Below are 131,286 nucleotides of genomic sequence, written 5' to 3' on the forward strand. Positions count from 1 at the left end.
CTGTTACCACCCACATTTTAGATTTAAGGACACAGAGGCGCTGAGAGTTTGGGTGACCTGCCAGGGCGCCACAGCTGGTAACTGGCGGCTCCGAGCCAGCGCGCTCTAGGCCCGGTGGCCGGCCGAGGGGTGGTCTCCCGGCTGCCCTACGCCCCTGCTCCGCCCATCGGCTGCGCCCCCACCGACCGTAGCCCCGCCCCCGGCCCGGTCCGGCCCCGCCCTCGCCCCGCCCCGCCCCGGCTCGGGCAGCCGGAGGGCCAGGAGCTGAGGCGCTCGTTCCCGCGGCGGCGGCGGGGACGATGTGGTTCTTTGCCCGGGACCCGGTCCGGGATTTCCCGTTTGAGCTCAGCCCGGAACTCCCCGAGGGCGGCCCGCCCGGGCCCTGGGTCCTGCACCGCGGCCGCAAGAAGGTGAGAGCGGCCCCGCTCCGCAGGCCGCAGCCGACCTCGGTCTCGCCTAGTCAGCGCCGCCGGCTCCGCCGCGTTGCGCCCGCCTGACGTGGCTGCGGAGCCTCTAGGGCTACGGGCCGGGGGAGGGGGACGGGCAGTGCCGACGTGGCGGGCGGAAGGACCGAGGGACCGACAGGCGGACCCAACCAGGGTTACGTGGGCCCGACCCAGTCCCCAAGGGTTGACTTGGGGAGAGACCTGGCCGGCGGCCCTTCCTTTCCGGCACTGAACCAGCTCCGGGGACCATCTCGGAGGTGGAGTGGTCTGCCCGGGACCCGGCCCACACCCCTGAGGCCGCTCCGCCCCCCCACAGGCCACAGGCAGCCCGGTGTCCATCTTCGTGTATGACGTGAAGCCCGGCGTCGAAGAGCAGACCCAGGTGGCCAAAGCTGCCTTCAAGCGCCTCAAAACTCTCCGGCACCCCAACATCCTGGCCTACATCGATGGGCTGGAGGTACCTACCTGCTGCTCAGTCTGCCCCATCTCTGCCCCTCAGTTTTTCCCAGTCTCCCAGTCCTGTCTTCTGTCTTCCTGCCGGTTTCCAGCCCTTCTGACCCAGCGCCCCCCAGATTTGACTTCCCCTTCTTCACCCCTCTCCCCATCATGTCTCTCATCTCGCCTTCCTCTCGCCCCATCACTCCCTGATACCCCGTGTCCCCTTCAGACAGACAAATGCCTCCACATAGTGACAGAGGCTGTGACCCCGCTGGGAGCGTACCTCAAGGCGCGAGCGGAGGCTGGTGACCTGAAGGAGCTGGAGCTCTCCTGGGGGCTACACCAAATTGTGGTGAGGTGGGGGGCAGTGGTGATGAGAGCAAGGGTGGGGGGCTGCAGCTACCGGGCTGTGATGGCTCCTTCTGCCCCCAGAAAGCTCTCAGCTTCCTGGTCAATGACTGCAGCCTCATCCACAACAATGTCTGCATGGCCGCTGTGTTCGTGGACCGCGCTGGCGAGTGGAAGCTTGGGGGCCTGGACTACATGTATTCAGCCCAGGGCAATGGTGGGGGACCTCCCCGCAAGGGGATCCCGGAGCTTGAGCAGTATGATCCCCCGGAGTTGGCTGATGCCAGTGGCAGAGCGGTCAGAGAGAAGTGGTGGGTGACTGGGCGGGGGGGGCATGCCCCACCCTGCCCTATTCTGGAAGCCCCTGCAGCCTCAGGACCCCTAGACTAGCTGGCACTCCCCTGTCCCCTGCCACCTGGCTTGGGTGGAAACTAGGGTCCTCAGGGTGGGGCCCACTCCTTGCTCCCAGGATCCTCAGGGATGTAGGGCAGGATAAACACAGGCTTTGGGGTCAGGTGGTTCTGAATTTGAAAGTTGTGTGACCTGGGGTGGATGTCCTTGCTTTTCTGAGCCTCAGTTTCCTTATCTGTCAAATGGGGCTAATGAAACCTACTTCTCGGGGCTGATGGGAGGATTAGCTGAGGAACACAGCCCAGGGTTTGCCATGCAGCGAGTGCCTAGTGCCCAGGGTAGATTGGAGGCCTAGGCTGGCAGGTGGCAGGGCCTTGAGCAGCCCTGGTCACTGCCTCAGGTCAGCTGACATGTGGCGCTTGGGTTGCCTCATCTGGGAAGTCTTCAATGGGCCCCTACCTCGTGCAGCTGCCCTGCGAAACCCTGGGAAGGTGAGTGTCTGACCCCACCCAGCCCCTCTCCACCAGCCAACCAGCCCCTGCCCTGACCCTGACGCTTCTCCCACAGATCCCCAAGTCACTGGTGCCCCATTACTGTGAGCTGGTCGGAGCCAACCCCAAGGTACGTCCCAACCCAGCCCGCTTCCTGCAGAACTGCCGGGCACCTGATGGCTTCATGAACAACCGCTTTGTGGAGATCAACCTCTTCCTGGAAGAGATTCAGGTGAGTCCCCTGCCCCACCCTGGGCTCTGGCCCTACGTTCCTCACCCCTGTGCCCCCTCCCCACTTCATAGGCTCCCTGATAATTAGACCCCAGGAGACAAGCACAGACTGTGGAGCTAGGCTGTCTGGGTTCAAACCCTGGCTCCAACTGTTATTTATGTGTGACTTCTCTTGGCTGAAGTTCAGTCCTAATAACAGCACCTACTTCAAAGGAGCAGGGTGAGGAGTCAGTGAGTTTGAATTGCATAGTGTAGTTTCTGGCACATAGTGGGTGCTTAGTGACTGCTCCTGGCACTCTGTTAACTGGCCCTGGCCCTGATGTTGGGCTGTGGTGTGGGTAGCAGGGTGGGGAGGGAGAGTCAGACCCAGATCCCTGCTCTCAAGGATCTAGCATGGGGTAAATGGACCAGGTCCCCAGCCTTGGGGACTCTCACTGAGGGAAAGGGACAAAAAACCCATAAATGAGGAAAGCTGTGTTTCCTGGAATGTGGATAAGTGCCGGGAAGGAAAATAGTGAGGGTGGGGTGTTTAGGGAAGGGCTCTCTCAAGGGTGATGTTTGAGCTGTGACCTGAAGGGTGTGAAGGTGGGAGTCATGGGGATGGTAACTGGGGAAGAATGTTCCAGGCAGAGGGAACAGCAAATGGAAAGATGGTGCGGAGGGAGCCCTCGGCTTAACCTCATTGAACCTCAGTTTCCATATCTGCCTAATGAGAATAACTATAGTATCTGCTGACCCATAGCATTGTTGTAGGGAATGAAGGAGGGAGGCTCTGCCCTGGACACCCGCTCTGACCCGGGCTTGTGTGGGGCACACAGAGAGGTGACTGAGAATCTGGAATGGGGGAGGAGTGACAGACACTTCCATAGACCTCGATGGTCTGTGCAATCTTGACTCAGATAGGGGCTGGGAGGCCTTCCGAGGATGGGAACCTGAGCTGAAGGAGAAGGTGCTGGAAACGCTGAGCCCTGTTGCCTCCTGGGCAGTGTAGGGGCAGCAGGAGCTCTGTTACGTGGAGTTCTTCTTCTCACATGGCTGGCTCTGCCGGGCTGCCCTTCTCCTTAATATGTGCCCCACAGGAAATAGGCTGTTTCTGGCAGGTCCCGACGAGAGCGTGGGAGGGCAGTGCCCAGCGGCCCCTCTTCCCATCATTGAGCGCAGCGGTGGAGAGAGCCCGGCTGTGACTCTCTCAGTGTGCGACCTTGGATGCGGTTTGGCCTCTCTCTGGGCCTTTGCTCCCCTCAACCCTGTGGTCAGAGCACCAAGCCTGCCTCCCATGCTAGACTGAGCTGCTCAAGGGCCAACCAGGTCCTTCCCAACCCCAGTTGGAGGTCACCTCTTCTGGCCCAGGCAGCGGCTCTGGCGGTGAGGGTACAGCAGAGCGCACAGGGACTTTTGGAAGCATACAGGACAGGGTTATAATCCACACCCTACCTTTCCTGCCTGGTGACCTTGAGCCTCGGCCTCCTCCTTTGTAAATGGGGGAATGACAGCACTTCTTCACAGCGTGTAGCACAGCAGAGGTGCCACACCACCGGGTCATACCCTTCCTTGACGGCTTCTTAGCTGTGTAACTTGGGACAAGCTCCTTGCCCTCTCTGTGCCTCAGCTTGCTTGTTGGATTATTTCATCTGTGTAAAGGTTTTAGCACGTAACCTGCCTGGCGCGTAGTTTGTGCTCAGGAAATGTGAGTTGTGGGTATTACAGCCTCGGGGAGGTTAGGCGGACTGAAGGAGAGCATTGAGCTGACAGCCTGGCCTGTTCTGGCCCAGTGGGAGGACGAGCTCTGGGGGTAAACTGCACCTCATCCCTGCCTTTCCACAGCCTTCCACGACCTCCACCCACGGAGCTGCAGGTGTGCCCAACCCAGCCAGGCCCAGGGTGGGGGAGTAAGCCCCTTGGCCTCACTAAGCCTGTTTCCTCGTCTGTGCCATGGGGTTAATGGTACTCACACCTTGTGTTGTCCTGAGGAGCAGAGGCAACGCTGATAAAGGGCTTGATCCCCCTAGCGGCTGCTTTCACAGCAACAGGCCAGGTGGCAGTGACAATAATGACGGGCACTGAGCGCCTCCAGTGTGCCGGGCAGCTTTCATGTGCGTTTTCTGGTTGAATCCTCGGCACAGTTCTGTGAGACAGTACGGTTACTACCCCATTTTACAGGTGGGGGAACTCGCCTAAGGTCACACGGCTAATAAATGGGAGAGTTGGGATTTGAACCCAGCCCATCTGGCACCCCAAGCTTAAGTTTACCTTCGGGTTGGAGGTGACCCCCGTCCTTGCCTGTGGCTGACGGGACCGTGACCAGGCTGATTTCCCGCTCCCTGCATCCTGTCCACGCTCCCCAAGATCAAAGAGCCAGCCGAGAAGCAAAAGTTCTTCCAAGAGCTGAGCAAGAGCCTAGACTCGTTCCCTGAGGATTTCTGCCGGCACAAGGTGCTGCCCCAGCTGTTGACCGCCTTCGAGTTTGGCAACGCGGGGGCTGTTGTCCTCACGCCCCTGTTCAAGGTGAGTGGGGCCTGGAGCCTCAGGAACTGTGGGCCCAGAGACTGGCTGAATAGGTCTGAAGGGCAGAAGAGAGGCCAAGGGTGCGGTCAGCCTCGCGGGTGTCCTGGGAGGGGCAGCCTGGTCAGGGAGATCCAAGCCCACGTGAGGGGGAGCTCCTTTTTTAAATATATATATATATACTTTATTTATTTTTTTATTTTATTTATTTATTTATTTTGGCTGCGGTGGGTCTTCGTTGATGCGCGTGGGCTTTCTCTAGTTGCCGTGAGCAGGAGCTACTCTTCGTTGTGGTGCGCGGGCTTCTCATCGCGCTGGCTTCTCTTGTTGCGGAGCACGGGCTCTAGGTGCACGGGCTTCAGTAGTTGTGGCTCGCGGGCTCTAGAGCGCAGGCTCAGTAGTTGTGGCGCATGGGCTTAGTTGCTCCGTGGCATGTGGGATCCTCCCGGACCAGGGCTTGAACCCGTGTCCCCTGTATTGGCAGGCGGATTCTTAACTGCTTCCCACCAGGGAGGTCCCGAGGAGGAGCTTTCATATCCAGTGGTTCAGCAAGCCAGGGCCGCCTGACCAGCTGTCAGGGAGGTGGTGGGGACTTCTCGTCCCTGGGGAAGGGACACCCTGTGCCTCCAAAATTCTTTTTCCAGACACTCCTTCCTTCAGAGCCTGTAGCCCTTCCTCCATTTCCTCAAGACAGCCTACCCGGTCTGACCTGGGCACTCTGGTTCCCAGGGCCCAGGGGATCACCTGCTCACCACCTCACTTTCCTTCCTCCTTCCTGACCACTCGGCGCTCAGCCCTCTTGGCTTCTAGGGGCTGGAGCCTCTCCCCCTCCTCAGACCCCAGCCCACTGTTACCGGGGCGCCTGCCATTCCCCGCTCGGTGGGAGAACCCTTTCTCCAAAGGAACTTGGCATGCGGGAAGTGGGGAAGACGGCAAGTAAATCTTGTGGAGCTGAGAACCCCCAGAAATTATAGGCAGAATTCTGTGTGCATGTGGTGTCTAGGTGCTTGATTATAGGGAAGGGCACAGAGCTTCTGTGAGCCTCCTAAGAGAGGCCTTGACTCAGAAGGGTTAAGGGCAGGGCTGACTGAGACGGAGTACGGGCAGAGGGGCTGCTGAGGATATACCTGCCCCACCCCACCGCCCTCACCGTTCCCACCCTGGGAACTCAGCAGGGAGTCTGAGGGAGTTAAATGAGCCCAGTGAAGTCATCTCACTCCTGTGGACGTAGCTGAGCCCCTCTTCCTGCTCCTTCTCTCAGGTGGGTAAGTTCCTCGGCGCTGAGGAGTATCAGCAGAAGATCATCCCTGTCGTAGTCAAGATGTTCTCATCGACTGACCGGGCCATGCGTATCCGCCTCCTACAACAGGTAGGGGCCACGGCACATCCTGCCTGCTTCCACCCCACCCAGACCCCACCCTGGCTGCAGGGGAGGCCCCCTCCTCACCTCCAGCCCCAGGCAGGTAGCTCAAGCCCCTGCGCCGGCTACACAGGGACCCCAGAAACCCCTCCCTGAAATATACACACCGGTGAGGAACCAGCGGGGCTGTGCTCTCAGGAAGTCAAGATAATCACAGGGCTCATTGGCAGCTTTGGGAATGCCCCGCCCGCCCGGGCTGCAGGGCTTAAACGCCTCCCCCTGCACCGCCCAATCTCCTGGCTCGGTCCCCTCTAGAGTGGGGGTAATGTCTCTCTTGCCAACCCCAGGGCAGCTGGGAGCATCAGACAGGACTGATGGGATCGAGGGTGGGGGCCACCCGTGCTTCCAGGCATCATTCCCTCTCCGGTGCTCAACACACCAGCCTTCCTCACGGCGCTTCTCTGGGCAGGGGTTGCACTCTTTATAGACGAGGTGGTGGAGGCTCTCAGAGGGGGTGTGACCAGTTAGCCGGCCGAGCAGGACCAGAGGCCAGGCCCTCCAGCTCCCGGTCCCTGGCTCTTCTCAGCACCCTCCTGGCAGCCTCACCAGTCCACGTGGGCCTGAGGCCAGATGCGAGCTGGGGGCCTCAGGAGACTCCCCTGGCCAGCCAGTGCCTGCCGGGTGGAGAAACCATGCTAAGGCCGGTCCCATGTCTCTGGTGAGGGGTAGAAGGGCTGACTGCCTTCTCATGCCCCAACCCGGACCACAGATGGAGCAGTTCATCCAGTACCTTGATGAGCCAACAGTCAACACCCAGATCTTTCCCCACGTCGTGCATGGCTTCCTGGACACCAACCCTGCCATCCGGGAGCAGACAGTCAAGGTGGGTGTAACCAGGCCCAGAGGGGCCACCTCTGGTTTTCTGAGGCTTAGAGGGGGCTCATCAGAGGACACACAGGCCTTGGTTTTGGCCTGTGGGTCGAGCAGGTTACGGGAGGGGCAAGCACTGTTCTGCATGTAGGTCCAGGCTGTGGGTACAGCTCGGCAGGTGGCGGGGGGAACAGGATGGGCATGACCAATAGTCCTCCGTTCAGCAGACAATCGCTGAGCGCCTCTTTGTGCCCGGCCCAGTGTCCCGTGCTGGGATGCAGTATGCACAGGCAGACCAAGCTCCCTGCCTTCTTGGAGCTTCTTTTCGAGGAGAGGGGGAGGGGGCTTGGCAGACAATAAACAGAATTAGAAAAAAATATATTACGTTAGAAAGCGATGGAGAGTGTGAAGAGAAGAGTTTGCAGTTCTAAAAACAGTGATCAGGGAAGACCTTGCAGAGGAGATGTCGTTTAAGGAAAAAAGGTGAAAAGGGGTGAAGGAGGAGATTTGGAGGAAATACGTTGCCTGCAGAAGGAACAACAACATGTGCAAAGATCCTGAGGCTGGCATGTACCTGGAATGTAGGAGTAGCAGCAAGAGGTTCAGCATGGCTGAAGGGGCATGATTGTGGGCAGTGGAGTCTGAGAGGTAATGGGGCCAGGGCCTCGTAGGGCATGGCAGGGAGCTGATGCATTCATGGGAGTGAGACAGGAACCCTGGGGGACTGAGCAGAGCACTGACCTGATCTGACCTGTTGCAAAACACTGTGTTGCTGTGTGGAGAACTAACTGTCAGGGCAAGGGTGGAAGCTGGGACACTGTTAGGGGCTATTTCAGTGGCCCAGATGAGAGATGATAGATCAGACCTGAGTGGTAGCAGCAGGTGGAGAGAAGGGGCAGCATTGTGAAGGTGGAGCTGACAGTATTTGGTGATGGGTAGATGTGGAGTCAAGGATGGCTCCAAGGTTTCTGGCCTGAGCAACTGGAAGGTTCAGTTGCCATTTACTGAGAAGACTGGGAGGAACAGTTTTTTTGTTTTGTTTCATTTCATTTTCTAAATATTTATTTATTTGGCTGTGTCGGGTCTTAGTTGTAGCATGCGGCGCGTGGGCTTCTCTCTAGTTGTGGTGCACAGGCTCCGGAGTTCGCAGGCTCAGTAGTTGTGGCTTTCGGGCTTAGTTGCCCCGCAGCATGTGGGATCTTAGTTCTCCGACCAGTGATGGAACCCGCATCCCCTGCATTGGAAGGCAAATTCTTAACCACTGGGCCACCAGGGAAGTCCCTGGGAGGAACAGTTTTGCGGGAGGAGGTCAGGCCCAGTCTTGGCGTGTCTGTTAGCCAGGTGGACACGCACTGGTTATGTGTGTGAGGGTCAGGGGAGAAGTCTGGGCTGGAGGTGCACATCTGGGCACGGTCAGCTAACAAGGCCATTTGAAGCCATGAGATGGGTGAGCTCGCCTAGGCTGAGGTGTAAAAGAGACGAGGCTTGAGGAGTAGCTCTGGGGTGTCTGAACAGTAAGATCTCAGCAAAAGGAGACTGAGAAGCAGTAGGTGAGGTCAGAGGAGAACCAGGAGAGGGCGGTGTCCTGGAAGAACAAGAGACCAAAGTTGCGAGGAGGAGGGAGAATTCAGGGCGTCAAAGCTGCTGAGGGGTCAAGTTTGGTGAGGATGGAGAATTGGCCTTTGGATTTAGCAACATGGAGATCATTGGTGACCTCAACCCAAGCTAATTGATAGAGAGTGTATGTGGAGGTGCTTTTGTGAAAGTCTGAGTAGAGTGCACGCAACAGAGAGCTGACGGAGAGGGATGGGAGACAGGGGTGCAAAGCAATGGGGGTCGCCTTCCTCAGCATTCTGGGTAGGGGCCAGGACCAGGTTGGGGGTTGGTTGGGGAGGGCTTTGGCGGGTCTCCTCAGTGCCCAGGGCCACTGGTGGCCTCCAGAGTGTGCCCACTCCAGCCCACACTTTCCGCCATCTCCCGCCCTGCAGTCCATGCTGCTCCTGGCCCCGAAGCTGAACGAGACCAACCTCAACGTGGAGCTGATGAAGCACTTTGCGCGGCTGCAGGCTAAGGACGAACAGGGCCCCATACGCTGCAACACCACCGTCTGCCTGGGCAAAATCGGCTCCTACCTCAGTGCCAGCGTGAGTGCCCTGCACAAGCGCCAGGAGCTCTGTCACCGTCACGGGACCACAGCCAGGTCCCCCAGAGCCAGGTCTCCTTGTGTGGGGCTTGTCATCCTCCCAGAGACCTAGGCCCTGGGTGCTCCAGCCCAGTGTCTGAGGGTGGAGTGAGTTGCACCGGGTCACACTGCCAGTAGGTGGTGGGTCTGGGAACCAAACCGAGGCCTGCTTGCCCCCACGGCCTTGCATCCCCTCCCCTCAGCCAGGGCCTCTGAATGCAGACGGCTGCAGCTCCCAGGCCCTTAACGGGAATGAATGAATCGGTCCGCAGCGCAGGTGGGAAGGGAGGCACTGGCCTCAGCCCTGAGGCAGCTGCTGCTCTGGCCCCTGTCACTCTGAGGCAGTGTGAGCCCAGTGATTTGGGAGGAGAAGCCAAGATCTAGAGTTTTAAGTAAATTCTCCCCATTTGTTAGTGATTAACTCACATTTCTTAGACTCTGGAGGCCCCGTGGATGGCCTCTGTTCTGGGAAGTAAGGCCTGACAGTTCTGGGCCCCGTACTGACCCTACACTCAGGAGCCCTCTTCCCGCCCCACCCCAGACCAGACACAGGGTCCTCACCTCCGCCTTTAGCCGGGCCACTAAGGACCCGTTTGCACCGTCCCGGGTCGCGGGTGTTTTGGGCTTCGCCGCCACCCACAACCTCTACTCGATGAATGATTGCGCCCACAAGATCCTGCCTGTGCTCTGCAGCCTCACCGTGGATCCTGAGAGATCCGTGCGGGACCAGGTGAGGCACAGCTGGGGCTGGGCCCTGGAGCTGGGGCTCTGGGGGATACCTGGGCCTTAGCTGGCCTGGCAGGCTCACGGGAACCTTGGAGGCCCCAGCTCTGCCCCTTGCTACCCCACAGGCCTTCAAGGCCATTCGAAGCTTCCTGTCCAAACTGGAGTCTGTGTCGGAGGACCCCACCCAGCTGGCCGAAGCGGGTGAGTGGCCTACACTCGTGTTCCCTGTGACTCTTGCCACATTCTTGACTGTCACCTGTCATGGCCCCCTTCTACCTCATTGGAGCATCCGAAAGCTGGAAGAACCCTAGAGGACAGACTGTACACCACTCCCCCACCCCCATCTCACAGTTGGGAGAACGCAGGCCTGGAGAAGGGGGACGCCCACTGCAGGTCGCTCTGTTTCAGTTATTGCCCTCCTACCACCCTCCCCATGGAAGCCTGAGGTGTCCATACCTGTCTCTCCTGTCACTGCCCAGAGAAGGACGTCCATGCAGCCTCCAGCCCTGGAATGGGAGGAGCCGCAGCCAGCTGGGCAGGCTGGGCCGTGACAGGGGTCTCCTCACTCACCTCTAAGCTGATCCGTGCACACCCCACGGCTGCCCCAGCTGAGACCAACGTTCCCCAGAGACCCGTGTCTGAGGGTGAGTGTCCCAGATTGGCTCTATCGGTGACTGAGAGGGCTTGGAGTTGCTGGCACCCAGGACCTGTTACTGATCGACTTCCCCCCGGGATGGTGATGGGGACATTGGAGACTGGGTACAGTCCAGTCCCCTCGTGAGCTTCCCCTCTACACACCCCCAGCAACCTCGGCCCTGTTCTGAGACCTTCCTGGGGCCCAGTGTGTGGCAACTCAGTGAGCCTCTGCTCCCCAGGACTTCCTGCCCCAGCCCCGACCCCTGTCGCTGCCACACCCACAACCTCAGGCCACTGGGAGACACAAGAGGAGAGCAAGGACGCAGAAGAGGACAGCACTGCTGCCGACAGATGGGATGATGAAGACTGGGGCAGCTTGGAGGTGAGTGGGGCTGAGGAGGCCTACCCGGGGGACCCCAGCTTCAAGGTCACAGGCTGCCATTCAAGGAACTCATGTGGACTTGGCTGGAGTCAGACCTGTCCTCATCTGCACAGCATCCTGGGCAAGTAGGTGTCATGGAGCAGCCCTTGTGGGTTAAAGCTGACAGCCGAGCCCCCACTCAACTCCAGAGGCCAGGCTGCTGGTGGTTGGGTCAGCCCACTGATCCTCCTCCCTCTCCTCCACTCGCCATCCCTCCTATACCTGTTCTAGGGCCCACCCCGCCCTGTGATCAGCAAGCAGAGGTCACTCCCAGGCCTGCAGCCAACCAGTCCTCCCTGGGGCTGGGCTCAGTATGGGCTGAGGTTGGAGTGGGGCTGTTCTGAAGGGAATGGGGGCAGAGCTCTGGGTGAGACCCCTGAGGCCACAGGCAGGGGTGTGGAACTCTAGATCTCATTCCCCAGCTTCATAGAGGAGTGATGACAGGCCAGGTTCAGCGTGTCCACTTTACTGATGGGAGACAGGGCCTAAGGAGAAAACGAGAGGGAAGGCAAAAGAAGAAAGGGTGGAGCCCATGGCTGGGCAGGGGCTAGGGGGCTTCCTTGCCCTTTTGGGTGGAGTACAGGGGGCCCTATGGTCATGCTCTCCTCCCCACACTGCAGCAGGAGGCCGAATCTGTGTTGGCCCAGCAGGACAACTGGAGTACTGGGGGCCAAGCCAGCTGGGCTGGGCAGGTGAGCTGGGTGGGACAGGGTGCGTGTATGTGGGGGGTAGGGCCCTGCCCCTCCCTCCCTTTCTCTGGCACTATCTCCTCCTTCTCTTTGCAGACCAGCAACCCTGGTCACAAATCCCAGGAGTCAGACTGGAGCAGCTGGGAAGCCGAGGACGCATGGGAGCAGGGCTGGCAGGAGCCAAGCCCCCCGGAGCCACCCCCTGAGGGCACACGGCTGGCCAGCGAGTATAACTGGGGTGGACCGGAGCCTAGTGACAAAGGCGACCCCTTTGCTGCCCTGTCAGTGCGTCGGGAGGCTGGTGCCCAGGTACTCGGCACCTGTCCAGTGGGAGGGTGCAGACCTGGGGTGGACCTCAACTGAGAGTAGGCCTCCACTCCAGCCCACACTTCCCTTTTCAGCCGAGGCGGGACTCGTGGGGTGATGACAACTGGGAGGGCCTGGAGGCCGAGAGCCGTAAGTGCTTCCCCTGGGCTGGCTGGCTGATGGGCTAGGGCTACCCTCCTCTGAGGCAGGCATGGGCTGGGAAGCTGAGACTCAGGTTGTCCTGACGCCGTCAGCCCTCCTCCCCTTGTTCCCAGGACAGGCCAAGGCGGAGCTAGCCCGGAAGAAGCGCGAGGAGCGTAGGCAGGAGATGGAGGCGAAACGCGCTGAGAAAAAGACAGCCAAAGGCCCCATGAAGCTGGGAACCCGGAAGCTGGACTGAACCGCGGGTGTGGGCGCTTCCCAGCCTCGGAGAGCAGGCCCCGCAGATGTATTTATTGTACAAACCATGGGAGCCCGGCCGGCCTGGCCAGGCACATCTCACATATACATAATCAGAGCCACAATAAATTCTGTTTCGCACCCCCTGTGCTGGGCTCAGTCTAGCCCCTCTAAGGAGGCTGGGGTCTGGTGCCGCCCTTCGGAGACCGCGCCCACCACGTACATGAACATCAATTTACTTCGAAAACCCACTGTAAAGAGGCACGATCTGATTTATCAGTTTCTGGGAAACACCCTCTGGAAGGAAGGCCGGCAGCGCCAGAGAGACCCAACATCTGCCTATGAACCGGGTGGAGCTGGTATGGGCACCCTTGGAACGTGGGGCTCGGGGAAGGGGTCTGCGGGCCCCGAAGGGTCCCTGGGTCCGAGCCCCGAGTCAGGGCACAAGCGAGAGGCGGAGCTCGCCCCAAGTGTCGGGCAGAAACTCCTCGGTGATTGCCGAGGTCCAGACCGAGGGTGGTGTCAGCGGCGGCGCTGGGGCACGCAAGCTCCATGCGGGCGGCTGCGCGCGAAGCCAGCTTTGCAGACGCAGCGGAAGGAACCGCTCGTGTTCACGCAGCGCTCGCTCTTGCATAGTAGCCCGCGCTGGTTCAGCTCTCTGCACTCGTCGATGTCTGGGTGTGGGGGTTAACAGGTGCGGACTTCGCGACGGCGCTGGAGCCGGAGCCGCGCGGCGCTCTTGGTTTCCGGTCCAGGTGGGGTTCTGCAGGTCCCCGCCCCGCCCCGCCCGCCTGCCGCCAGCCTCTGGCCCCGCCCCTCCACTGACCCGCCCCTCGGCCCTGCTCACCGACGCAGCGCGCGCGGGAGGCGTCTAGCTGGAAGCCACCAGGACACTCGCACACTGCGCCGCCCGGCCGAGGCACACAGCGGCCGCTAACGCAGCGGCACTCGTCTGAATCCTCCTCCGAGCTGTCCTCTTCTGCGCCGGGAGAATGCAGACGTCAACACCGCTCCCAGCGATGGCCGCGGACCCCGCCTCTGTCCCTCCCTTTACACTCACCTCGCGGGGGCTTTCCCAGCAGCAGGGGACTCGCGTCCCAGAAGGAATTGCTCTCACTCTGCGACGTCGGGCACTGGGACCCTGAGAGGGCAGGGGGCGGTTAGCCGTCTGCGGCGTCGATTCACCCCGGCTCCCGCCCCAAACTCCCTCCCGGGCAACCCCTCCCGGGCCGGCTCACCGGCGCCGCGCGGCGGGCACGGGCGGCACTGGGCTCCCCAACCTCGGCCCTGGCGGCAGCAGCAGTCGTCGAAGGTGAGGGCGGGCCCGGCCAGGGGGCCCGCACACATGCCGTCCTCTCCGCGCTGGCTCCAGCACACGTCCCGCCGCTCCGGGGCACGCTCTGAGGAGCGGGACCCGGCGTCAGGGAGGAGCGCCCTCCCCCGCTCCAACCCACCCTCGGGGGAACCGCGGCCCCGGGTCTCCAGGCGGCGGACAGGGCTCTGGAGAGCCCAAGATGACCCTTGCCCTCACCGGCCGGGCTCTCCGGGAGCTGGCAGTCGCGGCCGGAGGGCCCGGGCACCCAGGGCGGGCGGCACTCGCAGCGGTAGGAGCCCGGCAGGTTGACGCAGCGGCCAGGGCGGCAGGCTGCGGGGTCCTGGCACTCGTCCACGTCTACGGGCAGCGAGGGGGTGATGGGTGGGTAGGGGTGGAAGTCACAGCTCGGCTCGGCCAGCCTCCCTCCTGTTTCCCCAGCCGGCCGACCCGGGTCTCACCCATCTCCTCTGGGCTCAGACACTGGCGCTGCGCCGGGCTGTACTCGGCCGGGGGCGTGCAGGCGCAGCGGTAGCCACCGCGCGTGTTCTCACACACTCCGTTCCGGCAATTAGACTCGTCCAAGCACTCGTCCACGTCTGAGAGAAGGAAAAGCGCGAGTGGTAGGAACCGGCCCCGAGTCGGGTGGTTGTGCGTGTCTCCCGGTTGCTTTCCCACGGCCACGGGGGCCGGCTGCACTCACCCACGCATTCCAGCAGGTTCCCGTCGTAGTAGAAGCCTTGCTTGCAATAGCACTCGTAGCCGGGCTGCGTGTTCACGCACTTGCCCTCCTTGCAGATCTCCGCCCCAAACAATATGCATTCGTCGATGTCTGCGGAGTGACAGGCCGTGGGCGCCCGCGCCCTCTACCTGCGGGGCCACTTAGGCCCCGCAGCGGAGAACGTGTGGGTGGGGCTTACGGTGGAAGGGACGAAAACAGTGCGAGGGGCTTTTCCGAATGCTGACGTAAGAGTGATGGGGCGGGGCTTTGCGGAGGGGCGGGGCAGTCGGTGAGGGAATGGGCGGGCCTTACCCCAGTACCCGCCACTGACAAGCACTGGCGGGATCGGGGCGGTCCAAACCTCGGCGGGCGGAGCAGGGCATGCCAGGTGGGCGGAGCCGTGTTGGGGCTTACCACGGTGGGTTGGGATGCCGTAGTTGACAATGTTGTTGTCCTGGGTGTAGCCCTTCCCGTCCGGGCAAAGGCTGTGGAACTCAGCTACAGCGAGACAGTGCCCGTGGGGAAGGAAGGAGGCAGGACTGAGCGCATGTGTGCTGGCTGTCGGCCGCAGGTCGGAGCTCTCGCCTCACTTCCCACCTACCCAGGGAGGGGCTCTCTCCCCCAGTCCGTTTCCAAATGAAGAAACTGAGGCTCTGAAAAAGCAAAGGGCCTGCCCGGCTCCTGACCTGAGCTGTAGACTGGGCAGGGATAGATCTCGCAGTGGTCTCCCCAGCCAGCCCCCAGGGAGCAGCAGCACTCCTGCTGGGTGACATTGGTGGCCAGTACACTGTCGCAGAACACGGTGTCATCGAAGTTAAGGTAGCACTCCTTCTTGTGGTGGGGCTGCTCCACCTCTGAGGGGAGGGGAGAGCAGCTCAGGTTCCTGCAGAATGTCTCTGCCTGTCCACGCTGCCCACCAACCTCATCCCTCTATTCCCCCACATCCCCTGGCTCCCCTTAGCTGCCCTGTGAAAGCCAAGCTCCACCCTCAATGTGGCATTCAGGGCCCTCCTGCGAGGTCTGGCCCCGCCGGGCTCTCCCAGGCAAAAAGAGATTTCTTCCTGTTCGCCACATTCCAGAGGGTGGGACCAGGATACAACTCTGAGCCCCAGCTGCAGCTCAGGGGAGTTGTCTAGATTGAGGAGGAAGCCGAGAGGGCACTCACCCTCACAGCCATGCTGGTCCTGGGTGGGTGTGAAGCCCTCATCGCAGACGCAAACGTAGGAGCCCTGCAGGTTCTCGCAGGCCCCGTGGGGAAGGCACAGACCCGGGTCCTGGCTGCACTCATCTATGTCTTCAGGGAGTGAGATGAGCAGAAAGAACCTCTCAGAGGGAAACGAGCCCCGCTTTCCCCGGGAGTATGCCTCAAGGGCCTCACACAAGTTCAGAACCTGAATTTCCACTGTGACTTCAAAGTACACACGACAGGAAATCCACTCGTGTCTGTCTGTGCATGTGGGTAGTTGTGTGCACATTCAATGCATTATTCTTCATAAAACCTAACAGAATGAAGTCCTAACTCTCAGCTCAGCATTTGGGGACTTTCAGTTTGGTCTCCCAATATCTTTAAGTCTCATCACCCTTTACTCTAAACCACCAACACCCTCAGCTCTGTGTTTAGGGCGTAGGTGTCTACTCTCCCTTAAAATGCAACTAGCTTCTTCCGGATCTCTGTGCTTTGCAAATACTGTTCTTTGGGCCTGGAATACCATCCCATGCTTTTCTCTGCTTAGGGAATCTATTTATGCTTTAGGGAACCCTATTTATGCTTCAAGTTCCAATTCAACTGTTGGAATAAATCACTAGTCCAGACCTCTTTTGGCACCCAGCACCCTGAACTGTAAGAATCAATTTACATGTCAGTCTCCCCTAGCTGGGAGCCCTGGGTCATTGCTCAATATCTAGTATATAGCACAGAACCTGGCAAATATTAGATGCTCAGTAAACTCTTGTTGGATGAATGCATATAGGGGTGATTTGGCACATAGTAATAAGCATCGTTAATTACTGTCATTATCACTGTTGTCATTTTCAGTGAAAGAGTAGAAGGATGAGTGAGTGGATGGATGGAAAGACAGATCAGTAGTGTGTCTAGGAGATTACTGCTGCCTGCCATTGCTCCTCAGGAGCTCTCAGCCAATCCCCCCATACCTTGGCACTTCCGGCCGCCTACCAGCCGATGCCCCTGGGGACAGAGACATCGATAGGAGCCATTGGTGTTGATGCAATCACCCCCAATGCAGGCTGCGGGAAAGTCACACTCATCAATGTCTGTAGGGAATCAAAGAGGGGGAGAATCTCAGGGGCTAAGCCCAATCACACACAGCCTGAGGCTTCCAAGGCTTCCCGAAGAGCCCTGGGTAGGGCCCACACCCCAGGCCTCATCTTGGATCTGGATGGGGGCTGGCCATGGGAGTGCCTGGCTTGTTTACAGGTAGCCCCTGGGCTTGGGCCCTGGGCAGTGGAGGTCTTGGGGTAGGGAGGAACAGGTCAGCCCCCCAGCTCAAGGCCCCCCTCACCCTCACAGTGGCTCCGGTCCCTTGACAGATGGTAGCCAGAGAGGCACTGACACTGGAAGGAGCCTGGCGTGTTGGTGCAGATGCCGTTGTCACACACGTCCCCAGCCTCACACTCATCCACATCTGTGGGGCACAGGGGCTGTCAGAGGGCCAGGATGGGATGGTCTTGGGCCTCTGCTACCCTTTTCCCACTCCTGCCCATGGCCTGGAGCACCAGAGCTGAAGTGAGTGGAGCTGGAGAGAAGCATGGGACCCTCACCCCGCTCCTGTGTGGCACACTATGCCCTAACGACCAGGCCAGGTGCTGCCAGGAACCCTGGGCCACGTGTGATTCCAAAGAACTCAGGCCTCCCCATCCTTCATCTGTTCTCACCAAACAATCCCATTCTGCCCTGGGCTTCCTTTGCCCCAACTGCTCTCACGGCTGCTCTTGCCCTTCCCCCACCTGCCATGGCTGCCTTCCTTCCCATGTAAATAAGCTCCCCTATATCTTTGGTCTCACAGAATAACTTGTTCTGCTTGTGCAGTAAAGTGACTTGGCTCTGAGAGCATGCTTCTGTGCAGTCCTTTCTGGTGGAAGCTGGTCGTTGCCCACACCCCAGACCCCTTTCAAACCACACTCTTCCTCTGAGGGGCACTTGGCCCCTACGCCAGCCTCTCTATTGCTGTCAGCACCCACCTTCCTAGCCCCTCTCCTTCTCTCTTCCTCCCCATCCTAGGAGTTTTCAACATCCATTTGGACAGCCAGGCCCAGCCTCTGACCTTACAGTCCTTCATCCCTCAGTTTCTGTGACCTTCACCTCAGTGCCAGCCACTCACTCTCGGTACAAGGGGCTGGGATCTGGCCCCTCTTGGACATCTCAGATGCAGCTTCCTTCCCACCGCCTCCGCTGTTCTCGAGCCCCCAACTCTACCTCCTCTAGCAAGGACCCATGAACACCTCTCCTTCTTCCTCACTGGTCTGGCAAAGTCAGAGCCCTAGCCTGCTTCTCAGGACCCTGGGTGCTGAGCAAGGCTGGAGCCAGCCACCAAGCGGAGCACCTGGGCCACTCCACTCCCTCTGGCCTCCAGCCCGGCCAGATCCTCAGCGCTACCCTCTCCTCCTCCTCTCAAGCCTTGACACTGGAAAGCCCCTAGGTAGCCCCCGTGCTCTTGGGCAGTTCCAAACCTCTACTGTTCTCCTCAGCCTACAGCCTACACCCCACTCTGGTGATCCCAGGTCTCACTCCTCCTCACTTGCTGCCTGCATCTTCTGGCCTCCCGGCATGCCATGGAAGCTACCCTGCCAAGGCCACCAGGGACCTTCTCGTCTCCCCAGCTAGTTCTTATTTTACAAGAACCTCTCTGTTGCATTTACCTCATCCTCCTCTTCCCTGCATGCCTCCGCTCCCCAGCTTCTCAGCTAGTGCTCCCTGGGCCCTCCCACCACCCCTGCTCCGCCATCGCCTGCTCCGATTCCCCTGCCTTCTACCGACGTGGCAGTATCCACAAGGCTCTGCCAAGGTTCCCCTCACCGGACCCACCATCCTTGACTGCACCCCAAGGCTCCACAGCTTTCCCCAGTGCCTACCCCGAGGCTCCACACACCCCCAGTGACACCCCAAGTCTCCACAGCTCCTCCCAGGGCACATCTCAAGGCTTCACACCCTCCCAGTGACACCCCAAGGCTTCACACCCCCACAATACACAGTTCCAGGTCGGTGTGTCTGGCCCAAGGTTTCCAATCAGTATGGCCCACCCTCTGCTGGCATTGCCAGCTGAAAGGCCCACAGGGACCACCCGCTCAACTGTCCAACATGAAACTTAATGTCTTCCTTCTCAAACATGCCCCACCCCAGGGGACCCTATCCCGGTGAGCAGAACCCACTGAGTCACCCAAATTGGAAACCTGAGGATCCCTTACTCCCCTCTCTCCTTCACCTTGACATCCAGTTAATGAGCAGCCCAGGTAACGCGTTCTAATATTTCTCTAATATCACATAATCTCATGACCATCCTTAGGCCTCTATTCTCATCAGCTCCACCACTGTCTCTGTCCTGAGTCCCCACCAGACCTCCAGCCACTCTCCACAATGGGCATCAGGGAACTTTCTAAAACAAATGGCCACTCTTGTCATTCTTCCCCTTAAAATGCTTCAGGTGCCTCCTAATATCCTCAGGGTGAAGCTCAACCTCCTGGGCGGGGCTTAGGTGGGCCCTTCAGGGGATGGGGACCTGCCCCTCACCGGCCAGCCTCAGCCCCCATCCCCTGCTTACACCTTACATTCCCTGTACACTCCGTGCTGGTGTTTGCCTCTGACTTCGCTGGCGCTGCGCCTGGCATGCTCTTCCCTCTCACCTTTCTTCGCTTGGCTAACTCCTGTTGATCCTTTAGGAGCACTCAGACCTCCCCTTCTCCCAGCCCCGCTGAGGTTTCCCAGGAACACCCAAACTCCATCCAGTCCTACAGCCCTGCGCTCTACAGTTGGTGTCTATTCTCCAGTTTCTCTGAATCCCAGCCCTCAGCCTTCCTCCTGATACATAAGAAACATTAGTGTCGGGGGGACTACTAACATCCCCTTTCTTTTATATCTTTTTTCCCCCCTCAAATTTAAGTAACGTGCTTTGCAAACGCAGCTTCAAGCTTTGCCTCCTCAGATCCTTCCTACGTAGAAATTCTGGTCGCCCCCTCCTCCGCCAGGTCCGCTGAGGAAACTAGTGAGTGGATCAGTGAAGGGGCGGTGTCTGTGAATTAGCTACCTCCTGCCCACCCGTCCGACAGACGGGGTGACCCAGTCCCCAGTTTCGGCGCGTGAATGGGTGGCGGGTGGCAGGGCGGGGAGGGCTGGAGCTCACCCAGGCAACTGCGGCCGTCCGGCGCGGGCGCATAGCCCTGGGCGCACGTGCAGCGGAAGGAGCCCGGGAGGTTCTCGCACCAGCCGGGAGAGCAGGGGCTGCCCTCGGCGCACTCGTTCACGTCTGCAGCGGAGAAGGCTCGCCTCGGACTCCGCCCCACCGGATGATGCACTGTGAGGGGGTGGGAGCCCCCTCCGCCCGGGATGGGGGGGCCTCTACTCCCGGGAAGGAAGCCCAGTCTGGAGGTGACTCCCACCGCCATTAGCCCCGCCCCATCACAGGGGCGACTCCCGAAGGGCCCCTCCCATTTGCTTTCGAGGTCCCGCCCCCTACCCTACCCCGGACCCAGGCCTCGCCCTCACCGCGGCAGGCCCCGCCCCCCTGGCTGCGGTAGCCGGGCAGACAGGCAATGCACTTGAAGCTCCCAGGTTTGTTCTCGCATTTGCCATCCGGGCAGGAGCTAGGGTCTCGGCACTCGTCGATGTCTGCACAGTAGGGAGGAAGAGGACTCGTTTGGGGACAACGTGGCCGGCCAGGCGCTCAGGGTCCTCGGCAGGGCCTCTCTTTGTCACAAATCGACAAGTCGAAGCGGGCCCTCTGGGCTCCGGACCGAAACCTCTGAGAGGCCCAGAGCTGGGCAGAGACGGGAGTGAGGCCCTCCGCCCCCACCCCAGGCCGAGGGACCGCTGAGGACCCCCGGCGGTCTGGATGGGGTCTTCCCCACCTTCGCACACGGGCGGTCGAGAGGTTTTGAGCCGGTAGCCGGAGTAGCAGTTGCACTTGTAGTGACCGGGAAAGTTGATGCAGAAGCCGCCGTCGCCGCACAGGTGGGGCTTGGCGCACTCGTTCAGGTCTGAGCGGGAGGAGGGGAGTGCAAGGCGGCGGAGGGGATTACATGCGGTCGGGAGAGCCCCCCGGGTCCACCTAGCCCCAGCGCCACCCCCCGGCCCGGCCGTGCTCACCTACGCACGAGCGCCCCCCGGCGCCGACGTGCAGGCGGTAGCCGCGGTTGCAGTGGCAGTTGTAGGAGCCGCCGGTGTTCATGCAGATGCCCCTCCCGGCGCCGCACGGCTCCGCCTCGCACTCGTTCACGTCTGAGAAGGGCGCGCGGGCGGGAAGGCGTCAGAGGTCTGTCGGGAGCCAGGGCCGCCCCCGCGCCACCCACTCGCCACGCTCACCCACGCAGTAGCGGTGCTGCGGATGCGACCGGTAGCCCGGGTTACAATGGCAGGAATAGTCTGAGGGTCCCGGGACGCACTCCCCGTGGCCACAGATGTTCTGGTTCAGTCGGCACTCGTCCGTCTCTGCCGGGGTTGGGGGTGCGGCGGTAGGTCAGGGGGCCAGGCAGGGAGCATTCACTTTCTGCCATGTCCCCAGGGAGGACCTGGATAGCCCATTACTAACGACGCGGATACCTGGGCCGGGTCGCACCCTAAGCTCGGGTGCTCCAATCCTAGGATTCCCTACACCTCCATCACAGATAACCCCAACATCACAACCTCCGGTAGCCCCAAACCATGACCCCAGGTCCCTGACATCCCTATCTCCTCAACTCCAGGAAACCTTGATACTTCTATCCCCACTTATGATACCCTGACCCCAGTCACCTCAATACCTCAAACCCTGCAGCCTCACCCACACAAACATCCTCTAGATCAGTGAACCAACACCCCTTGCCTTAGGGACCTGCCCCCCCCCATTCCAGAACAGTTGTTTTCCTCCCCCTCCCAAGGCAGACAGGAGCTGGTTTCCTGGGAATCCTGGCTCGCGCATGGTTGTGCCTAAGTGGTCAGATCCAGGAATCCTCCTCACCCTATTTCCTACGATTCCTAGTACTCCCTGCCTCCACCTCTCCCTCCTTGTGGTCCCTCGCCTGAGCCCTGCCCCATGCAGCCCAGACCTTGATGCTGAACTCTACCCCCTCCCAAACACACCTGGCCAGTGGTCTCTTGCAGGCTGTTCTCTTTGAGGGCCTCTCCCTAGGCATCCTTAACACCCCCTCCTCTGAGAAGCCTCCGCATGTGTCTCTTCCTCCACGTTCCCACAGCCCCCAGACTGTCCTGGGGTGGTTCCTAGCCTGTGCAGACTTCCAGGGCAGTCACCTTCCACCAGGAGCTCATCTAACCTCTGGTTTTCAACCAGGCTGGTGGCTTCCTTGTGGCTTTGGAGTCCACAGAGACATGGGCTTGAATCTGGCTCAGCTGTGTGACCTGGGTCCAGTCCCTGAACCTCCCTTAGACGCAATTTTCTCATCTGGAAAACGAGGCTAACAGTGCCCACTTCACAGAGTATGAGAAGGGTAAACAGTACTTAGTATGTAAAACTCTTCAGTCAGTGCCTGGCCCAGGGCAACTGTTCAGCCATAGCTAGCAATTATTACGATGCCCAAAACCCTGCAGACACTTCCCACAGCCTTTGGGATCAAACCCAAGCCTCTTAACAAGGCTCCCTGAGCCGGCCCTCCCCTAGTTCAGAAACACTGATCTGTGTGTGTGGTTTCTCCCTGCTCCATGAAACCAGGGTTTCATGTTTCCATGCCTTTGCCCAAACTTCTGCCCAAACTGGAATGTCCTTTTTCCCAACCCGCCCATTTCTTTCCCACTTCTCGTTGTTAATTTCTAACAATCTTTAAAGCCCTGCTCAGAAAGCCTTCTCTCATTGCCACCATGCATATTATCACCGCCCCCCGCCCAGACTTCCTTCCTTCTTCTCTATTTTTTTTTCATAGCATTTATGAGACATACTAGATTTGGACTCATTGATCTGTTTGTTGTCTGTCTACTCCACAAGGATAGGGAATTTTTGTCTGTTTTGCTTATTACTGTATCCCCAGCACTTAAACAGTGCCTACACATAGTAGGTGCTCAATAAATAGTTGTAGAATATATGAATAAATGCCTTCGGCCTGGGCTGACCACCATAATACCCGGATCAGTTGAGGGCAGAGTGGGATCTCTGCTGCACACCGAGGCTTCCACAGCGCCCAGCCCAGGGCCTGGCACACAGTAAACCCTGGATGTTTTAGTGCTCGGGAATGATTGGAGGGGGTAAGGGAGGAGAAAAACTAAGTTAGGGGTGTGGCTTACCTCGGGCATGGCCTAGGTGGGCGGGTCTTACCTGTGACCTGAGTAGGGGCGATCTCTACCGCACTTCGGGATGGGGGCAAGTCGGGCAGGAACCAGGGCGGTGAGGGCCGGGAGATCAGCTCTGCAGGCAGCAGGGCACACTCGTCAGCTGGTGAGGAAGCTGAGAGCGCCGCCCCTCTCTCCGCAGGTCACCCGCTGGGAACTTCACACCCAGCTTCACCGCCCCCTGGTGCCTAGACTGTGAACTTCCCCGGCAGTGACAGCCCTTGAGGACTGGTTCCTACGGTGCCCAGCTCACCAGGGTAGGGCCGGGCAGGAGATGTGGTGACAGTCGGGTGGCTCTGCTGCGCGGACTGCTCTTCGATCACTGGCTGCAGGTGACAGCAACATGAGCCCTCTGTGTCTCCTTGGCCTCCCTGCCCCTCCCACATGGGCTCTCATACTCACTGAGTCTGTGCTCACCCCTAGAAGGGAAGAAGATGGGGCCGTTAAGTGTTGGGCTGGGAGAGGGAGTCAAGTCTGGGATTGGCACTTGGGTATTTGTGGTCAGGGTCCCTAAGAGTTCAACGATCATGTCTCTGGATCAAGCATCAAGGGTTAGATCCTGAGGTCAGAGAGTGTTTCCATCACAGGTCAGCGAAGCAATGGTTGGACAAGGTCCTTGGCTTGGGGGGTTATAGCCAGGGTCAAATCCCTGGATCAGCGGTCAGAAGGTCAGATCTAGGGGCAGCATTTGAGCTGCATTAGTGCCCTGGTCTGGAAATCAAAGGGGTCCTGGGGTCAGAGGATTGAATCTGGAGGGCAATAAATGGTCAAATTCTGTTGATCCAGGGTTAATTCTGGGGTTAGTTACAACATTGGTTAGGGGTCAGAGTATCAGCTCTGGGGGTCAGTGCTGGTCTGGGACTAGGAGTTAGAGGTTAGACTCAGGTCATATCTGTGGATCAAGGGTCAAGGTGTCAGACCTAGGGGTTCAGCAACTGTCAGGTAACAGGAGGGGTCAGGCCAGACCTCTCTCTTCCTCTGTGTCCTCAGGTGGTGGTGCCCGGCTGGGGCTCTCAGGGAGCTGCTGGGGCTTGGGTGGCCCATCAGGGTGCAGGAAAAGGGAAAAGTCACTTTCACCCTGAATGGTGAGCGTCTGGTGGGAGGTGAGGATGTGGTACCCCTTCCCAGCTGGACAGATCTCCTTGAAGGCAGCTGTGGCCAGAGCAAGGGGCAGAGAAGTGAGCACTTCCTGGATAGGCACACAGACAGCCCCCCAGCCACAAATGCCCCAGGCTCACCAGTGCCATCAGCTGGGCAGCGCTGGCACCTGGTGCCCCAGGCCTTGCCGACACTGCAGCAGCAGAGTTGGCGGGTGAGGCGCGTGGTCAGCGGGTGCTGGCACTGGTGCTCAGGGCTCACCAGGCGGAAACATAGGCTCTTCTCCTCCGGCTTGTCTGCTGCAGGGGCCAGTGGTGGGCATGGGCATCTGGGCCTGAACACTGCCCACATCCCCCTTCCCATCTGCTCCAGACCTTGCCTCTCTGGCCCAGACAACGCTTAATCCTCATGTGGCCCCTGATCGCACATGACCCTGAGTTCATGTGACCCCTGAAACCTGTGTTATTCTGACCTCATGTAACACCCGAAACTTCGGTGACCACTGACCCCATTGACCCCTGATTCTAGCTGCTCTAGACTTTATCCCTCCCACTCATCAAGCCCATGGTCTCATATGACCTTGACTCCATATAATCCCTGACCCCATGCGACCTCTAACCCCAGATCTCATGCGACTCCTGAACCCACTGATCCCTGACCCTATCTGCTCTGGGCCTTGTTTCACCTGCAGTCAACCCTTGACCCCACTCTGACTTCTGTGACCTCTGATCCTTACTGTTTGGAGGCTTACCCTCCCACCCATGCTTTGTGACCTTCAAGGATCCCCCAGTCTCACCAATGCACTGTGTGCGGGAGGGGCCCAAGCTATGGCCAGGTGGGCAGACACAGCGATAGGAGCCAGGGTTGTTGAGGCAGTCACCATGGCGACACATGCCTGGCATCGCGCACTCATTGATGTCTGTGGTAAGTGAGAGTTTGGTCCCTCCAGTCTGGGGCCATAGGGTGACAGCAAGCTGCTCCAAGAACCTCAGGGTTCTGCCCCTGCCCCACCTCCCCCCTCGTCCACCGTAGGACCTCCCCCAGTGACAACTGGCCTACCCCTCCAGCCCACAGAATCTCCAGCTGGCCGTACCCTGGCAGTGTGTGCTGTTGAGCCTCTTGTAGCCCTGGGGGCAGTCAGCGCCCACCTCCCCACGTACAGGCCCTGGCTTCTGCACCCCTGTGTCTGCAGAGAGAGGAGAGCATGGCAGGAGAGGACCTTGGGGGGCCTGCAGAGAGGGAAGGGAGGGCACTGGGGACAGGCAGGGTGGGACGCTGAGGGGAATTGGGTGGGCAGTGAGAGGCTCAGGCTGCTTGGACTGGGGTCTCCCACTGCAGGGCTGAGAGGGGTGTCGGCGGCGGAGCCACCCTGTGGGGAGTGGGAGGGAGATCTCACTGAGCCGAGGCACTCACACTGCAGCTGGGGGCACTTGTGGCACTTGCTCTGACCCCAGGCTGTGCCGATGCTTCCACAGCAGTCTTCCTGCTTGGTGAGGCCGGGGAGGGGATTGCTGCCACACTAGGGAGAGGAGTGTGGACAGGGGGGTCACAGGGTGCCCAGCCCCCACCTGGCCTCCCTCCTGAGGCCCTTTTCCTCCGCCACTCAACCTGCAGGACACCCCCAGTTTTGAGCAATCCGGGTGGGTTGGAACAGGGCAGCCCTGACAGACTGAAGGGCCGGTCCAGCGGCGACTGTGGATTCACTCACGGGCTGCTTGGGCAGCGTGTCCTGGAAGCAGCGGCCCAGGGGCTTCTGGGTGGGTGGCCGAGGATGCGGGGGCTTGGGGTGCGGCAGCAGGTGCTGGGAGGGGGCCGGGCCCTCGGCGTTGGGCCCTTCGATGCGGTGCACTTGGACGGAGGCCTCGGGCGGGTGGTGGACGCGCACGTTCACCACAGGGGGCGGGGCCTGCACTGGGGGGCGGGGCACAGCGGCTTCAGGGCTGCCCCGCAGCGCTGGTTGGCAGTGCGGCGGTCCTCCAGGGCTGGCCTCCGCCCGGGACCTGCCACCCTAGTGCCCGCCCACCTCGGCCTCCCGGGGTGTGCCCGTTGCCTGGTACCTTCCGCTGAGATCTGTCCTGGCCCGAGGGGCACCAGGAAGGCTGCATGCTGGGCAGGGGGCCCCTCACCCGGCCCCGGCGGATCGGCGATCACCTGGACCGCGTAGATGGCGTGCTTGCTGGCCACAGACTCGCCTTCCGGAGCCAGGGGAGGCAGCGCGCCTGTGGACAGGGCCCCAGCCCGACCAAGCCCAGGGCCTGAGCCGCCAGCGCCCCCGCCAGTTCCTCCAGCGGGCACCTGGCAGAAGCGACCGGTGAAGTCCGGGGGACACAGGCACTGGTTTCGGGAGGAGCACTGGCCGCCGTTCATGCAGGGCAGAGGGCACACCACTGGGGAGGAAAGGTGGATCAGGGCCCAGGCAGACACCTGTCCCCAGCCCCCAGGCCCAGTCCCTCACCCGCATCCTGTCTCTTCCCCTCCTCCCTACTTCCTTGCCACCCACTAGTTCTGTCCTCCCTGGGAAGCTGGTTTTTGTAACACATCACTCACACACACACACACACACACACACACACACACACACACACACAGAAACTACCCTCTAAGTCCCCCAACATCCTTATACCCATGGGGCCACTGGAGTCTTAAGTCTTGGACTTAAATCCTAGCTAGGAGGCCATGTGCCAACTGTGTGGCCCTGAGCAACTTACTTCCCCTCTCTGTGCCTCACTGTCCTCTGTAGGACTGTCCTGTCTATTAAATGGGGCAATGCCTGTACAAATGCTTAGCATAGTGCCTAATACACAGTGGGTCCTTAATAAGTAGTAGCAAATGGTGATGATGATGATGATGGAATAGCCTTTCCCTCCCCTTAGGCCTTTCCTGGAAATCCAATCTCTCTCTGGTGCTTCCTCCTCCTCACCCCTAAATTCTTCCCCTGATTCAGCCCTCTCTGGGCTCTCCCTCCCTCTCTTTGTCTTGCCATCCCAGGGCCCACACCTCACCATTGCCAACTTGAGCTATCCCTCTCCGGGACCTCCCTTAAGCACCTCCACCCAGGGGACCCTGTCAGAAATGAGCATCTTGCCTCCCCACTTCCACTTGGCCTTGAACCACCCCCGGGAATCCCCACCTGCCCAGTCACTCACAACTGAGCCTTGATACTCCATCGCTCCTGCTCCCACTCCGGCCAGTTCTGGCCTCTGTAATATCTCATAATCCATCTTCCCTCCTCCCCATGCCCTCTGCCACTCCCCTGCCTGTCAACATCCCAAGCGCCCCCAGAGAAACTTGCTTCAAGCAAAGCTCTGCCACAGTCACACCCCTGCTCACAGCTTGCTTCCTCGCCCTCTGTGGCCCAGAAGGAACCTTCTTTCAGCCCATCCCCCCCTGCTCTTTCCATGTGCACCCTATGCTCCAGGACTCATCTCCCGTCCCCTACAAATGTACCACATCTTCTGCCTCCCTGGCTTTAATCATGCCTTTCCTGCCCCCTCAGAGCCTTGTCCCCCATCTCTGCATATTCACATCTTATCCTTCCAGGCTCAGCTCCTCCCCCAGGAAGAGAGCCTTTTTTCAGATCCTACCCACCCTCTGCCTCAGCTCTGGGTGCCAGAGAAGGTGCTGGGGGAATGAATGAAGGAGTGACTCAGTGAGAGGATAGGATCTCTGTCTTTCTGTCACACACTCATATCTGAAATCCAGCCTTGGGGACCCGAGCTCACACACCAGGCCCAGCCCCTCTCCTGCCTGCCACATGGCTGCCCTCACTTCCCAGGATGGGAAGATGGGGCTGAGGCTCTCTGGGCACCTGAAGGGCCTCAGAGGGATGGCCCACATGCATGGCCATCGGGGCCTGGCTAAGAGCATCCCAGCCCAGCCCAGCCCATCCTGCCCGGCCTCTTGGGGCCAGTCTCTCAGGGCAGAAGGGGTGTGTCCTGGGCCGGGGGAGGCAGGATCCTCTCCTTCCTGCCTCCCAATGAGTCACCCATAGCGGTAAGGGTGACCTCCCTGTGACACCCGCCCACTGTGGCCTGGGCGCTGAGCCTGGGGGATGTGGGCAGCACGGATGGAGACAGCAGCCTGGGCAGGATGGCCAGGGGGCTTGGAAGGCCGGGCCCACGTACACTCACATGCACAGCCATCTCATCACACACACATGCATAGACTCATTCTAACACCAACACAGGCTTACATAAACACTTCCATAGTGATTGCAGACATGCACCCAAGACAACACAAAGAAACAAGTACTTGATCCCAGTGTGCCACTCCAAAGCCGGGCATACCCCCGTAGGTGTGTCACGTGCAAGCGTGCACGTGCACTCTCGCACACAGACACACATGCACGTCTCATGAAAACCCCACATCTGTGGGGATCCTCAGGTGTGAGTGGGTACATGAGTACAGGAATGTGTAAGAGGGGCTGTTTTGCTGGTGCCATCCTGGGCCTGGCCTAATTACCCTGTCCAGGAGGGTAATTACTGCTGGGATACCTCCCCCAGCCTGGCCCACAGGGCCCTGAGGGAGGAGAGCTGAGCCCAGGCCTGGCCCTCTGAAGAGAGATGTTGGGGAAGGGGTGGACTCCAGGTGGAATTGGGAAGCCATCACGGCTTGTTGCGGGGAGACTCTGAGGCAGAGCTGTTAAGATTTATGGGGGAAGCATAGATGGGGCATCAGGAAGAGGAGAGGCTGAGGACCCAAAACAGCCCCTACCTCCAGGCCTGCTCCCCACTTGTTAGGCCTCAACACCCCTCCCCTCTAAGACCTTGCCAGTAACTAATTCCCTCACTCCCAGCCCTGACCTCAGCTCCTCCTCCCAGAGAATGCAGGTGTCTACCACTGGCAGGCCCTACTTTAGATAGTTTTTAAAGACTTTTCCTGTTTCTTCCAGCAAGACTGTTTCTTGGGGGAATACTTATCCCTTCTCTGAGACCTCCTGCCCCCGGCTCACATCCCTCAAAAGCCCCTGCTGCTGACCCTGACTCCCTCTCAGGACCCAGCACTTTCCTAGAGGCCTGTGTCATCCAGGACCCCAGCATCACCCCACACCTTAGGCCTCAACGCCAACCCAAAGCTGTGAAGTCCAGGCTTCCATGCAGCCCTCCCAACTCTGGCCCCAGCACTCCAGCCTCCCAAGCCCCCTGAAGCCCCTGGGGCCCCAGGCCCTCAGGCTCTGCTCTCTGAACCCACGACCCCCAGGGTCACGTGGCCTACGTGGCTTATGCTGCCATGTACCCCGCATTTGTCCAGGTGCCTGCCTTTCCCGCTCCCCCTGCCCGTGTCCCCGGCCCTCACCCACGCGGAAGCCGGAGCCCGTGAGCGTATCGGTGCTGTGGCCGTTCTCTCCGATGAGCGTCATGTTGGAGCCCTGCTGACAACTGTCCCGACACTGGCCCTTGAGACAGGTCCGCTTGCAGATCACCGGCGCAAAGACCACCTTGAAGCGCTCGCGGGCCAGCGCCCCGCCCCCGCCAGCGCCCCTCTCGCCCGCCGGCCCCCCCTCGGCCCCGCCGCCCGGGCCCAGCAGCAGCAGCAGCAGCGCCAGCAGCCCCGCCGCCCCCGCCCCGCGCATCTCAGGGGCCAGGCCGCCAGCAGCCCCACGGGGCCCGGGCATCCGGGGCCGCAGGACCCGGGGGGCGCGCCCGGGCAGGGGCGATGGTCCCGGCGCCCGAGGGGAACAGCAAGCCGGGAGCCCCGGGAGAGGCGTAGAGAGGGCAGCGAGGGAGAAGATGGGAGGAAGCGCGCGGGGAGGGGACAGCAGGCGCGGGCGCGGGCCCAGTGAGAGGCAAAGAGATGGAGGCTGGACTGCGGGGAGCCCAGAAACTTCCACCGCCCCGGGAAGGAGCCCAGCCACGAGCCGGGGCCGAGGGCCTGCGGAGGCCCCAACCTGAGGCCGGAGCGAGGAGGCCGGAGCAAGTTGAGGCGGAGAGGAGGAGCGAGGGGAGAGGAAGGCCGGGCGGCCGGCCCGCTCCGCGCCTCCCCGGGCCGGGCTGGGCTCCCGCGGCCGCCGGGAAGCAGGGAGCGCGCGGGGCGGACTCAGGGAGAAGTGAGCAGTTGTTTTCCCTGGCTGGAGCGCGGCGCGGCGGCGGCGAGGGGGGCTGGGATGCTGGCCCGGAGCCAGGGAGACAGTTTTTTTCTGTTTAAAGCGTCGTCGCTGCCGCCTGGGGGAGCGAGGGTGTGCGGGCGGGTGGAGGCTGGGGGACGGTCCCCGCCCCAGATGCCCGCCCCGCTGGAACCCGCCGCCGCCGCGCTGGGCCCGCTCCAGAGAGCCCTCACCTGGGACCGCTGGCCGCCCCTCCGGATTCCTCCGGGCGGGGCTGGAAGGCCCGCACCCACCTCCGCCCGGCAGCATCAAAGTGGGAAACCGAGGCTGGGGTAGGAAGATGGGCCTTGCCCCAGGGTCGCGCGGATGGTGGGAGCAGGTGGGGCTGGAACCCACGCCTCTCAGCCCTGGCGCAGCCTCCCTTGCACCTGTGGGGGGTCTCACCACCCCGAAGTCACTTCTTATTAGTACTGGTCCACTCCCCGTGGAGGAGAGGACTCGAGGTGGGGGCACCCCTTAGCCAGAGCCCCAGCGGGGTCCCAGGAAGAAGCCCGCGGGGTCCAGAAAAGGAGCAGATAGAACAAAGCTTGAAATCCAGGTTCCCTGCCAACCCCCCTCTAAATGGCTTCCTGGTGCCCACCCTGCCCCCGCCCCTTCGCCTTGTCTGGCCGGGCTGGCGGGGCTGGCTCTGGGCCTCAGACACTCTGGAATCGCCAAGGTCTGAGCTCAGGGCCTGGCCCCCTTCCCAGGCTAACAGCCGGCAGGAGGGGGGTGATGCTTGAGGGCCCCAGGGCTGGGGAGGGGCACAGCAGGGCCCCAGGGCAGGGGTTGGCAGGGGCTGGCGGGGGACCTTGAGTTTGGTCAGGGCTGGAGAGGAGCCAGGCCTGTCCGCTAGTCTGGAAGGGAGGCCCTTGAGGGCTGCAGTGCCCTGGTCCCCAGGCCATATCCCAGGGACCTAGCCAGGAGACCCCAGGATTCAGTCTCTGACTCACAGAACTCAGCAGGGGGTGGGTGTGACCAGGGTACATTCAGAGTGGGACACAGCCAAGTCAGGGTGACACTCTCTCTCCGAGGGGAACGGGGGCTGCAGTCTGACTGAGGGAAAGGGGGTTCAGGGACTTGCCTCCAGGCACACCTGTGCAAGGAACTCATGGTTTTCACTTTGAGGGTGGGCTCATTTGGGGGAACTGAGGGAGACTCTTTGGTGGACCTCTGCCCGAATTGCTCAGTGGGCTCAGGCCCTGTTCACATAGGCAGGTATTGCAGAGGTAGGATGGGGGCAATCCCATGTCCCCAGGGGGGCTGGGAGGGTGTGTAAGGGCTGCCTGCACACTCCCTCGGGCCTCTGGTCCCACACTGAGGCAGGGAATAGTACTGAGTGCTCACCACTTGCCACGTGTAGGGCTGAGCATTTTCTATTCATTTTTCCCCCACACTCATCTGAACCTGGCCCTTGGAACACAGCATAAACAGACCAGGGTTAGAGTCCTAATCTCTCTGAGTCTCAGTTTTCTCACCTGTAAAATGGGGATCTATTCATTCAACAGACTAGGAACCTCCCGCGTGCTCCTGCTAACAAGTAGAACCAATCTCTGCCCTGCCGGAGCTTCTGTACTGGAGGAGACAGACATATGACAAATCAATTCATACGTGGCTGAGGCTGGGACAGAGGTCGGTGCTGGAACAGAGAAGATTAAGGAGCTGGGAACAAGAGAGGTGGTGGGACCTGGAGGTCCAGGAAGCCCCTCTGACAAAGGGGCTTTTAAGCCAGGAGCTGGAGGAGGAGCAGGAGTTAACAGCCAGGCGGGGGGAAGCCTGTAGGAGGCCCGAGGAGTCAAGGGGCCTGTGTTGAGGAGACAATTTACACAGGGGCATGCGGGGTGAAGGGTAGGAAAGAGATTCATTTCTTCTAGGAGCTGAGAGAAGGCCAGCGGAGCGGAGCAACGGGGTGGGGAGGCGGAGAGAGAGCATCCGGAGGCGGAGGCGGGAGGCCACGGTGAGGAATCTGAGTTTTATTTTCATTGCCACGGGGCTGTATCAGAGCAAGAGGGGGTGCTGATGCCATCATCCCAGGAGAGAGGACTCGGCTTGGACGCGGTGGAGATGTGTTTGGGGGGTGGAATCTAGAGACTAGGTGAAGTGGAGGGTACGCAATAGGCGGGTGGTGTGAATGGCTCCCAGGTGTCTCTGGCCTGAGCCCCTGGGTGGGTGAGGAAGGCGGCAGAAGAGAGGGAGACCTGGGGGAGAGTGTGGGGCTTTGTTTGCAGCTTGCCGAGTTTGAGATGCTTGTGTCATCCACGTGGAGACGTCTCAATCCAGGGGTCTGGAGCTCAAACAGAATGTCTGCCCTGGAGACTCAGACTTGGGGTCCTCAGCATACAGGGGCATTTATGGCCATGGGAAAGGGTGGGCTCGGCTGGGGAGAGAAGAGGGCCCAAGGCGAACCAGGGAGGTCACCACTCCCAGATCAGAAAGAGGAGGCAGAGTCAGAAGTGACTTAGAAGGAGCAGCTGGAGGGAGCGGAGAGAGGAAAACCAGGAGTGTGATGCAGGAAGAGCCAAGAGGAGCGCGCGTTTTGGGAGGAGGGCATGGCCAAGGGTGTCTAATGCTGCTGAGAGTAGGACGGGGGGAAGGCAGCCCTTGTTCGGGGGCTGTTGAGGGGACTGAGCCACCGGGAGCCGTGAGGGCAAGCACCCAGCCCAGTGCCTGGCACATAGTGAGTGCTCTGCAAGTTTACCTACTGTCATTACCAATCTCCTTCCTCTCATCAGGAACCCAGCAGTGGGCACCCTCATGTGGGTGATGAACATTCACCTAAGTCTGGAGCCACAGGAGCTGGAGCTGGAAGGGGCGCTGCCCTGGGGAGCTGCGGCCTTCAGCACAATCCAGTGGAACCTGTCCTCTTGCAGCCTGCGGGCAGGGAGCTGCGGAAATAAATATTACCCCAGTCTCCTCCTGTCCAGCTGGGCCCCCCAGGGGCCGAACCCCAAAGGAAGCCCGAGGGCAGGGAGGCTGGGGAGGGAACAGAGCAGGCAAGGTGAGCCTCGGGGCATGAGGCAGGGCGGACAAGGATGCAGAGTGGATCCGCAGGGCTACTGCGACAGTCCAACACAGGTAGTGTCCATGGCCTGTCCACCTTTTCTCTCCGCATCTCCTGTGTCACCACACCCAGCCACCCCATCTTCCTAGAATCGACCAGCATGCCTCCTAGATGTAAGTTCCCCTGCAAGTCCAAGGAGACCATGACCTCTGTGGTCAGTCCAGATCACTTCTGTTGCCTAACGGGTCTCCCCACTGCCATTTCTGCCTGGTCCTGTCCCTCCTCCACCTGGTGCCAGAGTCACCTCTTAAAACCTAATTCCAGGGCTTCCCTGGTGGCGCAGTGGTTAAGAATCCACCTGCCAATACAGGGGACATGGGTTTGATCCCTGGTCCGGGAAGATCCCACATGCCGCAGAGTAACTAAGCCTGTGCGCCACAACTACTGAGCCTGCGCTTCAGCGCCCGCGCTTCAGAGCCCGCGAGCCACAACTACTGAAGCCTGCGCGCCTAGAGCCCGTGCTCCACAGCAAGAGAAGCTACTGCAATGAGAAGCCTGTGCAGCGCAACGAGGAGTAGCCCCCGCTCGCTGCAACTAGAGAAAGCCCACGTGCAGCAACAAAGACCCAATGCAGCCAAAAATAAATAAAAACAAACAAACAAACCTCCCCCCTTAATTCCAGGGACTTCTCTGGTGGCGCAGTGGTTAAGACTCCGCACTCCCAATGCAGGGGGCCCGGGTTCGATCCCTGGTCAGGGAACTAGATCCCACATGCATGCCGCAAGTAAGAGTTCACATGCCACAACCAAGAAGCCCGCCTGCTGCAACTACGAGCCAGCGCAACCTAATTAATTAATTAATTAATTAATTTTAAAAAACCCAACAAAAACCTAATTCCAACCATGATCCTTCTCGGCTTAAAAAACCTCCAACCATTAATTAAAAAACCTCCAACCATTAATTAAAAAATAAAAAACAACAACAACAACAAAACAAAACCGTCCAGCAGCTTCCGTCTGCTCACCTGGGCCTGCAGGGTCCTCGGCGTGGCCTGATCCTTCATGTCTTGGGGTCCTGCCTCCAGAAGGCATTTCTCTAAAACAGCTGCCCCCGGCCCTTTGGGTCACATCCCCGCTTTGTCTCCTGCTGGTCTTCAGCACAGCCTGAAACATTCTTCTTCGTGGGCTTGGTTACTTACGGTGCGTCTCACCGCCCTCCCAGGGAGGTACAACCTTACCTCCAGACCCTAGTACAGGGCCTGGCACGCAGAGGGTGCTGAAGTTTGTTGACTGACTGAATGGACTGAGACCACGGAACTCTGAAAGACGAAACAATTAGACTTGCATCATCTGGTGAGCAAGATGTGGGGATTGAACTTAAGCCGGCCTGATTCAAAACCTACACAGTGCTCCTGGAAGGGAGGAATGAGAGGGGTCCCACAAATGTCCTAAAGATAGGAGGGCAATGAGGGGCTTTGCTGGAATGTGGCAAGGAAGAACCCTGGGACCCCAGCCCCGGGGAATGATCAGACTGCTTAAATGTTAGGGAAGGGTTCCTTTGTGCAGAGGGGTTCTTGAGGCCCAGAGATGGCAAGGGACTTGGCCAAGGTTGCATGGCTGGTTAACGGCAGAGCCAGAACTCAAACCCAGGGCTCCCAATGCCTCCTTAGGGGAACTGGCTGGACGAGGCAGCAGCAGCCTGCGTAAGGGAAGTTTCATTTCAGGAGGCAGCATAACACGGTGGTGGTTTTCTGGCATTCGATCTTCCTGCACCAGCTGTGTGCATTGGGGAAATTCTTCATCTCCTCTAGGCCTCCTTTCCTCATTTTTAGACAAGGAAGCAAAGGAGCTGACATTCATGAAGCCCTTTGTTGGATGCTGGGCACACGGTAAGTCTTCAGTATACGTTAGCTCTTTTCATCATTATCTGGGTCTGGGGTCCACAGTGGGCTGTGGGTGGGAGCTGGCTGCTTGGGGGGAGGGGGAGAATACCATTGAAAGAGGGCTGACCGTGCGCCAGGCTCTGTGTCACCTCTCTGAGTTCTGAATGTCTTTGGGAAGCTTCTAGGCTCTAAAGAAAGAAATGGCTCCAAGGGTTGTAGGTTCTAAAGATGACGGAAGTTTCAGAAGCCTGGAGGGGACCATTCTGCCCTGAAGCATTTCTCTCCAAAGACACTTTACTGAAAGTGACTGTCACTGAGCCCCTCTGACGTGCCCCTACTGTGATGAAGGGCACTGAGAGATGGGATTGGAAAACGCAATGAACCAATGTTCATGCTTGATGAGTCAGAGAGGATCTTCAGCCCTGCCCCTCGACTCCACCTTCTGAACCCAGGAAAAGTCCACTGGTGAGAATCCAGCTCTGGATGTGCGCTGACCAGATGGGGTCACAGCCCTGCCACATCCCAGCAGGGTGACTGTGACTAAATCTCTTAACATGTCCAGGCTTCAGCTTCTCCATCTGCACATTGGGAGACATAACTCACAGACTTGTCCTGAGGATTAAAGGAGATAATTCAAGCTCTTAGTATAGTGCCCGGCCCCAAGAAAAAATACACCAAAAGTTGAGTATTATTATTTTTGCTACTGTAACATCTAGTCCTTTCTTGTTTCCCAGAAACGTCAGGTCAATTCACATTGCAGTGAAAGACAAGAAGAAAAGTCGACCCCTTTTGGAGGCCTGTTGCCGTGATGATAAAATAATGCCAGTAACGATTTTCAGAGCCTCGGCTACACAGCATAGGCCACTCGTTGCCATGTGAACCTGACCCACCAGATAAGGCAGTCAAGGGGGACCTGTAACTGAGCTGTGTGTGAATATGCTGCCGTGGGGTGTGCTGTTACTCAGGGACAGGCCTAACTACTGCCACATCCACTGTGCCACAGGTAGGGACAGATGTTGGGCTGGCTCACATGAGGGTAGGGAAGGGTCCCACACTTCCCAAACAGCTAGTCTACCCACCGTTACTGGTCTGAATGGGCTTTCCCAACAGCACTCCTGAGACCTTCTATGTGCTTGCTCCCTTGTCAAGGACTATGATGGGTCTGAGGTTTTTTTGTTTAATTTTTTATATATTTATTTTATTTTATTTATTTGGTTGCGCCGGGTCTTAGTTGCAGCAGGCAGGCTCCTTAGTTGTGGCTTGCGGGCTCCTTAGTTGCAGCATGGGAACTCTTAGTTGTGACATGCATGTGGGATCTAGTTCCCCGACCAGGGATCGAACCCAGGCCCCCTGCATTAGGAGTGCGGAGTCTTTTTTTTTTTTAATTTATTTATTTTGGCTGCGTTGGATCTTCGTTGCTGCGCGCGGGCTTTCTCAGTTGCGGGGAGCGGGGGCTACTCTTCGTTGCGGTGCGCGGGCTTCTCATTGCAGTGGCTTCTCTTTGTTGCGGAGCACAGGCTCTAGGCACGTAGGCTTCAGTAGTTGAGGCATACAGGCTCAGTAGTTGTGGCTCGCGGCTCTAGAGCACAGGCTCAGTAGTTGTGGTGCATGGGCTTAGTTGCTCCGCGGCATGTGGGATCTTCCTGGACCAGGGCTCGAACCTGTATCCCCTGCATTGGCAGGTGGATTCTTAACCACTGCGCCACCAGGGAAGTCCAGGGTCTGAGGTTTTACCTTACTTGCAAACACAAGTGAGCCTGCCACAGGCTCGTGCATGCTGGCAGAAAACAGGAGATTCCTGGGTCAGAGAAAAAGGACCATTATTCATGGCACAGTAAATAGCATGATCATCAGCCTATTAACATCAGTCCTCTTGTCCCCAGGTCCTGTGGGGGCGGCACCAATGACCTAGATAGACGCCTGCACACAGTGGACTGTGGTATAGGAGAGGACGCTAAACTTAAGAACGCAAGTCTTTTCTAATGACTGCCCTTTGCACTGGAGGGAGATTCTGTCTCGATCGTCCATGGCTATTCACTGTACCAACATCCTTGAGAAGAGAGTCCAGGACAAAGGCAGTCAGTTGCCTCGCTTGCAAAATGCGCAGAAACTCAAGAGATCTCTGGAGAATTGTCTTACAGTAATATCCATCCCTCATTTCTACACTGTCTTGGCTTTGGGCGAATTTTCCCATGAGTTCACCACTCTGTTGGCATATCTGATCGACAGAGGCTAGGACCAAATCTGTTCAACTTGTGTCATACAGCATTTAATTAAAGCTACTACCAACAGAACTACAAGCAGCAGGATGAAGCCAGCTTGCAGTACGGACCTCAACCATGCCTCCCAGATGAACAAATCCATAAAGCATCATATCTACCTTAGAAAGCCGGGTGGCTCGCTCCTTAGTTCTTTGCATCAACCTTTCCACCTTGGCCCAGAAGGCATTCAGGAGAGCCTCAATTCACTGACCAAGGTTGCTATGGATGATAGATTTCTCCTGTACTTCTTCCTTGCAGACTGCAGTCTGTGCAATCAATATATCTGCTGTACCTGGATTAATGCTTCCAGCCATGAGTAAGAAGGTCCTTTTTCTCTGACCCAGGAGTCTCCTGTCTTCTGCCAGCATGCACGAACCTGTGGCAGGCTCATGTGTTAGTTTGCAAGTAGGCTAAAGTCAAGGATAAATTTCAAGCCACTCTGTTTTCTGGAGAGAGACAAGTTAATGTGTGACTTCCACATCAATCATACAGTCTCAAGGGTACTAGTGTTGCTTCTGGGAAAAAACATGGCGCCCCCAAGTGGGACTTACATCAGCTAGGGGGGGGCCCAGGTTGACAGTGCCTCCCTTCAAGTCCGTAGGCCTTAGGGCTTCCAGCTCAATCCAAATAATTAAGTCTAGTCCTTGTTTTTGGAGGGCTTGGCTAAGGGCAGTTAGTTCTGTTTGTCCGTGCCACCAGCCAGATGCCATTCATCTACTCCACGGCATGACTGAGTGGTGATAGCTACAGGATTGGGCCTGGGATCTGTATCTGGAGGTGATGTTGTTGACAGGTATTTTATGTAGGAGGTACAGGAGCTGAGGCTACCCCTTGCTGCTTCCAATCTCTTGGTAAGGTTAAGCAAAATGGCAATCAAATCAAGGTCAGAACTGTCTAGTGGAGCGTGGCAGACTCAGCAGTCAGTTAAATTTAAGTCACTTGAAATAGTTTGGGCGAGTTGGACCAAGATGTTGTCCTCAGTGAAGAAGGCTCCAAGTGGTTTGGAAAGACAAAGACTATAAGTGTCTTTCTTTCCCCCATTTCTCCCAGGGTCTGAGGTGTCCCCTCCCCAAGTGCCAACGTTGTTATTCTCCCTCCACTGTCACAAAATCGATGTGTTCTATTCTAGTAGTTAGAACTTCACCTTTTTTCCAATCACCTCCTACTTACACTTTTCATCTGGAAGGGTCAGGTGCAAGAAGGACAAGGACATTTTTATAAAACATACAGGAGCCCACTATGTCCCCCACTCTACGTGTAGACCGCTGTTGGGGGACTCAAAGAGAGAGGTGTGTGTGCCAAGCGCTCCAGGTATTCTCATGATCTAGGACAGAGTCAGTCAAATAAGAGAATCCAGGTGGTTGAGACTCCCATAGGCCCCTTTCTGACTGGGCTATCACCCGGAGTTGCACCAATCAGGCTGACCTGGGGTTGCTGTTAAGGGAAAGAGAGAAGCATTATGTCCAGGAATGGTGAACATGGAACCCTAAATTTTCAAAACTGGTCTATATAAACCCCACCCCTCTCATCTCGATCATTATGAAGGACACGGCCTAGATGAGATGGTCCCATCCTGGGGACAGCCACATTCAGTTACTGAACTGCTGTACTAAGGTGTGTGGACCAGGAGGGAGAGCCAGAAATCTCTTTGAGTTAATTTTTGAGGAGCTATTTCAATGCTCAACAGTACCACATGCTTGTGGATGACAGGGAGGATAGAAGGACCACCAAATACCTAGACTATCAGCCCATTGTTGAGTGGCCTGAGATGAAAGGTGCACCATTGTTAGACTTCAGTTGGTCCAGAAAGCCAAAAACATTACACAGATTAGTCTCAGGAAGCACAATGGTGTGACCAAAGTTGGCTGACTGGCCTGAAACAGTACCACTGTAACCTGAAAAAGTGTGAGACACCATCCATAGCCCCAGGAAGGAGTCAAAGGTCCCATGCATTCAGTCTCTCAGGAGTGGGCAGGGGCAATGCCACATACACTGTAGCCTCCTCTTCACAGGACAAACAGATGAACATTTGACCGGGATCACAAATCTGGCATGGAGTGGTGGCCTCTGCATCAGCAGCATGGAGTCCTTCACTTTGTGCCCACTCTGTGTTGGTGGACGTGTTGCCATATCTGGTATCATGATGGGTCCAGGCAGAAATGGAGACAATCTGGGCAGCGCAGGCTCGAACAACAGCTTGATTCATGTCAGTCTCATCAGAGAATGGGCCTTTAGCATGGGCATCTGCATAAGTGATCTAGATAGTTTGATCAGCCACGATTTGTTTCCACAGTTAGCTGAGAACATTGCCATCCAAAGCCCTCTATTAGGCGGCAGGGTCCTGACATTATCTGTCTCACATTTGGGGACTCCTTGACTCAGCAACCACAGCAACATTGCTTTCCAGCTGGAGCTGCAAGGTTCACACCCTTTGGCTGACCTGGGCTTGAGTTGGTCAGTCTTGCTAACGGTTTGGCAATTTTGTTGATCTTCTAAAGAGCTAACTTGTAGGTGAGTTGATTTGCTCTAATCTATTCTAGTCTTCCTTCTGCTTGCTTTGGGTTTAGTTTGCTCTTTTTTCTAGTTTCTTAAGGTGGAAGATTAGGTTACTGAATCGAGACTTTTTTTTTCTTTTAAATATACAATATACAACTATAAATTGCCCTCTAAGCACTGCTTTGGCTGTATCTCACAAGTTTTGGTATGCTGTGTTTTCATTAATCTCCAAGTAGTTTCTAATTTCCCATGTGTTTTCTTCTATGACCCATTAGTTATTTAAGAGGGTGTTGTTTAATTTCCACATATTTGTGAATTCCCCAAATTTCCTTCTTTTATTGATTGCTAATTTCATTCCACTGTGATCTGAGAACATACTTTGTATAATTTCAACCCTTTTAAGTGTATTGAGACTTGTTTTATGGTCTAGCATATGGTCTGTCCTGGAGCATGTATATTTGAGAAGAATATGACCTGCTGTTGCCAGGTGGAGCGTTCTATAGATGTCTGTCAGGACTTGGGCTTGACTTGCACAGCCGTGACTTTTCTTTTAAAGGAGACTACCTTGATAGAGGGTATTTCTGTCCCCCTGTCATAATAATGTCTCATTTTTGCCTTGTTTTAACAGAAGGGCTAGGAGACTTTTTTAGGGCAGTGGAGCTGATCGCAAGAATTTATCTAGATTTCTTTGGGGCACCTGTAGCAGTACTGTAAACCTAAAGTAAGACAATAGGAGCCCAAAGAGTAATAAATGCCTCATCTATGGTTTCCTATGGGAGTTTGTCTCAAGGAAATTTCCCAGAAGAGGGACAAAGCTCCCTTATAGCAGCCAAGACCCATTAGGGGGGAAAAACTGAGACCTTTTACTGTCATCTCAGAATAGATATAAGATTCGCATGATAGCCTGTAGAAAGGGCTGAGCTGTAAGATGACCCAGCTGTTGCCATTCTTCCTTACCAAGCATGACATGCCCTGCCCCTCCTCTCCCAAGTGAGCCAGCAAAGTTCTAATGATTCATCTATTTTTTTGTCCATAGCAGTAGTGAATTTCCCTCCATTCATGTTTAATATGTGTGTGCATCTCTGTAAATGCTGCCTGAAAGGAGGTGGAAACTTCTGTACTCCCAGGATGAGTCTCTCTCTCTCTTTTTTTTTTTTTTGGCTGCATTGGGTCTTTCTTGCTGCACGTCAGGGTGAGTCATTGGTTGTTACAATGGGGCAGACCTGGACCGTGAGGCGCTACCTTTCCACTCCCCAACCCCACCCAGAAGAGAGTAGTTGTCATGAGGAATAAATGAAAGGGAGTAAATGGGAGGATGAGTGTAAGGATCTTAGTTGGTGTCAGACAGGATAAGCTGCTGAGTGGATATTGGCCATTATGATGACACAGAAGGGTGCATCGAGGAATTCGGTGGGGGGTGGGGCGTGCTGGGAGCTGAAGATAGTAAGGACCTGGAGGGTCTGTGCATATAGGCTAGAGTCCAAGAGTCCCTATAGTCAGTTTGGCAGAACTGACCTGGCGTCAGGCCCTGAGTCAGGTACACTGCTGCCCAAGAGGCTGCTGGTAGATGGACAGAGTGACGTGGGGCACAGGGCTCTCCAAGGAAGCAGGAGGCAGGAAGGGTCGGAAAATGTAAGTAAGTTCCAGGGAGTCTATGTAGGAGGAAGATGGGACCAGGAGGAGGGTACTCTATCTTCAGGTAAAACTGAAAGCATGTGCTGCCAGTCAGAGAAGGAGATTGCCGATGAGATTATGGGAGTCTAAGTCCTAGCTCCTTCTCCACTGCCCTGGTGTACTGCCTAGAGGCACTGCAGGCTGCACATCTGGGGACTGCTGCCTGCTCCACCTGGCTTCTTCCAACCTACTAAGGGAGAGGAGGTGTATGGAAAAAGAACAAAGAGAAAAAAAAATAAAACCCACCAAGGCCAATGGTCAGGGAGCACTAGTAATTTTAACAGCAACCCACTCAAGAAGAGCATAATGGTCACAAGCATGTGTAATAAACCCCTCATCCCCACCCTCCAGCATGTATCACTCAGTTGCGGCTGGAACCGAAACTGCGCATGCCCAGCACAGCGATTTCCACCCCCACCCCGCGGTCAGCTGGCTTTTCGAGGGTTCAAACTTCACCAAAACAAAATGTCTTCTTAGGCGCTGACTTTGCATCAGTCCCAGGCCTTTGGGTGGGGAAGATAGGGGGTGGGCAGACTGGAACACCGAACGTGCAGAAGGGGAGGGGTCTTGAAATAAGCTGAAAGGCAGCGAGAACGATCGCCGCCTGGCCTGCCTTGCCAGTTGAAGTGAGAAGCACTGAGGCCCGAGGAGGCTCCACGCACGCGTAAGGGGCCGTTTGTTATTATCAAGGGTGTTGTGATGTTGCCACTGCCCCGCCTGCCCCGGGTCCTGCCAGTGCGGAAAGGGATACTCCAGGGGAGGCGGAGGCCAGCGAAGATTTCTCAAGCCAACTGGTCCCCTCCCTCCGCGGCGGGCAGAAAAGGCGACTCTGCGCAGCCACTGCCGGGTCCTGCGACTTTGGGCGGCATTATCACGGAGACGCCCCTCCTGAGGCCCGGCCAGTCGAAAGTTTTTGTCCACAGGCTCCCACCGAGGGGCGCACCAATGGGACAGGGTCTAGTCTGCGGCAGACACGCCCCACTCTGGGCATCGCGACGTCGGAGCACACAGAGCGTCATTTCCGCCCTCATCCTCGGCCCCACTGGAGGGGCGGAGCCAAGCGGAAGGCGCGCTGCTTGTGCGTCACTTCCGGTGAGTCTAGCGGCGACAACGGCAACATGGCCCTGAACGGCTCTGGTGAGGACTTGGGCTGCGGGGGTTTGTGGCTGCGGGTTGCGGGATGCAGCCTGCTTCGGCAAGATCCCCCGGCCCCTTGTGCCTCTCTTCCCCCAGAAGTCGACGACTTTTCCTGGGAGCCCCCGACCGAAGCGGAGACGAAGGTGCTGCAAGCGCGGCGGGAGCGGCAGGATCGCATCTCCCGGCTCATGGGCGACTACCTGCTGCGTGGTTACCGCATGCTGGGCGAGACGTGCGCGGACTGCGGGGTGAGGAGAGACTCGGGACGTGGGATCCAGGATGGGGCCGCGGACCAGGCCACACGGCCCTTCCCCAGCGCTCCCCTCTGGACCCCATCGCCCGGCGTCTCACCCCTGCCCCGTGTGCTTTCTGGCTCCTAGACGATCCTCCTCCAAGACAAACAGCGGAAAATCTACTGCGTGGCTTGCCAGGAGCTCGACTCAGACGTGGATAAAGATAATCCGGGTGAGGAGTCGAGTGTGCTTGGTGAAGAAGTGTGGTGAAAGAGGGTCAGGAACAGTAGGTGGGAGGTGACAGTGGTATTTGTGGGTGAGGCGGGGGTGAGTTGCTTTCTCCTTTCAGCTCTAGAAAGGACCATTCATTCAGTAAGAGCACTAAGCACCTACCGTGTGCCAGAGATCATGGAGAGTCTGAGCTTATTAGGCATAGTTCTGATGAGAGAGATGAAGCAAGGGCATAAATAACTCTGATACAAAGAAGAAAATGGATAAGTTGCCTTATACTGGGGCAGGGGAAACATCTCAACTAGAGAGAGAGCAGAACAGTAAAGAGTAGGGAAGTGGCTCAGGGCTGAGGTGAGCCAGGTATCCTGACCATTCCACCGGCTTTTTCCTCTTTTAGCTCTGAATGCCCAGGCTGCCCTCTCCCAAGCTCGGGAGCACCAGCTCGCCTCTGCTTCGGAGCCCACCTTGGGCTCTCGGCCTGCCCCTCAGCCCCCAGTACCCCGTCCAGAGCACTGTGAGGGAGCTGCATCAGGGCTCAAGGCAGTCCAGGGGCCGCCCCCTCCTGCTGTGCCTCCAAATGCAGATGTCGTGGCCTGCACACAAGAGGCTCTCCTGCAGAAACTGACCTGGGCCTCAGCTGAGCTGGGCTCTAGCACCTCCCTGGAGACTAGCATCCAGCTGTGTAGCCTTATCCGGGCTTGTGCTGAAGCTCTGCGCAGCCTGCAGCAGCTGCAACACTAAAGAACCCCTCCTGAGAAAATCCCTGTAGAAAAACAGCTGTTCCTCTTGTGTGATTTGTTCTTTTCTTGGTTCTGAGTGTGCATGTAAGCCCCAACTCTGCTCGTCTTTTTCCTACTTTTGGCCTCTCATGCTATCACAGTCTGGTCTCCTTGATGCCCTGAGAGATGAGTTGGGCTTGTTTCTGCTCAGTTTCCCCACTCAAAGGATGAGGCGGGAGAGGACTATGTGATAATTTTATTCTGATGAGGAGGCCACAGCCTCCTCAAAAGCAGAAGCAGGAGGCGTGGATCTCTAAAGGAACCCTGCAACCTCCTCAGCCATCCAGTGCTCATTCCCCACCCTTGAGTGAGATTTGGGGTTCCAGTCCCCTTGGTAGCTTCCCCTCCTTCCCCCGAGCATCCCGACACCATCATCCTATCCCACCTCAGGCCCAGACCAGGTACTCAGATACTGACAGGGTGTCAGTCAATTAGGATCAACTATGGACTTGCCCTCAGTCTCCTGACCACCCCCCCCCCTTTTAGATCCTTGAGAGTTATAATAAGGCAGAATAAATAATTAAAGTGTTGTGTGTGGGGGTGGAGAACCGAGAAAGAACCGCACGCTCCGCTTTTGCCCTCTTCCCTCACCCCTTTTTCCTGCTCCCCTTCTATTGGTGGTCAACTGCCTGTTCTCTGCTCTCTGCGACCTGGGGCAACGTGGTCACATACAGCCGTTGCCCTTTTAAGAGAGGCCCTGCCCACACGGAGGGGTGGGCAGGGGGCGGAGTCGGAGGAACCGGGTAGGAACAAAGCACTCCCTGCGGGCGGCGGCTGGCCTCGGCTCGCGGGGTGCGGGGGCCTGCGGGCGGCGGCCCGGGCGGAGCGTTGGAGGGAAGGAGGCGGCATCCTCCTCTACCGGTCCGGCCATGAATGGGCTGCCTTCGGCCGAGGCGCCAGGCGGCGCGGGCTGCGCCCTGACCGGTCTCCCGCCGTTACCGCGCGGCCTCAGCGGTCTTCTCAACGCGAGCGGGGGCTCGTGGAGGGAGCTGGAGCGCGTCTACAGCCAGCGCAGCCGCATCCACGATGAGCTGAGCCGGGCCGCCCGCGTACCGGACGGGCCCCGTAACGCCGCCGGCGCCGCCAACGCGGGAACTGCCGCGGTTCCCCCCGGCCCGCGTCGCCCTGTTAACCTCGACTCGGCGCTAGCGGCGCTGCGCAAGGAGATGGTGAGTAGCCCTGCCTCGGTCAGCTGGGCGTTGCGGGGTGATGGGGGCTGCCGCCGAGCTTGAGGGTCCTGGGGCGGGGCGGAGCACATAAGGCAACGTGCCATCTGGGTCTAGAGGATCGGCAGAAGCCAGTTGGGTCAGAGGGGATATGGTAACAATAATTATAGTTACCGTTTATGGTAATAATTACCATGTATTTTTAAATGCCTTACTAGTGTTATTTCATTCTATTCTGCTAGATAAATGTTGTCCCCATCTTGCAGATAGGGGTCAGTGACTTGCCTAAAGATTCAAAGCTTGTAGATGGCATCTGATGTCCACAAAAACCTGTGCTTGGGAAGATTGGCTAGGGCGGTGGCTTCGACCCCAACCCCAGCCCACTCTCAGTCTTTTGCAGGTGGGCCTGCGGCAGCTGGACATGTCCCTGCTGTGCCAGCTGTGGGGCCTGTATGAGTCGATCCAGGACTATAAGCACCTGTGCCAAGACTTGAGCCTGTGCCAGGACCTGTCATCCTCCCTGCACTCAGACAGTTCCTACCCACCTGATGCTGGCCTATCTGATGATGACGAGCCTCCTGATGCTAGCCTGCCCCCAGACCCGCCACCCCTCACTGTGCCCCAGACGCACAATGCCCGAGACCAGTGGCTGCAGGATGCCTTCCACATCAGCCTCTGAAGAGCTAGGGTGGCGGGGGGCATGCACCCATGCAAAAGGCTCAGAAACTCACCCCTCAGCAAGTATTCAGACTATAGTGCCTGCTTTCCCCCATACCACCTCACCTCACAGGAGGAGGGCAAGACCTGGGCCCCTTGGGGGCAAAACTGCCTACCCTCTCTCTCCTGTTTTGGGTTAGCTGGCACTGGGGCAGGTACCTGGGCTACAGCCTCTGCCCGTGGCACTGGACCTCCACTTCTCCCACATGTGTGTACTCCAGCTTGGCAGACCTTCAGTCTGGCGGTGGGGTCCAAAGCATCTAGCACTCCCCTTGGCATCTCTGTGATTGGGATGAGTGCCTGGCTCCTATCTCTTCACCTTTTGCTGCTATTGGCAGCTGCTGGCTCAGGGGCATCCCACCTCTGGACCCTGGGTTCCATGGCCCTAGACAAGGGCTCTCCAGGACCCATTCCTGCACCACCCACGGCTGGGAGGGCCAAGGCTCCGCGCTGGATATTTAAGTTTAGGGGCCAGCCTCCTGGGCGCATAGATAAATAAATAACTGTCTCAGCATTGTTGTGTTCTCACTGCCTGGCTCAGGGGCGGGAAGATAAGCGGTGATTCTGGCAAGTGCTGCCCCGCGCTCCGCCAGCAGGTGGTGCCCGAGACCCCGAGTTGGAAGAGGCTCGGCGGTGGCAGGGTGCGAACCCTCGCTCCCCGGGCAGAGTCGCCGATCTGCCGATCGTTCCAAGCTGCCTCAGCTTGGTCCCGCGGTTGGTTGTGTGAGTGCGGGCGAGTCACTTCTCTCTGGCCGGAGGACTGGAGCTCAACCCCCCTCCCCACTCGCTTTGGGCTTTCCTGGCCGGCCGGGAAGGAAAGAGAAGGAGCCGCCCTTCTCGAGGAGAGAAACTTTCCACCCCGAGTGGGGGCGGGGTTGGGGCGGCACAGGAAATGGGTGGGCCCGGGCTGGCGGGCCGGGCCGAGGGGCCCTAGGCGAGAGAGGGGAGGGCGCCTCCTGGAAGGGCCTGGGACGAGTGAGTGACCTATGGGCGGGAGGAAAGAGTTGCAGAGGCAGAAGGGGGGTGATGTCGTAGTGCTCCAGGCCTCCCCAGAGGCCACACAAGCCCCGGAGGGGAGATGGGGGCAAGCCTCTGGGCTTGGATGCATGAGACTCCCAGCGGCGCCGACACCCGCATTCTGTGCCTCGCTTCCCCTCAACAGCACCTGGGACCTTCAGGGTTGTATGTAAAAGGCTTTCTCTTACAGAGGAAACGGAGAACCGCGATGCTGGGTCTAGGAGCTAAACCCGGTGTCAGGTTCCCTCCCCTCCCCCAAAGAAGCCTGAACACTTGCGAATGGTGGGTGCTAAGGCTTCCACACACACACAAAGATACCCCACAGCTTCCTGAAACGAAGAGAAGAGGAGAGGACCTCAAAGTTGCGCACTTAGGCTTACCGGCTGCTCATCCCCATGCCTCCTGGACACAACTCAGCTGACACTCCTGGCAGATCAGACGTCCTGTTCAAACCGAGTATTTATCAAGGACCAGGCTTCTGTCCATTCACAAACCTAGCAGAGCGTTCACGCTGGCAGACGGAAGAGGCTGATGTGCTGCTCTATGGCAGTTCTCGTAACTCTGCGCCTGACACCTGCAGCGGCTCATTACCAAGCAGGCAGCCGGGCGGGCTGGCGATAAGGGCTCTAATCTAGGTGTGAACAGAGCGGTTAACGCCCCGGGGGCAGGCATCCCAGGGGAGGGAGAGTAAACACGCACTCTTTCCCGTCCATGATAACGGATTTCGTTTAATAAGACCGGCAAAATCAGCCAGGTTCTACGCTAAATGCTTTCCAAGGTTTCATTCTCAATGATGTTGTAAAAGATGGAACTATAATTATCCCTATTTCACTGAGGTAAAAACTGAGGCTCAGAGCGTTAGTACTTTGCCCAAGGTCACACGCTTGTTGGAAGTCATCTGCTTGTGGGATGCTGGGACTACCTTCCCACTTGACAGCTGAAGAGTCAGGTTCTGAAACTGGCAAGTGGGTGCTGCCCACAGGTAGGGCCACCCGGGTTGGCCACTGACCCTGCTCCTTCCTGCTCTGGTTAATACGTGGGTGGCAGCAGGAGTCTGCCTCTCCCCAGTGTTGAGGCCAGTTGGCTCTGGCTCAGCGCACTGTGATCCTTCACGTTTCTTCTCCTTTCTGGGTCTCTCTTCCCCCAGCCTGTGAAATGGGGCCACCAGTACGTACCTCCCAGGGCTGCGGTCAGGAAGGGAGGCGGCCGGGGCAGCGCTCGCGAGGGCGGCACCAGTTGCTGGTGGCTCCCTGCCCCGGCCCGCGCGCCCCCCACCCGGCCCGCGCCTCCACACCGCCTCGGCGCGCAACAAGCGGGCGCTGCGGTCCAGGCGTCCCCCTCGCCCCTCGCTCTCCCTCCCGCGAGAGGCCCCGGAAGCCGGGCCGCCCCGCCCCCGCGCTCTCGCCCCGGCCCCCGCCCCCCGCCGGAGCCCCGCCCGCCTTCCGACGGGGGTGCGGCTCCAGGAAACGGCGCGCTCGCCGCTCAGCGCTCCAGCGACACGACGCGCCCCAGACGACCCCGCCGACGCAGCCAGACCACCTAACGGGCCCCAGCGGCGGCGGCGGCAAGAGCGGCTCCGGGTCCCGCGCCTCGGACCCCTCCCCACGGACGGGGCGGGCGGCGCCGATAGGAGCCCGGAGGCCATGGGGACTTGGGCCAGGCCAGCGATCGCGGGCCAGCGGGAGCCCCGGGTCTGAGGAACGGGCGGCGGAGGCGGCAGGGCCATGACCTCGGTGTGGAAGCGCTTGCAGCGCGTGGGCAAGCGGGCCGCCAAGTTCCAGTTCGTGGCCTGTTACCACGAGCTGGTGGTGGAGTGCACCAAGAAATGGTGAGTGGGAGGGAGGCCTGGGGGACTCCCCAGACTGGCTGGGACCCCATCCGGCCTTGGGGGCCTGAGAACCCTGCCCCCAGTCCAGTGGCCAAAGAGGCCACCTACCCCAGCTTAGGCCCTGGTGACCCAGGCACAGAGAAGTGCCACTGCAGCTTGTGGCATCCCCAGAGTTGAGGGTGTGGGCAGCCTTTGGGGAGTGGAGGTCAGGACTTGCAGGCCTGAGAATCTGTCTGGGCCCACACTTGCCTCAGCTGCACTCAGGGCTGGGGGAAGGGAGGCCTCCTGGTTTGGGCCAGAGGGATGGTTCAAGGTGGCATCAGAAAAGGGAGCAAGTTTTGCCGGTCTTCGGGTGGAGGGGCTGGCACAGCAAACACCAGGGCCCTAGTCCAGCTCAGAACAAGGATGCTGTCCCCTCCTCCGCTGCCTATTTGTTGAACCAGAGGAACCACCCGCCCCTTCAGCCGGAGTGGGCGCTGGGAGGCTGGATCCGTCTCCACAATATCCTTAAAAGGGGAAACTGAGCGCTGGGAGGGATGAGGAGGGAGGCGGGGAGCAGCTTAAAAGGGCCTGAGGACTTAGGAGGTTGTGGGTCGTGGAGGAGAGAGCCTCGGGAAGGCAAGGTGGTGGGGTCGGGGGAGATAGGTAAGGGGGTGCAGGACCCCCCAGCCCAGACTGCCAAAGGACCCGGGGCATCTCGTTCACATTCCCCCACCCGCAGCTGCCTGGGCCCCTGCGTCACACCCTAAATATACGTGCTTGCTAGTGTCAGCTTCCCTTGGCTGGATTAGGGCACAGCTGTGGGGGCCTCAGCCGCCAGGCGGGGCTAAATTTAGGCTCCCAAGTGAAAGCACGGGAAGGGACCAGGGGGTCCAAAGGGAGGGGAGTGAGCAGGAGGCCTGGGGTCCTTTGGGCAGCTGTCATATCCCTGATGTTGACTGGGCCAGCCAGAGGGTGGTTCACACCATTCAGCAAGGCCCAGAAAGGACGGGCTGGCTGGGGTAACACAGCACAGGGCTGGGACTTGAACTCTGGCCTATAGCTTCTGCCTTTTGCCCCAGCATCCTGGGTGAAGACGGGGGGGGGGGGCGGGGGGGGGACGCTGGGCACGGTCCCGGAGAGCTGGCTGAGGGTGTGGGCAGTGTCAACGTGTCTGAGTCACAGGCGGTGGGCAGGGCCTCCTGGGCTTTTTCGCCTGGAGCCCTGGCTAGGAAGCTGCCTCTGCCCAGGTCACAGCTCCCCAGGAGGGCGTGCCCAGCCTGAGTCAGGCTGCCTAGCCAGGCCCCGCCCTCCCTAGGCTCTCACTGTCTTCTTCCCCTTTCTGGGAAGTCCCCATGGCTGCCCTTAGCCATTGCCTGCAGTTTGGGGTCCAGGAGAGGCACTTGGTTCCAGGCTGGAGGGCTCTAGGCTCAGCTGTGTGCCCTTGCCTGGCCCCTAACCTCTCTGGGTCTCGGCATCCTCAGGGGCTGACAGGAGAGCCAGTTATCCTGGCTCAGCCTCCAGAGGGGCAGTGAGCTGGGTGAACCTGAGCGTCCTGGCAAGGGACAGGGTACAGGCAAGGAGGGCTCTTATGTTGCCATCTGCCTGATGATCCTCTAACCATCCCCACCCTCCTGGGCAGCAGTTGGCCCCTCCAACGCAAAGGGGCCCTCTCCCTTCCAGGCCCAGCCACGTGTCTAGGACTCGGCCCTGCGCAGCTGACACTCTCCTCTCGCTTTGTCTCTGTCTCCCCACATCTCCGCCTCTCCTCTGAGTCTGCCCTGGCATATGCGGTTTCGGCTTAGATGCCACCTTCTAGAAGTCTTCCCTGGTGCCCCTTGCGGGAATCGGGGGCCCTGCAAAGCAAAGGGCTGGGCATGGAAGGTCCTGGGAGGGTATCGAATGACAAGCTGACCCTATGCCTCTCTGCCTACTTCCCAACCTCTGCCCTCCCCTCCCGACCTTACACCTACCCCCATCCTGGGACCCTGGCACTTGCCATCCTCTCTGCCTGGAGCCTTCCTTCTCCAGATCATCCTCACATGACCCATTCCCTGCCCCAGAAGGGTCTTGCATCCCCTTTGCTTGGCTCTGCCCCCAGATTGGGCTGGGGTAATAGTATGCACTCTACAAATATTTGTGAGTGAATGGACTTCTTTTACTCTGAGTCTGTCTCTCTGTGACTCTGAATCTGTCTCTCTGTGTCTCTGAGTCTGTGTTTCTTGCAGGGTACTTGTTGTGTTTCTGTCTATCTCTGTGTGTGCCTGTCTCTCTGTATGACTTTCTTCATACTCCCTGCTGACCCACAGGCCTTTGCCCTCTGGCCCAGGCCTCATCCTGCCTCAGCAGCCCCACCCTGCTCCCTGTGGCCCCAGATAAGGGGCTGTCTGGGCCCTGTCCTGGGGGAGGGGAATGTGGGCAGAAGGAAGACTGGAGGAGATAGAAAGGCCGGGTGGGCCTGACTGAGTAGCCCCCTCTCCCCGCTCCGCCTCCCAGGCAACCGGATAAGCTGGTGGTAGTGTGGACCCGGCGGAACCGACGCATCTGCTCCAAGGTGAGGGAGGATGTCAACTGGGGGTCCAGGTTGGGGGTGGGGCCAATTGGGGGGGGTGGGGTAAGTGGGTCAGGGCTGATGGGTGAGTGGAGTCAGGTTCAGGTTCAGATCAGAATCCACAGAAGGGAGAGAAAGATGGGGTAAAGGTTGGAGATAAGGGCAAGTGGTGAGGGGGAGAGTTCGGATTGGGGGGAGGACTCAGACTGCTCATTGTAGGCCCACAGCTGGCAGCCGGGCATCCAGAACCCATACCGGGGCACCGTGGTGTGGATGGTACCTGAGAATGTGGACATCTCTGTGACCCTATACAGGGTGAGTCTCTAGCCCTCCTGCACAGATGGGAATGAGCTGGTGATTGCAACCCTGGGCAGCCACAGGAGGCCCCTGGTGCGTTATCCATCCAAATAGAAAAGAACAGAGGGGTGAGACCAAGAATCATGGCAGGGGGCCTATTCAGCGTGAGTGGCCCAGGAGGTCTCCTTGGAGGAGGTGGCATTTAGCTGCCCCATGAAGAGAGCTGGGATCAGGAGAAGCTGGGGAGCATACCTGCCAGGAGGGCTCAACATGTGTGAAGGCCCCACACAATCACCTCCTGAGCCAGCACAGGCCTTTCTCCCTGCCCTGTCCCCACCGCAGCAGCCTCTGTACTCACCGGTGCCCCCTTTTCCCAGGACCCACACGTGGACCAGTACGAGGCCAAAGAGTGGACGTTTGTTATTGAGAATGTGAGTGGCTGGGGCGGGCTGGATCCTGGGGTCTCGGGGACTCTGGGGCAGCACTGATGCTCCTTCTTCCGGCCCCCAGGAGTCCAAGGGGCAGCGGAAGGTGCTGGCCACGGCTGAGGTGGACCTGGCCCGCCATGCGGGGCCTGTGCCTGCCCAAGCCCCACTGCGGCTGCGGCTGAAGCCCAAGTCGGTGAAGGTGGTGCAGGCCGAGCTGAGCCTCACTCTCTCTGGGGTGCTGCTGCGGGAGGGCCGCGCCACGTGAGTGTCCAACTGCCCTCCTGGGCCCTAGTCTATAACCTCTGACCGTAGCCCTCACCCCTGATCTCTAACCCCCAGGGACGATGACATGCAGAGTCTTGCGAGCCTCATGAGCATGAAGCCTTGTGACGTGGGCAACTTGGAAGACTTTGCTGAGAGTGATGAGGAGGAGGCTAATGGTCCAGGGGGCCCGGAGGTGCGGGCTCGTGTCCTCCAGCCAGGTGGGCTCACAGCTGTGGATTGAGATCACCAAGACCCAGGGAGGGTGGAGGACGACCCGGGCCAAAATCCACTTGCTGTTTTGGGGCAGGGCCAGCTTGTGCACGCCCAGTGGTCGGAGTGCACTATTGCCAGGTGGTCCCAACCTGCCCAGCAGCCCTGATTGTCCTGCAGAATGGGTTTCCAGTACCTCCCTGTGCCCCTGGTCCTCTCCTCACCCCTGAGTACGTGCCTGCCCACGCACCTGCCCCGAGACAGCTGGGCCAAAAGCGCAGAGAGGGGCTGCAGTCCAGGCTCGCCACCCCTCACTACTCAACCTCGTCCCTCCCTTTTGCCTGTTAAGGCTTTTTTTTCCGTCTGTCCTGTCTCTCTTTTCCTCTGCACCTGTGGGCCTGTCTCTTCTCGTAGGCCCGGGCAGTTCCCTGAGGCTGGGGCGTTTCCCAGGTAGGCCCAGCATTCTAGTTGGGGGGAGGGGGTCAGACCTGCAGGGCCCTTCCCTGCGCTGACCCTGCCCCCCAACACCCCACCCCCAGATACTTCTCGGGAGCTGAAGACACTCTGTGAGGAGGAGGAAGAGGGCCGATCTCGGCCCCGGCAGGCAGGTGAGGCCCAGGCTGGGGTTGGGACGGTGGGGACTGGACCTCCAGTCACAGGGCCCAGGCCTCAGCATCCCCCTTCCTTCCCCCCAGCTGCCAGCCCTTCTAGCGCCGAGGATACCAGCCCAGCCCCTGTGAGTGCCCCTGCGCCCCCAGCCAGGGCCTGCCGGGGCCAGGGGTCAGAACCAGCTCCTGTAGCAGGGGGCCAGGTGGGGCCCAAGGCCCCAAGGCCCCCCGGAACCCCACCAGAGACAAGGTGAGCTTTGGAGTCAGCCCCAGCCTCCCCTCCCCTGTCTACTCTTAAGAAGTTGCACACCCCTTGCCAACCTGCCTTTCCAGGGTCCCAGCAATCTGAGAGGTGGGGGGGCACTGAGAGAGGGGGGCCAAACGAGCCCCTGCAACGCACCCTCCTGCTCTCTCCTCAGGTCCTCAAGACAGCCAGGCCAGGACGCGGCCCCCAGCCCGGCCCCTCGGCTCCGGAAAGGCTCTGATGCCCCCTGGCCCCCACTCCCCCAAGGGGGAGATGAGGCCCCCAGCGCCTCAGGGGCTCCCCCAGCAGGCGTGAATTCTGCTGTGGAGACCCAGGCCTGGGCAAGCCCTCAGAAAGGGACAGCAGCCCAGGGAACCGGGCTGGGCCCAGGCATTGAGGACAGAGATTCCAGCAACTCTTTGGAAGGGCAGAAACCCAAGGTTGAGGAGGGGGACATTGGCGACAGGCCAGAGGCTAGTGGGGTGGACACTGAACATGGGTCAGGAGTCAGAGAGGTGAACAGTAGGAGGTCAGAGGTCAGAGCTGGGGAGGCTGAAGAGAGTTTAGAAGTTGGTCAGGTGGATGCTGAGCAGAGGTCAAAGGTGAGACATGTGGACACTAAGGGACCAGAGGCTACAGGGGTGACATCTGAGGCAAGATTCAAGGGAACTCCTGAGGCTCCTCCAAGGGGCTCTCAGGGGAGGACAGGGGTCAGGACCAGGGAAGAGGCTCCCGCCATGTTGAGCCCACCCCCAGCAGAGCCGGCAGGGCAATCCAGGCATCTCAGTGACCTCAAGGGGGCCAGGGCTGCTGCGGGCCAGGAGAGAGAGGGTGCAGAGGTGAGGGGTGGAGCCCCTGGTGTTGGGGGGACAGGCCTGGAGCAGGGCCCCTCTGCTGGAGCAGCAAGCGCCAGGCCCCAGGTGAGCCAGTACCAGGGGGCCCCACCAGCAGCTGACCAGGGGGTGATGTCCAGGGATATGAGGGTCTGGGAAGTAGAAACTGGGGATTTGAGGGTCCTGGGAACACAAACTGGGGTGACAGAGTCAGAGTTATTGGGGACCCGGGAGACAGAAGTGGGTGGGTCAGAGTTCCCCGAGATAGAGACTGAGACAGCAGAAGTGCAGATACTGGGGACCCAGGAGACAGAGGCAGTGAGATCAGGGGTCCTGGAGTCAGAGGCTGCTGAGATGGCAGAGTCTGAGGAACTAGGGACCCAGAAAACAGAAGTAAGGGTTTTAGACGCCCCAGGGGCAGAGGCCGGGATGGCAGAGTGTGAGGTACTGGGGACCCAGGAAACAGAGGCTGTGGGTACAGGAGTTCTGGGGACGAAGACCAGGATGTCAGAGACTGAGATACTAGGCATCCAGGAGATATCTGGGGGTTCACGGGTACTGAAGATAGAAGCTGAGATAGCAGAATCTGAAATATTGGGGGCTCAGGAGACAGAGGTGGGATGTTCAGGGGTCTCAGAGATAAAATCTAAGATAACAGGGATGCAGGAGACAGAGTTAGGGGGTTCTGAGGTCCCAGGGATCGAGACTGAGACAGCAGAAGCTGAGATACTGGAGACCCAGGAGATGGCAGCTGGGGGTTCACGGGTCCCAGGGATGGAGACTGAGACACTGGGGACCCAGGAGACAGAGGTAGGGGGTTCAGGGGCCCCAGGGACAGAGACTGAGACACTGGGGACCCAGGAGACAGAGGTAGGGGGTTCAGGGGCCCCAGGGACAGAGACTGAGACATTGGGGACCCGGGAGACAGAGGTGGAAGAGTCACAGTTCTCAGGGCCAGAGGCTAGAATGGCAAAGGCTCAGGGTCTGGGGACTCAACAGACAGAAACTACAGTTTTAGAGGCTGAGAAGGCAAAGGCTAAGACTTCTGGGGTCCAGAAGGCAGAGACTGGACTCTGGGAGACCCTCAAATATGAGGCTTTAGGGGCCCCAGTCATAAATCATGGAATTTTAGGGTCCCAGGGAACAGAGGCAGAAACTACAGTTTTGAGGGGCCAGGAGGTGGAGGCTGGGATTTCGGGGGTTTCAGAGGCCATGTCTTGGGTTTGGGGGGCCGAGGAAGCAGAGATGGAGGTTTCAGGGGCTTCAGAGAACCAATCTGGTATTTTTGAGGCCCAGGAAGCAGAGGCTGGGGTCTCAGGAACCGACAAGGGAAAAGAAGCTGAGGGAAACCTCCCAGAGGCCAGCCTGATGGAGGCGCAGGTGGCCAGTGGGGCAGGGGCTGGGGTGCCCAGGCCCTCGGGGGCCTCTTCCCCAGAGGAGCCTGAAGAGGACAGGAGGCTGCCGGGCAGCCAGGTAGGGATGGGGGCCGCCGAGGGCCCAGTCTGCTGCTTCCCACTAACCTGGGCTGAGCTAATGGCGGCTCTGCATGGACCCACCTGGCCGACTGGGGTGGGGTGGGACAGGGGCTCAGCTTCAAGGAGCCCCTCACCCTCTCCCCTCTCAGGGTGCCCTGGCTCCCCCACCCTGTCTTCCCTGGGTTGCATGGAGCGGGACACCCCTAAAGCTGATTTTCTGGGCTGACCTTGAGGTGTGGCTGCTGGTGACCTCTGATATTGCCTGGGGACCACTGACCTTTTAGGTGACCATGGTAGATAACACTGGAGCTGGAAACCCTTTTGCCTGACCCTAAGGCCCTGGCCAGTGGTCCGTGGTGACTCCTGCAAACCCAGAGCCCGAGCTGTTTTGTGCCCAAGGGGCAGAGGGCACAAGTCCCACGTCCACATTCTCTAAGCCCATCCCTGTGTCCCCAGGCACTACCCGCCCCGGTCAGCTTCAGTCAGTCCCTGCTGGAGTGGTGCCAGGAAGTCACCGCCGGCTACCGTGGCGTCCGCATCACCAACTTCACAACATCCTGGCGCAACGGCTTGGCCTTCTGTGCCATCCTGCACCGATTCTACCCGGACAAGATGTGAGCTGCCAGAGGGAGTGGGAATGAATGGAGGAGGCTGCCAGGAGGGGAGGGTGGTGTGAATCCAGCCTCTGATCAGCGCTCTCTCTGCAGCGACTTTGCCTCCCTGGACCCACTCAACATCAAACAGAACAACAAGCAGGTGAGACAGGGTGGGAGTGGTGCCTGGAGGGAAGGAGGATCCAGAGCCAGGCCTAAGCTAAGATTTGGGTTCCTTGTCTGCCAGTGTGTAGGAGAGGAATCTGTGGGCTTCATGGCCCCAGCTGTGGCTTTTGGAAGTTCTGCCACTTAGTACCCTTTTGGTCTTTATATTTTTCGTTTTCCTGAGTTTAGCTTTGTTTTTTTTAAGCATATTTCCACCAGATGGTTTTTCCCAAAACCACCCCATTTGGTGTGCAGTTGCTGGGTAACACAGGGGCGGGCCATGTTGCTAGATTTCCCCCAATAGGAAGGTGAAGGCTTGTTGGCAAACCCAGGCGTGCCAGTTGCAGGGACCCCCTCGTCGTTCCGGGGCGGGGCGGCAGCGTCGCTGGCTGACCCGCCGCAGCTGACCCGAACGAACATACCGTCCCTAGGCCTTTGATGGCTTCGCGGCCCTGGGCGTGTCGCGGCTTCTGGAGCCGGCGGACATGGTGCTGCTGTCGGTGCCCGACAAGCTCATCGTCATGACGTACCTGTGCCAGATCCGCGCCTTCTGCACGGGGCAGGAGCTGCAGCTGGTGCAGCTGGAGGGCGGTGGCGGCGCCGGCACGTACCGCGTGGCCAGCGCCCAGTCGAGCCCGCCCGACGAACTGGACGCCAGCGGCCTGGCGCAGCGGCTGCGCGAGCACCGGGCCGAGGCGTCCCAGGAGCCCCAGGAGGCCGCGACCCGCGCGGACGGGACGGCCCCCGAAGCGGCCTCCAAGGACCGCGGGGCCGAGGCCGTCCAGGAGGCGCGCTCCGCGGAGGCCCCGGCCGACGGCCCCGGAGCCCGGGCGTCCGTGCCCCCGACAGAGGGGCTGGTGAACGGGATGGAGGCGCCGGGCGCCGCGGGCGGCGTGAGGCTGCGGCGGCCGTCGGTCAACGCGGAGGCTGGGCCCGTGCCCCCGCCCCGAGCGCACGGCTCCTTCTCCCACGTGCGCGACGCTGACCTGCTGAAGAAGAGGCGCTCGCGGCTGCGGAACAGCAGCTCCTTCTCGGGGGACGACCCGGACGCGGGAGCTGCCGGAGCGGCGGCGGTGAGTGCCCTCCAGCGGCGCGGGGGTCGGGGGAGCAGGGCAGAGCAGGGGCGGGTCTTGAGGGGCCCCAAGGGCAGGGCTGGCGCGGGGCGGGAGGCGGTGGCTCTAGGGCGGTCGGCCTCTGCGAGATGCGGTAATGCGTCTGATTTGAGGCACTGGTGCTGCGGAAGTCCCTCTCGAGGACGAGGTAGCTCCGCCAACTCCTCAGCGGGGGCGCCAGTGCCCAGGCCGGCGGCCCGGTGCCGCTTTTTTTTTTTTTTTTTTTTAAATATATTTATCTATTTATTTTTTTTTGGCTGCGTTGGGTCTTTGTTGCTGCGCGTGGGAACAGTGCGCGGGCTTCTCATTGCGGTGGCTTCTCTTGCTGAGGAGCACGGGCTTCAGTAGTTATGGTTCGCGGGCTCTAGAGCGCAAGCTCAGTAGTTGTGGCGCACGGGCTTAGTTGCTACGCCGCATGTGGGATCTTCCCCGACCTGGGCTCGAACCTGTGTGCCCTATGTTGACAGGAGGATTCTTAACCACTGCGCCACCAGGGAAGTCCTGCCGCTGGCTTTTGCTGCCAGCCTTGGGATGCAGGCTAGTGCTTTTTAACACTCGGCAACCAGTTAGTGGAATCAGGCTGTAGCAGGAAGTTCCCAGAAGGCTCTGTGTAGTCAGCGCTCTTTATGGACTGTAAAGTGGGTTGGGGCGTTTCTTTCCCTGCTGGTGGTGCGGGGTCTACCGGCAGCCACCACTTTCCTGTAAGCTGGGAACAGGGTTTCTATACTCAAGGGAGCTCTCCAGGGCCTCCCAATCCCAAGATACTCTGACTTGGGTCCTTAACTCCAGACACTGGAAACCAGTTTCTTCTCTTCTCTGATAATGGAAAGTTGGAGATGGGAGACTCTGCTGGGTGCCCATGTTCCCCCATCCCTTGCAGGTCTCAGGTCAGCCTCCCAGGGTGTCTCATGGTCAATACACTAAAGAGGAGATGGTTCCAGAGAGGGCAGGGATTTGCTCAAGGACTCACAGCCACTGAAGTCCCAGCCATGGGCTTTCCAGCAGCACTGTCCTGGACAGCAAGGGCAGCTCTGTCAGGCTGCTTCAAGCCTTCAGCTGCCCAGGGATGACCCCTAAGTTCTAAGGAAAAGAGGGAATTAACTGGGAGAGGCTTTTTGGAAGAAGCAGCCACTTGAGCCAGGCTGATAAGATGGGCAGCTTTTCCCAGGTGAAGAATCGGAGGGCTGGTTCTCAAGAGGTGGGACCTCACAAGTGAAAATGGGGCAGCAGGAAAGCTCAGGTCTCATTTAGGGAACTGCCAGTCACCTCCCTTAAGGTCCGCAGGCGGTGATGAGGCTGGCCTGGAGAGCAGGACCACTGAGTGCAGGGTCGGAGGTGCACCATTGAGCCTATGAATGAGAAACAGGAAGGGCATCAGAGGCACCCATAGGAACTGTGCTATCCTGGCCTGTGTTGACCTCTGGCCAAAGCCGCCTTAACGTGTCTCAATGGCTCTTCATATCTTAAAACAGGAGGCTCCATCTTTCTGGGCCCAAGTCCCAGCGTCTGGTCCTTCCAAGCCAGGCCCCCCTCCAACCCTTGTCCCACAGGAGATGTATGACCCATGGGGCTGGAGGAGATGCTTCCTTATTGGCCACTCCCATCCCCCATCCCCCAAGCATACAGTAGGAGGAGGTAGGGCCTGCCCCTGGCTTTGCGAGCTCCCAGAGTCCTGGATGGGATGAAGTCAGGCACCTTGAAGCTGGGGCAGAGCGCTGAAGCAATGCCGTGAGGAAGGCAGGGTGCCTCTGGTGTGGCCCAGCAAGGCTTCCTGGAGGAGGGGCCACACATGAGGGTGTAGAAAGGGGAATTTGGGTCAGACATGAGGAAGCGTTGGAATTCCCATCAAGGCTGCCATGAGTAAGCTTAGTTGCTGCTGAGGTTGGGGTTTCTCCACTCTCCTGCATCCGCCTGCCCTATTGGTTGAGCACTTGCTTTATGCCTGGTCTGCCCCCTCAACCCCTCAGCAACTGCTCCTTCTGGGAAGGAACAGTTACCCCATTTTGCAAGTGGGAATGTTGAGGCTCAGGGATCTGAAAAGATAAAGGAGTTGATACTGGTGTGAACCCCGGTTCTGACACTGAACTCTAAAATGGCGCCCTCTACTGGGCCCAGCACTATGAACTGGCTGTGTGACCTTGGACAAGCCACTTACTCTCTCTGTGCTCTTTTCCTGAGGGTGAGAAGTAAAGACATGAAAGTTTTTTGCAAAGTGGCATTGAGGTACTCCTGCAGGGTGTTGTCAAAAGAGGGGAACTGTGAGGGACTTCCCTGGCAGTCCAGTGGTTAAGAATCCGCACTTCCACTGCAGGGGGCCCGGGTTCGATCCCTGATCGGGGAACTAAGATCCCACATGCCACACGGTGCAGCCAAAACAAACAAACAGACAAACAAACAAGCAAACAACGAAAAAGAGGAGTATCCCAACCTGAGTGTACTCTATTAAAAATTTTTTTTTAAAAAGGGGGGGTTGTGTTTTTCCCCAGATGTCTTTCTGGAGCCCTGCAACCCCCAGGGGCTTGTATGTCCTTTACATACAAGGACACAGGCCCAGTGGGTGTGACTGGGCCAGAGGCAAACAGCAAATTGGTGGCCAAGCTTGGGAACAAACTTTTGGATTAGACAGCCCTAGGCCTGGACTGGGCCCTGTTTGAGTGTCATCTCTGACCCTCTGTTTCCTCATCTGTAAAGTGGGGATGGTAACCTTCCCCGCCTCACAGTGTTCTTGGGAAAACTAAATGAGTCGATGCACATACAGCACCCAACACACAAATAGATGCTTAATGCATATCAGCCATTACTGTTAACCGGTGCGCCCTGAGTGCATTCTCTGCACCCCAACCTGTCTGCAGGGGCTGCTGCTGCTTAGGGAGACAGGGGTAACCAACAGCTGTGACGGGAGAGGCCCTGGGGGCTAGAGTGGGAGTCGGGGAGGCTTCAGGAGGCCTGAAAGTTAGGGAGGGAGGAAGAAAGCCCTGTGAAGGGGCCCCTGGAGGAGGTGGGGCTGAGCTGGGTCAGGAAGGTCGAGTTGGCGTCCAGCTGCCCAAGACAGAGGCCGCTCCAGGCTGAGGAAACAATTTGGGGAAGCGAAAGTCCACCACTGGGGCCGGACGGTGGCATCTGGGTGGGGCTTGGGGCAGTAGGAGTTGAGGCTGGAGCTGCCACCAGGCCGTGGCGACGAGGCTGGGGGCTGAGAGGGGGTGTGAAGAGAGTGACACCATCGGGGGCGAAGGTTTAGGGAGAGCCTTCAGTTGTGGCTTGAGGGTAAAGTCAGCAGGCAGGGCATGGGGGGTGGCTGGTGAAGAGGCCGCCACCTACCCAGGCCAGAGAGGAGGGCCCCTGAGCAGGGGACGTCCAGGGCTGCCTCTCAGAGTTGCAGGGTGGGGTGGACAGGCGGGTGGCTCAACACTTTCTCCCCACCTTGTGACCTGAAAAGGTGGCCAGAGCAGGAGCCATCAAGGGGGCCTGGCTATCAGCTGAGCTGAAACTTGGGGGCCCCCAGGGCTGACAGTGCCAGCAAGTTGCCAGGGGCGGGGCATGTGAGGGGCCAGCGCTGCCCTTCCAGGCTGAAATTGGTAGGTCCAGCTGCCTGTTCTGTTCCAAGTGTTGTTCAGCGAGCACAGTATTCTCTAGTTGTGGGGGCTGAGAAGGAGGGAGGGTGCCCCGTTCGGCCAGGAGATGGAGGTACTGGTGGCCACATCAGCTCAGCTCAGTGTCACTGTGTGGGGCCCTGGCCATGATGGAGATGCTAGCTAGGTGACAGTCTGAGGTGGCCTGAGGGAGCTTTGTGGGGGAGGGGGCAGAAGGGGGAAGGAGAGGCCCCAGCTGGGCCCCTCACAGCCTTTCACCCCTGACTCACGAAAGCCCTGTGAGGCCCCAGGAACGAGGACTGCGAGGCTCAGCCAGCGGGAGGGGACTGGCCCAGGACCACAGGGCCAGGGGCGGTGAAGGCCTTTGCTCTAGGAGGCGCTTCCCCAGAAGGGATGCGGGTGGAGTTCTGTGCATGCAGGACCGCGAAGCTGCAGGGCCTGGAACTGCGGTCCCCCCTCCCCTGTGTGAGTGGGGCTCCAGCTGGCCCCAGGGTGGGCTGTTGGGGAGCCCCTCCAAGCCCTTACTGGCCTCCTCCTCCACAGGAAGTCGTGAGCCCTGACCCCAGCCCTGCCCCACAGCAGGCCCCTGGTGAGTAGTTTTGAAGGGGTGGCGACTCAGCTGAACTCAGGCTGCTCACAGATCCTGAGCTGGGGACCTTCTGGGGACAGGTGTCAGTTGGGGGTGCCTTAGCCTGGTATCTATCCACAGGTGGGACTCCCCCATCGGAGGAGCTACCCCCAAGCCCAGCGGAGGAGGCCGGGCTGGTAAGGAGGGCTGAGGGGGGAGGAGCGGTGGGTGGGCTTCCTAGGCAGGGCCTGGGCTCAGCCCACCCTGTCCCTTGCCCCCGCTTTCCACCCCAGCAACGGTTCCAGGACACAAGTCAGTATGTGTGCGCAGAGCTACAGGCCCTGGAGCAGGAACAGAGGCAGATAGATGGGCGGGCGGCCGAGGTGGAGACGCAGCTGAGGAGCCTCATGGAATCAGGTGGGGTGGGCATCTGGAGTCCATACCCCAGCACGTGCCACCACGTCTACCCCACCCTGCAGCTCTTTCTGACCCTGGGAGGAGTGGGAGGAGACAAGGCTGGGGTCATTGTCCCCATTTACAGCCGGGCACCCTGAGGCCCCCAGCCGGGAAGCAGCGTGCTGGAGGCACACAGCTCAGGTTTCTGAGATGCCACAGGGAGCAGACACCATCCCCCCGCCCCCAGCCTCCCTGCTGCTGACACAGGGGTCAGTGGCAGGCCCGGTGACTGCCCTGGCCCGATTCAGGTGCCAACAGGCTGCAGGAGGAGGTACTGATCCAGGAGTGGTTCACACTGGTCAACAAGAAGAACGCTCTCATCCGGAGGCAGGACCAGCTGCAGCTGCTGTGAGTGCTGGTCCTTCCCTGTCCAGGCCCCACCCCTGCCCACCCAGGGCTGGCAGAGCACATGGAATCTTAACTACTTTAATTAGAACTGTTCACTGCTTTCTTCTTTCTCTGAATTTTTTTTTTTTTAAGAAATTGCTCAACCATCTTATTTTTTCCCCTAATTTCCTGTATAAAGTGTATACTTCTTAAATTGGTACTATTTTTATGAATGAGAAAATCGAGGCCCAAAGAAGAATGTGGCAGGTCAGTGCTGAGTGCCCCAATTTGACCCTGTTCCTTTACAGTAAGGAACACTGAGCCTTAGAGGCAGCTGAGCTGGTTTCCTGAGTGGGGTCAGAAGCAATTCTCGGGCTTCATTGCCTTTATAGTCCTGCATGGTAGAGGTGGTTTTGCCACCTTTTTACATCTTGGGTCATTTTTCAGAATAATTTTAGCCTAATACTTGCTGTTTATGAATAATATCCATCTAAATAATCCTTCTGGGTTGTTTCTTATTTGTTAAAAAGGGGGTGGGATGAGGGGAGGAGACAATATAAACACCCAGCAGTTGGGGAACAGTTGAAGCAAAAGAGGGACTTCCCTAGCGGTCCAGTGGTTAGGACTCCGTGCTTCCACTGCAGCGGGCCGGGGTTTGATCCCTGTTGAGGGAACTAAGATCCCACATGCCGTCCAAAAAACAAAAACAGAAGAGATGATTCCAAGCCGGGACTAGGGTATAGCTCTGACCTCGGTCCAGCCATCTATGGGAACTGGCGGTAAGGTGGGGCGGGGGGGGGGTGCCAGGGAGCGGTCAGAACCCTGGGCGCTCCCTGCCATTCCTCTCTCCCTGACCTGGCACCCCACCCCCCAGCATCGAAGAGCAGGACTTGGAGCGGAGGTTCGAGCTGCTGAGCCGGGAGCTACGGGCCATGTTGGCCATTGAAGGTGGGAGATGGGGCCCGGAGGCCAGGGACCAGGACGGGGCAGGGGCTGGCGCCTCCTGACCCGCAGCCTCCTCTGCCCTCAGACTGGCTGAAAACGGCCGCGCAGCAGCACCGGGAGCAGCTCCTGCTGGAGGAGCTGGTGTCGCTGGTGAACCAGCGCGACGAGCTGGTCCGGAACCTGGACCAGAAGGAGCGGACGTGAGTGGGGCCGGGATGCGCTGGGAGGCTCCAGGGGGGCTCTCGGAGGCGTGCTCGGTCTGAACCCCGGGGGCGGCCTGCCTGTGGGGTCCGACGCTGGGGCTGACTTGAACCCGTTGCCTCCCAGCGCCCTGGAGGAGGACGAGCGCCTGGAGCGCGGCCTGGAGCAGCGGCGCCGCAAGCTGAGCCGGCAGCTGAGCCGGCGCGAACGCTGTGTGCTGAACTGAGGCCGCGAGGGCCCAGACGTCTTCGCCCCTCCCGGTCCGTCCAGACCGCAGCTTTTCTCCCCGTCGCGCCCGGTCGCCGCTTCGGGCCTGCGCTCCGGAGGACCGGACCCTCCCAGATGCCGCGCGTGGCCAGTAGGGGCCGTCGTCACCCTTTACCAGGAGGGGACGCGCGGCCCTTCAGGCCCCGACGGACAGGGGCGGCTGGGCGGCCGCGCCGCCTGGGCGTATTTATTAGTCCGTGTGAGTGTGTGTGCGTGTGTTCGTGGTGGGCTGGGGGGTCCCAGGCACGCCCCCCAGAACCCCTCCCCGAGGGCAGGACCCTGCCGGCCAGCCCCGAGGGAGAGGGACGGCTCGTGAACTGCCGCGCCCGCGCCCTCCCCCCTCTTCCGGTTCCTCGCGAGCAATAAAGTTAGAAAAGGCCAAGCCAGTGCTCCGGGGCTTTCTCAGGACGACTGGGGCTTTCAATAGACGGAAGGGGGTGGGGGTCTCGGCGGATAAGGTTGTCTGCGATCCTTACTGGGGCTGTGTGGAGTTGAGGTTCTCAGATGCCGGCGGAGGCCAGACCAGAGGCTTGACCTCTGCCTTCGAAGGATGATGGGGTTTGGGTTGCTGATCGCTGTAGGGAAGTCCCATTTCGAAACGAGACGAAAACAGTCGGCGGTGTTGCCCGTTTTATTTTTTATTAACACATTATTCCCTGAGGTCCTCACATCCATCCCTTCCCCTCCCACCTCCAGAGGCTTCCCCAGCCACTCCCGATGGCTTCCTCCTCAGGCTTCTCCACCTGAAAGGAGTTCAACTCCATCACTGACACCTGTCAGCAAGCTGGGGCCCGTTCTGGGGCTGCTGCTGAGGGTGGCAGGGTGCTCAGAGCCAGTTCATCCTGGCCTAGGATGCCACCTTCGTCCTCAGCGTTCAGAGGGCCCCTGGACCTGAAGAACCTCACCATGGCACGGACCTGGGGCAGCTCCAAGAACATCTCCACGGTCAACAGCATGGCCAGGAGCCCCAGGAGCAAGTAACCTGGGGAGGAGAGGTTACTAGGGCAGCTCTCAGGGTGCTGACAATGCTCCCCACTCACCTCCCAGCGAGTGACCCCGCGCTCACAATTCTCTTAACACTTGGGAGTAAACCTCCCACACCCTGCCCTGGGGCAGGGTCCTTCCAACCTGTGAGGCTCAGCCTCCCCAGTGGCTTATGGGAGTTGTAGTCCAGGCTCCTCTTCCCTCCTCTCCTCCCTGTCACGCTCCTTGGCAGCTGGACTCACCCAGAAGTGCGAACTGGCCGAGGTAGTAAAGCACTGGATGCTGGCCATGGTCACGGCCAGGCAGCAGGTCCCCCAGGCCGATGGTGCTGAGTGAGCTGAAGCAGAAGTAGATGGCCTCCAGCAGGCTGCAGTCGCCCTGCAGACCCCACAGCACCAGTGCTGGCAGCAGCATGAAGATACCAGCCACTAGTAGGCCCTGTCCAGATGCCTGCAGTAGCGCAGCCGTGGCCGGCGTCAGCTGCCAGTGGATGGCTACCCAGGCACCCGGGTGTCTGAGCAGAGGCAGCAGGCAGTGGCACAGTGCAGCCACAAGTGCTAAGGAGGCTGGCAGCCCCAGGGCTGTGTAGACCACACAGAAGGCCTTTCCACCTGCCGATAGTGGGGCCATGTGGCCATAACCTGGAGAGGAGAGATACATGGGTAATGAGCACCTGAGTGGGATGCCTGCCGGGTACCCACTTCCTCCAGCCTCCCTCCGGTAGAAGGCTGCCCTCTGGTGGCCGAGATTGCCAGAACTGTTCAGGCCGGGGCTCGCTCTGGCTCTGCTCCTCATTCACTTGGGGTCTTACTCAAGTCCCTTAACCTCTCCGGGCCACTCTTTTATTTTCTGGAACAAGAAAGGATTAAAAGAGACAGTCCACTCAGGCCTCTTGTAGCCGGGACAGTTCTGAGAGCTGCTGTCCTACCCCAAGGCAGCCTGGCTTCCTGAGAGATTCCTCAGCTCTGCCCTTGACCCCCACTTCCAAACCCACCAGGTGAAATGTTACCCCTTCTTTCATTCCCCAAAGGTATATCAAGTTATCCTGGGTGTCAGGCCTTGTGCCGGAATCAGAGTCTGCCCAGGCTCCAGTGGGGAAGGCAGGCAGGAAAACCAGTCAGGACACCTGACACGAAGGGCTGCAAAAGAGGCAGCACACATGAGAGAGAAGGCGTTCAAGGCTGGAAAAGCGTGTGCAAAGGCAGGGAGAGGTGAAAGAGTGGGGCATGCTGGGGGAACAGGGTTGGCTGGTCCAGGGTTGTAAACACAAATACCTAGAGGAGTCAGAAGTAAGACAAAAGGGAGTGGTGGGGACTGGGGTGGGCTGGAGAGCATGTACTCTGCCCCCAGGGCAGGCCCTGTTCTACTCCAACAAGGATTCTGGCTCAGTGCAAATAGGTTTCCCAATTTTTCCAAAAGAAGATGGAAAATGGGGCTTCCCTGGTGGCTTAGTGGTCAAGAGTCCTCCTGCCAATGCAGGGGACACAGGTTTGAGCCCTGGTCTGGGAAGATCCCACGTGCTGTGGAGCAACTAAGCCCATGCACCACAACTACTGAGCCTGTGCTCTAGAGCCCGTGAGCCACAGCTACTGAGCCCACGTGCCACAACTACTGAAGCCCACACGCCTAGAGCCCGTGCTCTGCAGCAAGAGAAGCCACCGCAATGAGAAGCCTGCGCACCACAATGAAGAGTAGCCCCCGTTTGCCGCAGTTAGAGAAAGCCTGCACACAGCAACGAAGATCCAACGCAGCCAAAAATAAATAAATAAATAAAATTTTAAAAAAGAAGATGGAAAATGGCCTTTAAAAAATATTCAGACACTTTCCAGGACAAATCCCCCCAGGGCTGTGGGTCCCATTGCTTTATTTCTCTGGGCCTTCACACATGCTCTTCCCTCTGCCAGGAATTCCTTCGTGTCTATCTCTGTGCCCTCTTGCCTTGGCTAACATCTCATGGGGACTTCCTCCCCCAGGAGCCTTCCCTCACACTCCTTCTGGGATGGTGGTCCTGTACTCCCTGGGTTCACTCCATTTCCCTCCATCCAAGAATCCATCCCATAATTCATGTTCCCGGTCTCGCCTCAGGCCCGCGGGGTCTGGGCACCTCTCCTGGGTCTCAAAGTGTGCCTGGGGGTGGGACTGAGGAGCCCACAGCCCTCCTGGCAGTTGAAGTTGAGGCACTAGTTGGGGTGTGTTGGTGTGGGGAGCCCCAGCTGTGATGACAGGCCTAGTAAGGCCTGGGCTCTGTCTAGCACTTTGGGGCTGGGGGGAGGGCTGCACCCCCAGGGACCCCAGGTAGCAATGGCCTCAAGAGCCCCTTCCTGCCCGGCCTTCTGGCGGCCTTACCCGTGGTGGTGAGGAGGCTGGCAGTGAAGAGTAGGGCTGAGGGCAGATCCCAGTTCCTGGTCTCGGAGCCATTGCCCAGGCTGGAAACCCCGTGGGCCTGGGCTGCCAGGGCGGTGCCCAGCAGCTCTTCCAGTGCCCTGGGTGGCAGGCAGGCCCCGTACTCCGCCTGGAAAGTGGCCAGCTCGGCCCTGAGGTTGGCCTGGAGCCGGAGTGCTGGAGGCCCCTCCAGGGCCTGGAGCACTGCAGCCCCAAGCCCCAGGGCTAGCAGGTGGGCCACAACCAGTAGCCCGTATCGGGCCCAGGGCCTCAGAGCCCCCATGGTGTGCCACCCAGAGTCCATCAGAGGTGCCCTGGGAGCCGACTGCTCCACCACAGGCACCTGGGAGGGGCCGGGCAGGGTGGGGCTGGGAGGAGGTGCTGCGTGGGTGGCTGGAGAGGGAGGGAAGCCTGGGGCATCAGCTGGGGCCAGTGGGACTGGGAGGGGGAGGCGAGGAGGTGAGCTGGATAACTCCTCCCAGTTTCTGGGGCAAGAAGTTTTTTGCCCAGTTCGCCAAAGCTGGGTGGTCAGGTGGTGGGCGGTCCCGGGCGGGATGGAGGAAGGCGAGACCCCGAGAGGTAACTTGACTGGCTCCCAGTCACACTGTGGTGGTTTATTCAAGGATGATCTCACTCAGTCACAGACCCCATTCACCCGCTCAGCAGGTGCCCGGACCCAGAGGACGTTAGGGGAGAGGACAGACCGGGTCCCTGCCCTCCTGGTGTTCCCACAAGAAACCTGTTAGCAAGGACGCAGGACAAGTTCACATCATCATAAGCTCCCTGAAGGAAACGCCCTGGGTAATGGGGGAGAGTTCTGGGGGAGGGGAACATCACCTGGAAAGCTCCCCTGAGGAGCGAGATTTCAGCTGGGGAAGAGAAGAGGCCAGGCCAGGTGGGAAAGAGCTAGGGTGGTGAGAAAAGCAGGGGCCTGCTGGGGTGGGGCGGGGATTGGGGGTCAGGACACAGGGACTTGAGGACATATGGCTCAGGGGACTTATGGAGGGGGCTAGTGCAAGCATCCCGGATGGAAGGGTGGCAGCCTGGGCTGTGGAGTGGGAGAGGGCTGGTGGGACCTGGGATGGGGCAGGTGGGGCAGGGTGGTGAGGTGAGGACAGGAGTGGAGGATGCCCGGAGCGCCCTGGACAGATGGTGCTTCCTCCACTCTGAGAGCTTCCTGAGAACCCTTCATGCCCAGCCCTCCTGAGTCCCCACCCTGGTGAACACTGGAGTCACAGTAGGTCTGGCTGCCACGGAATGCGCAGGGGACGGGGAGAGGGAGCCTGGACCCCGACTCACATAAACCACGGAGGCGCTGAGCCCAGGGTCCCCTGCCCTAGGGTGTGGTGTGGGAGGGGTAGTCCGCAGAACCCCGTGGCATTAAGAGAAGCTTGAGTGGAGCCAGGTGTCAGGGTGGGGGACCCCCTCCTGTGTCCAGACCACGGGATAGAAACACACCCAGGACAAACCACCAAGATGCCACCCAGAGGGCTGTGGGCTCCTGAGTTCAGCGAGCTGCCTGGGGTGGGAGCAGCATAGCCGGGAGGGCATCCCAGGGGAGGTGATGTTGTTGCTGGGCCTTAAGGATAAGCCGGGACCACCCAGCAACAGGAAGAATCAGAGCAAACACAGTTGCTTGAAGTGGTGGGAAAGGCTTGGTGAGGGTGGGAGAAGATGGGTGAGGCCCGAGCGTGTGGGTGCCAGGGAGGCTGAGAAGGGCCTTGAATGCCTGATGATCAAGCGGACTTGATCCCAGGAGAGGGATGTGGTGCAGAGCATCCCAGCCTAGACCCAGGCCAACTGCCATTGTGCTGAGGGCATGAGGTCAACAGGGTCATGTGACGGTTTGGATCCCCTGGTTACCTCCAAGAAAGTGACAGGCTGTGCTTGGGGAGACAGCTTGGGGAGTTTATTTGGCTTCATTGGATCCCGAGGCCATGGTCCCAACCCTGGCCGGGGCAGCAGGAAGGCACCCAGAGAGCCCCGGCCCCAGATGACCCCCGGGGCAGGGGGGCCCGGGCACGAAGCCCTGGGGCAGGGGCCACAGTAAGCAGGACTTGGTCAAAAGTGCTGGTGACAGCTAAGGCCGGCCCCTCTCCCCTGCACCTCCCCTCCTCCCTGCACCACCCCTGGGGGCAATTCCCTGAGTCAGGCTCTGGTCCTCCCAACCAGCTGGGTACAGTGTTGGGCCCCAGTGGGGCGGGTAAGTCGGGGGACCCACACGTTGCAGGTGTGGAGGGGTGCAGGCCCCCCGTCCAGTGTGAAGGCTTCCTGTGCAGTGTAGTGTTCCTGACCCCCAGAGGGGGCAGGGTCCCTGGGCGAAACCGAGGCAGCCACAGAGGCATGCCCGGCTCCTATTCCAGTGTATGCTGAGGCTCCTGGAGGGCGGTGGGAGTGTGGGGAGCAGCCCGGCCCACTCAGGGCCCTGCCTCTGGCGCCCACGGGGCCTGGGCACCCACGTCTTTGGTCTGCGCCCTGCAGTCCTGAGGGCCCCCTCGGAAGGGGTTGGTGGGTGGAGAGTCCCAGAAGGGGTCTGAGTCTGGGAACAAGGTCCAGGGTGCCCGGCGGGGCGCAGGCTGTGGCGAGGGCAGGGGTGAAGGCCGTGGCCCGGCTGACACAAAGCTCCATGGGTCGATGCGGCTGCGAAGGGGTGAAGGCCGAGGTCGACTGATGAGGCCCAGAGGCGGTGAGCGTGGGGTACCTGGGGTGCCAGGAGCGGAGCGTGATATCCCTGGTGGGGGTGAGACGGCGCTTCCTATGAAGGGAGGGGGAGGGGGCCGAGGTCAGGCAGTCACCAACTCCTGGGTGTCCCCAGGAGGCACTGCCCTGCTCTGGCCCTCAGTTTCCTCATCTGTACAGTGAGTTACGGGCCTCCTAGCTTCCATGGCCCTTCACGCTTGGTGGTGCATCTGTTTACTATGTAGCAGTTAAGAGTGAGCAGTTCTCTGGAGCAGAGGGGACCTGGGCTTGGATCCCAGCTCGGCCACTTCCTAGTGGGAGCCTGGAGTCCCTTGATATTTCATCTAAAAAATAGGTATAACCAGAGTACCTAGTTCACAGCCTTGTTTCGATGACTGAATGAGGCAAGCTCTGTAAAGCACTAGGAACAGTGCCTGGCACAAGTAAGCAACCAGTAGGAGTTCGCTAGCGTCATGATCTTCATAATTTCTATTATCTCACAACTGGCCTGGCCTGGCCCCCGTTCCCCCCCCCCCCCCCATGGATGGCTGAACGGGGAACTCAGTTCCCTACGGCACATCCTCATCGCCCTGAGGGGGCGGTCTGGGGTCCAGCAGACAGCTGTGGCCCCCGCCGTACTGCCCTGCACGTCCCCTCCAGCCCCTCCTCCCCTCTGTTACCAGGCAGAGGCCACTCACCGCGCCTCTCCTCTTCGCGCCGGGGACTCTTGGCTGACGGCTGGCCGGCGGGGACACCCAGTTCCAGCAGCAGGGGCGCGGGGGCGGGCGAGCCGGGGGCGTCGGGGCTCAGCGGGGAGGCCTGGGCGTCTGGCATCTCGGGGGAGAAGCGGATGAGCGGGGAGGGAGGCGGCTCGGCGGGGGACGGCGTGGGCAGCGGGGCGCGGGGCGTTGGCGGGGGCTCCCCGCGCTCGCGGCCCGGGCCCCCCGGGGGCTGCAGGTCGCGGCCGAGGCCCAGCGAGGCGAGCAGGGCGGTGCCGCGCAGCAGCGCGCGCTGGATCAGCTTGGGCGTCCCGGAGCCGCTGCCGCGCTCCGCCGGGCCCGGCCGCCGCGGCTCCTCGGGCTCCGGGCTCGGCCGCGGGGGGTTACCTGGTGGCGCGTACACAGGTTAGGCCGACTTCGGGCGGACCCCTCGGCGGCCCTGGAGCAAGGACTGACTTCTGCTCCCCTCCGACAGCTTCCCTGACTCCGCTGCTCTGCCAGCCCAACTCCTCCCAGGCCGCCGCGCCTCCCCCAGCAGACACACATTCTGGCCTTTCAGAAGGGGCGGGGTGGGGTGGGCCTCGCAGTCTCAGGAACCAGCAGGAGCAAAGCCTGGGAGGCAACCAGGTGCCCTGAAGCCCAGAGATGGAGGGTGGGCTGGAGGGAAGGCAGGGGATCCACCAGCAAGCAAGCTGAGGCCAGATCGGGGCCTCAGTGGCCTCAATGGATATCCGGAGGGGTCCAGGGACAGGCCTGGGACCCGTGCTCTGTGCCCACCTCCTTCCTGGCTGGGCAGCCCTGGTCCTTCTGCTTGCCTGCCCCCCCTCCAGCGGTAGCACACAGGTCGATTCCAGTGTACACAACAGCCCTGAGAGGCACACATCGCTGTCCCTATTCCAGAAATGAGGAAGTTGAGGCTCAGAGAGATGGGTTGTCTGAGTCAGGCCTGAGCTGAATGACTTAGGGGCATTGCGTTGTCTGATCCTCATGCCCCAGGCTTGGAGAGGTTAAGGGCTCAGCTAAGCCCGCACTGCCCTGGATTTCAGGACATCTGTGTCCTAACCTCTGGGCCTAGGGTTGGCCCGACTCCATCCTAGACCACCTGGGCTGGGTCTGGGGAACCTGTCATTGAGGACGTAGGGCAGTCTGTGATGGCCTCCCACAAACCCCAATTTTGTCAGGTCCTCCTTAGCTCTAGAACCTGCCATGGCTTTCCACCGCCACTAGAAGAAAGTCTAAGCCCCGTGTCTGGGTTTCAAAGCCTTCTCTCTCTTCCTTGGGCCTGCCTGGAGTGGAGCACTGGGCTGGGTGTCCAGAGGGAGAAATGCAAAGCTGGGGAAAGTGAGCTTCTGCTATGAACCAGGACTTTGCTTGGGGTCCCTGTCCTCAGCCACAACCCTTACCCCATCTCTTTTTTTTTTTGGCCACACCATGCGGTTTGCGGGATCTTAGTTCCCTGACCAGGGACTGAACCCGCGCCCTTGCCAGTGAGAGCACAGGGGTCCTAACCACTGGACAGCCAGGGAATTCCCCCCATCTCTCTCTTATCCCCCCACCCCACCCCACCCCTGCAGTGGCCACTGCCTTCTAAAATGCAAATCTGCTAAAGACAAGTCTCTGCTTAAAAACTCCCCCATCAATTTCCAGGCCCTTCCTGAACGGGCTCCTACCTGCCTTTCCAGCTTCACTCATTAATTCAACAAACATCTGCTGGCCCATGTGCTGGGGCTGCACTGGGCTCCGCAGACCGAGGGGATGCAGGCCTGAACCCCACTTGCTGCTTCAGGCCTGTGAGTCCCTGGCTCTCAACTCTCCCTCTGAGTTCCAACCAGGATTCCTCTTCCTCAGGTGTGGTGGGCCCCACAGCTGTACACACACTATTCCCTCCGCTCAGCACACCTTCCCCACCTCGGCTCTCAGTGATTTCTTATTTACCATTCAAGACCCAGCTGAGATGTCACATCCTCTGTGAAGCTGTGACATTCTGATTTATAAAAAAGTATATATTTTGTCTTCATCTCATACCTGGTACAGAACTCCCCAAACCCTTGGAATTTCCTAAGTGTTAGAATGATAAAGGTGAAAGGAGCGCCTTTTGTTATTCATAAGGAGCTCTTTTAACCACATCTGAGTTCATATTGATGCAGTCATTTTTGGAAAGCTCCTAAGGATGGGGTCTGGTTGCCAAGGGAACGAACTATGTGATTAGAGGGTTGGAACTTTCAGCCTCCACCTGCACTGGGGAGGGGAGGAGCTGGAGATTGAATCCCATCACCAATGGCCAAGAATTTAATCAATCAATCATGTCCATGTAATGAAGCCTCCATGAAAACCCAGCCAAAGGGTTCCAAGAACTTCTGGGTTGGTGAACCAGTGGAGGTGCTGGGAAAGTAGCGTGCCTGGAGAGGGCGTGGAAACTCTGTGTCCTCCCACATACTCTGCCCTACACATCTCTTCCATCTGGTTGTTCTTGACCTGTATCCTTTTTAATAAACTGGTAATCTAGTAAGTAAATGGCTTTCCTGAGCTTTGTGAGCTGTTCTATCAAATTATCAGATCTGAGGAGGGGGTCGTGGGGACCTCTGATTTATAGCTGGTTGGTGGGGAGCACAGGTGACAACCCGAACTTACAACTGGTGTCTGAAGTGGGGAGGAGCAGTCCTGTGGGCCTGAACCCTTAACCTGTGGGGTCTGACACAAACTAACTCCAGGTAAGCAGTGTTAGAATTGGATTGGATTGTAGGACGCCCAGCTGGTGTCCCAGAATTGGTCGGTGTGGGGAAAACCCCCAGGCATCTGGTGTCAGAAGTGAAGTGAGTAGAATGGAGAGGAAAACAAGAGGTTTTTCCTCTTGTAGAAGCTTTGCCAGAATCCCCTGTAACCTGTGCAGTTCTTGCTCATGTTATGCCTTGTACAGCCCTCACCCCACCACGTACTACTCCCTACTGTCCTTGTTTATTTCTGAGTCTGCTTTTCCGCCAGACTAGGCCCTCCCCGAGGTCAGGGCAGTGTTCATCTCTAGCACATTGATGCCTGGCTCATAATATGTGTCAATACATGTTTTGATGGAAGAGTCCATTCTTATAATCCTTGTGACAACCATGTAAGGTGATTGCTGTTACCCTACTTTACAGGTGAAGAAACTGATCATCTACAGTGAGTTTAAACAGAACAGGGGAAAAACATGTTTAAAACAGGCAAGAAAAATGGAACAAAGTTAAGTGAAGCTGGAGGTCAGCACACAAACTAAGAATGGAAAGAAGTTCCTGAGGCCAATATCCTGAGAAACTGAGGTTCCCAGAAGTAAGCGACTTGCCCCAGGTAACTCGGCAAGGATTTTAATTTGCCTCTAAGCTCCCTGGTAGTAAGAGTTGGCAACCCTGTTGTTAAGGAGAAAGCAGAAAAACCATTCTTGACCCAGAGATGAAGGTGAAATCGCTTCTGTGGGGCCTCACAGAGAGGACACGGCCACGTGGTAGTTAGTGGCTCCAGGGCAACAAGCTTCATGGGGCACTTGCTGTCAGTGCAGGCTGACTGCGCCCACCAATCTGCCACTCGTTGCAACCAGTTCCCCAGGGGCCAGAACACCCAGGTGCGGACAAGGGGTGGGAGATGGGGCTCCCGGTGGTGTGGCTAATGCCTGGGACAATCTCACAGGGTCTTTGATTTTTAGCCAGGTTTTTCGCTCTGTGGGTGGTTGGGAGGTCAAGGTCATGCACTCGTGGGTGGGCCCAAGATGGCTGGAGGGTGGGCTTGCACGAGGGGAACCAAGTGCTCAGTCAGCAGCTGGGCTGGGACAGGTGATATCCTTTTAGGTAAGAGGGCAAGCCGGAGAAAGATGGGGTCCAGGCCGTTGTGTCCCTGCTCCTGGGAGCTCAGGGAGGGTAAGGCCAAATGGATCTGCAGAATATGGTCAGGGGCTCCTTCAGACTACACACCCAGGTTGACAGGACCTCAAGTTCTCCATTGACCCTTCTGGCCTGGGACGTTCTAGAGCAGGTAACTCCAAGGAGCCTTCTTGGCCTTCCAATTCTCAGTTCAGTGCCTGCAGCACAGCTAGCTTGGGGCAGTGCAACTGCTGGAGCAGAAAATGGTGTGGCAGACGGGGCTGCAGGGCCCTGCCTCTGGAGTCAGACCTGGGCTCAAATCCCTGTTCTGCTGTATGCTCTATTTCAAACCACTTAACCTCTCTGTGCCTCAGTTTCCTCCTCTATAAAATGGCACATAGGAAGGACCCAATAAACGTTTGCTGTTGTTATTACTGTGAAATGTAGCTCAGGTAATGGTGGACGTGATGCGCTGGGTGGGGTGAGAGGAGTGAGTCTAACTTGTTTGCTGAATAGGACTCTGGTCTGATAACACCTAAGCCAGGTCCTATATTCTGGCTGTGAGAAGCAGGTACAGCTGGGGGCTCTAAAGGGACCCACGGGCAAGGGAGGCTGCAACTTTCTAGTCCCTGCCAATTCTGGGCAGTGCTGGGCTGAGCCCTTGTCCCTCTGACACAGGAGCCCCAGTTTCTGCTAACCCCCTAGCTTCCCAAGTAGTTTGTATGTGAGAAACCCTTTCTTCAAGTGAAAGTTTCTGGGAAAGCTCACTACGAGCATGAGAGTCAAAATCTCCCTGGGTTCAAATCCTTAGCTGGCGGATTTAGGCAGATTACTTTACCTCGCAGAGCCTCTGTTTTCTCATCTCTCAGATGGGTATAATAATCCCTCATGAGATTGTTGCTTGGATGGAATGCCTGACACACAGTGCTATTGCCATTATGGAAAACACAAAGTCCAGAACTGCCCCAGATGCAGTGAGTTGGCCCTAGATCACCACCCGTTCAGATTTCTTATCCTCTTCTCCACCTACAGGCTCCCCAGAAGGGACTCTGAGAAGCACAGTGTGGCAGCCACTTGTCTAGCTCCACCCCACATGCACAGTTTCCTTCTCTTCTCTCGGCCCAGCTTCCCCTGGGTCCCAAACGGGGGGCACCGTTCCTTGTTTTCCTGTCTTCCCTAGAGCTTGCTGAGGGCACAGCAGCTGCCACAGGGCCAGGGGAGAGCCCTCTTGCACGCCAGCCCTGAATAGGGTCCCTGAGGCCTAGGCTGGATCCAGCTCAGTTGTGGGCTGATGGGTCAGACCTGGGTTCTAGGAATGGCCTGCCTTGAAGGCTGGCTTCTTGTGGCCTCCCCATAGTACCCACAGGAGTGCAGCAACAGTCTGCTGCGGGGAGACAAGGCCACTCACCATTGAGCATGGGGGGTGTGGAAGGAGATCCTAAGGGGGATGAGTCATCTGAATCCAGGTACCACGTGGCTTCGTCCATGCGGGACCTTCTCCTGGTGAGGGGACGAGAGGGGAGTTGTGCTTCGTGAATCTCGGGACTGTTGGGAGGCAGAAGACACTCGGTGGGTGGCACTCAGGCACTCACCTCCCGTTCTGGGCTTCTCCGGGCTTGGGGGAACTGGGACCCCAGGCCCAGCATGCTCGCCGCTCTCCATTGCTTGAGTCCTCTAGACGTCTTGGGGACTGTCGGCCCCATGCCTGGCCTGGTTCTGCAGGCTCCACTGTGGTGGGCAGGGGGAGGGGGGGGATGGAAGGAGTCTGAGCTGAGGTCAAAAACCTTGATCCTTGTCCTCCCATCATGAGAATCGAGCTCCAGGGGCAACTTCTTGGAGGATGGGGGTGGGGGGTGGGTCAGGCTGGGCCCCATCCCATTCCCAGGGTGAGCTTTGGGCCACGGAGAATCTGAACAGAACTGGGGCGGGGTAGGTGGTGTGCGGTCCTGGGACTGGCAGTGAGGCATCTCATCTAGTCCTTCTTCACCCGGCATTTGCTGCTTAGTAGTTAGTACAGCCACTGCAGCAAACTGCATGGGTTTGAATTCTGACTCTGCCACTTACTAGCTGTGCAGCATTAGGCAGTTACTTTTCTCACTTTTCTCATCAGTAAAACTTATATAATAACAAGGACATCTACCTCACAGGGTCTTCGTGAGGAATTAAGTTAATATTAGCAAAGTGTTTAGGAAAATGAATGGGACATAGTGTCATACAATTGCTAGACTGAAAAAAGTTGTAAAATGCATGCTGCTTAGGGAACGTAGAGGTACCAGTTTAGACGGATAGGGGAGGGAGCCTGGGAGCAGGGGGGAAGAGGAGGAGACAGTGTGTGGGATCCACTTCCAAGGATAAGGTTTGACTGACAAAAGGATAAGGTCTGGGGGTAAAGGCATGGGCAAGGGAAGTCGAAGTTTCTTACACTGGATGGCCCGGAACCGGGGGAAGGTGGGCGAGTCCCCAGCCCCGACCTCGAAGACGTTTCTCCTCCTGTCCAGGCCGGGAGAGGCCTGCACGGTGATGCGGTGTTTGAAGTCTGGGGTTGGGAGGGAAGCAGGGTGCAGGTTTGTGGTGAAGGAGAGACTGGATCCTAACCCGCAGGGCCCCTCGGCAGCTCCCAGGCCACGCAGGCAGTGCTGGAACCGGGCCTGGCACAGTGGCTGGGTGACTGGGGTCGGCCTCACTGCCTTCCTGGGCCCCACGCTCTCGGTAAGGAAAGCAAACCTCTACCCGGGGAAGAGGAGCGGAGCCGGAGATTCCCAGGAGGCGGCCCACCCCACTGCCTCGGCTTTCTCAGAACTTTCATGAGCCCCGCCCCTTCCCGGCCGTAGCCACTCCCAGGCCGACATGCAAATATTCCCGCCAGAACCCGCCCACAAAAGAAAACACACTCCTGGCCCCACCCCTTCCAGCTTCAGCTCACAGGCCCACCCACCAACGCCCGAGACCAATCCCGGTGTGGCCAGCACACCCGCCTGACCCCACCCCTCCGCCCACGAAGCCAATGGCGGGCAGCGTGCTGGGACCCGCCCCTTACCGAGCGGCATGCTGATGCGCTCGCCGCCGTCGCGCGCGCGGAGTTTGCTGCGCTTGAAGGTTCCGCGGCGGCGGCGAACGTGCGGCCGTTCGCGATCAACTTGCTGCAACAGAAGCGTCAACTCGCGCTCGAACACCTCCAGCTCCCACTGAGCCAGCAGGTGCTCGCGCCGCCGCAGCTGTTCTGCCTGTGACCGCTGCTCACGCGCCGCGCGGGTCAGCTCCTCCTCGCGGCTCAGTAGTTCCTGTGCCCGGGACAATGGAGGCGGTGGAGTCAGTCGGGTACGATCTCAGACGCTCACCCCCACCTTCTGCCCCATGGAAACGGGGGAGACATTCCTTCCCCGCGTCCCCTTCCAACCCTGGGACCCCGACTCCTCCCACCTTTTCTTTGGCCCGCAGCTCGTCAAAGAGGCCTTGGATCTCGCGCTTCCAGCCTTCCTGCATGGAATGGAAGGAGTCCCGCGGCATTTCCCGCAGGACCTGCGCCTCTAGTGCCTCCAACTGCTGAAGGATGGAGGCGAAGTCGGGCCTGCGGTGGGGATCCTGCGCCCAGCAATCTGGGGAAACGGAGTGGAGGGGGGACAGGGTAAGAAGGGGTCTGTGAGTGGATATGTCCTGGGCCAAGGAGCTCTGCCCCTCACCCTCCTGCCCCATCCCCTTACCGGCCATGAGTTGTGCGAAGGGCTCGGGGCAGGTGGATGGTATGGGCAGTGTGAGCTTGTTAACGGCCACTCCATAGGCTACAGCAAGGCAGTCGATGCCACGGTAGGGCACCTCCCCAGTCAGCAGTTCCCACAGAAGCACCCCAAAACTGTGGGTGAGACAAAGGGTCTATGTCCCCTCCTCTACTTATTCGTTGCCATTTCATCCCAAGGCAACCAAGAGCTCAGTGGTCTGTGTCCCTCCCTCTGGGCTCTGCTTGTCTGCCCAGCCCTAGATTTTGGCAGCCACCTCTGCCCTCTGCAGCCCCATATCTGTCCAGCCTCCACCCAGTCGCACCTCCAGACATCGCTGCCCTTAGAGAAGGTGGAGGCCTTGATAACCTCGGGAGCCATCCAGGCATAGGTGCCCGCAGCACTCATTTGCGTGGTTTTGTGCCACTCGCGGGCCAGGCCGAAGTCAGTGATCTTCAGGGTCTTGTGCTCCATGTCGTCACCTTCAATGGGCTGCAGCAGCAGAACTGGGGAAGAGAGGAAGGGCTGTGGTGCTCCAGGCTCAGGTGGTGGGGACAAGGGAGGAGCTGGGAGCAAACTGTCATCTGACAGACATCCTGGCTGGGTACTGGGGGCACCGAGGTGAACTGGTCTCAATCTTGCCCTGGAGAGCTCACAGCTGGGGTTGGGGTAGAATCAGACAATAAGCACAATGCTGGGAAACATTTACCAAGGGGTTACTAGAGGCCAGGCATTTTACACTCAGCATTAGCACTCACACACACAAAAAAATCTATGAGGTAGACATCATTATCCCCATTTTGCAGAAGAAGAAACTGAGCAATAATTTGAGTTAACCAAGGGCATATGCAAATAAAGCAGATGCCACGGCCTGGTCTGTGTGGTTCCAAAGCCAGTGCTCTAACTTTCTCCTAACACTGCACGGAATAGAAATGGGCAATATGGGGACCTTCCTGGTGGTCCAGTGGTTAAGACTCCACGCTTCCACTGCAGGGGGCACGGTTCAATCCCTGGTTGGGGAACTAACATTCCACATGCCACGGTGTGGCCAAAAAAAAAAAAAAGAAAAGAAAAGAAAGAAGTGGGCAATATGGCAGCCTCTCAGCATTTGTAACTTTGATTTCAAGAGAAACCTGTGTCTTGTCATTTTGCTGAGGCAGGAGTGTGAATCAGAACCTGCCTCGGGGTGGGGAGCAGGAGGAAACCCCCTGGTGAGAAAGGAGGCCCAGCAGGCATTACAGACCCCTGGTGTCCATGTCCCACTGTGGCTAGCGCAGCCGCTCCCAGGGGAAAGATTCCAAAAGATATCCACTGATGCAGCTGGATGTGAAGAGAGAGAAAGGGGTCTAAGAAAGTGGTGGTTCTTGGCTAGAAAGGAGTTTGGGACAAATGTAGTAGTGGATAGACATGGTAAGGGCTCATGGCTTTGTCCCAAATGGGGCCACCATATTCTGTACAGAGAGGAGAAGCAGCAGCTTGCAAATCTCTCACCAGGAAAAGCATGGCTCAAAGGAGAGAAGTTTTAGAGGAATAAAAAGAGGACAAAATCATAGAATTTTCAAGGTTCTGAAGAGGCCTCTCTACTTTTCTGGTTATAGCCAACTGCATTGTAGAGAAGTGACATCCAAGCCAATGACATTTCTGAACACACGTCCTTTCAGGGCACACCTCTCAGCAATCCTGCCCAGAGTGACAGCACCATAGTGGGGGACACGGGCACCTAATACAGCCCGGCGAGTCAGGGAAGACTTCTCAGAGGAGGTGACAGAAGCAGGGTATTCACTTTTCTAGGTCTAAAGCCACAACTCCTGATCCTGCTGCTGGCCGAGCTCTCTGGGCCTCATGGGGGCATCTGGCACTGCTGCTCAACCCCTCCCTGCTGTCCTTGGCTCCCAGGACCTCTGGCTGCTTTTGCTGTTTCCTTCAGGGCCTCCCCACCCTTAGCCTTTTCAATGCTGGCGTTCCTCAGAGCCTGGCCTCCCCTTGACCTTGGCCCACTGCCCCCAGGCTGTCCTGGACTCTCCCAGGTGCCAGCTGCCCACTCCTCATTGGCATCTCCCACATTTGGAGCTCCAGTTCAGAAGTCGATCCAGCTGCCCATCAGCTGCCCTACCTGATGTCCTCAACAACCATCTTCATCCTTCCACCATGCCTGGCAAATCTTCCCACAATTTCTCAAAATTCAGAGAATGATCCTGCGATCTACCCTCTCCTCTTAGCCAAACTGGGGCTGAGTACTGAACAGTTAAAGCTGAGCATGACGACAAAACCCACCTCAGAGGGTCATCATGAGTATTAAACAAGATCACTTTTTTTTTTTTTGGCGGCACCAAGCGGCATGTGGGAACCTAGTTCCCCAACCAGGGATGGAACCCGTGCCACCTGTAGAGAGGAAGCGCAGAGTCTTAACCACTGGACCGCCCGGCAAGTCCAGCGAGATCACACTTTTTAAAGCTTTAGCACAGGATCTGACAGTTGACCTAAAGATTCTGCTGCTAATCTCTCTCAGATTGACTTTCTCCTCCAACCTCTATCACATCTTACTTCCAGCTTCACAACAGCCTCCGGCCCGGCTGCTGAAGACTCAGAACTGGACCATTCAGTAAGCTCTGCGAAAGTTCATTCCAGAGAAGAACCGCAGCAGGCTGGGGCAGGTAGCTGGAGAGGGACCAGGCAAAGGGATCCATGTACTGGGGCTGGAGAGGGACTCCCGCCTCCTCTGGTGCCAGGACCCACCCATCCTCTTGATGGCTGCTTCTCAGTCGGGTCTCTAGCCACTTGTGGTACCTCACAGACTGGTGAAACACCTTCTGCGCCAGTATCTCAAGCTGGGAGGCCAGCCTCCCTTTTTTGGTCAGGTAATCTGAAGTCCAGAGAGGGGCAGCAACTCACTCAAAGTCTCAGGACTTCTTTCTATTGGTGGCCTTTCTGCCGCCTCCTACCCCCCAGCTTGACCTGACACCTGTGAAGCCTTATCCTCACCTCCGTGTCCCCTGCTTTTCTCCAAGTGCCCTGAATTTGTTCCAACCCAAGTTGCTCTTCTGGTGTCTGATGTAGACCTTGGGGATGGGGCGGTCAGGGGTCACTCAGAGGAGAAGGGGCTAGAGATCCCCCTCCCAGCATCCCCTTAGGGCTCCCTGGCCTCTGAAAGGGACCTGGCCCCCAGCCCCCTTCCTGGGCTGCCTCTGTGAAGCTTGGGAGTGGCCTAGGCAGCTTACGCCTCTTCCGCTTCCCTCCCATGGTCCCTACTTCTCCTTTCTGGGAGGCCTGGCTCAGGTCTCCATTGGGGGGGCGGGGGGTCCTTTGGTGGAGAATTGGGGGAGGTCAGGCCCAGGCTGGGCTGGCTGGTCAGTCCTGTGACTCGTGGGCCTAGAGAATTCCCCCTCCTCTCCCTGCCAGGCTTCCTCACAAGGCCCCCATTGTCCAGGAAAATCACGCCATTGTTTCCTGCCTGCGCCCCCCCCATCCCAGGGACTCCCCCCCCCCAATGCCGCAGACAGCAGCCTGGGCCTAGGACTGGGGTCTGCGAGGTGGGAGGCCAGGCTCAGCGAGGCTAAGGGTACCCTGCCTGCCCTTCACCACTACCAGACTCTGGGAGGGAACTGGGGGGAGTAGGGGTGCAATCCCTGGCTCCTTCCTCTCCCACAAACCCCCTACCCCCAGCCCTTTCCTCCCCTGCAGGCAGCTGGGCTGGGGAGAGAGCAGAGGCTGGAGCAGGGGCAGGAAGCTGGCTCAGGGGCAGCAGGAAACGCAGGAAGCGGTGGGGAGGGTGGGGAGCAGGAGCCTGGGCTATTGTTCCATTTTTTCTGGAAAGAAAACTGGAGGAAAAACAGAAGACGGGAGTCCCCTCCCCCCAGGCCTTCGGGGAATCCCCCTCAGGCTGGGGCAGGGAGTGGGGGTCCCTAGATGGCTAGGGCCCAGGAGGGAGGCTGAGAGGTGGGATCTGCCCCCTACTGTGGATGAGAGGAGTGGGTGGGGTGGTCCCTCTGGCCCTGGCAAGGACTTGGATATCACTGGGCCCTGGTGTTCTGCTCCCCACAAGCCTCTTACCCGTGCTCAGCCCAGGCCAGGAGGCTCAAAATATCCATGCTCACCCCTCCAAGAGCCACCCGTGCCTCTCCACTGACCTCACCGGCCCTTCCTTTTGCTCTACAGCTGCGCCTCAGGCCCCAGCAGGCCCAGCCCAGGTCCCCACTACCGTGCTGGGTCCTGCCTCCTTGCCTTTGCTCTTGTCAGGCCCTGCATCCAACTGGGTACCTTTCTGAACACTCCCTGCTTTGGGCTTGGTGTGAAGCTCGTCTGCTTCAGAAAGCCCTCCAAACCTGTCACTTGCTTGTTTTGGGCCCACGCTGGATAGTGTGTAGGACCTGAAATGGCTGGAGATGGAGTGCCTTACCGCTTGAGTCTTTCTTAGCCCCGCCACGCCCACTCCCAAGTGCTGATTCCAGGCAAAGCCCTCTTGGTGATCCAGCCTTCCAACATCCACACCCATGGCTGAGGACCCACTGTGTGCCGGGCATCAGATGCCCAGCCTGTTAAGCCGTTTCACCCTCCCGATCACTCCCTTTTTACAGAGTCTGAAATCGAGGTTCTGAGTTGAAATAACCAGCTAGAGATCATGCAGCCAGGGGGGGAGGGGTGGGGCCAGAATTCCATCCCTGGCCCCAGCTTTGACCACCACGGGGCAGGGGAAGGGGGTGGTTTTTCCCCCTTTGAGATTTCTTTTCTGGAGGAGCTGCCCACCACAAGTGGAGGGGGGAGGAGGCACCAATAGGACAAGGGTGAACTTCAGGGGAGTTCCCTGAAGATGAGGGGGTGCCAGCATCCAGCACTCTCCTTCCTTGAGGTAGTGGCCACGGTTAGGCAAGTTGCTTATGGTCCACGTGAGAGGTTCCAATTTTTTTAACTTGGCAGCTGTGAGCTGGGGTCAAGGACTCCTTCTGGGGATGGGGCATGAAGGACTCTGTTGCGTGCCTGGGACTCCTGCTTTGGGGCTAGTGTGAGCCCATGGGCACCCCTGGTCAACTGAGTTTCCCCTAGGGGAGGAACTCCTGCTTCTAGTAGATCCCCAGGTAGGCTCAGCTGAGAGTTGGCAGTAGGTGTGTGCTTGGGCCATGCCACCCTCCACCCATGCTCCCCAAAACTCACTGTTGTTGGACTTGAGGTCTCGGTGGATGACAGGCACCAGGGCCTCGCAGTGCAGGTAGTGCATCCCACGGGCAATTTGCACGGCCCAGTTGACGAGCACATGGGGGGGCACACGCCGCCCAGCCAGGGCACGGCTGAGGGGCCCGCCGGCAGCGTACTCCATCACCAGGCACAGGTTGGGCTCCTCCAGGCACACGGCCTTGAGGGCAATGATGTTGGGGTGTGCCAGCATGGCGAAAAGCCGGGCCTCCTGTCGCACGCTCTCGGCTGTCACGCTGATGTCCTCATCGGGGTCCTGGCGAGCTGCCTTCACAGCCACCAGCTCGCCTCGCCAGCTGCCGCGGTAGACCTTGCCGAAGCCACCGATGCCGATCACCTCCTCCAGCCGCAGCTCCTGGAAGCTGGCCATCTCGCAGGGGGGTGGACCGCCGCCCCGAGACACATAGTTGGATGGAAAGATGCCCACCTGGCCTCCCACCTGGCCGGCCCACCAGCCCTCATCGCCTGAGATAGCTGCATCCCGGGACAGCACCTCCACACGGTCGCCCTTCCGCAGGGCCAGCTCGTCCTGCCCATTGGGCTCGTAGTCAAACAGGGCTGTCCACACAGGGTTGGCATACGCTGCCGCCTTCGGGGATCCCTCTGGCCAACCTCCGCCGCCACCCCCACTGCCCCCACTGCCACCGCTGTTCCATGACCCCAGCGGGCTCTTGAGGAAGAGGTTCTTTAAGGGCTCCATGGCTGGGAGCTGGCGTTGGTGGGTGTGGGGGACCTTCCCTGGGTGCCCCTGGTCCCCACCCTTGCTGACTGCCGAGGCCCTAGTCCCGGAACCTGGGCATCCGGGCCCTGGCCCTCAGCCCCAGACCCACGCCTCTCTGGGGAGCCAGGAGTGTCGCCTCCCGGCCCCCCGCATCTCGGGCTTCCGGAGGAAGGCGACCTAGGGCAGTGTGGTCAGGCTCGGGGGGTGGGCCCCCGGGGCCTCCGGCGTCTCACCATGGCTGGCACAGAGGGGCCCGGGCCTCCCTCAGTCTGGAGCAGTCCTGGGAGTCTAGCTCCGGCACCCGCCAAGTGTAAGGTGGGGCCAGCAAGGGGCAGCGCCTGGACTCCGGTTGGGTCTCTTTGCGCAGCGGGTGGCTGGAGTGTCTCTAGCTGGGCCAAGCTGCCTCTTCCCGGCTGGGCTCTCTCAACCCGATGGCTCCAACCCCGTTCCCTTCTTCCTCCTCCCTTTGTACTTTGGCCCCGGGGGCGGGAGGCAGAGGTGGAGGGTGGAGTTTCACTTTTTTCCGCTGTTCTCCCTCCTGCAGGAAACAGCATCAGATGACGCGGGCGGGTAGCACCGCTCCCCTCCCAGAGGCTGCGGGGCGACTGGGCCTGGGAGTTCCCGGGTAGGCGGGCAATGAGAGGCAGAAGGTGGGGAAGGGTAGCCCCGACCCCCCATGACAGCAGGTTTAGGGTCCAAGTTGGTTTCTACTAAGGACGGGCCACCCCCACTCTACATCCGCATCAGCAAAATTGGGGCAAAGAACCGGGCTTGGGAGAGGGGCAAACCCGAGTATGGTCTTGGCTCCGAAGTTGCAGGGCTGTGTGACCCATCCTCTCTGCGCCTCATTCTCTTCGTATCTGAAACTGGGGCCAGAAGCTCAGCTTTGCAGAGCTAGTGGGATGGGGGTGGGTAAGACGAGGAGGACGGAACTGGCTGCACCTCGAGCTCTTGGAACGAGTTGTCTAAGGCTCTCCTCTTTCCCTCACCTGGGAAACAATCCACTTATTCATGCCTCTTCCCCATGAAGGGGCGGACACCTGAAACTGCGGTCAAGAAATTTGCTCAGTGATTGGATTCAGAATAGCTAAACAGCCTTCGTAACCGCTGGATTGACCCCAATTGCCTTGAGCCTGTCACTTTAAGAAAAACGACGCTATCCTACTTCGACTATTCCTGCCTGTTCTTGGAGGGTCGCTCTCTACAATCTTAAGTCTGAGCTCTGACCTGGAAGTAGAGGTAGCACATGACGTTTCAGGTCCATCGCTAAAAAGGGCGGACCTAGAGGGGCGTGCTCCCGTAGCGAACTGTCGCTTTAGCCAAGGGAGATCCGCGCCTCCATCCTTTTCCCCGCCTCTTGTAACTCACTGGGAGAGTTTTGCGCCAGTTAACTCCGCCGTTACTCGATGGCCCCTCAACTATCCCTTGGGTTCCGCGCAGTGGTCTCCGCTCGATTGGCAACGTTTAGGTGTGCGCATGCGCCCAAGCGCTTCTGCCTTTCGGACCGTCCCTTCCCTTAGACCTGGACTTTGCGCACGCCCAGAGGACTCTCCCGCTTCTTATCGCGCCACTACTTCCCTGCGCTTGCGCATTCAAGCCGCCAGGTTTTCCTTTTCCGGGTCCCAACTGGGCTCGTTGGGCGCATGCGCCACTGCAGGTTGGCGGCTCGCGGCTCCTTCTTCCGGCCTCCCCCTTGGGCCGGCTCCCGCAGAAGCGGGGCGAGCGCGGAGCCAAAAGCGAGTGACCTGTGACCCCGGAAGTGGACCTCAGGGTACCAGGGCTTTCCCCGGGCCGGAACCGAGGGAGCCGTCGCCTGCACCCCCAGAGCATCCACCCCACGCCCACCTCTGGATGCCGCCGACGGGTGCCCGGCCCGTGCCCTGCGCCTGCCTGCCGGCCCGGCCCTTGGGAGCAGATCTGGGCCGGGGGTGGGGGCCCGGACCCCGCCTCTGATGCGTCTCCACCCCCGCGCCTGGGTCTCGCACCGCTGACTGCCCGGGCCGGCCCCGCCCCCTGCTCGCACCCGAGCCCCACCGACCTCTCTCCTCCGCTGGGGGAGGCCATGGCGTGAGCGCGAGGCCGGGCCCCGGGGCCCTCGGGCGCCACGCGGGGCATGGGCCGGGGGCCGCCCCCATGAGGGTCCCGGGAGGAGGGCGCGCGCAGCAGCGGCGGGGCCATGGGGTCGCAGGTATTGCAGATCCTGCGCCAGGGGGTGTGGGCCTCGCTCACCGGCGGTTGGTTCTTCGATCCGCACCAGAGCACCTTCTCCAACTGCTTCCACCTCTATGTCTGGATCTTCCTGCTCACCTTTCCTTTCTTGCTGTACATGGTGAGACGCTGCCGCCACCTGTAACTCCCGCCGGGGAAAGGGAGGGCAGATGTCACGGAGGGGTGCAACCTGGCAGGGATTCTGGGCTGTGGCTTGGGCACTAGGATGTAGAAAGAGGACTCAGTGCAGAGTTTGGAGTGTGTGAAGGAGAGGCCAAAATTTTCTGGCCTGGGTGACCTTGAGACCCTCACCTGGTTTCTCTCCAATTAGAAAGAAGACAGGGTTCCCCCACAGGGCCTTCTTATTAGTTGTTTGCAGGGGTGATGAAGTCCTGTTGTGAATTTGTGAATCCTAGCATTGACTGTGGCGGTAGGTCCACCCCACGGGGGCAGGGCTGTGTGAAGAGGGACCTGACTTGCTGCCACCTCCAGGTCCTGCCCCCCAGCTTGATGGTGGCTGGTGTGTACTGCCTTGTGGTGGCTGTCATCTTCGCTGCCATCAAGACTGTGAACTATCGGCTGCATGCTATGTTCGACCAGGGCGAGATTGTGGAGAAGCGCAACTCTACCATGGGGGAGCCAGAGGAAGAGCCTGCCCAGGGGGACGGCAATCTGCCCAGGTGGGGCGAGGCAGGGCCTGTGTTGGAAATGGAGGGTCCTTGGTGCCTGGGCCTGAGCACTGGAGGATGGAGAAGGGGCTTAGGGAACATTGGGTCCAAGAACGGTTGAATGTTCTATGATTGGCCCTGGATTTATCAGGGGGATCTGTGCGGAGAGTAGAGTGATGGGGATGGTGGGAGAAGTACTATGTGAAGAGGGAAGGTTAGCTGAAAGCTACTGTTCATTTCCACTGCTAGGGACCCTGGAGTGGAGATGACAGTATTTCGAAAAGTGAGTTCCACACCCCCGGTACGCTGTAGCTCTCAGCATTCCGTGTTTGGCTTCAACCAGGTCTCGGTGAGTGGTCCTGGCCCTCTCCCTCCCCCACTCCTCTCCTGAGAGCCTTTCCCAACATGGGTATGTCCTGAGCCTACTTTTTGCCCTGTTTGCTCCTTCGTACTTTTTTTTTCTATTGCTCAGGAGTTGCTGCCCCGGATGGAGGACTCTGGGCCCCTCAGAGGTAGGTGGCGGCTGTTCAGAGCTGAAGGTCGTGGTGTGGAGCAAGGGGTGGCATGTGGAGGCGTTGAGGTCCTGCTGACGCCTCTGGGGCTGTGGTTGCAGACATCAAGGAGCTGGTGCGGGAGCAGGGCAGCAACAACGTGATCGTGACCTCTGCCGACCGAGAGATGCTGAAGCTAAGCTCACAGGAGAAGCTGAGTGAGTGGGCATGGTGGCAAGGGCCTGGGGAGAAGACTAGCTGTCTTGTCTTTGAGTCACCCCAACTTTTTCTTCCCTGTGCTCTCTGTGTTCTCTCAGATGGGACCTCCTCAGTGTTCTGCCCCACTGGGTTCTCAGAAAGCAGGGCCATAGGACCCCCTCAGCCACCAGTCCCTTTTGTAGAATGCCATTCTGTCGTCTTCTGTCTTCTTCTCTTCTGATAGTTGGAGACCTTCCCCAGACGCCTCCAGGGGCTGCCCCAGACCCATCTCTCCCCAGCACGGACTCTTCAGAACGTTCTCCCCTGGCTGGAGATGGCGCCCCCTGGAGTGGGAGCAGCGTGGCTGACACTCCCATGAGCCCCCTGCTGAAGGGGAGCCTCAGCCAGGAGCTGAGCAAGAGCTTCCTGACGCTGACCCGGCCCGACCGGGCCCTGGTGAGGACCAGCAGTCGACGGGAACAACGCCGGGGAGCGGGCGGCTACCAGCCCCTGGACCGGCGGGGCTCGGGTGAGCCCACACCCCAGAAAGCCGGCTCCTCGGATTCCTGCTTCAGTGGCACCGACAGGGAAACGTTGAGCAGCTTCAAGAGTGAGAAGACCAACTCGACCCACCTGGACAGCCCCCCCGGTGGGCAGGCCCCCGAGGGCAGCGACACAGACCCACCCTCGGAGGCAGAGCTGCCCGCTTCACCAGATGCCGGGGTCCCCTCAGATGACACGCTGCGTTCCTTTGACACAGTCGTAGGAGCAGGGACGCCTCCGGGCCCGGCTGAGCCGCTCCTGGTTGTGCGGCCCAAGGACTTGGCCCTGCTGAGGCCTAGCAAACGGCGGCCGCCCGTGCGAAGACACTCCCCCGCGGGCCGCGCCCCTCGGCGGTCGCTGCTGGAAGGCGGGGGCTTCTTCGAGGACGACGACACCAGCGAGGGCAGTGAACTGAGCCCGGCCTCCAGCCTCCGGTCCCAGCGCCGCTACAGCACCGACAGCTCCTCGTCCACTTCCTGCTATTCCCCTGAGAGTTCTCGGGGTGCGGCGGGGGGGCCCCGGAAACGACGGGCCCCCCACGGGGCTGAGGAGGGGACGGCTGTGCCTCCCAAGCGGCCCTATGGGACCCAGCGGACGCCTAGTACCGCCAGTGCCAAAACGCACGCCCGCGTGCTGAGCATGGACGGGGCAGGGGGTGATGGCCTGAGGGGCCCCCTGGCTGGCTCCAAGGCTGAGCTGGAGGTCCAGGCGGGGGTGGAGCTGGCAGCCGGTGAGCCCGCTGTGCTGCCCCCCGAGGCCCGCCGGGGACCTGCGGCCAACCAGCCTGGCTGGCGGGGGGAGCTGCAGGAGGATGGTGCTGTGGGGGGAGGTGAGTGCTGGCTCCAGAGCTGGGGGGAGGCGAGCTCGGTAGGGATGTGGGTTTGGGCCAGGGGCAGCTGGAACGGACCTGGTCAGCCTCTGTCTCAGGCAGCAGATGGACAAGGACGCAGCGACCTAGTGACGTTGGCTGCCAAGCGCCTCAGATAAGCAAGGCTGGAGTGGTGAGGAGACCGAGGCAGAGACCTCAGGCACCTGGCTCCAGGTCCTGCAGGTAGCACCCGAGCCTCTGCTCTTTGAGGACTCTCAGTAGCCACGCTCATCCTCCTGGGTCGCCAGTGGGGCAGAGCAGATCATGTCCTTGTTTCCACATGTGGAAACTGAGGCCCGAGTGGTTAGGTGACCTGGCTGGGCCACAGAGGCGGGATACGGTTGGACTAGGCCTGACCTTTAACTCCATCCATTCAGGGGCACCTGTCTCCCCCCGTCCCCCAACCCTCCCTCAGGTTCTGTCCAAGCCTCTGTCACTTATGCTCGGGGGGCCTCTCTCTCTGATCAGCTGCCGAGGAGACTGGCAAGCGGGACCGCTCAAGCAGCGTGAGGCGGGCGCAGGCCATCCGGAGGCGTCACAATGCCGGCAGCAACCCCACGCCCCCCGCCTCGCTCATGGGCTCGCCGCCCAGGTGAGCACCTGCTGGCTGCTTGGATGGGGGTGGGGGCCGGCTGGCTCTAAGGGGTGCTGACCATGAGCCGACCCCTCCCCAGCAGCCTGCAGGAAGCTCAGCGGGGCCGGGCTGCCTCCCATTCCCGGGCGCTGACGCTGCCCTCTGCCCTGCACTTCGCCTCCTCGCTGCTGCTCACTCGGGCCGGCGCCAACGTGCACGAGGCCTGTACCTTCGACGACACTTCCGAGGGTGCTGTGCATTACTTCTACGACGAGAGCGGTGAGCCCCTCCCCCGGTCCGTGGCCAAGCCTCCTTCCCTCCCGCTGAGGGTCATCGTCCCAGCAGCTGCGCTCTTGGTGCCCAGGGGCTGGGCTGCCATCCAGAGGGTTTTCCTCACTTGATGGCCCTGGTGCCCACGTGGGTTGGGCCTCGGTGCTTCTGTCCCTGATAGGCTGCCTTGTGTCCCACACCTGTGCTCCAGGCGTGCGGCGTTCCTACACCTTTGGCCTGGCTGGAGGCGGCTACGAGAACCCTGTAGGGCAGCAGGGGGAGCAGGCAGCCAATGGAACCTGGTGAGTCTCCAAGCTTGGGCTCTCCCGGCTCAGCAGCCGATGGGCTGCCATTTCTGGGGAGTTTTCTGTCTTCCTTCTTTGGGCTGGGCAGGGGCACCTCAGACCTCTAGGAGGAGAGGAGGGTGGGCGGCGGTGAAGGGCAGGGAGCGGTGAAGGGTGGGCCTGCAAGGATCCCTTGGGTCTCTGGCTCCGTGGCACTTCCAAGCAGGAGGCTTCCAGGGCCTTCTAGGAGGCCCAGGACTTGGGAGGGAGGCACTTCTGCCACCTCACTGCTCTGGACACCCCCGTGCTCCTGGGTATTTGAGCAGCTCCCTTGGGCCCCCAGTCATGGCCTGGCCTTGGCCTCAACCCCATTCCATTCCCAGCCTCACCCACAGCCCCGACCCTCACGGCTGCTCTTCCCACAGGGACCGCCACTCGCATTCCTCTAGCTTCCACTCGGCTGACGTCCCAGAGGCGACAGGTGGCTTGAACCTGCTGCAGCCGCGGCCCGTGGTCCTGCAGGGCATGCAGGTGCGCCGAGTGCCCCTGGAGATCCCAGAGGTAAGGAGCCAGCGTCGGGGAAGGACCTGCGGGGGGAGAGGTGCAGACCACCGAGCATTCACCCAGGCACCAGGAGGGACAGGTCACCCTGAGTGAGGGCTCCAGGGGCCCTGAGGTAGCTGTCTTGACCTTTGATGGCCAGCACAGGGTGCACAGGTCCTGGACCTGAATGGCTCAAGGAGTCGCTTATTTACTCGTTCAACGAACGTGTCTGGAATAGTTTTTTTTACCCTGGAGGGGCCCCCAGTTAGTGGGGACGGTGGGTGTTAGCGGTGGCACCTGCAGAAGGGGCAGTTGAGCTCACCTGGCGGTGGCAGCGCTGCCCCCTGTGCTGGGCGCCTGGCGCGGGGGGTCTTGAGGCATGCTGTTCGAGCTTGTCCATCCCAGCAGAGCTAGTAAGAGCGCCTCCTTTCATTCCTGAAAGCATCCCGACGTGAGCAATAACTGATGTGGTCGGCCAGGGAATAACAGAAGTACTAGAGATATATGAGACACAGACTCAGAGTTAAACAGCAGTCGTGAAAGTAGCACCCACACACCCAGGGCCACAGGGAGGCCATGGGCAGCGCCCAGAAGCCCCACGTGCCCCTTCCTGATGCGTTTATTCTCCTGACGGTCACGTGGGATAGCAGTGGTGTCCTTCCACGGCCGAGGGTCTCCTCCAGAGGCAGGGGCCGTGCTGCTGGGCTCTCCGGAGCCCGGCACAGGGACAGGCTCGTAGTTGTATCCTGTAAACACTTGTTGAATTAAAGACACGAGAAGCCCGAAGAGGTTAAGTAGTTGGTCCAGGGCCTCACAGCGCTGGCACTGGCACCCAGGCCTGTCCTCAGGGCCAGCGCTCCATGTGCTCCAGGGTAGGGGGTCAGAGTGACCCTGAGGGCTCTGTCTGGGAGGAGGGTGGTGTTTGTGCTGGCTCCTGAAGGATAAGGTGGATTTCTCTGAGCCCAGGAAGAGGCAGGAGATGCTGCCTGAGTGGGGAAGACAGACACAGGAGCTAGTAACCCTGGCGTCCAGCAGCCCCGGAAGCCCCCACGGCCACTGAGCCCCGTCCTGGGAAGCTGGAGGAAGGAGTAGGCCCTTGGATGGAGGGTCAGGGCAGGCCGTGGGGCTGCTACATGGTGGGGACTTTGTGTGTTGACCAGCCAGTGTGCGCTAGGGGGTGGCAGTGGACCACGGGGGCGGGGGGTGCGGGGCTGATGGCCGCGGCCATGGGGACCGCAGTTTGACCTGCTGGACCAGGACTCCCTGCACGAATCCCAGGAGCAGACACTGATGGAGGAGGCGCCGCCCCGGGCCCAGCACAGCTACAAGTACTGGCTTCTTCCCGGCCGCTGGACCTCTGTGCGCTACGAGCGGCTCGCCCTGCTGGCCCTGCTGGACCGGTGAGCACCCACCCCCTTAGCCCCCAGTCCTTGATCATCCCTGGCCCCTGGCCTTCCAGACTCTGAATGTGTGGAGACTGTCATGGCAACGGAGAACCTAACTGCTGGGGTCGCTGAGGGTGCGTGGAGAGCTGGAGTCTGCAGTGGGATTTCTTTAGGTTCTTCTGGGTGCAGAGGGGTGGCCAAGTGGGTGGTGCTCTGGTCGCTCCTCTCCCAAAGCTTTGCTGGAGACATTGTTCCTGTTTAGTGTGTTGTTTTTTATTTGCTTCTGGGTGAGTGTCAATTAAACTGAATCCTGTATCCTGAAAAAGCTAACGAACCATTTGAGCGTTCCCTTTTTTCGGGAGGAAACTGAGGCCCCGAAAGTGAGAGAGACCAGATGATGTTTGTTGTGTGGGTGAATGATTTGGGCCTGGAACCTGTGTCCTGGCTTCCTGTGCTCTGGATTTCTCCCGGTGCCGTGACCGGTGTTTTGGGGGCATTGCCTGTGTGCGTAGCATGGCGAGCGGGAGCCGGAGATGGGCGGATCCCAGAGTGGTGGCACCTGAGGCCTCAGGGTCTAGAGGGGGCAAAGACTGGGATCGGATGCAGGGTAGCAGTGGGGTGGCTTCCTGGAGCGGGTGCCACCTGGCCCTGGCCCTGAGAGGGCACAGCTTCGCATACTCAGGATGACGGCTGGCGTGGACACCGGCCTGGACATGGGCCTTTGTGGCTGGGTCCTGTTTCCCCCATCCCCTAACCCCTTGCCCCACTAGCAGGTGAGGAGGTGGGTGTGCTCTGACCCTGCTGTCTCTCCAGGACACGGGGGCTGGTGGAGAACATTCTCGGTGTCGGCCTGAGTAGCCTTGTCGCCTTCCTGGGCTACCTGCTGCTGCTCAAGGGCTTCTTCACCGACATCTGGGTGTTCCAGTTCTGCCTGGTGATCGCCTCCTGCCAGTATTCCCTGCTGAAGGTCAGGCCTGGCTTCCTGGGTCTCTTCCCTCCCATCTCTTCCCAGATGCACCCCCCTTCCCAGGACCCCTCTTGAGCGGGTTGAGCTCGAAAGCAGATAAGATGCTTCAGATCCCCTGTAGCCACCCCTCATCTTACAAATGAGAGAACTGAAGCTCAGGACAGTTCAGGGGCCTGCCCTGGTCATTCATAAGGGCCCAGAAGTGGAATCGAACGGATCCTGGGGCCTCTGACCCTCCCGTGGGCGCTGGCTCTCATCACCAGTGTAGCTCTTGTCTCTTGCAGAGCGTCCAGCCTGATGCAGCATCCCCCATGCACGTGAGTACCAGCAGAGCAGCACCTTTCCCCGCGAGGCTCAGGCCTGGGCCCTGGGCGGGGCTGAGACCAGGTGGGGAGGGGGTCGGGTGGGGGAGAGGCAGGGCTCCCTCACCACCCCCGTCACCCCTAGCTCCTTGGTCCTTCTGCCCCCAGCCTGCCAAGCTTTTTATCTTGGACCCAGGGCCAGGCACGGGACACATGAGCGTGTGTGTGTGCACGTGCAAGTAGGGTGTTCAGTAGGGGAGGCCCGGCTCCTCACAGGCCCCCCTTCCCAGGGCCACAACTGGGTGATCGCATACAGCCGGCCTGTCTACTTCTGTATCTGCTGTCTGCTCATCTGGCTGCTGGACGCCCTGGGCTCAGCTCAGCCTTTCCCGCCTGTCTCCCTCTACGGCCTCACGCTCTTCTCCGCCTCCTTCTTCTTCTGCGCCCGTGATGTAGCCACTGGTAAGGCCGGGCAGGGTTGAGGTTGCTCAGGGAGCGAGGCCCCAAGGGTGGGCCGAGGGGCAGCCTGCAGGCTGACTGGCCTCCGCTTCCCCTCCCTGCCAGTGTTCACCTTGTGCTTCCCGTTCGTCTTCCTCCTGGGCCTCCTGCCCCAGGTGAACACCTGTCTCATGTACCTGCTGGAGCAGATAGATATGCACGGCTTTGGGGGCACAGGTATGGGGCCCACGAGTGGCTCGGGGGTGAGGAGGCAGTGTGGGGCCCAGGAGGGGCTATGGATTATGGCTGCGGCTCTGGCTGTTTGCTGAGCCTTCTCCCGTGGCTACATGGTGGATTCTGAGAGCCCATCTCTTCCCCTCCCCTCCTTTCCCCTCCTGTCCCCTCCGCAGGCAAGTGGTTTAAACCCAAGAATGCCAGGGGTTCCGAAGGCCTCTCTGGGCTGGGGGAAGCAGAGAACAGCGGGCTGGGGACGGGGTCTGGGGGAGTTGAGCGGCAGCGGGGGGCGGTGGGGCGGGCGGCCGGCAGGTAGGAGCTGGGCTTCACTAAAGGCTGTCGCTCACCTCGCAGCCGCCACCAGCCCACTCACTGCGGTCTTCAGCCTCTCCCGCAGCTTGCTGGCTGCTGCTCTGCTCTACGGCTTCTGCCTCGGAGCCATCAAGGTAGGGATGACCTGTCGGTGGCGGGCATACCGAAGCCCAGGGGGTTGTTGAGACAGGGCTGTGAATTGGGCTCAGCAGTGGCTTCTCCCACGGTTGGGGGGGGCACCCTCACCGCCCCCCGCCGCCATGCTTATCCTCATCCGCTCTGACCAGCATGGGTTCTCTCCCCAGACTCCTTGGCCAGAACAGCACGTCCCCGTCCTTTTCTCTGTCTTCTGTGGCCTCCTGGTGGCGCTGTCCTACCACCTAAGCCGGCAGAGCAGTGACCCCACCGTGCTCTGGTGGGTGCCCGCACGTACCTGTCTATGTGCGCACGTGTATACGTGTTTGCGTGTGTCTGTGCGTGTGTGTCCGTGCATGGCAGGGGTCGGGGGGTGTCTGTGGGAGGAGGGGCCCCCTCGCCAGACCCAGGCCCCTGACTCTTCTCATGCCCCCCAGGTCTCTGATCCGGAGCAGGCTCTTCCCTGAGCTGGAGGAGCGGAGCTTGGAGACGGCCCGCGCCGAGCCCCCAGACCCACTGCCAGACAAGATGCGTCAGTCAGTGGTGAGGATCGGGAGTGTCAGGGTCTAGTCTTGGGGTGCGGGGGTGTGGTCAGCCACTGGGTGGCGGGGACACCCAAGCTGGTGTTTCCTGACCCTGCAGCGTGAGGTCCTGCACTCTGACCTGGTGATGTGTGTGGTGATTGCTGTGCTCACCTTTGCCATCAGCGCCAGCACCGTCTTCATTGCCCTGAAGGTTCGTGTGGCGCAGACCACCCCTCCCCCTCCCCCCACCTCAGTCTCTGCCAGAGCCCGATTGCCCTGAGGGCCTGGGCAGCCATGGCCTCACATCCTTCTCCGCCCCTGGCTGACCTGTACCAGGTGGCCCCGTGGCCCTGTGGCCTGTTTCCCTTGGCTGAGCCTCCCACCTCTCCCTCTTGCAGTCCGTGCTGGGTTTTGTGTTGTATGCGCTGGCTGGGGCCGTGGGCTTCTTCACACATTACCTGCTGCCGCAACTCCGCAAACAGCTGCCCTGGTTCTGCCTGTCACAGCCTGTGCTGAAGCCTCTGGAGTACAGCCAGTACGAAGTGCGCGGTGAGTGCCCCCCGCCCTGGGCTGGGACCCCTCCACCCCTCCTGCCCTGATTTCCAAGCGGACCCGCAGCCTGATGGGAGCACAGGCCTCGCAGCTCAGAGTGCCAGCAGGGGGCAGCCTCTGCCCACACCGCCCCGTCCGTGCTGGCACTGGCCCTGCAGCCCCTTCACTGCCCTCTGTACCCACTCCTGCGCCCGCTTCAGCCCATGCCTCACTTTCACCCTGCCTGCTCTGTCCTTTTCCCACCTGCCTTGCAGTCTCTGAAGAAATGGGAGAAGTAGAACTCCAGGACCTTAAAGGGACATGTTGTCGATAATTACAAGCTGGCTACCAATGAACTACACCAGCTTGGCATGCATTTTTACTTGGATTCTGCAACACAAACACCCCTGAGCCTATATTTAAGCATCTGGATTTGTTTACTCTTTTTTTTTTTCTTTAATATTTACTTGCTTATTATTTTGGCTGCTCCGGGTCTTAGTTGCGGCACACGGGATCTTCACTGTGGCCTGTGGGATCTTTAGTTGCAGCATGTGGACTCTTAGTTGCAGCATGCATGTGGGATCTAGTTCCCCGACCAGGGATCGAAGCCGGGCCCCCTGCATTGGGAGCGCGGAGTCTTACCTACTGGACCAAAAGGGAAGGCCATAAACATCTGGATTTGTTATGCGAAGGTCCACATGCCTTTTTTTCCATAGACAATGAAGGATTTTGCCCACTGGGCCAGCATCTCCGTGTGGCTGCAGTCAGCTCGAGCCAAGTGGCAGGGGCCCCTTCCAAAGGGCCCTGAGGCTGAGGATCACTGTGTACTTGGGCCTCACCCAGCCCGCCCTGGCTCCGGTGGGCACCTGGGGTGTCGTCATCAGCCTTTATTTCACAGACAGCCATTGAATGGGCAGAGCACCTGCCCTAAGCCCCCAACACACCCGACCTGGGCCTCATCGCCCTCATCTGGGCTGCAAGGGATCAGTCCCCCGCCCCGCAACCGCTCAGAGTCTCTAGGGACCCAGAATGCCACATCCCCACGCCCTGGGGTTTGCCGTCTGTCCAGGTTCCCTTGGAGAGCACACCTGTCCTGCCCCGTGGTTGGAGGGGAATGTGGAGGACCCGGTGCTAGGCAGCAGTCCCACCTTCCCACCTTTTGCTGCAGGTGCTGCCCAGGTGATGTGGTTTGAGAAGCTGTACGCCGGCCTGCAGTGTGTGGAGAAGTACCTCATCTACCCTGCGGTGGTGCTCAACGCCCTCACAGTGGACGCCCACACGGTCGTCAGCCACCCGGACAAGTTCTGTCTCTAGTGAGGACCGCCAGCCCCCTGCCATCCCACCGTCTACATCTCCGTGTGACACGGGGGGAAACTGAGGCCCAGAGAGGGAAGGACACCTGCCTCAGTTGCCCAGCAAGCTTAAGTAGGCCCCCAGCTCCTGACACCCTTTCTGGTGAAGCAGCTGCCTCTTCAAGAGCAGATGTGTCTCTCCAATGTGTCTGAAGGGGGTGACCTCTTTAGAGAGCAGAGACGAAGAGTCACTGGCCCAGAAGAGCAGGGCCCTGCCCAACAGAGCCCAGGCCAGGGCCAGCAAGGGATGGGCACCCACACCCACTGTGCCGAGTCTCCGCCCAGTGCCTAACGCCCACCCCTCGCCCACAGCTGCCGGGCGCTGCTGATGACCGTAGCTGGGCTGAAGCTGCTGCGCTCGGCTTTCTGCTGCCCACCCCAGCAGTACCTGACCTTGGCCTTCACCGTCCTGCTGTTCCACTTCGACTACCCGCGCCTCTCCCAGGGCTTCCTGCTCGACTACTTCCTCATGTCCCTGCTCTGCAGCAAGGTGAGACTGTGCAGCAAGACTCCAGGCTGTGCAGCGGGAGCAGGCCTCTCGTGCCGTGGTGCGGGAGACCTTCCCCAGTCCACGTTAGCCACACTGGGGGCCTTCGCAGCAGCTCCTGGCGGGGCAGCCAGCATGCTGAGGTTTAAAGCGGGTAAGTGGTTTGCCTCAGGTCTCCTGGAGAATTGGTGGTCAGCTGGGATTTGAACAAAGGACCGTTCCCCGGCTCTGCTGGAGGTCTGCAGTGGTGCCTGCAGGGCGACCCCAGCGCAGGCCTGAGCTTTCAGCTCACTCACGTGGGCATTCTAGTCTGGTTTCTGGCCTGGCCCAGGATGGTGGCGATCCAGACTGTGTCCCCCTCTGAGGGCAGGGCCTGTGACTGTCTCTTAACTCTTGGTACCACAGTTGAGGCCCAGCCTCATCACTGAGAGTGGTGTGGCCTGAGCAAGTCATTTAACTGCTCTACCTTCTCGAACCTCAGTTTTCTTATCTGAGAAATGGGACAGCAGTAGGAGGCTCCCGGGGTGGTTCTACGAATTAAATGGCTAACGCCCCCTTGGCTGCTTTGTCTGGAGCTGCTGATGGTATCGGGGGGTTTCGAGGCAGGTCCAGAGAGTAAGGGCTGGGCGTGATCTTGAGCTTGACTCCCATGTAGGCAGCAAGTGGCGTAGCCCCAAGGCTCTGAGTGGGTACTTGGTGGACCCTCCCTCTCTGTGAGTGATCTGCGTATCTTTTACCTTCCCCCCTTCCAACCCTGCAGCTGTGGGACCTGCTGTACAAGCTGCGTTTTGTGCTGACCTACATCGCGCCCTGGCAGATCACGTGGGGCTCGGCTTTCCACGCTTTTGCCCAGCCATTCGCCGTGCCACGTACCCAGCCTGCCGCCTGCTGCCTGGGTGTGGGTGTGCAGGGAGGACCGTGGCCTGGATGGGGCTGGGGGCCGCCAGGCGGGTTGGCAGGGGGGTGTGGGGCTAGTGAGGGAGGCCAGGGAGGGTCCTGCGTGCCTGCCACCTCCTTGACTCGTGCCCAGACTCGGCCATGCTGTTCGTTCAGGCCCTGCTCTCCGCACTCTTCTCCACGCCGCTCAACCCCCTGCTGGGTAGCGCCGTCTTCATCATGTCCTATGCGCGGCCCCTCAAGTTCTGGGAGCGCGACTACAAGTGAGTCTCGTGGGACACAGAAGCAAGTTCCGGGGGCGTCCCTGAGTGGGACTTGGCAGAGGAGCGGGATGGCTGCACCGGGGGACAGGTTGCTGGGAGACGGGAAGGAGTTTGGAGCCCAGGCTGGGTGGGGCGCTGCGGGCTTCAGGGAGGTGGCTGATCCGAACGGGGCAAAACTCGAGCCAGGCCGAGGCCTCGGGCTCACACCCTGGGCTTCCTGGCTATGTGGTCCCGGGTGAGTCCCCTCATGTCCCTGAGTTTCAGCCTCCCCCTCTGTCATGGGGCTGTCGTGGCGTCTGCCTCAGAGCGCAGGGGTGCGGGTTCGGAGGGGAGGTGTTTGGGGCTGCCGGGAGCAGTCGTCTGAGCCCTGGGCAGCCTCGCCCTCTTGGCCACCTGTGTTGCCGCCCTCTCTCTGAACAGCACTAAACGTGTGGATCATTCCAACACCCGCCTGGTCACACAGCTGGACCGGAACCCTGGTGTGTACCCGGCCATCGGGGGCTTTAGGGCGGGGCCTTCCTGGAGGGAGCCTTGCTCACTTGTCACGTTGTCCATCTGTCCGTCCATCCTGGGTCCCAGGAGCTGATGACAACAACCTCAACTCAATCTTCTACGAGCACTTGACTCGCTCGCTGCAGCACACGCTGTGTGGGGACCTGGTGCTGGGCCGCTGGGGCAACTACGGCCCCGGCGACTGCTTTGTCCTGGCCTCCGACTACCTCAACGCCCTGGTGCACCTCATCGAGGTCGGCAATGGCCTCGTCACCTTCCAACTGCGTGGCCTAGAGTTCCGGGGTGAGTCGCGGGGCCAAGTTTGACAGTGTGTCGGGGCTGGACTCTAGCCCTGCTCTGCTCCGGTTTGCTGGGCGCCTTGAGCAAGGGGCTCTCCCCGCCGGGCCTGGGTTTCCTAGTCCGAGCAGTGAGGCGGCAGGCTCTCTCCGGCCCAGCCCCGTCCCTGTCCTGACTGCGGCAGGTCTGTAGCGACCAGGCTGCTCTGATGAAAGCTCGGACCTGGAGCTCCCGCTGGCCTGCTCTGCGGTCTCAGGCCAGGACCAGGCTGGGGGGCCACACATAAGCCCTGGTGAGTGAGCCGGCTCCTTGCCCTCAGGAAGCTGTACCGGGCAGATGCCAGCTTCAGAAGGGGCTCACAAGTGCAGAGGGGCTCTAGGCACAGCTCGCGAGCAACATGAGCGTGAGCTTCAGTCTTTGCGTCTACAGATGAGGGACCAGACCCTGTCCCCTCCGCCCAACCCTCAATGCCCCAGTTCCACCCCACCGTGGCCACTGGGAGTCAGGAGGAGAAAGGGGCTTGTTTGTTAACCGGTTCACTTAGTAATGGTTACTCGCGTCGCATCTCGGGGAGGTGCCTGGGCACTGTCTGGGGAGGAGGTAGGCTGGGGTGTCCCTGTGGCCCCCTGACTGGAGCCCCCCTTCCCCGCAGGTACATACTGCCAGCAGCGTGAGGTGGAGGCCATCACAGAGGGCGTGGAGGAGGATGAGGGCTGCTGCTGCTGCGAGCCTGGCCACCTGCCGAGGGTCCTGTCCTTCAATGCCGCCTTCGGGCAGCGCTGGCTGGCCTGGGAAGTGACGGCCAGCAAGTACGTGCTGGAGGGCTACAGCATCAGCGACAACAACGCTGCCTCCATGCTGCAGGTCTTCGACCTCCGCAAGATCCTCATCACCTACTACGTCAGGGTATGAGGGGCAGGGGTCCCCGCCGGTGCGTGCTCACTGGCCAGGAGCATCCCGAAGGCCATCCTCTGGATCCTTGGGAGCCTGTTTTGCCCAAGGGAAGCAGAGGCCTCAGAGAGTTTAATCAGCCTCTGAAGTGTCACTGTTGGACAGCGGGCCTCAGAGGCCCATGTGACTCTGATGGTGGGGAGCCCGGGGCGGGGGGCCTCCTGTCACCCTCCTCCAGGAGGCTCACGTGGGGTGGTGAGTCCTGGGGGCCGGTGGGCAGCACGTGCACAGATCCTCTCTCTGGTCCGAAGGGAGCCGTGGATTGGGTTCTGGGAAGCTTGAGGTATTGCCTTCTTTGCTGTGCCTGTCAACCCCCTTGAGAAGTGGGGATTCTCGCAGTTCTGTGAGGTGGCAGGGATGATGAGGGCGCTACAGGAGTGGGGTGAGTAGGGGTCACAGGTCCCCTCATGCTCTCTTAGCATCTGCCCTGGGGCTTGTCGTGGGCCCAGAAGGGGTGGCCCGTTGGAGTCCAGGTGAGCCTGCCCACCTGAGGTTCTCTCTAGGGCAGTCCTGTGCATCCCCCGGCTGTCCTTTGCTGCCATTGGGCACCCCATCTGTGTCGCTTGTCAGAGAAACTGTACTTTCTCTACTGTGGATGTTTCCACCCGTCCACTCCTAGGGAAGGGTTTGTGAGCCCGCCCCATCCTTATTGTCACCAAGAAAGAGGCTGTGGTCCAGAAAAAGACATTCCCAGCTGCAGGTCACCCAGGGGTTACGATCCTGTCCACCTTCCTCTCCCCATCTCGAGAGCGGCGCTCCTGCCCAGGTCTCCCCAATTCCTCCCTCTCGGCCAGTGTAGGCTTCTCGTGGCGGTGCAGCAGACCCCAGCCAGGCCCCCAGCTAGCAGGCTGAGATGAGCGCTGCCCCTGCCCAGCTTCTTGAGGGGAAGCCGACTTGCTGCAGCTGCCTCAAAGGCTGGGCAGAATCACGGCCATGTGGAGGCGCCTGGAGGACCCAGGGAAGGCTCTGCCCGGGATGGAGTGTGGGCTGAAGTTTGGAAGGATGAATGGGGGCTGCTGAGGCGGAGCCTGGGGGGAGGCAGGTGTGCAGGGCAGCCCCACGGGCCTGGGGCAGTTCAGGGATGTGTCCCATCCAGCCCTGGGCTTGGCAGACCAGGCGGAGCCTTCCTGTGCAGATTTAGCCCCCCTTGGCATCTCCCACCCCTTGTCCTTCCGTGAAAGTCACTAAGTGCAGTTGCGTGAGAGATTCAGTGCAACTCTCGTGGCCACGGAGACACTGGCCCTGACATCCACCTGCAGCCAAGCCTTGGGGTGCTCTTAGCATTTCCAAGCCCAGGCACATTCATTCTGCTGTTTGATTCTTTTAGTAACTCTTGAAAGAGGCGAGGTCAGTGTAATCGGCCCCTTTCACGGTTGAGAAAACTGAGGCTCACAGACCCATCCTTGCGGTTAGGTGGGATGAAGGCAGAAAAGATGCCGCAGTTGTGATGCTTATGAAGATTCAGTGAGCTGCCCCACGTGAAACACTGAGCAGAGCCACTGAGCTGCCAGCAAATGCTTGCAGGCGGGCGCTGTTACTCCTGAGAACCACTCTAAAGGCTGGGCCCCAGGATTGCTGGTTCCGTAGAACACCACGTGGTTGTGCAAGTTAATGGAGCACTTCTGTGTGCCAGGCCAGCTCCTCCCCCGGTCCCCAAAGTTTTTTTTTCTGGTTCTTCTTGGGGGCTGTGGCGATGCCCTCTGAGCAAGAAGGTCAGTCTGGAGCCAGTCTGCCTGGAGCCCAAGCTGCCCCACAGCCCTCCTGCCCCATTCACCCCGTTAGGCTCCTGGTGCCCCTTCCTCTTGGTAAGGGGGCACCCAGCCCTCCCCAGACTGCCCACTCACCTGCCACAGCTGAGGCAATGCTGGGGCCAGGCTCCCAGCTACCAGGCAAGCTGCTGTGTGCCGGGAACCGAACTGATGAGGCTCTGCCTATAGCCATGGCCTCCAGGTGTCCCCACCATCACCACCCAGGGAGCTGTTTGAGGCCCTTGGCTCTTCCTGGCTTGTACTGTGGCCATTTTGCCCAGGCTCTTAGCCTTCCCATGTCTACCAGAGCCATCCTGCTGGACTCCTCTACTGCCTAGGTGCCCTCTGTTCATGGCCAGCTGCGTCAGCCTCCCCAGGTCTGGACTTCCCACCCCTTCCCCAGGCAGAAGCCCAACCTGTTGGCTCCATCCCAGGGCAGCACACAGAATCCCAGTAACCTCACTGGCTGCCAGCTGCCGGCCTCACACGGCCCATCCGTGCCGGCTGTGTCAGCTGCCTACTTCCAAGAGCTCCTCTCTATTTGCCCAAGCCCCTGCTTAGAAGCCAGCAGAAACTCTTAAAGGGTCCAGGAGCCCCAGACTTTGGGCACAGACGCCGTGCCTCTGGCTTTTTTCTGAGGGGAAGCCCTGTGGCTGTCACACTTCAGCTGCCTCAAGGGGCCCAAGACCTAGGGGCACTTAGGCCCCACTGGCCTGCAGGCAGCCCCACGACCTTAGTCTGACCTTCCGGGGCCTCTGAGGTCTGGATGCCACAGCATCGTGGTATTATGGTGCTGGCCAGCTCACCCTGCCCTGGTGTGTAACTGCGGGCAAGTCTGTCGTCTGTCTGGGCCTCAGTTCCCCTTACAAACGGCAGGAGGGAGGGGCAAGCGTCCGAGCACTTGCCACAGTGCACCACCCTCCAGGGGATGCTCTGTGAGGAGGGCTACTTCCCGTCAGCTTTCCCCTTCCCCCTCCCTGGCCGAGAGAAGGGCAGCAGACTTGCCTGTGGGGTTTCAGGGAGCTGAGATGGGACACAGGACGTGTGTCCTGGGAAGCCGACTTCAGCTCAGTCTAAGGGAGAAGCCTCTTTTTTTTTTTTTTGGCCACGCCGCATGCCTTGTGGGGTCCTAATTGCCTGACCCGAGATCGAACCCCGGGCCTTGGCAGCGAAAGCATGGAGCCCTAATCACCGGACCGCCAGGGAGTTCCCACGGAGAAGCCTCTTCACCCCGACGCTGCCTCCTGCGGTGGCCAGGGCGAGGGCACTCCCGCGGTCACTGACCCCAGCCCTCTCCTCCCAGAGCATCATCTACTATGTGAGCCGCTCTCCAAAGCTGGAGGCCTGGCTGAGCCACGAGGGCATCGCGACAGCCCTGCGTCCTGTGCGGGCACCTGGCTATGCTGACTCAGACCCCACCTTCTCGCTGAGCGTGGATGAGGACTACGACCTTCGCCTCTCTGGCCTCTCGCTGCCCTCCTTCTGCGCCGTGCACCTGGAGTGGATCCAGTACTGCGCTTCCCGGCGCGGCCAGGTCCGGCCACCGCTACCCTGGGGCTGCTTTCTCCCCCTCGGCCTCCCCCGTCCCCATGCAGGTTCTTCTCACCCTCAGCCTCCCTTGGCCTGGGCCCCAGCCCCCACCCCAAGTTCCCTGTCCCAGGTCTGAGCTGGGCTCTGGGGACGGGGGTCCTTGTGCCGCAGCCTGTGGACCAGGATTGGAACTCGCCGCTGGTCACGCTGTGTTTTGGCCTGTGTGTGCTGGGCCGCCGGGCCCTGGGGACAGCTTCACACAGCATGTCGGCCAGGTGAGTGCCCGCAAGTCCAGCCGGGCCTGTCGCTCTCCCCTCCTCTACCTCCATGAAGAGCTCTGGGCCTCTGGCCTCAGCCCCCAGGGGCCACATCAGCCCTTCCTTCAGTGTGGCTCTTTTACCCATTGTGACCTTGCCTGCTCCTCACCGCCCTGTGAGGGACATGGGCAGAGATTGACCTTGTCAAGATGGCGAAAGTGAGGCCCAGCATAAAGAGCGGTCTCCGCTCTGACCCCTGCACGTAGAGTCAGAGCTCAGGAACCCGGGAGCCCCCTGTGCATTCGCCTCCCCTCCTCCTCTTCCCCAGCCTGGAGCCCTTCCTCTACGGCCTGCACGCCCTGTTTAAGGGGGACTTCCGTATCACCTCCCCGCGCGATGAGTGGGTCTTTGCCGACATGGACCTGCTTCACCGCGTGGTGGCACCTGGGGTTCGCATGGCCCTCAAGCTTCACCAGGTAGGGAGAGGTGTGCCCAGGCAGGGTGGGCGGGGGCGAAGTCTCTGCCCAGGCCAGGGGCCGCCGACCTCAGCCCTCCGTCCTCCCCACAGGACCACTTCACGTCCCCAGATGAGTATGAGGAGCCGGCCGCTCTGTATGACGCCATCGCAGCCAACGAGGAGCGGCTGGTCATCTCTCACGAGGGCGACCCGGCCTGGCGCAGCGCCATCCTCAGCAACACGCCCTCGCTCTTGGCGCTGCGGCACGTCTTGGATGACGCCTCCGACGAGTACAAGATCATCATGCTCAACCGGCGCCACCTCAGCTTCCGTGTCATCAAGGTGGGGACGGCCGCTCGCCCGACCCGGCCCCCTTCCTGGCACGGCCTCCTGACCCCCGCGTGTGGCCTCCGCAGGTGAACCGCGAGTGCGTGCGCGGCCTGTGGGCCGGGCAGCAGCAGGAGCTGGTGTTCCTGCGCAACCGCAACCCCGAGCGAGGCAGCATCCAGAACGCCAAGCAGGCGCTCCGCAACATGATCAATTCCTCCTGCGACCAGCCGCTGGGCTACCCCATCTACGTGTCGCCCCTCACCACCTCGCTGGCCGGCAGCCATCCCCAGCTGCGGGCACTGTGGGGCGGCCCCGTCAGCCTGGGCGCCATCGCCCGCTGGCTTCTGCGCAGCTGGGAGAGGTGAGCTCCGACCCCCCGCCTCTAGCCCACAAGGCCGGGGTCATGGGGCAGGAAGCCAGGGCTCGGAGAGAGGAAGCAGCTCTCTCCGGGGTCTGACTAAGGAAGTGCTGGAGCCAGGATTGAGCCCCGAGAGCTGACCCCTTCCCCGAGCTGACCCAGCCGCACACGCTGCACCCTCAGCCGGAGCTGAAGGTGGCCTTTAGCCTGAAGCACCGTTGATGACGCTTCCCTTTTTTTTTTTTTTAAGATTTATTTATTATTTATTTTATTTGTTTTTGGCTGTGTCGGGTCTTAGTTGTGGCACGTGGGATCTTCGTTGAGGCATGCCGTGTCTTCTGTTGCAGCGCGTGGGCTTCTCTCTAGTTGTGGCGAGCGGGTTTCCTCTTCTCTAGTTGTGGCGCGCAGGCTCCGGGGCCTGTGGGCTCTGTAGTTTGCGGCACTCGGGCTCTAGTTGAGTCGCCCTGCGGCATGTGGGATCTTAGTTCCCTGACCAGGGATCGAACCCGTGTCCCCTGCGTTGTAGGGTGGAATCTTTACTACTGGACCACCAGGGGAGTCCCCGATAAGCCCTCCCTTAAAAGCCCCGTAGGGACTTCCCTGGTGGTTCAGTGGTTAAGATTCCGTGCTTCCACTGCAGGCGGTGCGGGTTCGATCCCTGCTCAGGGAACTAAGATCCCACGTGCCACGCAGTACGGCCTTAAAAAAAAAAAAGAAAAAAGCCCTGTAAAGTAGATGGCAAAAATCTTTTAGAAATAGGACTCTGGGCTCTGAGATGGTAGGTGACCTGTCTTGGGTTGGGGACTTGTGCGTGTGAGGTCTTTGTATCTCCCACCCCCTACCAACCTCTTCTCCGCCTCCCCTCCCCCAGGCTTCATAAGGGCTGTGGTGCCGGCTGCAACAGCGGCGGGAACGTGGATGACTCGGACTGTGGTGGAGGCGGCGGCTTGACCTCCCTCAGCAATAACCCCCCCTTGGCACACCCCACACCTGAGAACACAGCAGGTGAGCAGGCAGGGCCGCGCTGAACCGCTGAGTGGGGAGGGCAGCCTAGCCGACTGAAGTCTCTGCCCTCTTATCTGTCTCCCACAGGCGGTGGTGACCAGCCCCTCCCACCAGGCCCTGCCTGGGGCCCGAGGCCCTCCCTGAGCGGCTCTGGTGATGGGCGCCCCCCTCCTCTGCTTCAGTGGCCACCCCCTCGGCTCCCTGGACCATCGCCCGCTTCTCCTGCCCCCACTGAGGGTCCCAGGCCCTCAAGGCCCCCTGGCCCTGGCCTCCTTAGTTCTGAGGGTCCCAGTGGGAAGTGGAGCCTGGGGGGTCGGAAGGGGCTAGGGGGATCCGAGGGGGAGCCAGCCTCAGGGAGCCCTAAAGGAAGCACCCCCAAATCTCAGGTAAGGTTCTTACGGGAGGGTCGGGTCCTGGGCAGCTCAGGTCTGCTCTCCTACCAACCTATCTCCCCTCCCTCAGGCGCCCCTAGACCTCAGTCTCAGCCCGGACATCAGCACCGATGCCTCGCCCTCCAGAGCAGTGCAGGACATTCCTTGCTTGGACAGCAGTGCTCCTGAGAGTGGCACGCCCACTGGGGCCCTGGGCGACTGGCCTGCCCCCGCTGAGGAGCGTGAGAGCCCGGCTGCCCAGCCCCTGCTGGAACATCAGTACTGAGTGGCCTGGTGCCCTCTGGGTCCCAGCCCAGGATTCAGAAACTTGGACCCCCAGCCTTTGGCCCTTTCTGCTGGACCACAGAACTGAGTGGCTTTGGCTCCCACATGTGAACCCTGACCTCTGGCTGCCTTAGCCAGAGCACCAGAACTGAGTAGCCCAGACCTCTGACCTTGGCCCCTGATCTCTCATCCTAATTCAGGGCCTGGGCTCCCCAAACTGAAGCAGGCAGCATCCCAGCTGGGCCCTAAGAGCCAAACCCATGGGCTGGTCCTGCTTCAAGCCCATGGCCAGGACTGACTTGGCCCCTCGGCCTGCACTGCCTGCTGGGGTAGCCCCTTGGCCTTGGACTTGGGGCTGAAATGTGGGGAGGGGGGTTTCTTTTTCTTTTTTTCTTTCTTTTTTTTTTTTTTCGTGCTTCAGAGACACCAGAATTAATAACACTATTTTTGATTTTGGTTGGTAGTTTCTTCTTCCATCTGGGGGTGTTTGGGTGGAGGGTAAATGAGCACAGAGAGGGGGATGAAAGATGTGGGGCTGGGCTATGATGAAGATCAAGGTTAGACCAGGGTGGGGTTCAAGTAGGACTGGATCCTCTTCCTCACAAGCCTGTTGCCTTTTCAAGCCTTGATCTGAGGTTTGCAGTTGTTCCGTTTCTCACACCTAAATGTTCAAAGACTTCTAGCTCCAGTGGCAGGTTCCTACAATTGTTAGCCTTGACCTTGGCCAAAGCCTTTCTCTGAACCTCAGTTTCTCCAGTTATAAATAAGAGATAATACCTGTCTAAGGTGTTGTAAGAATACATGAGAGTGTGTGTAGGGCAGGGCCCAGTGCTTACTGCTCGTAAACAGCGGCACTTCCTGAGCACTTGCTCTGTGCCCCGCTGGAGCGGAACACTAGTTGTCCCGGACTAGCCCTCCCAGTTGGTTTGGAAGGCAGGTACATTTGTTCCGGTTTCTCAGCCAAGGGCTGGAGGCCCGACAGTTTGCTGGGCTGGGCCGGGCCTGTCGTGGGGCAGCCGCTCAGACTGCCCGCTGCCCTGACCACCGCCAGGCTTCCAGTCCCCGCCCGCTGCGCTTCCCGCCGCAGAAGACTCCCGGGCAGGCCCCGCCCCCTCCGCTGCAGTCCCGCCCCCGGCATAGCCCCGCCCCCAGGCGGAGCCGGCGCCCGGAGCTGTAGCGGGAGAGCAGGCAGCTGGACCCCAGCGCGGGAGGAGGCGGCAGAGGTACCGGCGGGAGAGGGGGGAGCGGAGGCACCGCGGTCGGGCGGAACAGGGAAGAAAGTGGCCTGGCGTGGGCCCGGGTGGTGTGTGGGTGGGAGGGGGTCCTCGCCGCGTTCGCCGTCTGCACGCTCCCAACCTCCCGTTGGGCTCCAGTCTCAGGTCAGCACGTCCAGTCCCCTGCCTCTGGCCGGTGCTGCCCCCTACCTCTTCTGCGGGACGGCCTGGCCCGCCCGGTGTGCTGGTGAGCGGATGCGGTGGCTCCCGACTCCTCTCAGCAGCACTGGCGACTGCCCTTCTGCCTGTCGGCTGTGTGCTCCCCCTATTCTGGGGCTCCCCTTCTCCCTGGGCGGCCTCCAACCCAGCCTTTGCACACCGCCCCCTAGTCCCGGGCCTGGCCTGGGAGGAAACATCTGTCGCGCCCCCTGGCAGCAGAAACGGGGTCGTGACCTCCAGATGTGCTGGGAAGCGTCCAGCGCCTCCTCCTGGGGCAGCCAGGCCTTCCGGATCTGTGGGAGCGGGCGGCCCCCTCCTCCCCAGTGACACAGGCCGTGAGGAATGTCCCGGCCTCAATGGACCCTGTGTGAAGCTGCCGGGTGGGGGGCAGAGCCCAAGAACATCCCCCAAGGCAGGCCAGAGCCCGGCACTGGGCCAGAGCAAGAGGCAGCCCATGGGCTGTGCACGCACAGATACACAGAGCTCAACCCACACGGAGCAGGGGTCTGCACAGACCCCCTCCCTCATGTCCCCTGTCTCCCCCATCACACACACTTCACACACACCACAGCCGAGGCCCTGGAGCCTGGCATATGGAGCCAGGGCCTGCATCTGACACCACACACCTAACACAAGGCCAGTTTCACTCGCTTCACCTTCCTTTCGGTCTTCCAGCAGTGTTGAGAGGGGACAGGGATGGTTAACCCCATTTTAGAGGTGAGAGAACAGAGACTCAGGGTCAGTGTCACAAACTTGTCCTAGGAGAAACCAAGGGAGGAGGCACTCGGAGCCTTACTTGGTCCTGGAGCTTTAGCTGAGGGGTGCAGAGCCTCTGCCTCCATCCCTTCCTAGCCCAGCCCTACACAGTGTCACTGGATGATGCACAAAGACTCACCAGCAGGTGCCTGCACCTCTAGTGGGTCACCCACATCCCTGTCCCAGCCACCCACTCCATCCTGGGTTCACCTGAGGGTGACTCCCCCTCACGTTCTCATACCACCCTTTGCATCTGCCCCTCGTCTCGACACGTTTTCTGCACTTAAGCAGGTCCCTGGGGCCTTGGGTGTCTCACTCTTACATCCTGTGAGACCTCAAGCCTTAGCCCAACCCCCCACCTGCCCCACTCCTACTCACACAGGGTTAGGAGTGGGGAGGTACAGCACTGTTTAGGCCCTGGAGATTGGCAGACCCAGGTTCAGGTCCTAGCTGATACGGAATTGCTTCAGTCAGAGCATCCCCTTATCTGGACCTCAGTTTGTTTGTCATATGGGGTTCAGACTCTCAGCATCAGTGAGGCCAGGTAGGCAGAAGTCCCCATGGGTCCCAGTTCCAGCAAAGGGGCCTGGTCAGCATGACTTCCTCCCATACCCCCAGGTATGGCTACAGAGGCCTGCAAGAGGGTAAGCCCAGGCCTGTCCTTCAGGTTAGGTTGACTTAGGTCCCATGACTGAGCTAATGTGACCCCAGCACCTTCCTCAGGATGTGGGGCCGGGCAGGGGGCTGGGCCCAGAGTTGGGGCCACTTCCTGTGCTGAAGAAAGTCCTCTTGCTGTTCCTGCTGCCCTGCCAGCGCTCCCTGGGAACCCCTGTGTCCTTGAGGTATTGAGGCCGTGAGGGCCAGGGCATTGAGACCCAGCCTCTGGGTGCTCAGCTCCTCTGGGATCCTGGAGGAAGTGGGAGGAGCAGGGAGGAAGGTCTCTGGGGACAGGACGTCCTCCTTTTGTCAAGTGGACAGGACCCAGACACCAGTGGCCCCATGGGTTTCCCGTCCGAGCGGAGACAGATCATCTGTCCGGTTGGGCCAGGTCTCGGTGGGGACCCTCATTCTGGGCCCAGACCAAAGCCAAGGTGTGTGAGTGGTGACTGGGGAGCCCTGGCAGGCCCAGGGCCGCCCAGGCTCCAAGACCCTCAGGGCCAAGGCCCCAACAGCCCTGCCCAGCACTAAGCTGGAGGAGGGGGCTGGAAACCTCAGCCCCAGGCAGACGAGGAAGTGGCCAGGAAAGCGGAAGCGGCTCTGATGGTCGCGGAGGGGGCCGGAAGTCAACCCGCGTGGTGGACCAGGCTGGGGGCCCGGGTTCCTGTTTTCTCCCCAGGCTCCTCTGAGCAGACCCCTCCTCCCTCAGGGCAGGAACCGGCCTGCCGGCTGGGCACCAACCACCCGTGCCTGCCAATGCGGCCCGGCACCCGGAGAGCCAAGTCCCCAGGTCCGAGGCACGCCCATGTGGGCCGGCGGCGTGGGGAGTCCTCGGCGGGGCCCGGCCCCTGCACCCACCGATGACCTCTTCGCCCGCAAGCTGCGCCAGCCGGCGCGGCCCCCGCTGACGCCGCACACCTTCGAGCCCAGGCCAGCCCGCGGCCCGCTCCTGCGCAGCGGCAGCGATGCGGGCGAGGCCCGGCCCCCGACACCGGCCAGCCCTCGCGCCCGCGCCCACAGCCACGAGGAGACCGGCCGCCCCGCCGCGCCCCCCACCCGCTTCTTCTCCGACCCGCTGGCGCTGCTGGGGCTGCCGGTCGAGGAGCCGGAGCCCGAGTTCCCGCCCGTGCCCGAGCCCCGCTGGTTCGCCCACTATGACGTGCAGAGCCTGCTCTTTGACTGGGCTCCGAGGCCCCGGGGGACGGGGGGCCACGCAGAGGCGGGCTCTGGGACCCCCGCCTCGGCTCAGGACCAGACTGCCGGCTCCGACCTGCTGCTTGAGGCGCCTGGCTTCGTGAGTGAGCTCGGGGGTGAGGGCGAGCTGGGGCTGGGTGGACTGGTGTCTCCACCTGTGCCCCCCTCGCTGCCCAACGCGGCCGTGTCCGTCCTGGAGGAGCCACAGAACCGAACCTCGGCCTACAGTCTGGAGCATGCGGACCTGGGCGCTGGCTACTACCGCAAGTACTTCTACGGCAAAGGTGAGGGGAGGGCCGCTGGGGAGGGGCCAAGGCCCCTGTCACCTGTGGTGAGCTGCCCTTTCCCTGTCAAGTCCCTGGCCACGTGAAGGCTCAGGCTCTGTCTCTGGGCTGAGGCTGCCCAGCTTTAACCACCTCCCTAAGACCAAGCCCAGCCTCCACCCAGCCAGGCATGCTCCGCTGCCCCCATCTGGTTCACCCTCACGCTCCTCCCGGCTGGGGAGGGATTTCCTATGGACATTTCTGTGAGGTGAAAACTGAACCCCTGCACCCGGGAACCTTGTTCTCATCAGTGCCCACAAGGGAGGGCCCCAGACATCCTGGGGAAGAATATGGGCATGGTGGGCGAGGCCATGCAGGATCTAGGCTTTGGAGCAGGCAGACGTGGCCCGCCTGGGTCTGGGGCAAGACATATCATCGGTGAGGCTGCAGCAGGGGTGAGGCCTAGGGCCAAGTGTATAGGTGCCGACAGGAGTCAGGATCTGGCTTGGTAGAACATGGGCAGGGCTGGCGAGGGGACTGGACTTAATCTAGGATCTGAACTAGTGTTGTGGTGGGACCTGGAGTGGGGGACTTAGTGATGGATGTGGTCGAGCGAGGGTGGGACTGCTCAGGGGGCGGAGCTGGTCATCCACCGTCTGCTCCCACCAGAACACCAGAACTTCTTCGGACTGGACGAGGTGCTGGGCCCAGTGGCAGTGAGCCTGCGGCGGGAGGAGAAGGAGAGCAGCGGAGGGGGCACTCTGCACAGCTACCGCATCATCGTGCGGACCACGCAGGTGGGCCAGGGTCATGGGAATCAGACCGTGGATTGCCTTCTGAATGGCCTGCATGTATCCTGAGCGCCCCTATATCCCCTCCTTAGCTCCGGACCCTCCGCGGCACCATCTCGGAGGATGCGCTGCCGCCAGGGCCCCCGAGAGGCTTGTCCCCGAGGAAGCTTCTAGAGCACGTGGCATCGCGGCTGAGCCCGACCTGCCTGCGCCTGGGCTCAGCTTCACCGAAGGTGCCCCGCACGCTGCTTACGCTGGACGAGCAAGTGGTAAGTGGGTGGGACACCCCTGCCTTACAGCTAGACCTGGTCTGAACCCAGCCTGCCCAGCTCCTAGCCACCTAGCCTTGACCCTGATCCTGGGCTGGACGGGGACCCCAGGAGAGCTGCCTTTTCAAAAGGAGGGCATCAGAGGTCATCTGGAGCCTTGCCTCTCAAAGTAAGGTCTGTAGACCAGCAACGTCCGTTATCATCTGGGAGCTTGTTAGAAATGCAGATTCTCGGGCTCCACCCCATACCTACTGAATCTCAGAGCCCGCACTTTAAGAAGATCCCAAGGTAATTCCTATGTGCATTTCAGCTGAAGAGCGCTGATCTGACTGCCGCCCCCTCTTCCTGCAAGTCCCTCTCCTTCCCTGTCAGTTTGCCCGGCAACGCCCTGCTTGGTCTCCTGCCAGTCTGGGGTGCTCACTTCTTCCTGGGGCTGCCCATTCCACTGTGGGGCCACTCAAGCCCACTGAAGGTCCTTCCCTACCCTGTGCTGAAAGCTGCCTATTGGCCCTGATTCTCCTCCTCTGTCATTCAGTCTGTTAGTCATTCAACAAACATTTCCTCATACCTTGGTACCAGGCCCCAGTCTGGATGCTGGAGACCTGTCTAGACCAGATGCTGTCCTTGAGTAGCTCACAGACAGGTGCGGGAGAGAGACCGCAGAGAATCATGGATAATGGTAGAGCAGGATAACAGTGACAGGGCAATGTTGAGGGCTCTGTGGGGCACCAAGGTAGGGATGACAGCCCTTCCTTGGTTCAGCATCACGGAGGAAATGCAAGAGCCCAAACCAGGAAGAGCAGGCATTTTCTGGACAGAAGGAACAACTTGGGTGAAGCTTAGAGACTAAAAACTGTCACGTCAGGGTCCTGTGGGCAGTTCAGCGTGACTGGAGTAGGGCTTGGGGGGAAGGGGTGCGAAAGGCTGGCCTTTGGTCCTGAGGGCACTGTGGAGCCGTGGAAGATCTGAGAGGTTGAGCAGCCCTCTGGCTGCAGTGTGGGGGCTAGACTGGAGGCCAGGCTGAAGGCTGTCGCAGTCATCCCAGCCAGACGTGGTGGTGATGATGGCAGAGGTGAAGAGGAGGTGACAGTCCAGGGACAGAGTGGATGGCCTTCGTGGCCGACTGGAACGGTGGGGGTGTTGTGAGATTGCCCTGCTTCTTGGCCGCTGGGAGTGGTAGTTTTTGGAGGCAGGGACCCTGGAGGATGAGTGGGAGGGGGGAGTCACAGTGAGGAGGTGAGGTGCCAGGGGCTGGAAGGACATCTGGGCAGCTGGAGCTCGGGAGAGGGGTCTGGGCTGGAGGCAGAGTTGGGGATATCATTCCATGGAGATGGCTGCTGTGGCCACTGAAGGTGAAGAGCGTGGGTGGAGAAGAGGCCCAGACATGAGAGGGTGAGGTCCCTGGGGTCTCAGGCGGAGTGAAGTTCCAGTTGTCCCAAGTGCCAACTAAGGTGAGAGGGTGCCAGGATGAGGCCATGCCCGTGGCCGTAAGAGGGCCTTGGGGTTTAGGAGCTGGGGTGAAAGTGGGGCTGTAGCGTGAGGAGGGATGAAATGAAAGTGGGGACTGTGGGTGTAGACGTGCTTAGCGTGAAGATGGGAGGCCAGAGCTGGAGGGGCCCTGGGCTTGTTTGCATGGTGGCAGGGCGCCCTGAGCTGTGCTCAGTTAACCCCAGATGCAAAGGAGCCACAGGAGCCGGGAGCAGAGAGTAAGCAGAGGTGGTGCAGGGCTCCAGGCCTCCAGAGGCTGGGCTCAGGGTGCCTGGCATTTGAGGGAGGGGAGGACAGGCTGGCCTTGAGATAAGGAGGATGACACTAATTGGGATCGAGCGCACTCTGTGCAGGGTCCTTTCCGCGAATCATGTCCTCTGTGGTCATATGGCAACCAGCCCCCTCCCGGTTCCTTCTCACCTTGATCTCCTCTGCCCTCCTGAGCACTGGGAGCAGGAGAGACAGAACCCACTTGATAAGCGAGGACACAGAAGTGGCTTAGAGAGGGCAGAGCTCAGGCCACACATGGAGGCAGTTCTGCCCCCAGGCCAGTGTCCCGGTCCATTCCCCAAGGCCCAGGGGCGCTGCTGGGTGACTGAGGCCTGTGCCTTCTGCCTGTGCCCTCCCCCGCAGCTGAGCTTCCAGCGCAAGGTGGGCATCCTGTACTGCCGGGCGGGCCAGGGCTCGGAGGAGGAGATGTATAACAACCAGGACGCAGGACCCTCCTTCATGCAGTTCCTCACCCTGCTGGGTGACGTGGTGCGGCTCAAAGGCTTTGAGAGCTACCGGGCCCAGCTGGACACCAAAAGTGAGGCCCAGGGGGCCCGGGGTGGGGGCAGACCCAGGCTGAGGGGCAGGCTGCCTTGGTGAAAACCAGCTGCCTGCTCACTTTTCTGTCCCATCTTGTCCTGAGTCTGGGGCCGGGGGTGGAGAGTTCTTTGGGTAGGCTGAGGACGTGGGTCCAGGGCTGCAAAGGCCAAGCCACGGCTGGGAGGAGGGGCTGGGACTATCCCCCAAGGCCCCGGTGCCCTACTGGCTGAGCTGGCCCAAGGGGGTTTGTGGGCACCACTCTCTCCATCAAACACACATATTCCACCAGCCCAGACCCTGCCTCCCTGCTTGGAAAGGTCCCAGGGCCCCTGGAAGGTGTTTTTATCCAGCACCTCCTGCCTGCCTTCCACTCTCTCAGCTGCTCCACACATGCTGGTTCCTGGGCCAACATCTGTCTTCTCCTGGGACATCCGCCCCCGACTCCCTGTTAGCAGGCCATTTCTCATTTCTGTCTTCATCCTATCTCAGCATCCCCCCATCCCAATCCCAGGCTGGAGGCTGGATCCTGTGGGGGGAGGGGAAGGGAAGCAGCCAAGGCTGAGGCCCTTGGAGCTCATGGCCTGGACCTTGGCTGGTGGCGGAAAGGGGTTGTCCACCTGCTGGCTGGGGGTACAGAGGCTCCAGACTGCAAGCAGGATGGCAGGTTCAAGCCGTCCAGATTTCCCTTGCTCTCCCTCGGTGTCCCCAACTTCCTGGCCACAGCGGATTCCACGGGCACGCACTCCCTCTACACCACGTACCAGGACCATGAGATCATGTTCCACGTGTCCACGATGCTGCCTTACACCCCCAATAACCAGCAGCAGGTGTGAGGGGGCCCTGGGGATGGGGGCTGGCTATGGGCTTCTGGGGACCATGGAGGGGTGCTGTGTGGGTGGCAGTGTTTGAACCTTGGTCTGAACTCTGCTGACCCCTAACTACTCTCCAGGCTAGTGTCCCTCCCCAAAGACAAACACCCCAGGCCTTCACCAGGGGCAGGTGGGGGGGAGCCACTGGTGCCCAGGCTCTTAGGTCTCACTCACATCCCCCACCTTCTAACCCCCAGCTCCTGCGGAAGCGCCACATTGGCAACAACATTGTGACCATCGTGTTCCAGGAACCCGGCAGCAAGCCCTTCTGCCCCACCACCATACGCTCGCACTTCCAGCACGTATTCCTAGTCGTGCGGGCCCACGCACCCTGCACTCCGCACACCTCCTACAGGTGGGCGCCCGGGGTTCCAGTTCTGCCAAGGGTAGGTCTTTCTGGGCCCTCCCTTTGCCCCTGACTACCGCCTCCTTCCCCATAGGGTGGCTGTGAGCCGCACCCAGGACACCCCGGCCTTTGGGCCAGCTCTGCCCCCTGGCGGAGGTCCCTTTGCGGCCAACGCCGACTTCCGGGCCCTCCTGTTGGCCAAGGCGCTCAATGGCGAGCAGGCGGCAGGCCACGCACGCCAGTTCCACGCCATGGCCACGCGCACGCGCCAGCAGTATCTGCAGGACCTGGCCACCAACGAGGTGACCACCACGTCGCTGGACTCGGCTTCCCGCTTCGGCCTGCCTTCCTTGGGCGGGAGGCGGCGGGCGTCCCCCCGGGGCCCGGGCGCTGAGCTGCAGGCGGCAGGGGCGCTGGTGTGGGGCGTGCGCGCGGCGCCCGGGGCGCGGGGCGCGACCGGAGCCGGAGCCGAGGCGGGCGGCCCTGACGGCGCAGAGGTGCCATGCCTGCTGGGCATCTCGGCCGAGGCGCTGGTGCTGGTGGCGCCGCGCGACGGCCGCGTAGTCTTCAACTGCGCCTGTCGCGATGTGCTGGCCTGGACCTTCTCCGAGCAGCAGCTCGACCTGTACCACGGCCGCGGGGAGGCGATCATGCTGCGGTTCGACGGGCCCCCCGGCCAAGCCGTTGGCGAGGTCGTGACGCGCCTGCAGGTGAGGCGCGGGAGTAAGGTTGGGGTGCAAGGTCCCTACGCGCGCGCGCGGCGGGGAAGGAGCCTGCTTTGGAACCCCTCGTTCCCGCCGCCTCTCCTGTGAAAGGGGAAGTCGGGGTCGTGGGGCACACCGGGAGCCTGGCAGGGCTGGAACTGGGGGTCCCCAGGCCCTCTTTTGCGGGGTGGGCGGCTAATACCATCCTCGGGGGTGTGGGAGGGCCCATGTGACCTGGGACGGTCCCCGGGGCCGGCGCTGGGGCGGCCCCTCCTCCGGCAGCCCCGCTCACGCCCCGCCCCGCCCCGCCCCAGCTGGTGAGCCGCGGCTGCGAGACCCGCGAGCTGGCGCTGCCCCGCGACGGCCAAGGCCGCCTGGGCTTCGAGGTGGACGCCGAGGGCTTCGTCACGCACGTGGAGCGCTTCACGTTCGCGGAGACGACGGGGCTGCGGCCCGGGGCGCGCCTGCTGCGCGTGTGCGGCCAGACGCTGCCCAGTCTCGGCCCCGAGGCCGCTGCCCAGCTGCTGCGCTCGGCGCCCAAAGTCTGCGTCACCGTCCTGACCCCCGACGAGAGCGGCCGACCCCGCAGGTCAGGACGTCGGGACGCAGGGAGGTGGGAGGACCGGGCAGCTGGCCACCGCCTAGCCCGTGCCTCCCGTGTGGCCATTAGTGACAGGAATCTCGCGTGGAGGCCTTCACTTCTTGAGAGAATCCCGCGTCTCTTAATCTCTCTGAACTGCACTATCCTTATGGGTAGAATGAAGCCTATTAAGCTCGCGTCTTCACCGCCCAAAAGATCCAAGAGCAGCCCCCGCTATATTTTTCACAGACACCCTCTACACACTATTGGTTACTTACTGCATTAAACCAGGGATATGCAGACTTTTTCTGTAAAGAGCCAGATAGTAAATATTTCAGGTTTTCTGGGCTATCTGGTCTCTGCTGCAGCCACTCGACTCCGTCACGGTAGCACAAAAGCATCCAGAGATGACATTTAAATGATGAGTGTGGCCTCGTGCCATGAAAACTATTTATGGACCCTGAAATGTGAATTTTATGTGACTTTCACATGTCATAAAATATTCTTTTTATTTCTTTCAACTGTTTAAGACTGTAAAAGCCAATCTTAGCTTTCAGTATTACAAAAACAGGCACATCTGCTAAAAGAGAAAAGAAAAAGGCAGAGGCTGGATTTGCCCCCAGGCAGTACTTTTTGGATCTCTATGCTAAGTGGTTTTCACGTGTAATTTAAATCCTCACAGCAAGCTAGGAGATCAGTACTATTATCCCCATTTCACAGATGGAGAAACTGACATTCAGCATGATTTGCTTAGGATTCACAAGGGCAGCACTGCGATTTGAACCGAGGTCTGGACAAATGGCCAGTAGCCAGGCAAACATTTTTCAGTGTTGTCAGAGAGTTTGGAGAGCTCTCCTCCTCCTGGAAGCGAGCCTCGGGCACAGCTGGGAGTGGGGCTGGTGATGCTGGTGTTCCTGCCTGACCACCTACTCCTTCCTCCCCCAGGAGCTTTTCGGAGCTGTACATGCTGTCTCTGCAGGAGCCCAGCCGGCGGGGGGCTCCCGAGCCGGTGCAGGATGAGGCCCCAGCAGTGGCCCTACTGCCCACCACGAAGCAGCTGCTGCAAGTGTGCCTGAACGATGGCGGTGGTCCTCCAGGGCCCGGGGACCTGGCCGAGGAGAGGACTGAGTTCCTGCACAGCCAGAACCCTCCATCACCCTGCAGGTGCGCCCTCTCGGCCTTCCCTCTCCTCTAGCCCATGAGGCTGGACGGGAAGGCCTCTGCAAGCAGGGTCCATGGGTGGGGGCAGCTTCCAGTGCTGAGCCGTCCCCGCTCTCCCCAGCTCGCTGTCCGACGAGGCCCCAGTCCTGCCCAACACCACCCCGGACCTCCTCCTTGCCACTACGGCCAAGCCGACAGCACCCAGTGCTGGCAGGGAGACACCCCCCACCCAGGTGAGCAGAAGCAATGCTCTGGAGCGCAACGAGCAGGGGTGGGCACCGTGGTGATGGTGGGCGTCACTGCATCTATACCCACTTCTGACCCCCAGGACGGGCCAGGCAGCCCCAGTGGCTGTGAGGACAGGGGTGACCCAGCCCCGGAGCTGAGGGCCTCCTTCTTGCCACGAACCTTGTCTCTGAGGAACTCCATCAGCAAAAGTGAGTCTGGAGCAAGATGGGGGCCTAGGAGCGGGGCGGGAGGAGGCCTGGCCTGCGCTTCCCTAGCTGAGCCCAGCTCCGGTGCCCACAGTCATGTCAGAGGCGGGCAGCGAGACCCTGGAAGACGAGTGGCAGTCCATCTCAGAGATCGCCTCCACCTGCAACACCATCCTGGAGTCGCTCTCCCGCGAGGGTGAGGCCACCAGGGTGCTGCGGGCGGAGCCAGGGTGGGGCTTTCTCCCATTACCTCCCTGCCCAGACGGTCCCTCTGTCCCCACAGGGCCGCCCATCCCAGAGAGCAGAGATGCCAAGGGAACTCCAAAATCTGACGCTGAGTAAGCCTCCCACCCGATCTACCCCTTCACCCCGTGCCCAGTGTTCATGCCCACCCATTGGAATGAAGCTCTGTCCCAGGGCTCTGCTGTCACAACACCCAAGTCAGAAGACAGGGGTTGGGCCCCTCTCAGGCGGGTGGGTCTGGGAACCCAGCCCATGGTGCCGCCCCCTGCCCTGGTCCCACTGAGTCCTGAATCCCATGTCCTCAGGCCAGAACCCGGGAGCCTGTCTGAGAAGGTCTCTCACCTGGAGTCCATGCTCAGGAAGCTGCAGGATGACCTGCAGAAGGTGACACGGTGGCTGCGGGTTGTGGGGAGTCACAGGGCTGCCCCAGGAGAGGGGCCAGGGGCTGGCCACGCTGACTCCTGCCTCGCCCCACCTCCCCCCAGGAGAAGGCAGACAGGGCGGCCCTGGAGGAGGAGGTGCGGAGCCTGCGGCACAACAACCGGCGGCTGCAGGCCGAGTCGGAGAGCGCGGCCACCCGCCTGCTCCTGGCCTCCAAGCAGCTGGGCTCCCCCACCAGCGACCTGGCCTGAAGCCATCGGGTCCAGCCTCAGCCCAGCTGCGGACCTGCTGGAACTGCCCGGTCTCTCGCTCGGGGCACCTGGGCCACACCGGGCCCCGGGCCCTCCTCAGGGACTCTCCCTGCGCGAGGCGCATCTTAGCACTGCCCCTGCTCCCCGGCCCATTATTTGGTGGCATTTTGGTGGCGAAGTTGCCCCTCTACCCCATCCCCGTTTGTAAATATTCTGTGCAGAAAAGGGGACTTCAGGGAATAAAGAAGCCACCATTATTTGTGTCCACACAGGTGTTCATGACATGATGGGGGAAGGGGCTTTGCCCCCTCAGGCCCCGGCCAAGCTCCTGGGACAGTGGCTCAGGGTTGGGCTGGCACAAACTGAAGGGTTCTCTGAGGCTAGGCCACCCTTGGCTTCTGTGTCACAAACATTGATTTGGTCTGTGGGGAAGCAGGTGGCCACACCCTGTACCTATTCTGCTTAATTGTTGGAGCCAGGCCCCTGCCCTAGAACCAGACCTGCGGGGCTGAGGTCAGAGGCAGAGCCCCGCTGGGCAGGAGAGGAAAGGCACTTAGGGGCCAAGGGGCACGTGCCCATGCCCTCTTTAAAGGCCCTGTGCCCAGTACAGGCCCCGATCTCCTCTCTGTAGACACCGAGCCCCTAAGCCTGGCACTCCCTCAGTCACCTGGCCAGATCTGGCAGGCCCCAATTCCAGAGGTGGTAGCTTCTCTGCCTTAGTTGCCTGGGAGATGTTTCCATGTCCCAGAGGAAATCAGCCCTTGACCCACTTCTCTCCTCACCAGCCCATGACCCCTTGTTCCTCAGCAGGCTGGGCCCTTTCCCGTGAGTGGCATCAGCAGGTCCAAACTTGAATCGTGTCTAAACTGTTTTCTGGATCTGAGGCCCAGACAGGACACTGACTTGCCCAGCATCACATGCCTAGTTCAGCCCTGCTGAGACTCAGGCCCTGGGGTCCATAAACTGAGACTTTGGCAGGATGAGCTTGGCTCTGAGAAACAGAGCTTCAGGGGCTCAAGCTTCATGGAGGAGGTAATGTGAGGGCTGAGGGTTCTTTTGTTTTTTGTTTTTTATTTATTTGTCTGCGCTGGGTCTTAGTTGCGGCACGCAGGATCTTCATTGTGGTGTGTGGCATCTTTAGTTGCGGCATGCAGGATCTAGTTCCCTGACCAGGGATCGAACCTGGGCCCGCTGCATTGGGAGCGTGGAGTTTTAACCACTGGACCACCAGTGAAGTCCCGGGGCTGAGTTTTAAAGGCTCAGTGTCGGGACATTCGATCCCTGGTCGGGGAACTAAGATCCCACGTGCCGCAAGGTGTGGCCAAAATGTAAAAATAAAGGCTCAGTGTCCTGTTCACCAGGTAGAGAAGGCAAAGGTATCCTGGGTAGGACCAGCCTGGGAGGCCTGTTGGACTGGAGTCAGCCTATGTAGGGACCCAGGGTCAAGGAGGCTGGAGCTGAATCAGAAAGGGCTGTGAATGGGTGCACTAGAGCTCCTGGGCTAGCAGTTCCCAACACTGTGTCCCAGCTTCCACCTGGTGGACTGTAGTGAGGAGCCCTCACAGGGCAGGGTGCAAGGCTCTGGTGTGATAGATGTTCAAAGGGAGGGTGATGTGATTTGGGTGTCAGAGCCCTTTGGCTACAGGGAAGGCAAGGCCAGGGAGGAGGCTGTAGTAGCAGCCCCAGTGGAACAGGCGGTGGCTGAAACTAGGTGACAGCAGTGGAGATGGGGAGAACTGGGCACATTTGCCAGGACCCAGTGACGAGGTGGACTCGAGTTGCTAGGGGAGAAGATGCAGAATCCATGGTGGTGGCCAGGTTTCTGGCTGGAGCCCCTGGAGGATGGTAAGGCCATGGCTGAGACGGGGAGGGGGAAGGGCAGGCTGGAGCTGGCTGGGGTTCTTTGGAACACGGAGAGTTTGAGAGGCCTGAGGGATGTCAGTGTGCCATGTCCAGTGGGCTGGCGCACTGGAGAGAGAAGTCTGGGCTGGAGACAAGGATTTGGGACTGGTGAGCCATGAGCATGATGAAGTCACTCAGGGAGTGTGGGAAGGACCGTGACAGGGCTTCTGGGGGTCACGGGATGTCACTTCAGGACACTGGGAAAGCCAAGAAGAGCGAGGCACAGCCTGGGCTGGAGGACCTGGGCTCACTCATTCCCCTCTGGGCCTCAGGTTGGCCACACTGCGGGCAGCTCTGCCATCAGTTTCCTGTGGTTAGCCTTCTCACCCCGCCAGGTCCCTCCTGGCGCTCGCCCTCGCCCCATTTACAGCGCCGCTGCTCCATCAAGCCCCACCTCCCCAAGCACCCCCGGCAGCTTCGCCGGGGTCCTGACCTGGCCACCACGCTCGGGTTCCGCCCCTCGCGCGTAAGTACAGCTTGGCCTGGTCCCAGAGTGGCCCACCTGCTTCAGAGCCTGCCCCCCGACCAAGAGCCTGGAGCGAAGCACGATTCGCTCGATGCTTTCCGGTTCGCCAACATTCTGCCGCCAGCTGGCATCTTCCCTCGTAGACACCGTCCATCGGAGTCTGCACCCTGGGGCCTACTGTGTTCCCAGGGGACTCGCTAGATTTGCAGCACGTCCCACTGAAGCCCGGTTGCTCCTGCCTTCACCCTCCCGCAAAACCCTGCGCCGCCACCGGCCTCAGGATGGGTTTTCCTGAAGCGCATTACCTGGCGCCCCTGTTGGAGACTGCTATCCGTGCGCATGCGCACTAGCGAAGGCAGGCTCTAGCGGGCCACGGCCGCTGGCGACCCTGCTTTACTGCGCGTGCGTCGGGCCAAGCCGGAAGTACGTCCAGTTCTAGTCCCGCTGGCAGTCGATTTGTTTTTGTTCAGGACTCCTGGGCGTGCGCGCGGTGGTGGAACGGCGGCTTCGGATTTAAGATTTCCTCGGTGCTCCCAAGGCAGGGTATCAAAGCATAGACCTTTACCTGGCACCTCCCCTTCCCCAACAGATGCAAACACTCCCTCATCCATTTAAGGGATGAACTCCGAACCTCTTAGCCCCGCGTTCTTGATCTTTCACAGACTGGCCCCATCGAACCTTTCAACGTCTCTCTTACCCCGCTCACCTACAAACGCTGGCTAGTCCCTCTGCGAAATCCACCCTCCTCTGTTGATGTAAGACCTGAAGCTAGTGTGGCCTCTGTGAAACCCTTCCTGAAAATGCTCCATCCCCACAGCTACTGGGCCCTACCGGGTTCTCACTAGGCTGGGACCTCCCCCAACTCCCACCCCCTTAGCTGCCTGCTTTCATCCACCGGCTGGTATCTAGGCGTTTCCACAGGCAACCTCAGACTGCAAGCTCCCGGATAGCAATGTATTCATCCAACTCTCTGTCACCTACGTCCAGCCTGAAATGACCAGCAAAGAGTGTGCTGTTTGCTGAAAGAAGGCAAATCTCTGGCCAGCTTGGCAACGAATTTATTAGTTCAAAGTAGAAAAAGCAATAGTCTAAATGCTTTGATTCTTCACTAAAAACTGAGCCTTTTGACTGGAGAGCAGCCAGCCTGCTCTCCCCATGACCCTCCAAACAACTCGCCCTACTACTAAGGCACTTGAGAAAAGGGGGAACAGAGCAGTCTCAGAGAGAACCTCCCTGGATCCTGGAGAGGGCCAGTGCTATCCCACCAGTTCCCTTCAACCACAACCCAGCAAGGAAAGAGCTGGCAGAGCCCTCTGCAGGGTAGGAAGGCCAGCCCCTCAAATGCTGGTGGTTAGGCACAAAGAATGCCAGCACCACACAGTGGCTGGTAACAGGGGCATTATTTTGGCTCAAGGTGTAAATGAACCCACGATTTGAGGAAGACACTTGGTAATAAGGCTTTGTGGCCTCAAAGGCCATAGCTCCCGCCTGTCCCTCTCTCTAGGGAGGGTACTAGAAGCTGGAGGGTGGGGTTGAGGGACCCCAGAATTCCCTATAGAGACTGGAGCTGAGTATCAGGATAAGGGAAGGAAGAGTTTGAGTTTTCCCAGCTCTCCCCTTTCCAGAGAAGTTAATGCTTCTGCTTAAGCACCTCCAAAAAGAGAGAGAGATAGATACTGCCAATAGAAGAATAAAATGCACCCCCCCTCCCCAGGAAGACATCACCCAAAAAAGTAGGGGGCAGCTGGAGAACACCCACCCCCCCCCCCCCCAGAATCCGTAAGTGCTTGCTTTGGGAGGGCTTCCATCCCTTGCAACCCAGTGCTCTGGGCAGGGCAGGTCCCTGCCCTTTAGGAGCTGATCTGACTCAGAAGGGCTGAGAAGTCCATGTCCGCAATGGAGGAGAAGTCTTCATCCCCTGAGAGGAGGCCGTTGGTGAGGCCAGAGGCTCCCAGGGGAGTGGGAGCTGGGTCAGGGGGCCTCTGGGACCCTGTCACCAGACGAGTTATAGCCTCAGGGTACTCCATCAGCATGGGCTCAGCTGTATGGGGGGCCATGGGTACACCCTGGTTCAGCAGCTGCTGAAACTCAGAGTTGTCGACGGATGCCAGGTCTGTGAACACGGCTGGATCTGTGTTATTGCCGAGCAGGGCCCCCAGGTCTTCATCAGCATCAAACTGCAGCTGCAGCAGGGCCTCTGTCAGTGTCCCTTCCCCAGCTGGGTTGGTCTTGGGGGCAGGTTGGGTCACAGCCTGAGCAAGGCCTGGGGCTAGGACTGGGCCAGGGGCTGGGGCCTGGGCCAGGGCTGATGCCATGGCTGGGGCAGGGGCTGGGGCCTGGGCCAGGACTGGGGCAGGGGCCGGTGCCAAGGCCGAGGTCTGGCTTGGGATCTGCCCAGAAGGAAAGACCATGGGGGAGAACTCCTCAAAGTTGATGGTGCTGAGAGATGGTGTAAAGGGATAGGGCTGGGGAGCTGGAAAGAGAAACAGAGAGGCAGGGGTCAGAGAAAGCCTCAGAGGCCCACCCCATCCTCTGGACCCCAGCTGCTGTCAAGACTGCTTAGGATCAGTCCTTCTCTGTGGCGTCACGGCCAGCACCCTAGCACCCTCCTCTTAATCCGATCTGACCTCGCCTGTAAGGTCCAGTTCTAGCCTCAACTCCTTGGAGCCTTCCCTGTCTACCCTAGCCCACAAAACTCTCACAGCCTTTCAGAGGAAGGGACGCTTTCAGAGCTGGTGAAACCTTATCTTACAGCTGAAAGACCAAGCCCTAAGCGGGCCTGGGCCCAAGCAACACCCAGTAAGCAGGGGGTCGTCATTCTTCTTTGAGCCACACAGCAGCACATTCAGTTTGCTGTTTTGCTACTTTAGAGGTGATTTTTTTTGTTGCCCCACTTCAATGGAGAGCTGAGGGCAGAGACTGTGCATTTTTGAAACTTCTGTATCTCAAGGTCTCCAAAGTGGGGTTTAACTGGCATAGGGGTTCTCATCCCCAAGAGGTTGCTGGCTCCTTGGCCACATCTCCAGAGCCTCTGATTCCACAGGTCTGTTAGGGGCCCAGGAATCTGCATCTTCACCGCTTCCCTGATGGCTGTGACACAGGCAACTAGGCCTCAGGCCCTGAGAAACAGGAGCCCAACAGAGAGCAGGCTTCAGACGTCTGCTGCTGAGACTGACTGCTCGTCTCCCTCCCAGAATGGGTCTAAACCACGCGCTGAACAGATCTGAGCCTATAGTTCTGGTGGGGCAACCTTAAGGAAATCCTTACCCGGCTTGGGGACGGAAGCTGAGCTGCGGGAAGGCACAGCGATGCGCCGGGTCGCAGGCCGGTGGTCGGTGGGTCCTGTGAGGCAAAGGCTGGGTCAGTTCTTGGCGCCCAAGGTCCCCCTTCCCCCGCCTTCTAATTCTCCCACTGCCCCTCTTACCATTGAAAGGACTCTTTTTCATGATGCTCTTAAAGGTCTCATATGTCCTTTTGCGTTTCTCCTCAATCCGGTGACGATCATCTGGGAAAGTAATGGAGAAAAGCGGGTCTTACTCTCCCCAGCTGGACCCCCAAAGCTCTCAAAGGACCCTTGGGAGGTAGGTGACGGGACAAACTTCTCTAAGGCCCTTTCTCCAAACCTTCTCAGCCAATGAGAAGAGCTGTGTGACTCTGTGACACTCAACAATTATAAGAATGGGGACTTCCCTGGCGGCGCAGTGGTTAAGAATCTGCCTGCCAATGCAGGGAACACGGGTTTGATTCCTGGTCTGGGAAGATCCCACGTGCCGCGGAGCAACTAAGCCCGTGTGCCACAACTACTGAGCCTGCGCTCTAGAGCCCGTGAGCCACAACTACTGAACCCGTGTGCCACAACTACTGAAGCCGGCGTGCCTAGAGCCCGTGCTCCGCTACAAGAGAAGCCACCGCGGTGAGAAGCCCGCTCACCGCAATGAAGAGTAGCCCCTGCTCGCTGCAACTAGAGAAAGCCCGCGCGCAGCAACGAAGACCCAACACCGCCAAAACAAAACAATTATAAGAATGCCATGGCTTTGTGAGAAGACCTCTGTTAGCTGAATCTGCCCTCTGAAGGCCACACAGGTACTCCCAGGTCAGGGGCACAGCTGACATCCCTGTTCCCCTCCAGCCTTGATCAGGCCTGGCACTGCGCCCTCTGCTCTCTGGGGCAGCCCAGGCACAACAGACCAGCTTCAGACTTCAACAGACTCTTAATCTTCTCTCTGATGGTTTCAGAGTTCAGTCTGGAGCTTTCAGAACTTTCTAACTACTGCTGCACTTGGATATCCCCAAAGGACTCGACGTCAACAGTCCAAAGCCAACCTCACCATCTCACCTCGAACACTTGGTTCTGGTTCTTTCTCCTTCTGTGTTCCCTCCCTACCTCTCTGCCCTGTCCCCAAACCTTGGACACATCCTCAGCATGTTGCTCTTTCTCACTCCCTACCATTCACCCCCTGGACACATATTTACTGAGCACCTACTGCGTGCCAGGCTCCGTCTGAGCCACTGGGACATGGCCCTGAGTAAGCGGACAAGGTTCCGGCTCCCAAAAGTTGACATCCTAATGACAGAGGGGCGAAGACACAACCACATACAAGTGATAGGAGCTCTGAGGGAGAGGCACAGGGTGATGTACCACCACCAGAAGATCAAGGAATCTAGTTTAGAGGTGTCCGGGGAAGCACTGGTGTGAGCCCATCACGTGAAGATCTGGGGGCCAAGCATTCCAAGCAGAGGCAACAGCTAGAACACAGGTCCTGAGGGGGACTGGGCTTGGTGTGTGTTGTACACAAAGGGCCCGTGGGGCTGAGGGTCCCCGAGGAGGCCGGCAGTAGGTGAGATCGTCTCGCTTTGCATTCCCTCTGCAAGGTTCATACGGTACCTTCTCTCCCAGGATGACCAAAACATCTTCCAAAATGGCCTCCCCACCCCGAGTCTCCCCATCTCAGATCCTCTGCACGCTGCTGCCAAAGCGAGTTCCAGATCTGCTCATGTCACTTCTCTGCTCAGAAACCTTTGGTGGCTCCCCACTGCCTTAGGATGCGACCGTGGATGAATGCCTGGAGTCCAACCTTCAAGGCCCTTCTGGGGCTTCCCTGGCGATCCAGTGGTTAAGACTCTGCACCTCCACTGCAGGGGGCGAGGGTTCGATCCCTGGTCGGGGAACTAAGATCCCACATGCCACGTGGCGCAGCCAAAAACAAAACAAAACAAAGCAAACAAAGCAAACCAGCCCTCCTGCCGGGGCCTGCTCACCACCGACATCAGCTCCCACCGCAAAGCTGTCCCCAAATGTGCTGCGCCGTGCGCTCTCCAACACCCGTGCCCTTCCAGGTGCTGCTCCACCTGCCTAGAAAATGCACTTCTGGGTCTTTCTCCAACTTAAATGCCAACTCCTCCACGCAGCCGGCTCCAGCTCCCACGGTATTTTGCACACACCTCCATTTCGCACGTTACTCTGTGACTTAAGGCTCTGTTCTGCATGTGTGTCTTCCTCATGTGACTGAGCTTCCAAAGAGCAGGGAACATGTCTTATTCATCTTTGTATTCAGATGACCTGGCACAGGCCCTGGCACCAAGTGGACACTCAGTGATTATTTGTGGAATGAACTGATGGCCGTTTTGGGGGTTGCTTTCTACACTCTATTCGACAGTTCCCAGGGCAGGAAACACTCTCAGGCTGGATGACGGACTTTGAATAAAGGATCACTCTGGCTGTTCCTATTTGATCAGATGCCCGAAAGCCTCGACCAAACCATGGCTGTGTGGTAGTCTTAAGAGAGATCCGGTGTGGCAACAGGACCCTGGAGCCAGATGGCCTGGGTTCAAATGAGGTCTGGGTCTGCCGACTCACTGAGTATGTGACCTCAGGCAGGTTAGATGCTCACTCCCACCTCAAAAGGTTCATTAGAGAATAAAATCAGGTAATTCGCTGATATGCCTGGAATAGGGCCATGCCTGTAATAAGAGCTCAGTAAGTCTTGGGTATCGTTACTATTAAATGAGGCAAGAAAGATAATCTGATTACTGTGTAAATCCCCGCCCGACTCCAGCTTCTGACCCTCACCTACAGCTGCCACATCCAGGCCTGGCCTCACTCCCACTGGCTGGGGCCCAACAGCCCTGCTGCTACCCTCCCCAGCTGGGTACCTGTGTCTGGCAAGTACTGGAATTCCATGGGCTCGCTGAGCTCCCGATCGGAAGGCCGCCGCAGCTGCATGGAGACGCGCACGGGGGCCTGCAGGCCGGGGTCCGCGTAGGGGGGCGTCCGGAACACAATGGCCACTTGCCGGTGCACATCAGCTTGTGAAAAAGAGCCTCGGGCCTCCCAGCCTGGTCCCGTGAAATACACCTCGATATCCTCTGCCAGAGATGGGGCGGCTTCGTGGGTCACTGTGCTCAGCTCACCCAGCCCGCCGCCCCCTACAATTGCTGCTACTTATCTCTGGACATACATCGCCCTACTGTCCCCAAGGTGTTGGGGGAGTGTCTACACCAGTTCCCTGATAACCACCATGTCTGCTCAGCCCTGCCCTTCACCTCCTGATCCAAAGAGTACAGCCCTCCTCCCGGGTATGTACCTTTCTGCACCTTGTCACACAGCAGGAAGATCTCATCCCCCCCAAGGCAGCTCCCAGAGTTCCGATTCACTCGGCAGATCTTGAGCTCGGCAGTGTTGGGGGCGCCTGAGGGTGTGGGAATAAGGAAGGAAGCCCTGAACCACCAGAGGTCTCCTGGGCTGACCTGCAGGAAATGCAAGGCTCCTGCCCGGCCCAGAGTCAAGGCTGTCTATAGAGCTTGCTGACTGTATCTCTGCAGCCAAGGTTCGACCATTCCCATTGGCTCCTCACCCCAACCAATTCAGCAACTATTTATCTACTAGCACCTACTCTGTCCCCAGCTCTGTTCTAGGCCTGAAGAATATAACCACGCACAAAACCTAAACATCTCTGCCCTCACGGAGCTTACAGTCCAATGGGAACCAACGTGATCACAACTCCTCTTTCTCCACCTGACCCAAGTAGTCTTCAAGGCCCATTCATACCCGCCCTGGCAATGAACCCTTCCCTCCCGACCCCCCGGTTCATCCTGGTTTCCGGGCCTCGGGGCTCCAAAGGCCTTTTATTTTCACTCATCCTGCTGGCTACTTAATTAAAGACTGCAGTTGATCAATGTCAGCCCAATCATCTGTGAGCTTCCTGTGAGCTTTCATCATTGAATTATTACTCTCTAACATTATCTCATTTCTGGGAGTTCATTTCCTGGAGTCATTAGTACAGTTCTGGGCATACCACCCTCTCATCACGTATTGGAAATGCCTGTCTCCCATCTGACTCCCTGCCAGCCTGGAAGCTGTACCTCGAGGGCAGCTCTGGGTCTTCTTTGCCTCGTCTCCCCGGCCAGCACAGTGCTGGGCACAGAGGAGATGACGAATACGCTGGATGACCGGACGAAGCCAGAGCAACTTTTGCAGGCCCCCGTGCCCGCCTCCACTTCCTCCTCACAGGTCCACCCCTCCTCCCTGCCTGCAGTTCCCTGGTCACTCACGGTTGTCAAAGATGGGATGAGAGAGGACAGGCGACAGGCGTAGGGGCCTGCCTGCCGGGTCCCGCACTGTCACCTGGAAGCAGAGCCGGACGGCATTCAGGTCGTAGTCCCCACGCTGCTCTTCTATGGGAACTGCCAGAAAAACAGATGGTCAGGCGCTCCTGGGCGGGGGAGGGAGCAGGACATGTGTGTGTGCAGGGGTGAGCTCTGGGTTGGGAGGGCTGTTTGAGGGCATGTGAAATGGTAGGAGCCCTAGAAGAGGAGGAAGAGAAGGTTCTAGACCCATCACTGTCTCCATCTGTGACCCTGGACGCCACGTTCCCTATGTCCCCTCTCCGGGTCTCTTTTCCCAATGGTAAACAGCAAGATTCCATCTGTACTGTGGGTCTTGGCCAGCGAGGGACAGATGAGGGGAAGGTGGCCTCAGGGGGCGACAGAGGCTGGAGGTGCTCCAGGCAGGCCCAGGCCTTTGCCGCCGCCGCCCTCACCTTGGAAGGGGTTGTTGTTGGTCTGGATGCGCTGACTGATGGCCTGCTCCAGGTCCCGCTTCTTTACACACTGGATCCCCAGGTTCTGGAAGCTGAGGCCCCCCCGGGCATCAGTCCCACTGTCTCCAGAAGAGCATGGGCCCTCCTGCCTTGCCCACTCTGCCCGTTCTCCCCCACCCACTCGCCAGGTGAGCACTTCGTGCTTAAGCCCCTTGAATGGTCCCCAACCATGCCACCGTGAAAGCCACTCCCTACTCTGGCTGACAAGGCCCTGTGCCCTGGCACCTGGCCCCAGCTGCAGTCCCTGCCGGCTCCCTACCCTCTGCCACAGGGGCTTCCTTCCCTTCTCCAAACACATGAAACTCATTCCCACTTCAAAGGCTTTTGCACCTGTTCATTCTGCTGGGCGTGTTCCTTCAGTGCTTCTCTGCTTTCCCACATTTAGGTCTTACCTGCGAGAGGCCCTTCTGACCTCCCAATCCAAAGGAATGAGACCAGCTCCTTCGCCTCCCCCACCTCGGACTCTTCCTCCAAACTATTACTGCTTTATTCTCATCACTGAAATGATGACTCCCTAACAGTATCTTGTTTAGTTATTTGTATATTTATTTATGGCCTGCCTCTGTCAACTAGTATGTAAGCTTCAGGGGAGACCGGTGGTTCAGTGGTTTTCTTTCCCACTATGAGAGATGTGACACTGAGGGACTCGCCCTTCCAGCCACAGGGGTTAGGGGTTCAGAGGTGAGTAGGGACCCATTCTTTTTCCATGGAGCTCACAAGGAGCTCCTCTCCGCTTGAGAGAGGAGACACAGACAATTTCAAGACAAAGGAATCTGCTTGCAGAGCTGGGGACAGAGCAAGGAGTGAGGAATTCTGCCCTCCCTCCAGAAAGGAGTAACACTGTAACAGTTAGCTACACAGCTGCCCCGCCTCTCCGCCCTCCATCTCACCACCACCCCTGCCACCCATGACGAGCTCACCTGTGGATGCAGCGGTCCGGGCAGAGCTCAGCCTCATAGAAGCCATCCCGGCAGTCTTTCCCCACAAGCTCATGGGGGTGAGGCCGGTGAGGGGGGTCCTTGGTCACCAGGGAGATGCGGACTGTCCCTGGCCCCGTGTAGCCATTGATCTGTCCAAAGTACAGAGAGAACCCTAGAGGCTCAGAAATTCCAGACCCACCTCCCACCTCCCAGACACAGACTGTGTGGGCCTGAACGCAACTCCCTCCCATACTGACTCTGTGTCCCCCACCCGGGCGCTGTGCTGACCTTGATGGTGGGGTGGGTCTTGGTGGTATCTGTGCTCCTCTCGCCTGGGATACTGCCTGCTGAGCGGCCCTCGCACTTGTAGCGAAAGCGCATGCCCCGCTGCTTGGGCTGCTCAATGATCTCCACGTAGGGGCCGGAGGCCTGGGCCGGCTCTGTGGGGGACACGCGGGCCAGCCCCCATCAGATGGCTGACCCCATTGCCCCTGACCCTGGGGAGCTCGTCCCAACCCACTGAGAAAGGATGGCCCACTTACCCGTGGGGAAGATGAGGGGGAAGAGGTCTGAAAGGAGAGGGAGACAAGGGTCAGCACAAGCCCACATCCTGTCCTCACCAGGGAAGGCCTGCTTCCCCACAGCGAGGAGATGGAGCCAGGCCCCTTCCCAGGGACACGGAGTCGGGGCCTGCCACCTGCAACCTGCAGGGAAACTAAGGGGCAGGGGTAAAGGAGCCAGAAGCACCTGCTTCCTGAGGGAAGCCGGGGATGGGGGCCTCCCTCCACCAGGGGAAACTGAGTCAGGGTCTTTTCTATTTTCATAAGTTAAATCAAGGGAGGGCACCCTCACCCCCATCCCGAGAGGAAACTG

The 131,286-nt window shown here is 59.6% G+C and overlaps 10 protein-coding genes and 1 long non-coding RNA gene across 35 annotated transcripts in view; 7 read left to right on the plus strand and 4 right to left on the minus strand.

Moving 5' to 3' along the window:
* Positions 1-229: 229 nt before the first annotated feature.
* On the plus strand, positions 230-12,537 carry SCYL1 (SCY1 like pseudokinase 1). 3 transcript variants are annotated; one of them, XM_068554676.1, is made up of 19 exons: positions 230-410; positions 763-903; positions 1,114-1,236; positions 1,317-1,543; positions 1,984-2,074; positions 2,151-2,306; positions 4,652-4,810; positions 6,069-6,176; positions 6,937-7,050; positions 9,026-9,181; positions 9,761-9,949; positions 10,071-10,146; positions 10,425-10,589; positions 10,821-10,963; positions 11,234-11,325; positions 11,623-11,694; positions 11,788-12,000; positions 12,074-12,147; positions 12,273-12,537. In XM_068554676.1, exons 1-19 carry the CDS (start codon positions 300-302, stop codon positions 12,395-12,397), a joined length of 2,535 nt encoding a protein of 844 aa, XP_068410777.1. In that variant the 5' UTR covers positions 230-299; the 3' UTR covers positions 12,398-12,537. The 3 variants fall into 3 exon arrangements, with proteins under 3 accessions (XP_068410777.1, XP_068410775.1, XP_068410776.1); XM_068554674.1 differs by lacking the exon at positions 11,234-11,325 and having other exon boundaries at positions 12,093-12,147; XM_068554675.1 differs by lacking the exon at positions 11,234-11,325 and having other exon boundaries at positions 11,626-11,694; positions 12,093-12,147.
* On the minus strand, positions 12,390-30,188 carry LTBP3 (latent transforming growth factor beta binding protein 3). Of its 4 annotated transcripts, none has more exons than XM_068554671.1 (28): positions 29,308-30,188; positions 26,070-26,399; positions 25,721-25,923; positions 25,426-25,531; positions 25,106-25,198; positions 24,809-24,931; positions 24,153-24,308; positions 23,881-24,066; positions 23,317-23,333; positions 23,168-23,240; positions 22,901-22,990; positions 20,962-21,087; positions 20,746-20,877; positions 20,508-20,636; positions 20,146-20,268; positions 19,784-19,906; positions 16,949-17,071; positions 16,581-16,700; positions 15,595-15,723; positions 15,116-15,283; positions 14,844-14,927; positions 14,412-14,540; positions 14,170-14,307; positions 13,928-14,068; positions 13,635-13,796; positions 13,457-13,537; positions 13,244-13,375; positions 12,390-13,110 (listed from the first exon to the last, which is right to left on the minus strand). In XM_068554671.1, exons 1-28 carry the CDS (start codon positions 29,624-29,626, stop codon positions 12,833-12,835), a joined length of 4,014 nt encoding a protein of 1,337 aa, XP_068410772.1. In that variant the 5' UTR covers positions 29,627-30,188; the 3' UTR covers positions 12,390-12,832. The 4 variants fall into 4 exon arrangements, with proteins under 4 accessions (XP_068410772.1, XP_068410771.1, XP_068410774.1 ...); XM_068554670.1 differs by having other exon boundaries at positions 24,153-24,311; positions 29,308-30,187; XM_068554672.1 differs by having other exon boundaries at positions 12,824-13,070; positions 24,153-24,311; positions 29,308-30,185.
* On the plus strand, positions 30,071-34,899 carry LOC137771390 (uncharacterized). Its single transcript, XR_011075360.1, has 3 exons — positions 30,071-30,387; positions 31,969-32,051; positions 32,827-34,899. It is a non-coding gene; the product is annotated as an uncharacterized lncRNA (long non-coding RNA).
* A 7,325-nt stretch (positions 34,900-42,224) lies between these two features.
* On the plus strand, positions 42,225-43,783 carry ZNRD2 (zinc ribbon domain containing 2). Its single transcript, XM_068556184.1, has 4 exons — positions 42,225-42,545; positions 42,642-42,793; positions 42,926-43,010; positions 43,407-43,783. Exons 1-4 carry the CDS (start codon positions 42,527-42,529, stop codon positions 43,748-43,750), a joined length of 600 nt encoding a protein of 199 aa, XP_068412285.1. The 5' UTR covers positions 42,225-42,526; the 3' UTR covers positions 43,751-43,783.
* Positions 43,784-43,787: 4 nt separating this feature from the next.
* Positions 43,788-46,185, plus strand: FAM89B (family with sequence similarity 89 member B). Its single transcript, XM_068556185.1, has 2 exons — positions 43,788-44,957; positions 45,355-46,185. The coding sequence occupies exons 1-2, from the start codon at positions 44,658-44,660 to the stop codon at positions 45,631-45,633; spliced, it is 579 nt and encodes a 192-aa protein (XP_068412286.1). The 5' UTR covers positions 43,788-44,657; the 3' UTR covers positions 45,634-46,185.
* A 1,912-nt stretch (positions 46,186-48,097) lies between these two features.
* Positions 48,098-64,011, plus strand: EHBP1L1 (EH domain binding protein 1 like 1). Of its 8 annotated transcripts, none has more exons than XM_068554164.1 (20): positions 48,108-48,516; positions 50,992-51,049; positions 51,266-51,361; positions 51,721-51,774; positions 51,854-52,032; positions 52,111-52,253; positions 52,785-52,853; positions 52,941-53,103; positions 53,273-54,017; positions 55,227-55,403; positions 55,862-56,019; positions 56,113-56,161; positions 56,595-57,236; positions 61,409-61,454; positions 61,575-61,630; positions 61,727-61,850; positions 62,138-62,237; positions 63,091-63,164; positions 63,247-63,361; positions 63,489-64,011. In XM_068554164.1, the coding sequence occupies exons 1-20, from the start codon at positions 48,413-48,415 to the stop codon at positions 63,586-63,588; spliced, it is 3,252 nt and encodes a 1,083-aa protein (XP_068410265.1). In that variant the 5' UTR covers positions 48,108-48,412; the 3' UTR covers positions 63,589-64,011. The 8 variants fall into 8 exon arrangements, with proteins under 8 accessions (XP_068410271.1, XP_068410263.1, XP_068410268.1 ...); XM_068554163.1 differs by having other exon boundaries at positions 48,109-48,516; positions 55,221-55,403; XM_068554165.1 differs by having other exon boundaries at positions 48,110-48,516; positions 53,273-53,537; positions 55,221-55,403.
* Positions 64,012-64,405: 394 nt separating this feature from the next.
* On the minus strand, positions 64,406-67,299 carry KCNK7 (potassium two pore domain channel subfamily K member 7). The gene is made up of 3 exons (XM_068554171.1): positions 66,960-67,299; positions 64,856-65,254; positions 64,406-64,611 (listed from the first exon to the last, which is right to left on the minus strand). The coding sequence occupies exons 1-3, from the start codon at positions 67,297-67,299 to the stop codon at positions 64,406-64,408; spliced, it is 945 nt and encodes a 314-aa protein (XP_068410272.1).
* Positions 67,300-68,882: 1,583 nt separating this feature from the next.
* On the minus strand, positions 68,883-85,376 carry MAP3K11 (mitogen-activated protein kinase kinase kinase 11). Of its 6 annotated transcripts, none has more exons than XM_068555189.1 (11): positions 85,210-85,376; positions 83,082-84,379; positions 78,259-78,439; positions 77,922-78,070; positions 77,641-77,816; positions 77,258-77,501; positions 76,643-76,756; positions 75,813-75,948; positions 75,629-75,720; positions 70,373-70,780; positions 69,202-69,750 (listed from the first exon to the last, which is right to left on the minus strand). In XM_068555189.1, the coding sequence occupies exons 2-11, from the start codon at positions 83,818-83,820 to the stop codon at positions 69,413-69,415; spliced, it is 2,577 nt and encodes an 858-aa protein (XP_068411290.1). In that variant the 5' UTR covers positions 83,821-84,379; positions 85,210-85,376; the 3' UTR covers positions 69,202-69,412. The 6 variants fall into 6 exon arrangements, with proteins under 6 accessions (XP_068411291.1, XP_068411290.1, XP_068411289.1 ...); XM_068555188.1 differs by having other exon boundaries at positions 83,082-84,707; XM_068555187.1 differs by having other exon boundaries at positions 83,082-84,735.
* Positions 85,377-85,485: 109 nt separating this feature from the next.
* Positions 85,486-106,852, plus strand: PCNX3 (pecanex 3). Of its 6 annotated transcripts, none has more exons than XM_068554487.1 (35): positions 85,486-86,170; positions 86,542-86,729; positions 86,967-87,066; positions 87,190-87,229; positions 87,331-87,426; positions 87,651-88,778; positions 89,286-89,409; positions 89,492-89,670; positions 89,873-89,963; positions 90,371-90,506; positions 91,728-91,888; positions 92,687-92,840; positions 93,125-93,157; positions 93,433-93,604; positions 93,707-93,817; positions 94,169-94,260; positions 94,432-94,541; positions 94,699-94,804; positions 94,904-94,996; positions 95,184-95,334; positions 96,485-96,629; positions 96,981-97,158; positions 97,916-98,053; positions 98,209-98,315; positions 98,736-98,794; positions 98,895-99,110; positions 99,757-100,010; positions 103,107-103,337; positions 103,505-103,608; positions 103,919-104,066; positions 104,159-104,389; positions 104,464-104,738; positions 105,607-105,740; positions 105,828-106,126; positions 106,203-106,852. In XM_068554487.1, exons 1-35 carry the CDS (start codon positions 86,018-86,020, stop codon positions 106,395-106,397), a joined length of 6,132 nt encoding a protein of 2,043 aa, XP_068410588.1. In that variant the 5' UTR covers positions 85,486-86,017; the 3' UTR covers positions 106,398-106,852. The 6 variants fall into 6 exon arrangements, with proteins under 6 accessions (XP_068410588.1, XP_068410590.1, XP_068410591.1 ...); XM_068554489.1 differs by having other exon boundaries at positions 97,916-98,024; positions 98,186-98,315; XM_068554490.1 differs by having other exon boundaries at positions 91,746-91,888.
* A 702-nt stretch (positions 106,853-107,554) lies between these two features.
* On the plus strand, positions 107,555-119,283 carry SIPA1 (signal-induced proliferation-associated 1). Its single transcript, XM_068555717.1, has 16 exons — positions 107,555-107,619; positions 109,952-110,720; positions 111,369-111,496; positions 111,583-111,759; positions 113,881-114,055; positions 114,781-114,884; positions 115,124-115,281; positions 115,367-115,982; positions 116,291-116,565; positions 117,502-117,720; positions 117,839-117,950; positions 118,046-118,154; positions 118,246-118,347; positions 118,435-118,489; positions 118,700-118,778; positions 118,880-119,283. Exons 2-16 carry the CDS (start codon positions 110,048-110,050, stop codon positions 119,024-119,026), a joined length of 3,129 nt encoding a protein of 1,042 aa, XP_068411818.1. The 5' UTR covers positions 107,555-107,619; positions 109,952-110,047; the 3' UTR covers positions 119,027-119,283.
* A 3,153-nt stretch (positions 119,284-122,436) lies between these two features.
* RELA (RELA proto-oncogene, NF-kB subunit) overlaps positions 122,437-131,286 on the minus strand; it is a 9,474-nt gene continuing 624 nt past the window's right edge. The window contains exons 2-11 of one of the 3 annotated variants that reach the window (XM_068555285.1): positions 130,956-130,982; positions 130,702-130,853; positions 130,414-130,562; positions 129,434-129,525; positions 128,946-129,077; positions 127,979-128,083; positions 127,548-127,760; positions 124,819-124,899; positions 124,662-124,736; positions 122,437-123,867 (exon numbers count right to left, since the gene is read on the minus strand). In XM_068555285.1, the coding sequence (XP_068411386.1) occupies positions 123,245-123,867; positions 124,662-124,736; positions 124,819-124,899; positions 127,548-127,760; positions 127,979-128,083; positions 128,946-129,077; positions 129,434-129,525; positions 130,414-130,562; positions 130,702-130,853; positions 130,956-130,982 (1,649 nt within the window). In that variant the 3' untranslated portion in view covers positions 122,437-123,244. Of the gene's footprint in view, positions 123,868-124,661; positions 124,737-124,818; positions 124,900-127,547; positions 127,761-127,978; positions 128,084-128,945; positions 129,078-129,433; positions 129,526-130,413; positions 130,563-130,701; positions 130,854-130,955; positions 130,983-131,286 lie in introns of those variants that run through there. The other 2 variants (XM_068555286.1, XM_068555287.1) reach the window with 2 other exon arrangements.

The sequence above is a fragment of the Eschrichtius robustus genome, chromosome 11 (genome assembly GCF_028021215.1).
Source record: "Eschrichtius robustus isolate mEscRob2 chromosome 11, mEscRob2.pri, whole genome shotgun sequence".
Classification (NCBI taxonomy): Eukaryota; Metazoa; Chordata; class Mammalia; order Artiodactyla; family Eschrichtiidae; genus Eschrichtius; species Eschrichtius robustus.

Excerpts from the sequence above, each read along its gene's own strand:
- SCYL1 (XM_068554676.1), top strand. The coding sequence starts at position 300 with ATGTGGTTCTTTGCCCGGGACCCGGTCCGGGATTTCCCGTTTGAGCTC. Across the intron at positions 904-1,113 it reads CCTACATCGATGGGCTGGAG|ACAGACAAATGCCTCCACAT; the intron begins GTACCTACCTGC and ends TGTCCCCTTCAG. Across the intron at positions 9,950-10,070 it reads AGAGATCCGTGCGGGACCAG|GCCTTCAAGGCCATTCGAAG; the intron begins GTGAGGCACAGC and ends GCTACCCCACAG.
- LTBP3 (XM_068554670.1), bottom strand. The coding sequence starts at position 29,626 with ATGCCCGGGCCCCGTGGGGCTGCTGGCGGCCTGGCCCCTGAGATGCGC. Across the intron at positions 25,924-26,069 it reads AGGACAGATCTCAGCGGAAG|TGCAGGCCCCGCCCCCTGTG; the intron begins GTACCAGGCAAC and ends CCCGCCCCCCAG. Across the intron at positions 22,991-23,167 it reads TCCTGCCCGGCCCTACCCTG|AGCTGATCTCCCGGCCCTCA; the intron begins GTGAGCTGGGCA and ends TGCTGCCTGCAG.
- ZNRD2 (XM_068556184.1), top strand. Across the intron at positions 42,794-42,925 it reads AGACGTGCGCGGACTGCGGG|ACGATCCTCCTCCAAGACAA; the intron begins GTGAGGAGAGAC and ends TCTGGCTCCTAG. Across the intron at positions 43,011-43,406 it reads CGTGGATAAAGATAATCCGG|CTCTGAATGCCCAGGCTGCC; the intron begins GTGAGGAGTCGA and ends TTCCTCTTTTAG.
- FAM89B (XM_068556185.1), top strand. The coding sequence starts at position 44,658 with ATGAATGGGCTGCCTTCGGCCGAGGCGCCAGGCGGCGCGGGCTGCGCC. Across the intron at positions 44,958-45,354 it reads CGGCGCTGCGCAAGGAGATG|GTGGGCCTGCGGCAGCTGGA; the intron begins GTGAGTAGCCCT and ends AGTCTTTTGCAG.
- EHBP1L1 (XM_068554162.1), top strand. The coding sequence starts at position 48,413 with ATGACCTCGGTGTGGAAGCGCTTGCAGCGCGTGGGCAAGCGGGCCGCC. Across the intron at positions 52,254-52,784 it reads GGCTCGTGTCCTCCAGCCAG|ATACTTCTCGGGAGCTGAAG; the intron begins GTGGGCTCACAG and ends CCCCACCCCCAG. Across the intron at positions 53,104-53,272 it reads GGAACCCCACCAGAGACAAG|GTCCTCAAGACAGCCAGGCC; the intron begins GTGAGCTTTGGA and ends CTCTCTCCTCAG.
- KCNK7 (XM_068554171.1), bottom strand. The coding sequence starts at position 67,299 with ATGGACTCTGGGTGGCACACCATGGGGGCTCTGAGGCCCTGGGCCCGA. Across the intron at positions 65,255-66,959 it reads CAGCCTCCTCACCACCACGG|GTTATGGCCACATGGCCCCA; the intron begins GTAAGGCCGCCA and ends TCTCCTCTCCAG. Across the intron at positions 64,612-64,855 it reads CGGCCAGTTCGCACTTCTGG|GTTACTTGCTCCTGGGGCTC; the intron begins GTGAGTCCAGCT and ends TCTCCTCCCCAG.
- MAP3K11 (XM_068555189.1), bottom strand. The coding sequence starts at position 83,820 with ATGGAGCCCTTAAAGAACCTCTTCCTCAAGAGCCCGCTGGGGTCATGG. Across the intron at positions 75,721-75,812 it reads GGAGAAGCCCAGAACGGGAG|GAGAAGGTCCCGCATGGACG; the intron begins GTGAGTGCCTGA and ends TCCCCTCACCAG. Across the intron at positions 70,781-75,628 it reads CACACCCCCCATGCTCAATG|GTAACCCCCCGCGGCCGAGC; the intron begins GTGAGTGGCCTT and ends ACGCGCCACCAG.
- PCNX3 (XM_068554487.1), top strand. The coding sequence starts at position 86,018 with ATGGGGTCGCAGGTATTGCAGATCCTGCGCCAGGGGGTGTGGGCCTCG. Across the intron at positions 89,410-89,491 it reads CTCATGGGCTCGCCGCCCAG|CAGCCTGCAGGAAGCTCAGC; the intron begins GTGAGCACCTGC and ends ACCCCTCCCCAG. Across the intron at positions 93,605-93,706 it reads CGCCCGTGATGTAGCCACTG|TGTTCACCTTGTGCTTCCCG; the intron begins GTAAGGCCGGGC and ends CCTCCCTGCCAG.
- SIPA1 (XM_068555717.1), top strand. The coding sequence starts at position 110,048 with ATGTGGGCCGGCGGCGTGGGGAGTCCTCGGCGGGGCCCGGCCCCTGCA. Across the intron at positions 110,721-111,368 it reads CAAGTACTTCTACGGCAAAG|AACACCAGAACTTCTTCGGA; the intron begins GTGAGGGGAGGG and ends TGCTCCCACCAG. Across the intron at positions 111,760-113,880 it reads TTACGCTGGACGAGCAAGTG|CTGAGCTTCCAGCGCAAGGT; the intron begins GTAAGTGGGTGG and ends CCTCCCCCGCAG.